Source organism: Pithys albifrons, chromosome 4 (assembly GCF_047495875.1).
Source record: "Pithys albifrons albifrons isolate INPA30051 chromosome 4, PitAlb_v1, whole genome shotgun sequence".
Lineage (NCBI taxonomy): Eukaryota > Metazoa > Chordata > Aves > Passeriformes > Thamnophilidae > Pithys > Pithys albifrons.
The window spans coordinates 9,860,107-10,004,285 of NC_092461.1; the positions used below are offsets into that span (position 1 = coordinate 9,860,107).

The 144,179-nt window shown below is 40.3% G+C and overlaps 3 protein-coding genes across 4 annotated transcripts; 2 read left to right on the forward strand and 1 right to left on the reverse strand.

Moving 5' to 3' along the window:
- Positions 1-2,450: 2,450 nt before the first annotated feature.
- Positions 2,451-59,460, reverse strand: NFX1 (nuclear transcription factor, X-box binding 1). The gene is made up of 24 exons (XM_071553415.1): positions 59,380-59,460; positions 47,710-48,759; positions 45,113-45,274; positions 41,907-41,984; positions 39,567-39,672; positions 37,837-37,908; positions 36,051-36,190; positions 34,735-34,834; positions 34,379-34,596; positions 33,957-34,054; positions 32,565-32,595; positions 31,385-31,467; positions 30,774-30,882; positions 29,612-29,731; positions 28,631-28,710; positions 28,065-28,295; positions 27,734-27,807; positions 25,199-25,300; positions 21,933-21,974; positions 21,463-21,561; positions 19,275-19,341; positions 13,977-14,122; positions 7,404-7,505; positions 2,451-6,234 (listed from the first exon to the last, which is right to left on the reverse strand). The coding sequence occupies exons 1-24, from the start codon at positions 59,402-59,404 to the stop codon at positions 6,159-6,161; spliced, it is 3,411 nt and encodes a 1,136-aa protein (XP_071409516.1). The 5' UTR covers positions 59,405-59,460; the 3' UTR covers positions 2,451-6,158.
- Positions 59,461-73,357: 13,897 nt separating this feature from the next.
- ICE1 (interactor of little elongation complex ELL subunit 1) lies at positions 73,358-108,795 on the forward strand. 2 transcript variants are annotated; one of them, XM_071553416.1, is made up of 20 exons: positions 73,358-73,450; positions 74,754-74,812; positions 76,309-76,343; positions 76,787-76,805; positions 78,118-78,229; positions 79,217-79,293; positions 83,499-83,536; positions 85,207-85,289; positions 85,561-85,600; positions 85,689-85,745; positions 87,424-87,513; positions 87,597-87,650; positions 92,000-92,352; positions 93,440-97,885; positions 100,377-100,545; positions 101,922-102,082; positions 104,633-104,823; positions 105,833-105,939; positions 106,881-106,979; positions 107,884-108,795. In XM_071553416.1, the coding sequence occupies exons 1-20, from the start codon at positions 73,367-73,369 to the stop codon at positions 108,063-108,065; spliced, it is 6,456 nt and encodes a 2,151-aa protein (XP_071409517.1). In that variant the 5' UTR covers positions 73,358-73,366; the 3' UTR covers positions 108,066-108,795. The 2 variants fall into 2 exon arrangements, with proteins under 2 accessions (XP_071409517.1, XP_071409518.1); XM_071553417.1 differs by lacking the exons at positions 78,118-78,229; positions 79,217-79,293.
- A 4,036-nt stretch (positions 108,796-112,831) lies between these two features.
- HUS1 (HUS1 checkpoint clamp component) lies at positions 112,832-121,117 on the forward strand. Its single transcript, XM_071552984.1, has 8 exons — positions 112,832-112,928; positions 113,171-113,298; positions 114,097-114,273; positions 114,891-114,998; positions 115,926-116,000; positions 117,869-117,968; positions 118,315-118,446; positions 119,253-121,117. The coding sequence occupies exons 1-8, from the start codon at positions 112,877-112,879 to the stop codon at positions 119,333-119,335; spliced, it is 855 nt and encodes a 284-aa protein (XP_071409085.1). The 5' UTR covers positions 112,832-112,876; the 3' UTR covers positions 119,336-121,117.
- The last annotated feature ends 23,062 nt before the right edge of the window (positions 121,118-144,179 follow it).

Genomic DNA, 144,179 nt, shown 5'->3' on the forward strand with positions numbered 1-144,179 from the left:
TGGCTCTGTCCATACCCTCCCATTAGGTAGCTGTGGACAGCAGTAAAATCTCTTCTTGGTATCTCTCTTTTGACACTGCATGGCTTTGTACACATTTAGGCTGAACATTAAAATAATTCCTCATGGCTGGGACTGGAAAAAAACAGAACCATGGGCTAAAAATTTAAGTGATTTTGTATGGGGCTTTCTCAGTCACTTCGTAGTAAGTGCATTACTCACTTAGTAAGTACTTACATACCAGCTGACAGGCAAGACATAGCACTCCTTAAATATCTGATTAAGTTACCAAAAAGACCTTACATAAACACCTTATACAAAAATTCATCAATGAATGATTGACATTTCAGTTGCATCAATCCAATACCTGTTTAATCATTGCCTACTTCAATAGAATATAATTAGAATTGCATAAAACTTTCACCTGCTGAACTGTCCTTCCTAAGCAATCACAGACTTAATTGGAACTTTGGCACTCAGTTATTTAATGCCAACATACTGAGTTTAAACCCCAGCCTAAATCAGTACTTACCCCAGGGGTTACTGCACTGATTTAAGACTTTAATTAACACTTCTTGAAACAGCATTTGTTAATAACAGGTTACTAGGCAAGCAGTAAATTATGAAATTTCTTACTGCTTGTTAAAAAAAAGATAAGCTGTCCAGCTGCCTTGCATGGACAGAATTTACTTTCCTGACTATTCAGTTTGATAGGCAGCTATCCAACACATCCAACAGTTTTCACTACAGCTTTTTATTTCTTAGAACTCAGACTTATAAATAATGCTCCCTTGTAAAACACCTTAGCTTACACTACATACACATTTTGAATGAGACAGTCTTTTGGTTCCCATCTCCTGTATAAAAAGTGTTCTATTAAGATATATTTTCCTTTATAGAAATAATGATTTTTAGTTTCTTACATCTTCTTACAAATGAAGCCCTCTAGTCCTCTGACTAGAAAACATTTCCTACACTTTAAGTGAATAAATGTGGATGTAGCAAGATGATCTGACACTGGAGTAAGCACACATTAGACCCATCAGAAAGCTGAATCATTTACTAGGGGACAGTTCCTGGCCATTTCACAGAAAGTAAAGTTGTGAGAGGCAAGCAAAGCACATCTCTACACAACAGACACATTTTGTCCTTCCTTTTAACTGAAAGGACCCCCAGAGAAGGCAACTGCAGGTCATACTGGAGCCTGAAACAATTTAAAGAGGATTGCCTGAAACACCAGAAAGGTGCTATGCCTTGATCTGTGCTCTGAAAAAGATTCTTTTGGTGGTAAAAAACATTTTCTATTGTGAAAGAGACCTGTATTTTCCACAGAAGTGTAAAATTGGACACCCTGATTTAAAAAAAACACAACAAACAACCAAACAAAACAACAAACCCCCCACAGTGCTGGAAACAATAACCCAAGGGATAACACCAAACGATTTCCAGGATCCTTCTGGGACCTGGCTTCTCCCAGGACAGCATCAACATGGTCTCTCCCTCTGCTCAAGGTGCTGCACTACTTCCTTCAAAAATCCTGAGATAACAAAGACTAAGAAAACCTGGCCTAAAGCTGAGGAGCACCCAAACACAGCTCTCTAAATATATCCTTTCAAATGGCTCTGATACTTCATGGTTAAGTAACAAATATATGGACACAAAAATTTGCACATCAACCACCTTTGGAATTCAGCATCTTAGTAATGCATGAGAACAGCATTTGTCAAATAGCAAGGCTTTTGCTGGGAACTCACCATCTGCAAAGGCTAAAATACTCAAAAAACATTATTTGAACAATATTACTATATCTAATCATGTTTCTAAACACAGACAAGTGAACAGAAAGGAAAATTGATTTGTCTTTTCTGCTTCCATTTGTGCATACTGGAAAGGATGACACATTTGGTCACCTTCTAGTCAATGACAGTCCTGAAGTGAAATGTAAGCATTTTTTGCAGGCAAAGATTTCCACTTAAGGTCTGTTTTCCATTGGATCCTGCAGGATGCCACCTTCATCCTCCAAAAGTACCCTGAAAAGAAAGCCCGAACTTACTTGCAGTTGGAGGTAGAAGACAAAAGGTTTCCAGCTGTCTTTCAAGAGCTCTTCAATCTCAGATCACTCACTGAATTTTCCGAAACCATCTTGCACTTCATTTGAAATATTAGGTCAGGCTTTTGTTCTTGGAAATGCATGACCTGGCATAGAACTTTCCAGAGGAGGGAAGTTCAAATTATTTTAAATTTCTAATGTTCAAACTGCTGGCTTTTTTGAGTCTTCTTGCCACTTACTCAACTGTGATGGTAAAGTCTGTACATCATACTTCCTCCCACCATTTATCATTCTGTGTTGGTAACATCTAGTGCCCAAAGGGACTTTAAAGTTACATCAGTAACTTCCCCTCCCACCTCCTTTACAGTTGAATGGTCAACAAAAAAACCAAAACAGAGGGACCACCAGTTAAAATTAAACATTTTATTGCCAAGTAGCATTTAGGCTGACATAATAAAGGGGTTTTCAGATAACCAAAATGTACATTTCTATTCAGAATCCTCTCTCCTGTACTTTTGAATTCCAAGAAGATAGCACACTCTCCATTTCCAGCAGAGCCCTCCTTACCTGCTTCATTCTCCATAGTTGCATTCATTTAAAGATCACTTCCAATCCAGGATATCACACCTTTTGTTTCAAAATTTGAGGAAAAGGACTCCACAAATTTCCATTTAAATCTTTACTGTTTCTCTATGATGTCTAAGTCTTCCAAAGCACTGAACTTTCAACTAAGATCTATTTTAGGTTTATAAAGAAAGTAATTTTATATCAGTAACCTGAAAAAATCCAGTAAAATATAAATCTTTCAACAAATAACTTAAGTATTGTAAAACAATTTTACTTTGCTCATTTACTTATGAGGCAGATACTGTACAAAACTGCCACAGAAACAGTGGTATTGAAGTCTACTTATGCATCTGATACAATTTTAGGTTAAACCCACGCACTGAATATTCAGAGCACTTCAAACATGTTAAACAATATAGATAGGCAATAGCAGAGCTCAAATGCCATAGTATCTGCCTATTTTATACACACTTTTAAAAGCACTTCATGAAGTTGCATGAATTCCAACTGACATCACAGAACTGATTTCAAGATATGCTTATTGCAAAGTACTTTTTTCAAATAAATTTACAGGAAACAACATTATTCCTAGGGCTGTGGAAAATTAGTAGCATATCAAAGCTGAAGTCATAGTTCAAGTGATGTCAATAGGATTTTTGCCACTGACTTAATTGATGCAAGGACTTCTTTTATCCACTCATTTTTCTATTGGATAAAAGGTGTAAAGGCCAGCTCAGATTTACAAAATAGCTATTTGGAAAATATTTCCACGAGGCACACGTGCAATATAAAGATGAGTTATCACATATATCAAAACTACAGCCTTTGTCACTATTCCATATGAAAGTCACCGACACGTTGCAGCAAAAGCAAACAAAAACAGAGAGGACAGCACCACTGTTAACCTTTGCTGAATTCCTTCTTAAGGCTATGTAACTGTTCTGGGGAGAAAAATATCAATACTTTCTTTTTGGTATTAGTTTCATGGGTAAACAAACAGTATCATGTTTTGCACCCAGCTATTAAAATGCATTAAAAAAAAGATTTGGTACATGTGACTTCTTCATAACTACAGGTGTGGCCTTGACTTAACATTCATGGAGTTAAGAGGTTAGTGATGGGAAGGATGACGTCTCAGTATGAAAAGATCTAGTAATAATTATCAGACTCAGCTTGAGAAGCTGAAGATTAACTCTGCTTTCTTATTACAAGCAGGGCCAGAATACTTGACTGCTGAACTGCATCTCACCATGGGTCACATTTTTATGTTAAAGCCATAACCTGATAAAAATTCCAAAAAAGCAGAGCTAAATGAAAACCTCCTAAATTTGAAATCAAAGGCATGTGATGTTTTGGCTATAAAAGTTAGTAGGCTTCAGCTTTATTCTATTTATCATCAACTACATCACTTTGGTTCTCTGTAATGTTAGGTCTGACCAACCAGGTGTGCTCCAGTGAGCACGCACCTAACTCAGTTCACTGGACATGTGTACCAGCTCCTGGCCAGAACCTCTGCAGTGTAACATTGTACATTCTCCCTAAAAGGTCTTACAAGCTTGAAATCAGTGCTATATTAACACAGCTCTGAGTTTCAAACCCAGAAATAGCCTTTGTTTGGTCACATTGAGCTGGCACTTGTCTGCAAGCATTGGAACACACACACTCCTCAAATGAAGGGATTGAAGAAATACATTCCTGGAAAGATGTAGAGTAACTTACTTCTTCAGGTGAACTTAGCAAGGCATTACATCTTGTAGAATCAAACCGTAATTTGCTTAAGAAATTAATGGCAATATAAGCTATATTGATTCATTTTTCATTTCTGTGCATAAAGTCCCATAACACCAATTTAAACCACCACCTACAAATTAAAAGTCTGAACACTCCTGATGGTACCTGTTCTACCTGAAGCACTTCAAAACATTTAAGACTGCATTTGTCAAAATGTGAAATAATAAACTCCAAGAGAAATAAACAATAATAGCATGCATTTTAATTTTCACAACATTTTGGGGAACAGATACAGTCTGTGAGTTTGCTGCTCATTCTTTCATGTTTCCTGACCTGTTCAACTGAAGAATAGCCACAGAATGCTTCATAGTTAAGGCTCAGGGTCATATGATAATCCTAAGTGGATCTAAGTACACGTAACTGACTTCTGTTTTCTTGGCAACGAATGTCACACCACAGCAAAGTGAGCCAAGTGAAAATGAAACCAACCCAACACAAGTCATCCACCAGACTGGCTTCTGCTTCATGCTAAGGCCCTTTTAGCAGCAGCCTCTGTTGCTGTAGAGGGGACTCACCTCTAGTGTTAATTATAGCAGCCACAAGGAGCAAGGAAACAGAGTGCATCAGTGTCAGAGTTCCTAAAGTTATTAATACAAAAAACCTTCTCTTCAAGAGAACAGATAAAACTCAAATTCAGAGCTGTACCACCTCTTCTGACCAGGCCTATAATCTCCTCTCCCAGAGAGCTACTCACCTATCTTAACTCAAGATCTGGAAACAATTCACCATCTATGAGATAACTCTTTCAGTGTTTAAACTGTCATCCCATTTTGTTAATGGCATTTCCCATAAAACAAAGATCTTTCATTGTCAAACAGTTTAGGCAGCTGGTCTTAAAAATTTTACAAATATTATTCCAAATCCATGACATACTTAAACCAAACTTCACACATTCATCTTAAGCTTGCACAGTACAGAAAAAAATATAAGTCTCAATAAAACCATGCATAGAACACCAAAATATATATAAAGTCTGATTTTGTTCAAGGTCTTGAATAACGAAGTATAGTAGTAATCTTGTGTTGTATGGTTGGTTTTGTTGTTGTTTGGCTTGGTTTTTTTCCTTTGTTTTTGCTTGCTTGTTCTAACACATCAAATTTGAGATAAAGTAAAGTAAGTCCTAACTCCCCACCTTCCCCAAATGCTGGTTCTTCAGACACCAGAGGAAGTCTGTGCTCTTAATAGGCATTTATGTATATAGTCAAACTTAAATTATATATTTTCTTCCATGTAAAAGAATAACTCAAATTCCCAAATTCACCACATTAACACAAAAGAAGATCAATAAAACATGAAAATACTTTCAGAATTTCCTGACCAGTGTTTTTATCACAGATTATTTCTAGTCCATTTTAATTTGTGTGAGATCTGTCAAAATAAATCTTTGCTATTTATTGTCGTTCTTAATATCCAAAAAATATATTTGATTGCCACCAGTTCTCTTGCTCTAAAGGCATCAATGAAAATATACATCATTCTGACATCACATTAGATAAAAAATTGCACCAAACCCAGGTTTAAAAAGCTATACTACTATTAGGTATTCTGCAGTCACGTAAACTGTTGAAAGGCATAACTTTTTAAACTATCACAATCTAACTTTACATGTTAAATCATGAATATGCTGAACAACTGATCATTTGACAGATAATCAAAAAGCACCTCACACAATAACTCAGTATCTTCACCTCTAAGCTTCTGTATCATAATTGACAGGGTTCTGATACATCTGAATGATTCCACATCAGTCGCTTCAGTCCTGGACATCAAAGTAGTCAATTACTGGCTCTTCTTTTAATGGTTTGGATAAACCAATGTTCCCACTACTCCTGAAATTGTAAGAGTATAGGATGTTATTCACATGCATGAAAAACAAGATACAAAGTAAACCAAAACGACAAACTCCCACACTGTCTTAGCGTGCACAAGGACACTGCACTTTGACATTATGTTTTAACAGAAGTACCCTAAGCTCCAGAAAGCCTTTGTTAACTGACTTTTGGAAAAAACATATACTTTACTACATTAATGTACATCAATATGTGTCTGAATTGATAAAATTTGTTTCTGGGTTTTACCAGAAAATATAATTTTCAATAATTTTGTATTATTTATTACAAAAATGATATTGTACTGAAGACTAAACGTTCAAAATGCCTTTTAAAAAGAAACAGCGAAAGAAATACCGTTAAACTGAGCTGATGATCAAATGTGCTTGCTTTTAAAAGCAAGAGTAACAAAAAATACATGGTAATACCAAATCCAAACACTGTAAACATTTTTTTTCACTAAGTATGAGAACTTCCAAAATATTTTGTAGAATTAAGCACTTCTAGTAATTAAAAATAAATAGCTAAAGCCCTTTATTTAGTTTTGCCACATAACTCCTTTGCATTAATTATGGCCACTGAAGACGCAATCCCACAGAAAGGGAAATGAAGATAAGTACAGATATTGAAAGCTGGCAGGTCACACTAAGCAAAGACTGTTCTATGAAGACTACTCAGCAAGAATCCTTATATATCTATATATCACACTTTCAGTAGTTTTCACTATAAAAATGATAGTTCACCTTTAATAAACTGTGTAGTCGTATCTACACAAGAAAAATACATTTATTATCTGTCCAAATAAATCACACCAGTAAGACATTACTCTTGTACAGAGAATGCTCAAAGGTAAAATAAAAAATGCCAAATCTCCAAAACAGCACTCTCTTCCCAGCTATCTAATATTTATTAAATAATGATTTTAAAACTCCATATGTGTTGTATCACTATCCCTGTATAACACAGCCAATACTGCATTTTCTTATCACTTCATTTCACACTTTCTTCTGTGGAAAGAACATCTTAATGCATGCTGTAAGCTCCAGAGCTGTGTGTGGGTTGGGAAAAAAAAAAAGAAACAGGGCATATAAAGTTGAAGCTCAGGAACATGTTCCTCAGGTAACTCAGCACAAAATTGAAAAATACTGTTATAAAAACAAATTCCTTACTTATCTGTTTGTTTGTAGTGAGGAATAGGAGGTGGAGGCCTGCTCTGCATTTCTTTGTCTAGCACAGAGGTTAAGGTATTGCTTGGACAAATGGATTTCCCTCTAAAGAAAGAAAGGTTATTTAATTCAAGAGGAAATGATATTCATTAAGAAGTTGGCAAAGAGTAATATTTGTAAGCAGAAGTTTTGCTGTCAGAGTTCATAACTATATACTTAAATTATCTATTCATATACTTAATTTTCCAACCATGGAGGCCAACAGTGCACAAAGTACATTTTCATTATCAAGAAGAAGATATCCAGTATTCGAAATGTCTCCTCACAGAATCACAGAATATGTTGAGTTGGAAGGGACCTACAAGGATCCAACTCTTAGCCCTGCATAGGACCATCCCCAAGAATCACACCATGTGTCTGAAAGCAACTTGAGCTCTCTCAGTCTTGGTGCTGTGACCACTGTCCTGGGGAGCCTGTTCAGTGCCCAACCACCCTCTGGGTGAAGAACCTTTTCCTGATATCCACCCTAAAGCTCTCCTGACACAACTTCAGGTCATTCCCTCAGGTCCTGTCACTGGTCACTGACTCCCTCCCCTCTTCCTCTCACAAGATGCAGAAGCAGCTTACTAGATTTGAGCACTGGTACCCAGACTCCTTTTCTGCATTGAAGTGTACAAAACAATCAACTATTAAAATATCAAACTCCCAACACTTAAACTCTAGGTCAACATATATCTGTTCTTTCAGAGCAAAAGATAAAAAATCAGAAGGAACAACTTAATAGGTTAAGTCAGCATCATGAGAACACAGTTCACTGAACCTTCACAACATGCTATCCAAAGCACCATCTCAGACTCTGGCAGTGAGTTGGCAGTAAATCATGTCAAGCTTGCTGATCACTGCCCTCAAAGCCCTGCTAAGCAGCACTCTCCCAGGGACAATGCAGCAACACTGCCTCTTCTGTGTCAGCTAGTCCAGGTGAACCAGATCAGGAAAACAACATTATGCATTAGAGAGAGGAAAGAAAAAAAAATCGGCTCTTTCTACCCTCCACACTAGTTACAATCTATTGTGACTGTGACTGTCACCACACAGCAAAACATCCCACTTGTGCTCGTTCCATCTGCAGTGCAAGGGTCACCCCATGGCTGTGGATACAGGGCAGTATTTCCTGCAGCACAGAAGGACAGTGTGCTTTGGCAGGTACACTTATATGCTTTACACATTTACTGGCTGTGAATCACACACAGCTTCAGTAGGCAGTCTGTGCCAAAGGCTGAACCGGCTGGAGAAAGAGAAAGGATATAAAAAAAATCTGAAAACAAACAATCCCCAACACCCAGGGAAAAAACAGTCCTAGAAAGATTGTTCAAAAAAGGTATCTAACTTTGAAAGTTACATATTGAACAGCAGAAATGCTGCAAAGCAATGGGTTGTGTATTGTTATAATTCCAGAAATGTGCAAGTGTTGAATTCCATGCTTTGCATGTCCTTGGTAATTCATACTTTGTCCCTACATCCCTCACTGCTCTGAGCAGCTGAAATCTCACAGCAGTACAGAGATGAACACTAGTTCTATTTCAGAGCTTACAAAAATGAAGTATTGGTCTTATTTCCATCATACTTTTTTTTTGATGTCTTGTTTCTATCAGTTTGCAAATACAATGGCCCATTTCTGTGATATTGTGGCAACACAGATGAAAAACTCCACCACATTTTCAAGGTAAGTCAGAAGTCCACTAGAAGATGAAGTGGTGATCCCTAAACCCATTTCAGCATTCTTTTAAGCTGAGTACTGTCAGTCTATTCAAATGAACTACAAAATATTCCAAACAAAATCACGAATTAAAACAGTGTCCCTATCTCCTGAACACTGGAAGTGTTTATTATTGGGAAAAAATGTTTCTTGCCATTGACCATAACTTTTTCAATGCTCTATTATGTGTACCTGTACATTCCAACAATTACATTACAGTCCTATCACTTGAGAACAGCCAACTTTCCTCTTGTGTAAAAGAGTGAAAAATTCCTCCTCTTCTTTATCTCCAGCCCTGCCATATCAAGCCAAATGCTCACACTTTCATTTCAGTTACATCTCAACTGTAGAGTTCTACCTGAGAAAAATAAAAGTAGATGTGAGAGTATTTTATTGTGTTCTTCCATTTTTATAAACTGTGATGTGCAAAAACCTAGAAAGCAAATTGTCTGGAGGTAAATAAGCAAAGAAAAGAAAGGCTATAAAGGTCTTCTCCAAGTAAAGTAAGGTATCTGCCCTTACTCTAAAACATCAGACTAAATCTTGCTTGTGTAGTAAAAAAAAAAAGAAAATAAATGAGGGCTTAGAACACATGTGCACTAATTTCTACAATCAGCTAAAGAAGAAATCTTATTGAAAAAAGAATGTTCCTGAATTTCAAGGAAGTAAATCAGCAGCTCTGCCCTAAAGTTAAGTGTTCCCAGGATATGGAGGGTTAATGTAGCAAACTTTTAAAAATTAGGAGGGATCAAAGCCTTGTGGACAGTCAGAGATGAGACTGGAACCAAATTTGCTTTGGTCACATCAAGGCCTTGACTTATTTTAGCTTTGATAAAATTTATCATTCCTCCAATAAAAAGCACAAGAGATACACAACAGACTGTTAAGCCATGAAACAACAGAAGCTTTAGAGACAAAATTCTATCAACTCACACTCCAGCAAAATGTACACCACTCCCTGAATACCTTGGTGACACGTGGGACAAAACCAGACTGACTCAAATTCCCCTAAAATTCTGTGAATATTTTTATTGAATGGTTGAGGAAAAAAAACCCCAGAGAGATGAAAGTCACATTTAGCTCACGTGGAAAAAACCCAAACAACTGAATTCAATTAAATAGACATCCAATGGGAAAAAACCCACTTTGTCTAATTAAGTACCAGAAATAAGAAAGAAAGCAGACTCTTCCTAAAGTGTAATCAGTTGTAACAGAACAGTGGATATGAAAACAAAAGGCTCTGCATGTATTTTGGACATTTTGATAAGAAAGTTGCCATTCTTCATTTCCTTAAACTATTCTCAAAGTAAGGAAAAAAAGACAACTGCCTACCTCAAGCAACAGAGTTGAGATGACAAATTTTTAACAGCAGTACAGGGAAAGTAATAACATAAACTATCTGCTAATTTTAAGGCAGTGCTAGTGCTGACAGGATGGCCTGCTGTATAAAACTGAATTGTGAAAATCAGGACTAACTTTATCTTCTGGAAGGTCAGTTTTCGTAAGTACAGGATGGACCAGCATTGATCTGTTTTGGTATAAATTACTACAAAATTCTTTGCCACTAATCTGTCCAGACTCACTCCATGTAGTTTTGCAAAAGTGATCCATCAGTTTTCAGACAGAGCAGATTTTTGTCAAAAACTGATACAGTTTGGGTGGAATAATGAAACAAATGGGTCTCAGACAAACTCCTGATTGTCTAGACTTCACAGATTCTGTGTCATAAGCTGTCCAGAAGCATCACATACCATTTGCAGCGCAATCAATGTCGACATTTAAAGGTAAAAAATATTTGGAGAAAGATACAGCTCTTTTCTGAAACAGGAGATTGCTGTTATAACCACTTGGGATTATTTGTACTTAAATTGCTTTAAAATTCTTAGAAGTTGCAGGTGTAGAGATGCAGCCTTGCAACAGGCCTTTGTGTTCAAAAAGGAGGGTAGGGAGAAACATCTTTTTCCTCATGGCAGAGGATAAAATTTCTAGAGAGTGAGGGGTGGAATAAAAGTCCCTAAAGAAAAAAGAGTACCTTCAGGAAGTCATCAGAGTTTCTGTCAAATTGAATGTGAATTTATTTCAGATACCAGAAAGGCTGTAGAGACAGTTAACTTATTAAGTAAAATGAATTTGTACAGAATCACAGACTATTCTGAGTTGGAAGGGATCCACAAGGATCATTGAGTCCAACTCTTCAGTCAATGGACCACATAGGGGATTGAACCCATGACCTTGGCATTACTACAACCAAGTTTTAACCAAGTGAGCTAAGTTAAGTACTGAAACATGCACAGGTAGACTTAAAGAAGCCACCAAAGAATAATTTTGTTTCCTCAGATCATATAATTTTCTTTCAACCCTGCCACAGACATGTATAGTTTTTTCCTTCTGTGATGCAACAGTCATGATCTGAGAAGGGTGTTCCTTGCCATTAAAGGGGTTTTCACTTCTTTAGGTCTTTGAAGTGCTAGTCTTGTATAGCCTTCAGCAAGGTAACCACTCCTGAACAGTCTCCAGACTGACCTCACTGAAAGCAAATAAAATCCTGTGTGAAAAAGAATAATACAGAACACGCCAATGAGACTGTGGCAGGATGTGGCTTTCTCGTGGGAACCATGTGGGACTCTGTCACCTTACTGAAAAGACCCTTGTTCATGAGGATAAACTGACCCTAATGTTCTTCCTGGAAAGAACAGGAAAGGATGGGTCTTACAGGGGTGCCTGCTCTCCAAAACACTTCCAGGATGTCTCAAGTCCATATATGCTGCTTTAACAGGCTCTGGAATCAGTTATTTGGAGAAAGAAGAAATTCATATGAGTAAAAGACCAAAAAACCACTGACAGGTACAGTGAAGCAAGTGTATCCTTGGAGAGGAAAGCTTTACCCTTTTCACCATAACAGTTCTGGACATTACCTCTGAAACTAGTTCAGCAATAATCTGGTATTGCAACAGCTCAAAAGATGGTGACTGCAAAGATGACCAGCAGGGAAGCACAGAGAAGGACACTCGTTAGGGGTCTTACACTTCAAATAACACCACAACTGTAATTCAGATCAACCTTAACAGTCAATACTGGGAATAATCTTCTCTGGTTACACATGGGCAACACCGTACATCAGTGATTCTAATGGTGATGGGGCAGGAGCTGAGGGCAAAGCAGGTTTTATGGTGTTTGCTCCTAGATATCCAGAAGAGGAAGAAACCTGGTTGGAGGAAGCTCTCCTAGCACCAAGGAGACTTTCTCACTCCTCTGCCCTACCTGAATGGTGATGTTACCATTTCAATGCCACAATGGTAGAGAGTGAAGAGGAGGAATGGTCTTTTTGCCTGAGTTAATTTGAATTATCTGTACATGAAGGAACTCAAGACAGAATCCACAGGGAATGCTAAGAACAGAATGAAACAAAACCATTTTGACTTTCCAGTGATTACTGTCTCCTGGAATTGAAGAAGCCATTGTGAAACACTCAAAAAATATCACCATGGAACTTGAGCTATCACTTGTCTGAGGCTATATTTTTTTTATGTCTAGAAGAAGTGGCAAATAAAAAGACAATGAAAAGAAGCTCTGGATGGATCCGCTGCATTAAGAAATATTGCTATGCAGCTGAAGAATATTCTTAGTAGAGCACTAAGTGTCTTTTAAGAGTGGCAGCGATGAAACAGAAGCACATGCATTCTGCACAGTATGCTATTCCCTGAACAACACAAGGGGAAGAGCAAGTGTGCAACCTCTTCTAAAACCATAGAGGGCCTCCAGCTCTCAGGTTACAGGATATTCCTTTGCTTTTAAAGGATAGTCATCTGCCCTCCTACTTTTTCTGACATTGTATCCTCTTGACTAATTTCTCAACCCATTACCCCCATCAATTTCTTTTTCTTAGATAAGCTCTTTCAAATATCATCTTTTCTCTTCCCTTACTACAAACAAAAAGTATCTTACATTGTAAGATCAAAGTGATGTTCTATCTCTCTTGTAAGCAATCAAGACTGTAACTAAGCTACCAATGAATGAACAAGGTCAGGAACAGCTCATGGCTCTCAAGTAGCACAGAAGGTGACAGGTTTCTTATGACTAAAGTCAATTATCTGCAGGTAAGAAAAACTGGTTGTCAAAGAATCACAATTTGACAGTGTTAATATGCTGTTGAGTGAGGAGCAGAATCAACAAAGCCCTGGTACTGGAAGTCTTCCCATACAATATCTCCAGAGCAATCCCCCTGCTTTTCCTGTAACTGTATTTCCTTCATTTTCTTTTCTAATATGAACTGCCTTCTGTGAATCTTCTCCAAATTATTTCCATTTTTGCTTAGAAATCTCTTCAATTTGCAGTAATTCCAGCTCCTCGTTTGTCCATAGATTAAAGAGGGAGTATACTCTGTGGCAGGTTCACACAGATGAAGAACAAATATATTACAATAACCAGATTTTTTTCAAAGGTGATGCAAATTTTAAGTATGATTTCTCAACCCATCAATGAGTTTTCATAAAGTGTTATTACATGTATTATCTTTGATACTTCCACCAAATTTTGCTGATGACAAAAAGTTACTACAAAGATGAATGGAAAATAACCTTGCAAAGTATTTCCTTGGCTTTTTTATTTCTAATTGTGGTTTCTTCCCTGAGGATGTACCTGAGTAGTGGAAATAGAAGCCCATTAAACTATCAATTAAAAAACTGCTTTAAAAGAGTTTCTACTGGAAATTACTATATTTTTCAAATTGCATTGTAAATAAACTCATTTTGGCAAGTGAGAAAAATATCCATTACTTAAACTATACCTAAAAGATTTGAAAACAGTAATGAACAACATACTTCACTGCAGTAATAACAACATTGCGCTTTGGTTCGTTGTCGTAGCTCACACTTTCAATGCCATAAACCTGAGCTAATTCGTGGATGATTCTGCGGTGGTCTCTGTTCATCGGTGGGTAACAGTGACTCTTCTTTGTATGCTTGCCCTGAATTCAAGAAAAAAGGTTAAGAATAAAAAAAAAGGTCAAGTTTTCCTTCAGGCAAGCCAAGGGAAAGAAAACAAGAAAAAAGAAGTGTTTCTACTTCCAAAATTTTGCTGCTATGACATAATTAGTACCACAAATTGCTAAGACCTCAGTATTGACAGAAAGCTTATCTGAAAATATCCATTTAATTATTAAACATTGAATTATAAGTTCTCTATTGTTTCCATCACCTCAAAGTATACACATACCCACACATGGATATCTTTTAAGTTTGAAATACAAATCCTCGTTGTAGTTATTATATTGACATTCCAAAGCAGCCATACAAAATTATTTTTATTTGAATTTTTATTTTTCAAAATGATCTGCCAATTTGCATGAGATTTAACTTTATTTTTCAGACTGGCTTTGCAGAGCACATATTGCAGATAGCTACAAAAGTGTCAAATTTATCAATCACTTCCCTCTACCAAAGGAACAATTTATCTGCAAAATCCTGTTTAATGGCACAAACAGATTCTTTATCAAATAAAAGACCAAAGTTCTACTTTTAATTTCAGTTAACGAAGACTGATAATGCTTGAGTGCCATGATCTAGTAAATGGACTGGAGCTGGACCAAGGGTTGGACTCGATGATCTCGGAGGTCTTTTCCAACCCAATCAATTCTATGATTCTATGACTCTATGATTCTATTTGACATTGATTACTAAATAAATAGTAAAAGAACAAATAAAAAAAGCAGGACCCTCTGCAGGGCCCCACAAAAAAATAGACAGTCCTGCCCTGCCCTTAATGGGATGGATCACTTTGTAACAACAAATGCACATGAGGACGAGTCACTCAGTGCTTCAGTCTGCTCCAGGGACTCAGGACTCTGCATAAGCTCCTGCATTGGTTATCACCATCAAAGTCTCCTAGGTCTTTGGCTCTACAGAGAAGGTTCAAGGGGATGAAAAACTACCAGTAGTAGAACAAGTTTGAGTCAGGGACTTCTAGAGAAATCTCAGCCCATATAAGTTCCTGAGATTGTAGGCAGTGCATGTAAGGGCGCGGAGAGACCAGGATTGATGCCCCACTTTCCATCATCTCTGAAAGACTGTAAAGAATGAGGTAGGAACCCAATGACTAAAGAAAGATAATTGTTGCAACTGTATTAAAAAAAAAAAGAAACAAAGTCCAAGAACTAAGGACTGATCAGCTAAAATTCAAATCCATTTTCAGGTACATGAAGAAGGTCCCTGGGAATAGTAATGTGGATTTATGAAAGGTCAGCCACCTAAATTAATGTAAGGACCACCACATGTGATAGAGCAAGTCATCAGGAGTACATCGCAGCTATTCTGAAAACAGAGGGCTAATATCTGTCTCCTCTTAGTTTGTAGAAGTGCTAAGTTACAAACAGTAACTGGACCAGAAACTGGTCAACCATTTCCACTAAGTCTTCAGGGTAATCACATGCTGACAGGATATAACCTTTACTTTGCAATAACAGTAATAAATCTCCCAGTTGTTACAACACCTCCAGCATACACAGAAGCATTTGAACAGAACATTAAGCTTATTGGAATTCATCAGGTAACTGTTGGGTTTCCCTATTGAAGACTTCATGAAAGAATGACCTTTTATCTGCATTTGCATGATAACAAGCTTCAAGGTTTGTGCCACTTGCCTTTGGTGTTCAGAGAGAAATCTCCTCCCTTTTGAAATATAACTTGATTTCTGAGAACATCTCATACCTTATGCAATTACCTACAGCCTGAGGGGTAGGATGGTACAGGACTGATCCTTGACATACTGAATTGTCATGTGGACCTGATGGGTTCATCCTGATCAAGATAAAAGCTAAGTGAACAGCAGGTAATTCTACCTTTAGGTCAGATTGGAAAAAGATTGTCACATGTGGTTTGTTTTCATTTTTCCTTCTCATCTGTAGATGCTCCTTAACTGACATCAATTGTCTGCTTTATAGGATCATTATTTAATAAAATTGCTTTTCACTGAGAACTAAAGCACTGGAGATGCTCTTGAGCTCTCTGGTACTCTTGTTCTGGCATATTTGATGTCACTAATAGGTTGTATATTGCAAATTCAAGACCTGTGTTGCCCTCTTTTAATATAATTATATATTGTACTTTGATATTAGTACTAGTATATATTTGGTATATGCAGTTACATGTAGAAATATATATCTGTGTACAAACTCCTGTTCATATGTACATATTCTGTGTATGATAAAGGTAGTGTATAAAGGAATATGTAAAATCAGATCACCATAGGCAACACAACACTGGGCAAATTATTCTTGGTTGATAACAAACAACTGCTCTATGCATCTACTTCCAAGTGTCCGAGGTTGGAGAAGCCTGAGTATAATTAGTATAATTTGCATCTCAATGAAAAAGAAATTGAGCAAAAGGGGGCAGGAGACCTGCATGGATGAACTAGGAACTCCTATTAATGCTCAAGCAGGAAATACACAGGAGATAGAAGCAGCGTCAGGCCACTTGGAATAAATATAAGTAAGTTCTCAGAGTAAGTAGAACAGAGACAAGGAAGGCCAAGGCCTTCCTTAAATCTGACCAAGGATATCAAGGACAGTAAAAAGGGCTTCAAACATATTGATAACAAAAGGAGAACTAAGGATAATATAGGCCTGCTCCTAAACAGAGTGTGGACCCTGATAACAGAGGAGGCAGAGAAGCAGAGTAACTGATAAGAATGTCTAACCCCGGAGAGCAAGGTAAAGGAATTTTGGAAGGAAGACTTTCCCTCAGTCAAGAAGGATTGGAGTTAGCAAACACTGAGGCAAACTTGATATCCACGAGTCCATGAGCCCTGACAGGATGCACCCACAACTGTTGAGAGAGGTGGTGGACATCGTAATGAGGCTGTTTATGACCATCTTTGAGAGGCCATGGCAGTCAGGAGATACACCTGAGGACTGAAAGAAAGCAAATATCCCCCCTTTAGTCTTTCCTAAAGGGGAAGAGGAAGGACCCCAGGGAACTACAGGCCAGTCAGATTCACCCCAGTCTCTAGAAAGGTGATGGAAACAGCTCATCCTGAAAGTCATCTCTAAGCACAACGATGACAAGAAGGTGAGCAGGATTAGTCAGCATGGATTCACCAAAAGGAAATCATGTGCTTAACCAACCTGACTGTATGATAAAACAACTACCTGGATGGATGAAGAAAGAGCATGAAATATTGTATCCCCAGACTTCAGCAAGGTTTTTGCTATCTCCTGTGACACTCTCATAGGTAAACTTAGGAAGTGCTGACTGCATGAGTGGACTGGGTGAACAGCAGACCTCAGGGGCTGAGATCAGTGGCACAGCATCTAGCTGGAGGTCTGTAGCTAGCAGTGCTCCCCAGGTGGCAGTATTGGCTCCAGTATTGTTTAACTTGTTCATCACTGATTTGGATGAAGGGGCAGAGAGACTCCTCAGCAAGTTCACTGATGCTACAAAACTGGGAGGAGTGGCTGATACCTCTGAGTGTTGTGCAGTCCCTCAGAAGGATCCTGACAGGCTGGAGGGATGGGCAAAGAGGAACCTTCTGAAACTCATCAAAGGCAAGTCCAGGGTCCTGCACCTGGGTAGGAATAACCCCATGCACCAGTACAGGCAGGGGGATGACCTGCTGCAAAGCAGCTCTGCAGAGAACTTGAGGGTGCTGGTAGGCAACAAGCTGTCCATGAGCCAGCAGTGTGCCCTTGTGACAGCCCAATTGTATGCAGGAGCTGCACTAGGAAAAGTGTGTCCAGCAGGTTGTGGCAGGTAATAATGTCCCTCTACTCAGTCCAGGTGAGGCCTCACCTGGAGTACTGTGTCCAGTTCTGGGCTCCTCAGTACAAGAGACATGGGGCTCCTGGAGTGAGTCCAGCAAAGGGCTACAAAGATGACAGCAGATTGGATTACATCATGAGGCCAGGCTGAAAAGATCTGGGCCTGTTTAACCTCGAAAAAAGATGACAGGGGGGATTTTATTTATCATTATTTATTTTGTCTATAAGTGTCTCAAGGGAGGCTGTCAAGAGGATGGAGCCAGGCTCTCCTTGGTGGTGCCAACCAATAGGCAAAGAGGCAACAGGCAGAAAATGATGCACAGGAAGTTCCATCTGAACATGAGGAAGAATTTCTTTAATGTGCAGATTACAGCATTGGAACAGGTTGCCCCGAGAGGTTGTGGAGTCTCCCTCACTGAAGATATTAAAGAACTGTCTGGATGCAATCCCATGCAATGTGCTCTAGGATGGCTCTCTTTGAGCTGGGAGGTTGGACTGAATGATCCCACTGTAGCACCTTCCAATTTTACCTATTCTGTGCTGACTAGAAACAGATGGGACTGTTTTTAGACTTTCATTCCCATGTTGAAAACGACAGGCAAGAACATTAGACAGATGTACAAGCATAAAGATTGTTTAAGAAACATCATATATAATTTTTTGAAGGAATAAAGTTAAGGAACTGTCTTCAGGGCCTAGAGGGAAAGAAATTAATGCTTTCTACAGAAGGTTAGCTCCTTCTTAGCTAAGGGCAACTGAGGATAATATAGCCTACACTGTCCTTTGAACCACATCTACTGGGTCTTTTGTGATGCAGCAGCAAGCCAGGAGTATGCTAACCTGACAGACATGAAGGTGATACCACTGATAAACATATCATTGTGCCTGTGGTATCAGTCTTTCTAGGTATACTGGAATCTGACAAACACTCTGGTTGAGTCTAAGCCTCCTTACAAGGAGGAGGACAAGCTCACACACTGCCAAATGCAAAAAATTTGTATCAAAAAAATTGTGAGCAAGTTCCACTACAGGGATCAACAGTACCTTAGGCTTTCCCTCTCAGACTCTTTAAACATCATCTTTGACAATTAATACTTTATTAATGAAGATCCAAAAATTAATGATAATCCATTGATGCATTAAAGCCTAGTACTGCTTGAATGTTTAAACAAAGTTTGTCACCAAAGGGATCCTGAACTATTAAGTCTTCTAAAATTTTGTTCTTTTTACAATTAAACGGTGCACTACACTGGGGCCCAAACAGATCCAGTGTCAACTCATAACAATTAGTATTAATAAAGTTTAGTAATATCAAACTAAACTGCTTCTTAGAGTAAGTCATACAGAATATCTGAATACTGACCTTATTCACAGCTTCCACAAGCATTCGCATTTCCTTCTCAATGTCACTGACAAATTTTAAATCCTTCCTGCAAGAACAGTGTTCTAGGTTAACAAGGCAAGAGAGTGTACAAAGATACAATCTTCATTTTTTCTAACTTTTTTTTCAACAAGAACAAAATTCAAGAACTTAATTGACTGAAGTAGAAGATTCATTTACATTAAAAAATTGTTATTGTGTCATCACTATTACAAAAATAATTATTTTCCCTTCAACCATTAGAACCCAGAATACAATTCTATTACATGGCTCTGTCTGACAATACAATTCTACACTTTCAAATTGATAATGTAGATTTCAAAATTGCCATTTCAGTGTTTTTAAATTACTTCTTATTAAGGCAATTTACTAAATTAGAATACGTGGTGAGAAATAGAAATGGGGATGGGATAAACAGAGTGGACTTTTCCAAGACAGAAGAAAAGTTCACTGACTTTGGTCCCCAACCCACTTAGCACAAACAACTAATAAGAACACAAAAAGCAGTCTAAGGCTACTTGGAAGCAATCAAAATGTTCTTGATGTAAGATATTAGAACCATTGTTTTTGTACCTAGCTGCATCATAATACTTCAAGTCTTTTATATAAGGGTGAGATTTGTGCTGTGTTCTTAAAGCTCATAAAGCCATAGCTTTACAAAGTGCAGGCTGCTGCTCTTGTACAGAGATCTATGTTAATACAAGGAGAAACTAATTTTTGTTAAAGACCAGATAAATGAAATCCAGTAATGCAATGTGCAGAGTAATTGACTTGAGGACTTTCAAAAGCTTTTGCTTTAGCTTTGTGCTTTAGCTGTAAGAATAGCCTTGGTATATTAGTTTATTGTGAATTACCAGTATAAAGTGGCTACAAAGGAAATGCGAGTAAAATCAGTGAAAGAATAAGAAGAGGAGGAGTGTGGAAGCATTAAGGCTACTTTTCAAGGTAGCTGTTTCACCATTTGGAATACAGTCCATGACCCTGGCCAGTTGTGTTCAGAAAAGATGAACATTGCACTGTGGGTGGTGGTTGGCAGAAAGGCAACATAGAATTGTACTCTCAAAAAGCACAGGAGAGTACACACACATCATGCAAGATTTTGACTTTCTTGCTGTATTGAAAATGTGCGCTGTGCTTTTCTGAAAGAGGTAAAGCAAAACACGTTAAAGAGAATAATCCTTATAAAATAGCACTTTTAAGTGCAAATGGTAATAAAACAGCAGTTCCACAATGAAATCATTCAGTTCCTATTTTGCAGTAGGCTCATTAGTTGACAGTAAAGGAAGAGGTGACTTACTCTTAAATCCTGTGTGGTTACTTATGTAAAATTCCCCATTTATATCAACACATCAGCAAATTAAAAAAAGGATTTTTAAGCAGAAAACATCATTACAAACCCAGGAAATTTATGCAGCATTAGGATACTGAAGCAAGAACAAAACAGATTAAGCTGTTCTAAAAAACTTAGACCCATTGAAAACTAATGCCCTGCCTACAAACACACCCACAAGAGTAAAAACTTCTTGGATACACATCATTTAAGCATCTCCTTAAAGAAGTGTCTGATCCCTCCATGTCACTCCAGATTGCACAGTATTTATTGGTGTGATGCTTTTGGTATTAGCTTGATTTCATATTGCCTCGTTTAAGATGTTTCAGTCTGGCATCCCTCTTTGCAGTCGCACTGGCGTAGGCTTTGCTCTGCATCAAGTATTTTATTAATTCCACCTCCTCATTTTTAAAACATATGCAATAAGGCACACAAAAAAATGGATGAGACTGGAGGAGGGAAATGATGTCAGGCTACAAGAGCATATTTCATTACTCAGCCATCACTTGTCTTTGTTTTGAAAAGTTTATAAGGAGCACTGAGATGGAGGTTGTTCTGTGTAAAAGCAGTAGAGATGTGGGAAGTACAGGTACTGCTTCATAGTAAGGATGATGAAAAATGATGTTCCCATTCTAAATCTGGTCCTGTTACAGAACAAAGCAGCCTGTCAGGCACTTTTTATGCCTCATTTTGGAGGTCTTGAGAAGTGTTCATCACCTCCTTTGCCTCAATTGCCACCTATTGCCAAGGTGGTTATTTTTACAAGAGTAAACAGAACTATTCAGCATTTCTCATCTTGCTCTCAACACCTATGGCACCTGCCATCACTATGACACATACCTTGCATCTTCTTTTAAAAGGTCACTGTACTTCGGTCCAGAAGAACGGATGTTAAAAGGATCAGAATTATCATCTATTTCAAGAGCTTCAGCAAGACGCCTAAATTTGAGGGCAGAAGGAAAAAACCCAAAACATAACAAAAAACACAAGCAAACAAAAATAAACTCAAATCCCCCCAACCTTCCACACATGTTGTCATCGAAGAGTAAAATTACAGGTTACTACTATAAATGAACAGCTTGCAAAAGATATGGTCTGTACATTTGAAACTACTCATTTAAAACTTTTCCCTAGCATATTCTAGCAAGATCTCAGACAGTTCAATATAGATCCCTAGAACACAGGAATCATCTCCACATTGGTCTGTTCTCTAATTCATGCAGGCAAGGATTTTTTCCCACATAGCATTAACGTTCTCAATCTGGACTACTTCCAAGAAAAAAATAAAAGCAAGTAAGTTAATTGCCCACCTGTTCCTCTGAAGGGCTAAGCATTCTTCATCACATTGCAACCTAAATTATGAAAGAAAATACAAATTATGAAAGAAAATACAAAAATCACTGCTGCTACTCATGCTTTTCAAACTGTAGCTTTGCTGGTGTCATAACAGTCTAAAGAAGTAAGAAGAGTGTGTGAGAATAGTTTATTGTATTAGAACACATAGTAGAGATACAAATAAACAAACAAGCAACAATCAAAGATCTTTGACCACACAACCCCTTCTCCAGGTCTTAAACAGGAATAACAATTGCCAAAGTCGTGTAGAAACTGAGAAAAAAGCTTCTGAATTAGGTGTTATTATATTGGTAAATTTCAGCATTTGAGAAAAGAATGCAGTTGATACAAGCATTACGGGGATGCTAAAAAAGGACTGGAAATCAGCAAAGGGAGATGTCACAGAGTCATTCCTATGAATCAGAAAAAATTATCAGCCAGGAAAAAGGGGAAAGTAAGATATGCATATGAACAATTATGATGAATCATAAAAATCAGTATTTCAACCAAACCCCTAACTTCTAGTGTCAGCAGTTACAAATTTCAGTTTTCTGTGTCATCTTTGCAAGGTATTTTATGATTTTATTTTGAGGGATTAAAATGTCAGAGAAGAATAAGGAGTTCTTCAGAATTTCAGTGGCAGTTACAGACTTCTTCCCCAAAGACTGCACAAGTTAATGAATTCTGTTGGTAATAGTTCCTTAAATTAAAAATCTGCAGGGGAAACTGGTTGATTCAGTTTGGAGACACACAGCTCCAGGATCCAGAACTTCTGATGCCTTTTCAAAGGGGACAGAAGAAAGTAACATACTTGCTCTCTAAGATCAACCTGGTAAAGTCATTTGAAGAATTATTTTCTCCTTCTCTAAAAGACGAATAGAGCCAGTTTACAGAAGCTACTCTAGGTCTGATCAAATTTGTCACAAGAAAAACCCCAAACCCTAAGAAAAAACCTAAAGAAATTTAAGTATCTTAAGTACCACCACCTACTTTCCCCCTGCCCCAGTATCTGGTAGATGAAAAGGAAGCAGAAAGGAGAATACTTCCTCTGACTGTCCATGAATAAAGGCTACCTGCCATAGTTTAGATACTGTATTAGGAAAGATCTGCACAAAGAAAAGTCATCCCTGGTAATTTCAACTGTTCAAGGAAAGGGCAGTGCTTGTCTACACAGAAAGATGTGTGACAGTGACTAAAACACAATTTATATCAGACATTGCAAAGGCTGGAACACCAACTGAGACATTGGTGCATTATTTGCCTCCCTGGCAAGTATACAGCTGTTAGGACAGACAGGCAGCTTCACTAGCTGAAAACGTCACCCCTCTCTTCTTCTTCCAACCTGCACCCCCATTCTCCCTGCCAAGTTCTAGCACTGCCAAATGGTAACTTTTTTAAACAGCGACTTTTTTGGGAGAAGCAAAAGTGGACTTCATATTGAGTACATTTGTATGTGGTTGGTATTGTGAGACAAACAAAGCTCAGTCTGGGTAAAGCAGAAATTATTCTACAGGAATACTAGAGACAAAAATGAATGTTTACATTTCGTATTTCTGAGTATTCAATTAATTGAAACAAACAGAGTACGCTAAAAAAAAGAAGAATCATAGAATCGATTGGGTTGGAAAAGATCTCCGACATTATCAAGTCCAACCCTTGGTCCAACTCCAGTCCCTTTACCAGATCATGGCACTCAGTGCCATGTCCAATCTCATTTTAAAAACCTCCAGGGATGGGGAATCCACTCCCTCTCTGGGGAGCCCATTCCAGTACCTGATTACTCTCTCTGGAAAGAATTTGTTTCTGATCTGCAACTTAAATTTCCCCTGGCAGAGCTTGAGCCCGTGCCCCCTTGACCTATTGCTGAGTGCCTGGGAGAAGAGACCAGCCCCCACCTGGCTAGAACTTCCCTTCAGGTAGTTCTAGACAGTGATGAGGTCACATCTGAGTCTCCACTTCTCCAGGCTAAACAATCCCAGCTCCCTCAGCCTTTCCCCATAGGACTTATGACTCAATTACTATTTCTTACTGGTATCTTTCTTATACTATGCTTATACAGTACTGCCATCATGCTCTTTAAAGTTGTATGCAGGAACTGGTACAGCTCTCCCTCTTTCACCTGGTTTTCTCCCCTCACTTTTTTCTGAAGTCTGACACTGTCTAAACTAGAACAAAGCCAGAGACCGGGACGAGCAGGTGATCCCTTGTATCACCTTGCTCATACATTCAGAGTTATAAATATTTCAATGTAGAAAATTATCCAAAAGCTTATGGTAATAATATGCCTCAATTTCATAGTCTAACAAACAGAAAAGAATGACTAGCAAAAGATCTTGAAGTATGCTGGCATTAATCTTTGATACAGGAAGTCAGGAAGGAACTGTATGGGCAATGTCACGATTTTGACTTTACACAATAAAAAGGAACATTAGATTTTAACACACATAACAGAGTGACTCTGAAATAATAAAATTCAATATAAAAAAGGAGACATGGTAACAGAAATAAACTAAAACCAGAGATTAATGACTTCAATGGCAAAGACTTCAGTAATTCAATTTTTTGATGGAAGGATGCTGAAGGAAGTTTACAATTTCATACAGAAATAATATTAAAAGTAAAAGGATAAGTTATTCCAATCCTGAGGAATATCAGGAGAAACAGAAAATCAAATTTAAGTCACAAGTGGTTTTGTGACTTAAAATCAGATTTGCAGTGCCAGCCAGGATGAGAACACCGAAGCACCAATCAAACTGAAATACAAACGTAAAAATCTAAAAAGGGTAAGAGAAAAATATTATAAATAGTAAGATGAAGACTACAAGAAAACACAGCCTATCAATTACTCAGAAAGGAATGCTGGATGCTGAAATAGAAGATAGCAGCAAAAAGTGATACTGTCTAGAAATCCAGAAAAATAAATCCAGAGGAACTTCAAGGAGTTGTCTTGGTAGAAAGAAATTCTTCAGACCACAGTTGTATTGCTCCACACATAATTACAACAACCAACCAGACAGTAATAGAGAACTCATTCTACATGAAAGCAAAGACATGAATTGCTAAGGAATTGCAAAACACTCTTTTAGCAGTATTGGTAAAGTAAGAGTCAGGCTATACAGGAAGACTGCAAGCCTTCATATTACAGCTGGCATTTTGATCACCACATTATGCACTTTGCATGTCATTTATGCTTCAGGTACACACAAGGGCTTCAAACATGTTTTTACATGTACCTCCTTACCTGGCTTGCTTCATTTCTTTTTTCGTAATAAGCCTACTGATCTCCACTGAATCCCCAAGCTGCAGATCTGTTAACTTGGTGGCTATAGATATAGCAGCTATTCTGAAAAAGAAGAACATCAGATTAAGTTTGTGGCAACACATAAACCTCTGTAAATGTGTACAAAGGTGCAGATGTAACCTCCAAGTGGAAGAAGTAAGACAGACTGGCTGTTTAGTCATCATATTACAGAATGGGACCCTAGTTCCACACCACCTAGTTTTAGGAGTCTAATCCAGCTATGTAAATTAAGCTGTTACACTCTTCTCCCTCAAGAAGTAGGAGCAAATCTAACATGCTTCCTAAGCAAGTCTAAACTAGGCAAAGTGAATATTCTTTCTCCTTACTTACTTAATTTACAAACTACAGTTGACCATAAAGCTTTAACTGCCCTTTTAACTTTTATGTGATTCTCCCTAACTGTTTGCAACTAAAATCTGTGAAGTGAATTTATAAAGTACTTAGAAATTTGCTTAGGAAATATGGATGATACAATCCATCAGGAAAGAGCAAAATGCCTACTGAGACTGTTACTGTTTTCTTTATAAAGATTCTTCCTGTCAATAACAAGTCTTCTTAGTCTCATTTTCTTGCTAAAATTTGTATAACTAAAATATACAGTAATTTTTTTGTGAAATATCCCAAAAAATTTTCAAACAAATTCCAAAACTGGAATAGTCTTTCCTCTGAACTAGCTTTTCGGTTAAATTCAGATAAAGGGATATGATTGTATGTTTTGCATCATATTAAGAGAACTAATCATCTATCAAAAAGTAGGATAATCATATTAAGTAACACTTAAATGCACTGAGAGGCACCCTCAGCTTCATATTTAAGAGGTGGTGACAAAGTCTAGGTAAATGGGACAGCAGATGATACATCATCATCTCTACTGTTCCCCTTCCTGTTCTCTTGGGCATTCTTTCACCAGCATTGACTGACAAAGCTGTTCTCTCATTCCTCTCATGTTTCTGAGAAAACTTGGATACCTCACTAATTTGCTCACCTTTATTGTAGGGGTTTTTTTGTTTATGGTTTCTGTTGGTTTGGTTTGGTGGTAGGAAAAAAGACAAACTTACCTCCACAAAATCATAACATGTTAACCTTTTAGCAGTTTGAACTGCTGGGGTTCTCAAACTTACCTGGCATTACATGCTGCTTCTGTTAACATCATGAGTCAAGAGTAACTTGTCAGCACATATGAGCACATTTACACTAACAGATATTTTTCTTTCCCTGCCTCTTGAGCTCTGATTAGAGAAATAAATACTTATGTGTTCAGCTCACACACACAAGGACTCTCACTGGCCTCCAAAAAGCATTTTCCTTGCATGAATACTTTTGCAGTGCCTGAGCAGCAGAGAAATAACAGCCTTCAAAAATCTGTACTTGTATGTTACCTTATCATTAATGATAAACATGTGTCAAATTAATCTGGTATTTCAAAGTTGAGTCAGTCTTCTGATTTGTATTCATAGTGAGGTAGATCTTAAAAATACCAAGCTCCTGTACGTGTATCTTGCATTCAAATTTAGTATTACCTACAACTGTTCTCAACTGTTTCTGATTAGCACATTTTTCTCCTTGTTTCCATTAGGTGATATTAAGCACCAATACTAAGCCATTGTCTGTCAGATTTTGAATATGACCAGTGTTCAACAGAAACAAAGCAGCATATCCTAGACTGGGCTAGGAGAAAAAAAGACCCTCAGATAGCAGTTCCAAGTACAACAATTGTTAAGCAGCTTTCTTTGAAAGACAGGAAGAATCTCTCTTTGTGCTATCCTATCAACTGGGATGCAGAGCAAAACTCTGATCACATTTCAACTCTCTAATTATTTTTTTTACTCCTTTTCAATCACAGCCTCAGAAAAAGATTTTTTGGATTATTATCATTACCATTTTACTCTATTCATTTCAAAAGTTCCAAAGCCCCAATTTTTAAAATTTTCCTTGTTCATTCACCGCCCTCTCTCATGAGAGAAATAAGTTTAGAAATAGGATCTGCATACAAAACTATGGCAATAAATGGAGTTGGGTAGGACTCAGTTTGGATTTTAAGAACCAAGATTTAGATGCCAAAGCTCTCCAGCCTAAATTGAGCTATTTTAAAATTACTTCAAACCACTCTTTAGCATCCATCATCTATACTGACAAGGATTTGGACAGCAACTCACACATGGATTGCAATCACCTACATTCAGGGACCTGAATGTGGACCTGACAAATTAGTCTGTATTTAATTGCTTCCACAAATGAAAGAGTCAAGCTTTGACACACCCTCATAGTTAGACTAATTAAACAGTAAAAAAAGAAATGTGTTCCAGTACAGCAGAGCTGATATGAAAGCTCAGGGGAACAAAAAAAAAAAAAACCAACCGATGTGTTAAACTACAAAAAAAATGTGAAAAAGTTTGTGATTTAAATACATTTAGTCAAGCCTGAAATTTAATCAAACTGCAAAGTACTAATTAAGAGAATTATTATATTACCAACCTTTGATATGTATTAGATGCTTCTGAACAAATCATACTCTCCTTTCTTCTTCCACATTCACACTGAAGATCAACCTGTACACAAGAGAGTAATTTTTTTAAAGCTTTGTCTTCCTATTGCCACGGAGGAGTGTGAGGGAGGTCCATTTATTCCTTTTCAAAGTCCCACTTGAGTAGATGGTGAACTAAAAGTGATGATTAGTTTCATTTTAAAAAAATGAATATTGTAAGTTTACAGAAGAAATGTCACGCTATCAAACATGTCACAACTGTTACTGTTGATCAAACCACACATTTCACTTGTAACTTTGCAGTTAATTTTGTGTATCTACCTTTGCACTGCAGGAGGTTGTTGGGCAGGGTGAAGAAGGATGACATGGAGCCATACAGGGATGATTACAATACAGCCTTGGAATAATACATGGCTGTTTACACTCTTCATCTATAAGACATTCTCCTTTATGACAGATTCTTTTGCACTTGTGCATTCCACATTTCAGCATCTGATTGCAGCGAAGTCCGCAGGAAATGTCAGTGAGATGACAAGGAATATTACTTCGCAGCTGAAAGAGGGGAGGAAAAAGGTGACAACTAACAGTAAAAATTATTAATGGAAATCTCAAAGTGCTTTTACTGTTCACACTTTCATTTGGCACTGCCCTTGCAAGAACCTTAATACTAAAATGTCTTAGGTGAAAGACTTGAGTTTTGCTTTATACCATAGTTCAATGTAGCAGTTGGTCTGAATGCATATGGAATAAAAGATAAACTTTTCCAATTTAATCACATTAAACTCAAACTCCAGTAACATATTCCCCTCCAAAGAAGCCACAAAACTATAAGCCTACAGTCCTAGAAAATTGTTCATTATTCAAAAATATTAATTGTCCAGACTTACTTCATGCTTGCCCATACACCACTTCTGAGTGAGATAGGTACAGGGTGGACACTTCTCCTCACTGTGACATGAATGGTACACTGCAGCCACAGAGATATAAAAAGCCATAACAGTTTTATTATCATACTTCAACTGAATGTGTGAAAGGAGACAGTAAAGACTATTAAACATGAGTTTGCATTTCAAAACTACACAATTTATGGAAGGATGATGCCTCACTGAAGAATAATGTGCTCTTTAAAAATTATGATAGCAGGTATTCAAGTGAATACTCTTCCATATTTTCTAAATTAAATAGCAGATAATTTTCTAACTTCTGAGTACGGTTATACCATCAGACAGAATTTGTCAGAAAGTGTATCTGACTCAGGCAGTCAGCAATAGGACAAAGGGGTACAGGCTCAAGCTCTGCCAGAGGAAATTTAAGTTGCAGATCAGAAAAAAATTCTTTACACAGAGAGTATTCAGGCATTGGAATAGGCTGCCCAGAGAGGGGGTGGATTCCCCATCCCTGGAGGTTTTTAAAGTGAGATTGACCGTGGCACTGAGTGCCATGATCTGGTAAATGGACTGGAGTTGGACCAAGGGTTGGACTTGATGATCTCAGAGGTCTTTTCCAACCCAATTGATTCTATGATTCTATGCTATTTCTTTTGCCATCAACCAATGTAATTCCAAGGAACACAGAAAATAACTGTTCACTGGATTATCCTACTATTTCAATAGAGCATTTGATCTTTGGAATGAGGCATTTAATGTGTCATGACTATTAATAAAACCAGAAAAGATGCCAATGTTTTCACCAGTGAAAAGTACCACTAGTAGTATTCATTGCAAGCTTTTAGCTGGCTGGCTTTCAAATGTAGACTTTTGGAAATATATTTTCAAACAGACCTATGTACAGTTTTCTACATTTTGATTAAAAGAAACCTAAGTACAAAACAAAAAAGCTCACAAGCCAAACTAGAAGGCCTGACTTACCAGGATGATCACAGTCATGCGGCCTGGTACATGTTTTCTTACACTCTGGTGGCTGAGTGCCACAGGGGACAGGGGGGTAAATCACGGATTCACCACAGTAACAAGTTAGCTCATCAAAACCTGAAAAAAAAAGTCACATACATCCTAATGGCTACATGCATTTGCATGTCTCCTCTATGGGAAATCTTTACATAACATGCAAATGTTTTACTCCAGCTGTTTTTTTTTATATTAAGCACTAATATTTGATATTAATGAATCTATTAGCTTTTGTGGCTTACACAAGAAAACTAGACTATGATGATTTTGTTAGGAATTATTCTTGTTATGTGCTCCCATCATCTGCAGCCAAGTGTCCAGCTGCTGGCACTCAGACCTCTCACACACCTAACAAAGAATGAGATTACACTGAAAGATATTGAACATTAACTATGACCGGATACAGTTGACATGAATCCACCTTGATTCCTCACAAAAAACCTAACAAAATAAATGTTTCCCTGTTGCAGTGAGTTGAACCTGGCTGGATGCCAGGCTGCCACCAAAGCTGTTCTATCCCTCCCCTCCACAAGCAGACAGAGGAGAGAAAATACAATGAAAAGTTCATGACTTGAGACAAGGACTGGGAGAGGTCACTCACTGAATACTGTCACTGGCAAAACAGACTCAATTTGGAGATATTAACTGAATTTATTACTAAGAAAATCAGAGCAGGACAATGAGAATTAAAATAAATCTTCCAAGACATTACTATTTTGATGTGTCAAGAGAAATGTTTGAACACAGAAATATTTATTTCTCTAAAGAGAGGTACAGTCAACATGCACATCATATTCACAGGCTATTAAGAGAGCCTACAAAGCTACTTCAAGCACAGTGAGCTTCACAAGCTCTAGTACCTTTTCTTTTTCAGAATATTTTCATGAAAAGTTGGTCTCCATAAAAATGGAGGTTTTTGACTATATCCACTTGTGTATAATATGAGAGACCCATGCACTACTGCAGCTGAGGCACTTCCAGCTGTGAACAGTATCCTTATACTCATCACCTGCCTCTCTCCTTTTCATCAGTGTGAAATGGATCACATTCTCTGACTCTGACCAGTTAAATTAATATATCTCTATAACAAATAAGAAATAATGTACTCTTGCACATAACTCACTTGTTTGCCAGCATGTTTGACAACTGCCCCGATGACAGGGCTCTTCACATCTGTGAAGCCCACAGTTGAGTTTACGGCCACAAACCAAAGAGCACTTATGTTCTGTGTCCTAGGAGAAGGCAAAAAAGAAAAAGCAGAATTGAACTATAAACCTCACTGGTCCTTTTTTTCTCTCTGAAGTCACAATCTACTAATATATAACACAAAAAATAGCTTAGGCCAGATCTATACAGCTTTTCCATCACTGTATGGATATACAACTTATTATTCTGTTAAGACTTTTGTTGCAGACATAGCTACATCATAGCTTATGCTTCCTCTATTAAGGAATATTCTTTCCCTCTTTCTCTCACTGCATTGATGGAATGCCCCTTTACACTGATTTAACTGCATTTAGGCTGGAATATGGCTTTGCATTCATAACAATACTCATAAAACAAAACTTGCAAAACAAATGCACACACAAACTTTTGGAGGGTACCAATATTGCAAATAGAGAATGAAGATGCACAAAAATGGAAGATACAAAAGCAAAAAAGGCTGTTAACACCACAACCAAAACCAAACACACACCACATCAAACAATTTCATAAAACCACATGTAAACTTACCACACAGCAGACTTCATTACACTTGTGTCGTCCACATGATCTTTTCTTGTTGCATCGCTTGTCACACATGAATGTAATAGCAGCTATTAAAAACAAAAAAAGCCACCCAAAAGTCCTAACTTTTATGTCTTGGCTTATGCTGAGAACAAAAGCTGCAATCACAATATTATGCTAAGGCTGCTGCAGGGCATGGTCTGGAAAAGACATGAGTCTTTTAACAGAGTAAGCCAGCAAACAAACTTTTCAATTAGTTGCTCTCCCCCATTAATTCCCCATGTGAACAATTGCCTTACTTTAAATAAATGCTTATTCAAAAGGACTTTGGGGAGCAGAATACCTGAAGCTAGTTTGTTTCATATTAATCTTCACACCATAAACTAAACAGGATATTGTGATACACTGAAGCACTACAAACATTAAAGATTGATTAAATTGGTAGGGCAGTAAAAGTCAGCTAAAAACAGCTACTGCTGATATCCTCATGAAAGTAGTGCTAACAAAGCACTACTTATTACCATACACAAGTAACAAAAGCAATCACCTCTGGATTTCACAAGAGCAAAGACATAGATAAAAATTCAAATTAGGGAATATGCATATTACTTCCTCATATCTTGTAAATAAGGACCTCGGCATGACAGGGTCCATCAAGTAAAGATTTCACTGAGGGGAATTTGGAGATGCTACATCCAGAATACCCAGAAACATCAAATGGGAACTATTTGCCAAGCTCAGGTGCAAAGATCAGCACACACTGTGAAGCAGAATCAAAGCTTGTATTTCCCCAGAAATTTGGGCAAGAGTAGAGCAAATCTTTGAATCTGAGCTGTGCAGGTTGACCAAAAGATACACAGGATGGAAGAGGGCAACCTATGGAATATGGCAGGTGGCATAAGAAACTGATCAAAACAAAACAGACAGATTGTCTGGAATCTTTGAGACCAAATGTCAATAAGTCTTTTCTTAGTAAAGGACACATTAAGATGTTTATTTTTCAAATCTCTTCCCAAAAATAGCAGTATGAGCACCACCATGACCAAGCAGCAGCAACTTGACAGAGAAGTACGGATAAAAGAAGCAGTACTGATCAGCCAACTCCGTCCATCAAATCTCAAATTACTATGAGCTGTGCATAATTTTAAAAACAATTTCATATTATATATGTATTATAACCTTGTACCTTTATTTCTGAGAAGAGCACATGGGACTTCCTAGGAAACAAACAGGGAGGTTAAAACAGATGAAACATCTAAATTACACTTTTCTAGAAAACACTTGGTCACATGACAGAGAAAGAAGCAGCACACTCAGCTTTCATGTGTATAACACATCTGTATACAAAAGTGAAATAAAAGCTGGAAAAAAATCCTCAGATCTTTTAACATAATATTTTTCCTTAAAAACTCAATACCGATTTAAAAAAATTGTCGTTTCGTATTCTCCACTTAATTCAGCAGATAATGCTGTGAAGTGAGAGAATCAGGTTTGTCCTAAGAAACCAGAAACTTGCATGATGGAAACAAACAGAGATCTCCTAGAGAATAGTTGGCAGCACATAAATTTGTGTTTTGACCAACTATCCAAAAAATGCAAGTCTGATTTGAGTTAAAAAAAAAAGAAAAAGTCAAAACTTATGCTCTAAGAAGTTATAGCTAAAGATCTCAACATAGAAATAAAATGTGATGGATGAAAACAACAATGTCGACATTTGAACCTTCAGTCATCACAATTTTATATTCAGAGCTGTCATTTCTGAGGATCACATTTTTCATGACTGATTTAAATTATCACTGTAGTTCACTCTTAACTGTTTAAGAAGCTTCTTTCTGGTGTCTGAGAAGCTGCATTAATTAAAACCTCACTCCTTTATTTCAGGACTCAACATACAATCTGAAGCCTACTACCCCAAAACTAACAAATGTGAAGGAGAAAGCTGTTCCAACCTGTAGCAAACTCAGTCATTTCTATGCACCTGTAGACTTACATATTCAGAATAATATATTTCAGATCATATATAACAGGTCAAAAAAGTCACCAAAACTTCTCTAATAGTAGCAAAAATTTCAAAGCTATCATTACAGAAAATAACATAGTTTAAAAATATACTAATTATTATATAATAATAGCTGAGAATCTGCAGAGTCACTGTATAAATGTACCAAGAATGGGAATTAGTGAAAACTTCATATTCTTTACAAAAATTTCTACAAGAAATCTTAAGCTATTGCTATGAAGTTTTCATTAGGCTGCTTCTCTCAGTTTACTTTACTCTTGGTAAAACTACCATTTCTTGTGCTACATAAATACTCCAGGACAATATAGAATTTTGCAGACTGCTTACACCAATAGAACTCTGTGCAAAATACTTCAAAACTTGCCTCCCTAGTAAACAGCCTATATTCAATTCACAGTATAATCTACTCAGCACATATCAGTCAGTATTACAACACAAGTTCTTTCAACTAAGTAGAACAGCACCCCTTATGATTCTTGGCTTTCTTTTCCTCAACTACTTCAGCTTTTTCTCCACAGCTTTAAAAACCAACAAAGATTACCTGGTTTATACACTCACCTTTTTTTTGAAGCCACACCTACAATAAATATTTGATGTGTGAGAACATGGTTTGCAGTCTCCTTCGTGGCAAAGGCTTTCACATGTATGAACAAACTCTAGCAAAATGAAAATACAAATATAAGAATAAAAAAATAAATCTGTGAACTAAAACTTCATATTTATCAGGGGCATCACTCGTCATCAAAGATACTAAGCTTATGTGCAGCTGGGTTTTATTTCCAGATTTTAAAGGATCATTAGGAATAATATGATCATAATCTGTAGGCTCTGCAGTGGTTTCTACATTCAGTTTGGTTAAAGGCCAAAAGCACTAATCAAATAATTATTCACTGAAATGAAACATTTAAGGACCACTTTTCTTTGTTTTGTTTTAAACTATGAGACACTTTGGATACTCTGACAGAGAAATTTCTGATTACCATAGCTACCACAAGAAAGAGGTTTGCCACATGTTTTTCCACATGATGGGATAGGATCTGTGCATATTTTCCGTTCAACACATCCCAGTTCCAGTAACTTGCTGAGAGGAGTCTGACCACAGGGACAGCGATACACCACTTGTGGAAGGCGTGGGCAAAGCTGGCAGGGCTGAGGATGGCAGATTTGCTTACAGTTGTGCCTCCCACAATTTAATTTCCTGGTAAAAACCCAAATCAAAGAAATAAAAAATAAAAAGAGAAAAAAATTAAAAGGGGAATTGTCTAAGTATCACGATCACTCAGTGTGAATAAGAAGATCTTTTTCTTTTCAAAAGCCTGAATTATAGTGACCTTACTTGCCACATATATTCTGACATGAGAAACTCCCAAATCCATCGGAGAATTCTTCCTTTGACCCACACAATACTTCTTTAAAGGTGCTTCCACAGTAACACACTGAAAGAAAGTGATATTTCACAGTAAACAACACAAAGAGAATATCAGTGACAAAAAATCTCCAGCAAACATAAAAAGGTAAGAAGTGAAAAATTGTTACAGTCAGTTTTTATTTCAGCAATGGAGGTTTTCTGTCCTACAGAATTTGGAATTCCACCATTATTTGTTTTGATAAAGAGATAAAAACTAAAGGGGAGGCACTATCTGCACATAAAGCTTACTTATTAAAGCAGTATATGTAACAAGTCAATTATTACCTTAAAAGCTGAGAAAACTAACTTGCAATTTTCCATATAAATTGTTCTATGAAAATGTATTTGTATATTGGCACACATATTTGCTCAATTTGGTTTCCATTCAAGTCTAAGTTTGAAGATTTTAACAGAAATCACAAGAAGCTTGTTGAAATACCTCTTCCTATTTTATTTCCTTGTATTGTTTAATTAAATCTTGTAATTATAATAAAAGATTCACTAGGAACTTAGGACAATTCAGGTAAGAAGGTAGTTGGGGGTTGGTCTCTTCTCCCAGGCACTCAGCAATAGGACAAGGGGGCACGGGCTCAAGCTCTGCCAGGGGAAATTTAACTTGGAGATCAGAAAAAAATTCTTTCCAGAGAGAGGAATCAGGCATTGGAATGGCTTGCCCAGAGAGGGCGTGAATTCCCCATCCCTGGAGGTTTTTAAACTGAGATTGGACGTGGCACTGAGTGCCATGATCTGGTAAAGGGACTGGAGTTGGACCAAGGGTTGGACTTGATGATCTGGGAGGTCTTTTCCAACCCAATTCATTCTATGATTCTATGTATCAGTTATTCCAAGCCCTTACTTAAAGCAGCATCGGCAATGAGATCTGACCATATGACTCAGTGTTTTATTCAGTTGGGTCTTGAAAACCTCCAAGGGAAGAGTTTTTCCTTACAATTAGTTGTAACTTTTTAATTTATACTCATTGTCTCTCATCCTTCACACATGTATAGCCTCTGTCTTCTTGATTACTTATTAGCTACTGAAGGGCCTTCTCAAGCAACAGTCCAGTATCACCAGACTGTCCTAATAAGGGACATGCTCCAAGAGCCTCATCATTGTGACAGGATTCCAACAACAGATTTGGGTTTTGTTAAGTAAAAATTGGCACTTGCCTTTTGGTAATGTTTTTTTAACCCTCTTGTTTTCATAGTACATGATGGATATACATAAAGCATTTCAATACTTACCCTGCTGTACTGTTAACTGGCAAGGTGAACACTTTCCTGCATGGCACACTTGGGTACAGCTGTGCTTGCCACAGTTTAAAGTGTTTCCACAAACATTAGAACAGTGAATTTTTGTTGACTGACCACAGCGAACTGAATGACTGCAGAGAAATGACACCACAGTCTGTCAGCGACCTGAACATCTACAGAGTATTTGATAAAAAGGAAAGGGCATTGCCAGTAAAATGCCAAAATCTTTGAAAGGCAGCATAATTTATTCATGAAAGCTGTTAGGAGATAATACCCCTTGTTTTCCCCTGCCTCCCCTCTCCCAGTCCACTAAAACAGGACATTTATCACAGTAGTGAGTCTGCAGATTTTTTCCTGAAGAAAATGGGTGGTATAAAAATGAAGGTGACACTAAAACCTGAACCTGGTGTATGATTCTGCATTGTGCCAGAAAAGCAGGTATTTCTAATACATTTAAACAATCCTAAATCCACTGAGCACAATGAATATAGGGATGTGGGCCTTAACAGTGGGTCAGTAGTCTAGCAAAAGAATGAAGTTTTTAATTAAATTGTCAAAAAATGGGACAAAACAATAAATTCTCCTATCTTTCAACTCTGGTTGGCCCGTACAATGACTATAAAATGTAAATTTGAAATAGTAACATCAAACCATCCTAAAGTCGGAGGTGCCACACCCCCTGATGCTAATACAGGGCATGTGGAACAATGCCATTTTGAAGCAAGTTTTAAGCATCCAATGTAGAACTAGAAAAATCAGCAATATGTTGTAGTAGCTGGGAAAAAAAATAAAGTTTGTTGCATCTATTAACCTTTTAAATGCCAGCAATCGTCAGAAAAACCAAACCAAAAAACCCAAAACGTACAAAAACCCCTGATAAAAACAAAAACTTAACCAACAAGAGAAAAAAGGAGGTGATTTTACTATGTAAAATACAATTCAGTAACCTACGACCAATCCATTTTTCTACTGAAGACAAAGTCCTTTTAACTACAATGCCACAGAAATTGCTGTACCACCTTCTAAAAAATTAAGATTACATTCAAACTCTCCAAAATAACTGTAAAAGTCTCCAAGATCTTTTTTCCAGAGCAAGAATGCTAACACTGAAATTGGGTTTTGTTTGTTTTGGTTCTGTAAACAAGCACAGGCAAACAATTTATGACACAGAATCAGTTCTAGGTTGCCAGAAAAGGGATTCTAAAGACTCAGAGCAACTAATGAGAGATCACAGATTGTACGGATTGTACATTTTGCTGTTGGCAATGACACTGTAGGCATCAAATGTGCAAGGAAAAGACAGTCTTCAAGTCTGAACCACACTACAAAATTCTCTGTACAGTTTCTGAGAAAAGTACATGTTATTTTTGACATTATTATTTCTGGAAGGAAGCAATTCAAGACAGTATTCCATTCAGATAGAAAAGATGGGAACCTTTTTCTACCAATTTCTCTGAGTCTTCTACTAAATTAAATAAATACTAGTATAGAATTTCAAGATCAAATCAACTCACAGACTGCTTGGACAATTCAGCTAACCTATATTATAAATTGACAAGTCTTTGTTATTACTTTTTCTTGAAAAATTAAGTGTTCGAATTTTTTCAAAATAGAAGATTCTCCAAATTATTTTAACGACAAGTAAAAGTTACAGCTCAGAATAAATCTATTCAGTATACATTTAACACACAATAAGAAAAAATAATTTAAAATTTTAATCAACTATTATTTTGTTTTTAAAACTAAACTTTTGTTTGTTTAGTAGAAACATTCTTACCTTGTTTGTCCACATTCACATGATTTTGTCACAAAGGCTGGGCATGAAGGGCAAGGTCCTGGATGGCACAGACTTTTAAAAAGCAAAAAAAGCAATTAACTTTAGCTTTATTACATGCCCAGAGAAACAATCCACTATGACCCAACCCTCAGTACATTGTAAGAACATTGTACAAGACTCCCACACTCCTGCAGAGTAGGAAAGCATTATTAATACACAAAAAATATTAATTATTACAGTTGCATCAGCCTCCAGTGTCTCTAATGCTAAAGGAAAACCAGTATTTCTGCTGCTGTCAAATCCACAGTAACACATTTTCCCTATTAACACATCCCATATTTTGCATTTCACCAGTAGACATACGTCAACTCAACTGTGTTCATCACTGATAACACCCAAAACAATCATCACATGTCCAAACCATTAATACGTTTCTTTCTTCATTGATCTTAGAGAAGTTTTTATCTCTAATCTTTTTATGAATTTCTTCTTTTGAGCTGGTGGCTTTATCTTTGAACTCAGCATTTCTACTGACACCAGTAAGAGGTGTTGCTCCTTGTAATAGTTTAACACAGGCTCTTCCCTGGTAACCAGATGTAACTAGGGAGGGGCTTGTCTCCCAGGTATTCCTCACCCATTTTTTCCCCTCCCACAGGATAAGAAGCAGAGGACAAGCAATTTGGCTCCCTGGGGTTTCCAGTGCAGCTGAAGGGCAGACATCTCCCTGCTACTGCTCAGTCCCTTATCAGAGCCACACAGAAGATCAGGGAAATAGCGTTAGTGAGACCCCCACATGAGAGGAAAAAACCAGGTTTCTTCTAAGAGTGGTGGTGGGATTGTGTTGTACTGGTTTACTCGGTGGGTGGGTGGGGGTGTTCTTCTGTACCCATTGTTTTTTTTTGTTCTGTCTCCTCTTGCCAACCCTGATTTCCCCTTCCCCTTTCCTCTCCCCTTTCCCTATTGTGGGTGCAAATTGTATACAAATAATTGTAGGTATTTAGAGAATACACACACATATATATTGACCTGGCTCAGCTTCTTTCAAGTTTTTTTTTCCCTTTCCTTTTCCCTGCTTCAGGGAGCAGGGAGCAAAGGAAGGGAAAGGGGGGGGCAGCTCGAGCTGGAGGCCAGGACAAAACCAAGACACTCCCTCATCCTGTAAGGTAACACATGGGAGACACACCAAGTCTGCCTCAGTTTTCTTTCTTACCATCAAATGCAATTTCCTTTGAGTGTCATCAATGCCAGTTCTTTAAAAGATTATCAGATCTCCTCTCCTACTTCAAGGAACACTAGTAGATGTTCCCTACCTGAATGTAAGACCTTTGTCGGGTACAGACAAGCCCAGGTTTGTGAAATTGTACTTGACTATCTTGTCTGCTCCCAGCTTCCTTCCCTTGCAAATACAGCAGCTCTCAAGTGGAGCAATTATTATCGGCCAGGACTGACCAGCTCAGACATCCCAGCCAAAAGAAAAACCCCACAAACATTAGAAAACCCCGTAAGCACAGACTACCCAGTTACATGGTAATTACTGAATTCCCCAAGTACAGTCATTAGACAAGTACTAATTAGTATAACAGCTACCACAGTTATATGCTATATAGTTGAATAATTTCATCAGTTTGTTAACAGTTAAGCATATCCTGTAGTCAAAAAAACCCACAAATATGGTCTTCAGAAATTTTCTCTAGATCATTTCAATATTCATATGCTAAACATTTACTTACATGTTACAAAGATGTGGACAGTCCAAACCCTGTCTCTTCTTTCCACAAAGTTCCCCACAGCTATGTGGGATTTCATTTCTATTCCATTCAGGATTGTGCACCTTCCCTAAACCACGACAAAGACAAAAAGGTATTTATTGCTTTGAATACAATACTGAAGTTTTTTTAAAATATAATACTACCAAAGAGAAAAAGCTATAACTGGCAGTAGTCTTCTTTGAAAAATGAAATGACACAGACGTTTATGTTTTCCTGTACTTTCAGTGCTGATGTATACCCAACTTCTTTAAAAGAATGTGCCATTGGAATATCAAACTCCAGGAGATCCTTCCCTTCTGCACACTCAGCCAACAGACACACAGGTAGCTGGTACTTTATATTAAATTCAACTGATAAAATACATGAAAATTCAAAGGCTCCTTTAGTTGGTCAGGCTGCATGGTAGCTGTGAAAATTAAAGGGTTACATTCACTTGCTGCCTCAATGTGGCAGGAAAAAAAATAGAAAGAAGGAAAGAAAGAAAAAAGATACCATTCCCAGAAAATAAGATCTAGCTAGCACGGTGATGGGGAACAGGAAATTAAATGACTTGGTAGATTATAGAAGTCACTTCTCTAAAAAGAAGCAGACTCTGCATTAATCTAAACATTAGAGGTTGACGAAGTTTGATGAATGCAGCAGGAAGCCTTAAACAAGAAGTATGGTAGCTTTGAGTGTTCTGTATTTCAGATAAGCACTAAAACATATTTTAATTAATCTGACATACTGCTATCAAATCTCATAGTCCTAAGTGCATGAGATGATCATTAAGGTTAAGGTTAATTGCCATGGTTAATGCTCTCCTGGCTTTCTGCAAGAGAGGAATTAAATTTACAGCAAATTTGAGCTGCGACAATTTAAAGCAACGAGAAAAAATTTTGGTGGCATAGCTACTTAATTTTACCTCTTTTAGTACACCTTCATATATTCTACAATTAATAAGTTAGGAAAATATGGATAATCGTTACAAATAGCTCTCATTCACCTGAGTTTCAACTGAACTAACTGAATGCCCAGAAAAGTCCCAAAAATCAGAAGCTTCTGTAGAAAAATAAATTAGGAATTTCCTCATGGAATGGTGGGGAAAAAACCCACAACCCACAGTTAACCACACCCAGCACATAGTTAGTATTTTGCAATAAATAGAAGACAGTTTTGCACATGTCCAAATTATGTATCATTAATATAGAACTACCTACAGAAGACTAAACACTTATATTACATCATCATGCTCTGAAAATAATAATCCTGTGGATAATTTAAAGTTCTGACTGTACATTTCCTAAAACACTGAAATGGCCTCAAGCACAATTTCTTCCCTATTCAACAGATGGATGACCTGCCTTCAACACTCTAACTTTCATTTGGTCAAAACATTCATTGTTGATCAATTCATTCTGATAGAATTATTATCCCCATACTTGTAAGATTTCACACATTGTTACATAAAACCTCTGCCTTGGCTGCACTGCACTGTCCCAAGCCAATTCACTGGCACATTTAGATAAAAACAACTACAGATAAAATTGTTTCCTATTTCAGCATGTCTAGTTTCTTTAGGGCAAATTTACTGACACCAAGTTCCTGCCTCAACTTCAGAGCATTTTGTTTTATAGAAAGTGAGGTGAAACCTTTCAGTCATTGTAACTTAAGGAAGGGAAAGCTACGTGAAATCAACACACATTTCAGGAATGTAAATCCCTAACAGAAGTTACCTACATCTATGCAATTAAGTAACATAATTCATTTATCTCTTTATGTCACATATTTATGGGTTAGTGAATGCTATACTCATGTCATTTACCTTTTCTGTTAAACACATATCTATATAGAAGTCAGAAATATTGAGTATTTTTTCCTATTTAACCTGTATGTGTTCCTGAACAACACAAATGACAAAAGTGCTAAATCAATTTAAAGGTTTAGGCAGTTGTATGCTTGAGTTGTGTATTGTTTTGGTGTATCTTGCCACAAAGAAAGACATAACAAATGCAGGTTATTTCATTCCTTCTGCAGAAGGAAACCTTCAAGATACTAGCCCTGATCTATCATCATTCCATAAAAATCACTACTTTTACATAGTAATATGAAACTATTTATCACTTCTGATTTAGTATTTTTTCTTTTTATTTTTAAGGCAGCATATGTGTGATTCTCTGTGCACTCATCTGCCAATGTCAATAGAACTTGTTTTAAAAGTAAAATTTCAGGCATGTAAGCAAACAAGCATCAATTCTGAAATCCATATTAAAAAACAAAATCAAAATTACAAAACTGTTTTTCTTTACAAAAGAAACTCACCACAGAAACAAGTGTAAGTTTTAGGAACTTGCATAGAAGCATTCTGGCAAGCTGGACATCTCCAACCACTATTGCCATCTGTAGATAAAAAAATAAAAGATAAAAACAACTTGTAAGTAAAGGAGCTAATATGCAAACCTAGAATAAGTGATTTCGCCTTCTTTCTTACCACAGCTGCAAACAAACTAAAGTTTTCCATTTACACAGAAGTGATGAGAAAGCAGGTTAATAAAAATGCAATTTATATAGTATCAACATCCACACAACAGTGGTACTTCATTTGACCAGGCTCCAGCTCTTTATAGAAGCAAAATCAAATATTAAAATTCCACTTTTTCTCTTATCATATGCCCTGTTACCAGACATACTGCTAGAATATAGAGTCGTCACCATATTTAAAGATGTAAGAAACAAAGAGTGGGAAATCGGTGAGAAATAAAAATATAATTACCAAGTCTAAAGCACCACCTGTATTTCCATTTTCATTATCCTCTCATGAGTTTAAGTGTCTTGTAGAAGACCAATTTATTGCTGCTTCATGTCCAGAATAAATCAGAGTTATATAAATCAGAATAATCTACTTTATTAATTTAAAGTTGATAATATCTAGATACTGACTAGGACATTATGCTTCAAGTTGGTATTTTATTAAATAATAGTTTTCTTGCTTCTGTGCACCAGAAGGGAGCTGGTCAGCAGTAAAGGAAGAACTTCAGTGTAAGGAAAGTGACATTAATGCAGATGTTTTCCAAATTCATCTGGCTATGAAGAATACGAATGTGAGAACACCACTGAACACAAAGAGGGGCAGAGAGAAGAGAGATGTATGTTTTTATATTTGTATGTAGATATTAAAAAACTAAATTAACTGGTTAGCACTTTCTGTTGTTTTTCAAAAGCTGTGAAGGTAAGTCTACCTTGAAAGGCTCAGGAGGCCAGTAGGCAGCTTCTCCTACCAACAACTCCCCCTGAACAGGATGCCTGGTCCTCTACAAGCAACAGTTTGAGTAAAATTGGAACCTTTTACCAAGTAAAACAGCCTTTCAAGATATATTTTGTTCTTCTTCGTATTTGATTATCCTTTGCTCCTCTAAGATGTAAGTATATTCATTTGGGTCCACCCACAGGGAACATGCAAAGTTACCTTCCTCCAAAATTAGAATGAATAAAAGTTTTCTTCCAGGATTCGGATGCAATTCCAGGAGTAGAGAATGATAGTAGGATGACTCCTGACATCCACATTTGTAAGGAGTGATCCTGTAAACACTCCTTACAAATCCTGATTACTGAAGAAAGTGAGAAGGAAGATGACCCTACAGAAAGAATAACCCACTTTCTTGAATCTTTTCATAAACAGAAGTAAGGTAGGCAGAATTCCAACCAAAGACACCAAAGAGCAGTTGTCTAAGCAAAATTAACACACCTCATTCCCTTTTATAAGAAACTGTTCCAGTATTTTCTAGGGTATGATGTGTTAATCAGCACAGGTTATAAAGGAGAGCTGTACACTCCCCGTTTCCCTCCCAAGCAGGGTTCTGTTGCACAGGGTCCCCACATTTGATGAGCACTGGTGTTCCAGGGCTCCTGCCATGATTTCATTAATGCCAAAGCTTTCCCTTGCCTTGTCCCCAAAGGACCTAAGGGACCAGTTCTACTGAGGCCACTGCCTTTAACTTCAGTTAATGATTAGCTCTAGTTCTGTCATACACAGGATACAGTAACACTTTTAGTCCACAAATGCTTAGAAGAAAAGCAAATGGCCAAAAGATACTGCTGTTTGAAAAGCTGCCAAGATTCAAGCACTTCAGGTCACTGCCTTGGCAGATAAAACCCCTTAGGAAAGCAGCTACTCTTTTGTCAAGCAAAAAGCTGTTTCAGGGAGATAAATCAGCTCCAAAGAAGGTGAGAAAAAAACAGCCAAGAGATTCTCAACAGCCACTGCCAGTTTGGCTTAGGATCTCAGTCTTACCCAAAATTCTGTTCTCTTCTCTAAAATTCTGATACCTTTGTTTCACACCCTGTGCTGATATTTTTAACTTCCTACTGTCAGCATGAAGTATGACCAGCCCTACCCAGAAGTCTGACTATGCATCTTCACAAATACAAGAACTCAGCAAACCAATCCTTTCTGCAAGAGATTTACAGTCTGTAAGAACTTCTGTTAAACACTTGAAAGTAGCTGACAGATTGTATTTTGCACGTTTGCCCAGAGAGATAAAGAAAGACACATGAAGAATGGCAAATACTAAAGAAGGAGAAAAAATTAAGCCTGCTTCACAATTAACAGAGTGTGTCTACATCACATAACTGAACTAAGCAGAGAGACTGCAATTCAACCTTACCAAAGCATTCAAAGGGCATAAGGTACTGATTTCAGAGTTTCAAGAAGTGATATGGTACAAAGGTGATCATACACTTCAGAATGGCTATAAACCCCTGTTTGAATCTGTTACGTTTTTTTCCCATTACACTTTCAAAGCAGCAGTTCTAATAAAATCCATTGTTTTATCAGTTATTTAACATCATTTCTCTTTACTCCTACCAACAGATTCCTTTAACAATGAACCTGAGTGCCCGGCCTCAGAGGCTGGTCACAGTGTTGGTTACCTTAAACAATATTTCTAAGTAGTTTTCCAATACAAGAAACACATGAACTTGGCTATTAGATATATTTGAGAGAAAAATTATTCATAAATGTATGTTTGAGAAGATAGATAGATTAGATAGATAGATAGATAGATAGATAGATAGATAGATAGATAGATAGATAGATAGATAGATAGATAGATAGATAGATAGCCACACTTCATGAACGAAGATTTGGGAAGGGCTCTCCCCACGTGCCCTTCCAGCCTGCATAGTGGATTTTTTAGGTGAGGCACAGCGTGTGCAGAACTGTCCTCACCGTTTAAGTCCCAAGTTCCATCTGCCACGGCTGAGCGAGCTTGGACAGTGACAGTGAAGTCCTCAGGACTGTCACAGCACCTGGTACTAACCAGGGCTGACCCTGCTGAGCATCCGAGATCTGACAGGATTGGATGGCAGGGAGGCTTGAACTGCCAGGGGATGGTCCCCACTGAGACTCGAACTCAGGTCCTTGGGATTCAGAGTCTGGAGTGCTCTCCACTACACCATGGGACCGCCTGTTTGAGACTATAGATTATATATAATAGCTAAGTACAGCATAAATTTGAGAAAACACCAACCTTCTGCTTGTGAAGCTGGTGATCGTGCCCACTTCTTAATGCAGTTCAGGTGGAATACATGGTAACAATTCTGACAGCTCCACACCGGGGCCACAATGCGGACCACCTCACAGCACACCATGCACTCGTACTTCTCTGTGGTCAGCTGCTCAATCAGTGACCCTGCAAATGAAATACATGGGCATAAAACATCAGTAGGCTGAAAAAGAAAATTCAAATTACATTCCAAGATTTCATTTAAATTGTATGGCCAGACTGCAAATGAAGATTTGGGAAGGGCTCTCCCCATATGCCCTTCCAGCCTGCGCAGTGGATGTTTTAGATGAGGCACAGCGTGCACAGAACTGGCCCCACCGTTTAAGTCCTAAGGTCCATCTGCCACGGCCGAGCGAGTTTGGACAGTGACAGTGAAGTCCTCAGGACTGTCACAGCACCCGGTACTAACCGGGGCTGACCCTGCTGAGCATCCGAGATCTGACGGGATGGGATGGCAGGGAGGCTTGAACTGCCAGGGGACGGTCCCACTGAGACTCGAACTCAGGTCCTTGGGATTCGGAGTCCAGAGTGTTCTCCTTTACACCATGGACCGCCCTATTTAAATTGTAACAAAACTTATTTTAGCTGTGTGGCTATAAATAAGATACTAGTTTATTCCTGTAAGATTTCAGTTTGATACTTTGTATACATTTCTTTAGTTTCAGAGCCTGAAGAAAGAGAACTGGATTCCCATAAAAGTGACAACAAAAACTTCTTGTTGATGAACCGCAATCCTTCTGATCATACAAATTAGTTAATAGTTTTAAGACTGGCAGAAGTTAGATATTTTACTCATCACTTTCTATAGGAAATTTCTCTTTGTGCAAACTTTAAATCAAAAAGATGAAAGCTCTTAGCTGCAGAAATTTCAGGCAAAATTAAATTTAATTCCTATTCCCCAGTATTCCTGGGGGATCACACAACAAACATGAACAGTGAAGTGCCTGTTTTATGGGGGAAAAGCCCTTTTTAAACTGAGTATTTCAGTAGTGGAACTACTGGGAAACAACAAAGTACAGGGTCTTTTGAGTCATATGAAGGAATGCAAAAAAGTGCTTTGAAAATACAGAAAGAATTCCACATGAATGTCATAACAGCCTGAAAACAGCTGTGTAACCATAACAAAGACACCACATACCTTCATCTCTGTCAGCTTAATTCTCCCATCAGGGGAAGGCTACCAAGAACACCTTAGAAATGCCCACAGAATTTTAAAATAACTTAATTACAAGTGTAATGTAAAAATGCACTATTTTTAGACTGTGACAGTACAAGGAAAGTTCAGATTCATAATGAAGGAAATAAAAAATTAAAACAACAGAAGAAAATTACTATCAATTCACTGTTTCCAAAAGAGCTTCCAAATAACCATGCAAAGAAAGACTGCCATTTTGGAGGGGGAAGTTCCTTAAGTTCTCTGTAAAAGATCACTACGTCTCTTCCTGCTTATTGTATACGATGTTTTCCATTTAATAATAATGCTGGTGTGAAAGACTGAGATGTCTTTAATTTTATAATTCAAGTAGAAACCAGGAGCACAGAAGTTAATGTATTTAAGTTTGAAAGGATCAAGGAAGATCTTGATCCTTGAGCTTCTCCTAAGGGAACAAAATTTCTGACTAGAGTTACCTTGTGATTCCCAATTATGCTACAACTTCCTCAGGTCTCAAATAGAATTGATGCTGAGAAGCGAAATCTTCAATAGATTTGATACCACATTCTATCCATTTCTGTCATTCTGGGCTGCAGAAGATATGGTTGACATGCTTTGTAAAAAACCAAAATAATGTAATTCTTAGTGTTTCTCCTTATTGCCTCAGAACACTTACACTTATTACCATTGAAGTGCACGCTTAAGCTTATGTAAAACAGAAAGAAAAAGCTACTTAGGTTTCTGTTGAAACAGAAACACTATTTAGTGTTTCTAATAGCACTGAAGAGATTCAGCTGATTTCCATTTAGAGTTTTCAGTCACTAGTGGTATGAGTTGGCAGAAAATTCACTCAGTCAAAACCCCTGAGTCTGCTCTACACTGTGAACAGCACATGTTCCTGTTCTCAAACTTCCAAAATTAGTATCTAGAGATTGTCTCTATTTCTAATTACCTTTTGATACGACCACTGCAGAAAAAAAGCACAAAATTCAGTTAGGAGCAGAACACAGTTTCTCTGCCTGGCATTTTTCTATTTCTACCTATAACATGAGAAAACTTACTCTGCAAAAATCAGTTTAACATTGTCCTTCTCAAGTCCCATTGCTGAGAATGCTCAGAATTTTACTCCAACAACACAAAGGTTTTAACATGGTGCCTGACCAGGTTGCCATTTATAGTTTCACAATGAAACAGAAAAAACTTTAAACAAAAATCTGTGCTTCCTTAGTAAACTCATAGAACAAGTCCTCTTTCAGAAACCATGCATCTACATTTAATTATACCTTCTGAAACCAGTACCAATCTAATGTGAAATCACAAACCTCTTCAGCTACTCAAGGCAGTAGCTGAAGAGTTTAAATTATTTAAGATTTTAATACAGGAATACAAGACCGTCTACAAAACTTACCTGTATGAGTTTCTTTGTTTTTTGGTACATCGCTTTGCTTTTTCCAGTACTGGGTCCAGCTAAAATGAAGTGCAGGTGCCTGATCCCCCTTTAGCAGGAACTTCCTTCCATTGGGTCTGACAGACTCAGACAGTGGATGCCTGACTTCACTGGTCAAGTTCTCATCATTTTTGTGAACAGGGAGTTCTTTCTTCCTTTCATTTTTATCTTTTGGAATATATGCAAGAGAAGACTTCTTACCTACTTTTGTATTTTTACTACGGTGAGAATCATGTCTTTTCTGACTCTCCTTTTCTACCGGGGGTTTATTCCACACAGGCTTCCGGGGATATCTTTTGTTTACATAATTGTAGCCTTTCTGCTCATCCCCACTACCAACAGGTGCATCACAGAATGCCTTTCCAACAGATGATTCTGAGGAGTCAGAATGTGTCAAATCCAAGGATGTAACATTTTCAAACAGCTCTGCTTTCTGTTTAGAGCTCACTCTCTTTTCACGGTCATGCACTTGCTTTCCCTTCTCCCTGAAAGCTCTCCCAGATGGATGCATCAGGTGTGTTTTCTTTGGCTTTGCTCCTCTGCTGTCTGCAGTAGGTACCTCCCTGTCACTCTCTGAGGAGAGAAAATCATTGTATCCTCTAGGAGGTACTCTTCTACCAGGTACTATTGCAATATCTGATATTCCTGGACCTGCAGCAGCATCAGCAGTGCTTTGCCTTATCTTATTTCTAGCACATGCACTGTCGTTTCTTGATCTGTGCAGTCTCTGGCTTGGCAAGTTGCGATTCTTCAAACTTTTACTGGTACTAAAATACTGATGGAAGTCTTCAGAATTCCCATACTGACTTTCTGGATTACAAAAGCTGTGATGCTTTGTGGAAGAGCTTTCGTAATCTGTACTTCTTTCAGAAGACAGACTAGGAAATGATAGATTACTTCTATTCTGATGACTGCTAGAGTCTTTCCTATCTTTATTGACCCAGTTTATATCTGTAGGTTGTCTTTCTCCAGGAAGGGAATCAGCAGCATCAGGATTGAAATTCAAGGTACCTAAAAATAAAAAAATAAAACCAAATGTATAAAATTACTAAAGACACCATTCTACATACAGGCATATTTAACAGCAGAGGAACCACCCAGGACAGCTTCGCAAAATTATTTTTCTCATATGAGGCCATCAACATGAACCACGCTTTTCCTTCAGAGGTCTTTCGTAATTTCTATCTCTAGATAAAAGAAAGAGGTGCACATAAGAAATCCTGTGCTGCTCAGTCTCCTGTAACACTGTGCCAGTAGAGCCTGCCTACAACAGAAATTATTAGATGAGTATCAGGGACAGTTTAACAGGCTGTGGCAGATTGGTTAAGTCTTACACAGGTATGTGAAAAAGAGAAGAGGTCTCTAAAGTCTTATGGAGGTCGTGCCCATTTTACAGGTTGGGGAGGTATCAAAGTATCAAAAATAGCATGGCCAGCAGGACCAGGGCACTGATCCTTCCCCTGTACTCTGCACTGGTGAGGCCACACCTTGAGTGTTGTGTTCAGTTCTGGGGCCATCAATTCAAGAAAGATATTGAGGGGCTGGACAAGGTCCAGAGAAGAGCAACAAGGCTGGTGAACGGACTGGAGAACAAGGCCTGTGGGGAGAGGCTGAGGGAGCTGGGGGTGTTTAGCCTGGAGAAGAGGAGGCTCAGAGGTGACCTTATCACTGTCTAGAACTACCTGAAGGGAAGTTCTAGCCAGGTGGGGGTTGGTCTCTTCTCCCAGGCACTCAGCAACAGGACAAGGGGGCACGGGCTCAAGCTCTGCCAGGGGAAATTTAACTTGGAGATCAGAAAAAAATTCTTTCCAGAGAGAGTAATCAGGCATTGGAATGGGCTGCCCAGAGAGGGGGTGGATTCCCCATCCCTGGAGGTTTTTAAAGTGAGATTGAATGTGGCACTGAGTGCCATGATCTGGTAAAGGGACTGGAGTTGAACCAAGGGTTGGACTTGATGATCTCGGAGGTCTTTTCCAACCCAATTAATGCCATGATTCTATGAGGTTACCCCTCGTGGCAGGGTAGGGTGCAGTTTACTTCAGGTTCACGAGAATTCAAAGAAATAATCAAGTGCTAAGGCTAAGACAGACCAAGAGACTCTCCTGAAGCCTAACGCTATCCAGGTCTCTCAAGTGCTGTCACAGGTTTAAAATCGTCTCTTGTAATTCTGCCACAGCCCCCCTGGGGGGGGGGGGAGACGGTCCCGGCACCACAACCTGCCCTGGCTGGGCAGGGGCGGGGGCGGCGCTTTGGGGTGTTGGGCACGGGAGATGAAAACAGGAAAGCCCTGCAGGAGCTGGAGGGGTATGAGGGCCCCTGCCACTCGTGTACTGTCTCTGCTCCCAGCTCTGCTCCCGACAAGGAGTTGCCTCCTCCCCGTCCTTTCCAGTCATCCCCTGCACCAGGGTCGGTCCCCATCGCTGCCAGCCAAGCCCCCCCGGAGCCCTTTTTTCTACTTCATTCCTCTTGAGTCTCAGTCTATTTTTTTTAAATTTATGTTAAATCTGGGGAAAGAGAGCTCTCTCTTCTATCTAAGGTTCTGTTTCCCTGGCAACACTGTCTTAAAACCAAGACAATTACCTACTATCTCAACTTTTCAATAAAGAGTGTGGAAATCAACATTTTGAAGAGAAGAATAAAGCAAAACATCCCAAAGCATTACTTTTTTTTTTTTTCAGTTAACTTACTGTCAAATGAAAGAAGGATTTTTAAAAAAACTAGGAATGGTCATAATTTCATAACTACTATGAGGAAGTTGGTGGCCAAAGGAAATAATATAACACAGAACTTTGTGGAAGTGAAGCTTTAACCCTAATAAAAATTAAGAATTTAAAATTACATTTAAGGCTTTTTTTAACCACATAATCTAATTCATATTTGTTTTTAAAGAGAGTCTCAGTTGAAACCACTTTGGTTTTTTGTCTTTGCATACACTATATATACACTATTATTTATATTTAATATTGTATTTATTACATTAATATATACTACCATTACAATGTAGTATATGTTATTAATATATTACTATATGCTATGCTATATAATATGTTATAAATATACTAGAAGGGCGGTCCCTGGTGTAAAGGAGAGCACTCCGGACTCTGAATCCCAAGGACCTGAGTTCGAGTCTCAGTGGGGACCATCTCCTGGCAGTAAATGCCTCCCTGCCATCCCATCCCATCAGATCTCGGATGCTCAGCAGGGTCAGCCCCGGTTAGTACCGTGTGCTGTGACAGTCCCAAGGACTTCACGATCACTGTCCAAGCTTGCTCAGCCGTGGCAGATGGACTTTGGGACTTAAAACGGTGGGGCCAGTTCTGCACACGCTGTGCCTCACCTAAAACATCCACTGCGCAGGCTGGAAGGGCACGTGGGGAGAGCCCTTCCCAAATCTTGGTTCACAAAGTCTTGGCCATACATACACATAAACATACAAATATACTACAGATAAATGGCAAATACAAATAGTTTGGGAGCTTTTTTAACCTGAATTTGAGACAACAGAATGAGAAGACCAGACAGAGATCTTTCAAAACAGCTAGGGACTGAGTTAGGAATAAATCTGAACTCCAGGGGATAGGAAGTGGAGAGGGAGGCACTGATCTCTCTCCATGATACCCAGTGCCAGGACATGCGGGGATGGCTGAAAGCTGTGTCTGTCAGGGGAGGATTGGACTTGACATGAGGAAACTTTCTCTGCAAAGAGGATGGTCAAAACCTGGTAGAGGCTTCCAATAGGGGAGGTCAACACCCCATGTCTGCCAGTGTCCAAGAGGCAATAGGACAAATACCCTTAGTAAAATGCTTCCACTTTCAGTCAGCCCTGAAGTGGTCAGGGAGTTGGACCCAATGATCATTGTAGGTCTCTTCCAGCTGAACTATTCTATCATTAGCACTGCAGACCCCAGTAGGTACAAAATACTAAGCTTATACATCTGAAAGAATCCAGACTGCAAGCAGCCTTCCTAGAAACATTCAAAACTGAAGGGAAGCTCTAGCCAGGTGGGGGTTGGTCTCTTCTCCCAGGCACTCAGTAATAGGACAAGGGGGCACGGGCTCAAGCTCTGCCAGGGGAAATTTAAGTTGCAGATCAGAAAAAAATTCTTTACACAGAGAGAAATCAGGCATTGGAATGGGCTGCCCAGAGAGGTGGTGGATTCCCCATCCCTGGAGGTTTTTAAACTGAGATTGGCTGTGGCACTGAGTGCCGTGATCTGGTAAATGGACTGGAGTTGGACCAAGGGTTGGACTTGATGATCTCAGAGGTCTTTTCCAACCCAATCCATTCTATGATTCTACATTTCTCATCTTAGCAAATATATCCTGTGCAAAGAACTGCAAATGTAAAGTTTTCTATTTTACTTTCTATGACTACACTTAGAGTTTTCCCATATTGCCAGTCTCTTTTCTCACTAATTAGGAGGACTACAAACACAAATTGTAGCCCTTTTTTATTATAATAAACAGTATTCAGTATAGATTACTTAGGTTTCATGTATCTTGATTTGCAAATAGGATACAATCCTATAATTACAGGCAAACCTTATTTCAAACATATTATTTGCTCTTCTAAGTTTTCTTTAGTATACCCTAAAATTTAAAGTCTGACAGATAGCTAATTGTTTAATAACAACATGTTTTTCAAACACCAAGGAGTTTACCTTTAAAAAGGGTATGTTGTTATTAAAGACCACTGTTTCTTTGGTTATGAGATGCAGCATGTAAAATACATGGATGAATTAAAGTCGACTTTTCAGCGTGGCCTCCATGAAGTGTAATCAGGACTTGAAATGTAACTGTGGAAGTAGCTTTTTTGAAAGCACTTTCCAAATAAGCCGTTAAGTTTGAAGAAACAAATGGGAAACCAGGATTCATGTATTTAAAAGGAGTTCCAAAATATTAACAATTCATTAGGGCTTTTTACTTCAGTAAGATTTCTATTCTTGCTGTTGGCTTCTACATTATTAAAAAAAATCCAAAGAAGCGGTAAATTCTACTAAAACTGATTTCTATCTACCAACACAACAAACAGGACAATAAATATACCAATGTAATAAGTAGCTAATACTGGCTAAAATTTCCTCTTGACACATACATCCACAAAAATTCAAAGCAAAATGAATCCTCCAAAGGTAGACTCCAGCGTGTATTTCTATAAAATAAACAAAGAAAATCACAGAACCTTTAGAAACAACCTCTATATTGCCTCACCTCTGTGCCTGGGAAGATCATGGAACAGATCCTCCGAGAGCTGTGCTAAGGCACACGGAGGACAGGGAGGTGATTTGACAGCCAGCACAGCTTCCCCAAGGACAAATCCTGCCTGATCAACCCAGTGGCCTTCTATGATGGGGTGAATACGTCAGTGCACAAGAGAAGGGCTACAAATGTCATTTATCTGGACTTCTGAAGGCCTTTGACATAGTCAAGCACAATATCCTGCTCTGAACTGAAGAGAGATGGGTGGACTGATAGGCGGGTAAGGAATGGGTTGGACAGTCACATCCAGAGGGCAGTGCTAAACAGCTCAGTCTCAGTGGATGGCAGTGACAAGTGGTGTCCCTCGGGGCCCATATTGCAACCACTATTATTTATTATGCTCATTAAACACATAGACAAAAGGAATCAAGTGCTCCCTCAGCAAATTTGCAGGTAACACCAAGCTGAGTGGTGTAGATGCCATTCAGAGGGATCTGGACAAGCTTGAGAAGTGGGCCCATGGGAATCTCACGTGGTTTAACAAGACCAGGTACAAGGTGCTGCACCTGGGTTGGGGCAACCCCCAGTGTCAATACAGGCTGGTGGGTCCTGCACTTTGGCCACAACAACCCCCTGCAGCGCTACAGGCTGGGCACAGAGTGGCTGGAGAGCAGCCAGGCAGAAAGGGACCTGGGGGGACTAATTGACAGGAAGCTCAGCAGGAGCCAACAGTGTGCCCAGGTGGCCAAGAAGGCCAATGGGATCCTGGCCTGGATCAGGAATAGTGTGGCCAGCAGGACCAGGGCACTGATCCTTCCTCTCTGTGTTAGTGAGGCCACAACTTGAGTGCTGTGTTCAGTTCTGGGCCCCTCAGTTCAGGAAAGAGATTAAGAGGCTGGACAAGGTCCAGAGAAAAGCAACAAGGCTGGTGAACGGACTGGAGAACAAGGCCTGTGGGGAGAGGCTGAGGGAGCTGGAGGTGTTTAGCCTGGAGAAGAGGAGGCTCAGAGGTGACTTCAGCACTGTCTAGAACTACCTGAAGGGAAGTTCTAGCCGGTGGGGGTTGGTCTCTTCTCCCAGGCACTCAGCAATAGGACAAGGGGGCACGGGCTCAAGCTCTGCCAGGGGAAATTTAACTTGGTGATCAGAATAAAATTCTTTACACAGAGAGTAATTAGGCATTGGGATGGCCTGCCCAGAGAGATGGTGGATTCACCATCCCTGGCGGTTTTTAAACTGAGATTGGACATGGCACTGAATGCCATGATCTGGTAAAGGGACTGGAGTTGGACCAAGGGTTGGACTTGATGATCTCGGAGGTCTTTTCCAACACAATTGATTCTATGATTCTAAGGTGCTGCACGTGGGTTGGGGCAACCCCCAGTATCAATACAGGCTGAGAGCAGCCCTGCTGAGAAGGACCTGGGGAACTGGTGAGTGAGTGGCTGCATGTGACCTTCCAATGTGCACTTGCAGCCCAGAAATCCAAATGTATCCTGGGCTGCATCCCATGCAGGGTGGCCAGCAGGGCAAGGAAGGTGATCCACTCTTCTCTGCTCCACCCTGGAGAGACCCCACCTGGAGTGCTGCATCCAGCTCTGGCATCACCAGCACAGGAAGGATGATTAGAGGGATGGAGCACGTCTCCTGTGAGGAAAGGCTGGGCAAATTGGGTTTGTTCAGCTTGGAGAAGAGAAGGCTTTGGGGTGACCTAATGGCAACCTTCCAGTGCCTGAAGGGAGTCCACAAGAAAGATGGACAGACTTTTTACAAGGGCATGTAGTGACAGGACAAGGGGGAATGGATTCAAACTGGAAAAGGAGAGATTTTGGTTAGATACAAAGAAATTCTTCACTGTGCTGGTGGTGAGGCACTGGAACAGGTTGCCCAAAGAAGCAAACCCATCCCTGGAAGTGTTTAAGACCAGGTTAGATGGGGCTCTGAGCAACCTAGAAGGGAGGTTGAAACAAGATGATCTTTACAGTCGTTTCCAACCCAAGCCATTCTATTATTCCCCGATTTTAATATCCGTAGGAACTTGAACGTGAATTAAAACCAAGCACATGAAACCTATAATTTCATGCCTGTTCTGCCATAACATTACACCTTTTCAGCATTAACTGTGGACACAGCCAGAAAGCCCTGGCAAAGTGAGGTACTCTGTGTGAACTACCCTTCAGAAGAACAATTTGATATGGGCATGTTTAAAAATATGAAGCAAATTAGTAAGTACTTAACTCATTTTAATAATTACATGCTCAGCTTCAAAAACAGAGTTTATACTGGGGAACAGAACAGCCAAACTTAACAGCTTAGGTACTTTTTCTATGAATACATCAAGGATGACATTTGAAGGTGTCACTTAAAGACATAATGCCTAAGTGACATAGGTTGGCACAGTTTCAGGAAACTACATTCAATTAGATTTTGAAGAAGATTAAACACTGTACTTTAATTAGTATCAAGTCAATAATTAAAATATAAGAGAGAAAAAAAAACAGTGACAAAGTCCAGCCAGAAAAAAAACAGGTAACAGACTCCACAGAACAGCCCCTCAGGTGTCAGAGGCAGCACTTATTTATTCTTAAATTAATTCAGCTTTATCACCTGTATGGGAAGAATTAATTTCTTTCTGAAGTTTCATATCAATACAAAACTGGAACAAAACAAACCATACTGATTAGTACCAGTTTTTGCAACTGGACAAGCACTCATTTCTTAATTGACCAGTTTTTATCAAGATAATATTTTTGGCTGAATTTATGGGTGTCTCAAGTACTGTGTGCAGTTTTGGGCTCCACAATGCAAGATGGATATAAAAATATTAGAATGTGTCCAAAGGAGGGTAACAAAGATGGTGAAAGGACTAAAGGACATGAAGAGCAGTTGAAAATACTGACTTTGTTGAGCTTGGAGGAGACTGAGGAGGAGACTGAGGGGCAACCTCATTGCTGCCCACAGTCTTCTCACGAGGGGGACTGGAGAGGGAGGTGCTCATCTCTCCTCCCTGGTGGCCAGTGATAGGACATGATGGAATGGCTGAAAGCTCCATCAAGGAAAGGTCAGATTGGATAGTAACAGGAAAAAGTTCTTGAATTCAAGGGTGGTCAAGTACCAAAAAAAGCTTTTCAGTGAAGTGGTCCTGACCCCAAGATTTTCAGTGTTCAATAAATGTTTGGATGATGCCCTTAGATATCTGGTTTAACTTTTAGGTTGTCCTGTGTGATGTCAGGAGTTGGACTCAATGACCCCTGTGAGTCCCTTCCAACTCGATATTCTACGATTATTATGTTCCGTTTTTACACTGTCTCTCAGCAGAGGACAAAACTAATTTGAGAAGTGATGTCTTCCATTTAAAAGCAGTTCAAACAACCTATTCTTTTACCTAAAGACAGATGACAGTATAGTGTGTACACAACAATGTGTCAGCACTCTGTATAACACAAAAAAAAAAGAAGAAAATAAAAGAGGAATGGTGCATTATGGAAATCTGCAGCTTTCTCCTTAGCACTGGAAGCTTTAAACCTCTTCCCCACAGAGTACCAAGCCTGTATATTCACCTACAGCATCTCAGACATTTCCAGAGACGACACAGATTTTGAAAATACTGAATTTCTTCCTTAACAGGAGTCAGACTGTTTCAGGTTTAAAGACTCAAGCAGTGCCACCCATTTCCATACAAAGCAATGTGCCTGCCCAAAACTTATTTTTATTCTAACTATATTAGCTCATTTAATAAAAGATATGCTCCCTTTCCACAACTCTTGCCAGAAATTTTTAGAGAAAGATTAACATGCAAAATCATCACTACCATAGGATCATAAAATGGTTCATGCTGAGACCTCTAGAGATCATCTAGTCCAAACAGCCTGCCCAAGAAGGGTCAGGTAGAGCAAGGTGCCCAAAACTGTATCCAGCTGGATTTTGAACATCTCCAAGGAAGGCCACAACCTCTCTGAGTGACCTGTTCCAGTACATGACCATCCTTTTCCTTGTGTTCAGCTGGAATTTCATGTTTAGTACCCGTTGCCTCTTGTCATGTAATACTGAGAAGAATCTGACTTCATATTCCTTACTCCCACCCCATGAAATATTTGTATGCAGCACTAAAATCACTCTTGAGACTTCTTCAGACTAAACAGCTCCAGCTTTCTCAGTCTCTCCTCATGTGAGGGCCCTATCCAGGACAAACTCCAGTATGTTCATGTCTTCCTTGTACACAGGGAGCCCAGAACTGGACACAGTGCTCCAGGGGGTGGCCTCACCTCATCTTTTCTCCAAAGCTGCTTTCTGGCTAGTGAGGCCCCTGTGTATATTTGGGCACAATGTTGTGTTCCTGTCTTTTTATGCTGTTGTCCAAATTCAGTGCATTCACACCTTGGACAGAACATGAAGTTTTAGCCCATTTCAAGATGGCACAGGACAAATATAAAGCAGGGCTTCGTCATAAGTAGCTTCATTGTCCTAACAAAAGTATAAATGTATTTTAAGTTTTCACTTTCCTGCTCACGCTCACAGGCTTTAGAGCAACCCCCTGATATCTTCAGTTTAATGATGCATTATACCATGTGTAACACTCATCTGTCATTGTGAGGCCAAAAACCCAAAACTACATTCAACAGCAATTACAGCAAATGATGAAAAAATCCCATTAACAGCTATTAAACACAATACACTTGTCCTTTCTAGGAGCACAGGGACAGAAAGTAGAAAGGTATAACAATGTGAACAATTATTCTACAATTGCCTTGTTCCTTGTATTGTTCCTCTTTGTCTTTGCATTTCCTGGGGCTCAACGATTGTTCACTACTGGTAAAATACACTGGAAGGGCAGCACATCTGCAGTGTCTGAGAACTGTCATTCTTCAACTCCCTGATCCACCCCGGAAGCAGAAATATATTTCAATTTCAAGCTCTCAAAATCATACACTTACTTTGTCCATGAAGTTGCAGGGCAAAAGCCAATTTACATCCCCTTGTTCTTGATAACACAGTGTTACCACAACAGTGAATCAACTCCAGGACTTATACCATGCGACAATATCTACGTTATCTTAAGTATTATAAAGCAAGTGTAGCAGTGGTGCACCATCCAGACTAATCTACTGCTTTTCAGTTAAGCAACTTTTAGCTCAGGATACCTATTTAAGATTCTTTATTCTAACATATATACACTGTACAAAAGATTTCATCATCAGAGCTGATCTGCAGCCTGACAGAATGAAAGACAAACAGACAAGCAGATGTTTGACTGTACCCACTTTACTGAAACTATGTCTCTGCTCTCTGAACCATGTCCTAGACCACTTCACTTCCCACAAGGCAGGTGAGGACCATTCTCATACCACTAAAAAATTGACCTCAAGTAACTTTTCCATCATGACAGCCAGGCTGCCAAGAACGGGGGATATTGTGTAGGGCACAGGATAAAGATAATCTGAGTTAACATCAGGGTGCTGCAAAAGTAGAGATTGGTATTTTCTTCTTCACCCAAGACACAAAAGTCCAGGATTCACTGTGACAGAAATCTAACAACTCTATAAACAGTGAAATGGGTTAGCTCATCACTTAACCTCAATGTGACATTGACTACCTGAGACTAGAGGAAAATTAAGAAACGTGAAGAAAAAACTAAATACTGTTAATTACTCTGAGCAACAGTGTTATTCCTAGAAACGTGCTCGGAACACAATTACATAAGGGTTAAGTGCTCACAATGCATGATAATCATCAAACGCGAGCCTGGAATACAGATGTTGGAAGGTTTCCCCCTTCTCAGCAGCAACAACCAGTGAAACTAAAGTTAATCTCAACCTTCATCTTACAAGTAAGAAGGGCAAAACAAATAGAAGAAAAAGCGTTTTCTCGCACTTGTGGCGCTAAATCCCAGTCCAGGTCGTGTCCCCACCCCGAGCCCTTGCCCAGATCACTCAGGGCAGGAAGCAGCTGCTCTAAGCAATGACCTCCGCATAGCCAAGCTCTGCTCACAGACCCCTGAACAGCCGCGGTGTTACAGCAGCTCGAGGGGCTGAGACACTGTCACTGTCGCTGTCTCTGTCGCTGCCGCTGTCACTGCGCTGTGCGGGCAGCGAGTGGCACAGGCGAGCAGACCCGCAGGCTTTACCGAAACCTTTGCCCCCTCTCCGCCGCCACACTTCGCCTGCCACACACCAGAGGCTCGCTCGTTCCTTCCCGGTCAAAGTTCTGCCCGGTGCGTCCCGCGGCCCAGCCATTTTGAGCGCCACGGGCGGCAACAGGTGGTGCCGCAGCCCCTCCGCGGCGCGGCCTTTCCTTCCCGCCCGGCGGCACCGCCGCGGAGCGGAGCGACGGCCGCTCCTCCCCTTCACTGGGGGAGGCCTCGGCGCCCCCTCCCCTCCCTTTCCTCCCCTCCCTCGCGTCCCGGCCGGGCCCCCCGGCCGCGCTCCCCCGTACCTGCCCCGGGCCGCGCCTCCGCCATGCCCCGCGCCCGCTCCGCTCCGCGCCCCGACGGGGCCGCCCCTGCGCGCGCGCCACGGGCGGCAGGGGCGGGGCGGGAGGGGGCGGGGCCGGCGGCGGTGGCGCGCGCGTTCCCGCGCTCCCGGCGGGCCGGAAAGAGCTGGAATTCGGGAATCATAGGATCATAGAATCGATTGGGTTGGAAAAGACCTCCCAGATCATCAAGTCCAACCCTTGATCCAACTTCAGTCCCCTTACCAGATCATGGCACTCAGTGCCATGTCCAATCTCACTTTAAAAACCTCCACGGAAGGCGAATCCATCCCCTCTCTGGGCAGCCCATTCCAATGCCTGATTACTCTCTCTGGAAAGAATTTTATTCTGATCTCCAACTTCAATTTCCCCTGGCAGAGCTTGAGCCCGTGCCCCCTTGTCCTATTGCTGAGTGCCTGGGGGAACAGACCCATCCCCACCTGGCCAGAACTTCCCTTCAGGGAATGCTGCGTGGTGGTGCTGCAGAGCGGGAAGGACACAGGGAAGCCGGCCGTAAATTGGCCGCTGGGGCGGCAGTCGGCTTGCCCACTGCGCTGCAGAGCCCGGCCAGGAGCGGGAGGGAGGGAGGGACGCTGCAGGACTGCTCGTTCCGCTGTGTCAGGGAATAGAAGAGGTGCGTTCCCTAAGCCACAGGACGGAAAGCAGGAATGTGTCATCAGGCTATCTATTGCATCCTGCATGCAATGCTCAAAGGAGGCGGCAGAGACACACGCTTGTCATCCCAAAAAGCCCACACAAGGATCCCTATACTCCAGCTGGCTCTGCAGGCAGATCTTGGGCTCCAGCTACAAATACTCCATAGAGCTGCACGATTCGTCATACTGCGGGTTTCGGCACCGGTGTTTAGCCATTGTATGATTCACACCTCCCTGCAGAGGTTTGCAGTGCCATGGTTACCGTGCAGCTACAGAGCAGTTCCGAGTCCTCACAAAGCTTTACAGATACTGCAGAGAAAGTTCATGGGTTTGTAGCATCAGCAGCTCTGAAGAATGGCACTTCAGGAGCACTGCTGTACACTGTCTGTCTGCACTTTGACCTCCACAGCCCCCTGGAGAAATTGTCCCTTCGAAGTTCCATTTGCTCCATAGTTCTACCGCTCCTAGTGGGCAAAGTTCGTGGCTTTAAAGCCCTTAAAGAACCGGTGGGCTTCTTGCAGAAACACCAGCTGTTGAAATGCACCCCAGACTCCTGGCATTGTAGACAAACTTTGCAAACCAGTATGGCAAAAGCCTTATGAAGATGTTTTGCCATGCATTTTGAGTGTGTTTGAAGTGTTTGCTGTATGTAAACACGGTGACCGTCTAAGGTTGCAAGGAAGGCATGTGGCAGTGGCATCCTTTCAGAGATGCTGTATGGTTTTCCACCTGCTGTCAAGAAACTTGCAATAGTCCTCTGGTTCTCATAGACTCCTCTGTCACTACTATAAAGATGTTACCATGATATTCACATAGAACTACTAAAAAATTTTAACACTACTTTTCCTGAGTACCACAGCACTACCACTTCAGTATCCACACTCATTTTTCTGTTACCACTAAGAAACCAGGTGTGTCTGGAAGGCACTGTAAGCATTTTCACCTGTATGTTCTGCTCCACATTGCCAGTTATTAGGTCTGTACAGGTTTTCCTTTGTTCTCAGTTTTCCCTTTTTATCTAAACAGTTCTGCTTTTTTTCTTCCTTTCCTGTCTAAAAGTTGCATTGGGCCAATTCCATCCACTCCTGACAGCCTAACTTAATTACCTAATATTTCTTTACAGGCATGTGACTTTATTTTCATCTTTACTTTGGCCAAAATTGTCTTTTTATCTTTTCCTCTTAATTTTTTCTTTTCAGTTCAGGAATAGGGGCAAAGATCTCCCCACTGTATCATACACCTTCTCTTAAAACGTGTTTTTTGTTTCTACTTTGTCATGCTTGAATACTTTTCCCATCCTTTTGCTATTTATCACTCATTTCTTTTTCAAGTAGCTGCTTTTTTTCATCTGACCAGTATGCCTGCCAGAAAGTAGCAGGGACAGACTGCTCCATATGTAACGTAGAGCTGGGAGGTGAGAGTCTGTAAATTCCATGATACCTGAGCAAGAAGAGCAAAGCAAGTTCACCAACAGTCCAGACAACAGCTCAGGTTGCTTTGTGAGCCTGTAGGGCAGCTCAAGACAGAAGTCAAGCCGGTGGGCAAGGATCAGAGAGGGTAGGCAGAAGCATATCTGCAATATAGTTCAGGCAGAAAGGACAAGAGCAGGTATTTTAAAGCAGCAGGGGCAGGCACCTATTGAGGTTTTTCAAGGCATGAGAGCTACTTATAAAAGTTGATGCTGAGTTTGTCCAGACAAACACCCAGGGTGGGGGAAAGGGACATGGGAGGGATGTACTCAGGGCTCTTACAAACATAGATCTCTTCTCTATGCAGCAGCGATGCTGATAAACAGCCTTCCCTTTGGGGGAGAGCGGGAGATGAGGTAGGGAAGCAGAAGGAAGGGAAGCCCTGGCTGTTATGGTCTGTGTCAACCTGCATGCCAAGGAAGATAATTCTCTAATAGAACCATATTCAGTCCTGAGCTGACATCATGGTATAGTCCTTTTTGAGAACCAGTCAGCCCATGGTGGGTCAGTGACTGCTCAGGGTGTGCTTTGACAGGAAGACAGCAAGGTTGTCATGATGCTGAGATTCTAGTGAGGAAGATGAAATGGACTACAACCAATAAACTACAAGCTTGGATGGTCAGCATGAGTCTCCTACATATACACAATACCCTTTTGTGCAAAGGATTTCCTGGAATTCCTGTTTTTTAAAGAAACTGTTCCTAGGTACTTTCACATGCCATTAGGGTTGCAATCTCTGCAGCCAGAAGCAGTAGCCTAATATGGTGCGGTCTACACATCCAGAAGCCAAAGGAAGAGTGCTGTGGGCATGGTCAACTGCAGCACACAGTGCTGTTCTCTCTTTGTCATCCTTTCCTTCCTTACATAAACCCCTTATAAACAAGCAATAAAAAAAAAAGAAGTCCACCAATATGTGCTTTCATTTTAAAAAACGTGTGTTGCTGGGGACAGCTTTTCAGAAGCATCTTTCCAAAAGCTAAATTTGTGCATAAAATTGAAAATAGAATCCAAACTTCTGACAGATGAAAAGTAAACCACTCCACGATACAGGCTGAAAGACTTTGAGGAACAACTTACATAAGGCATAAAATCTAATAATAAATCCCTTTCAAACACTTCAGGCTCTGGATGTCTGCCAGACAGACTGCAGCACCAGGAAAATTAAAAGAAATTTAAAGGAGTATACAGAGAAAATAACAAAATCTAAACAAATTCCTTACATCTGTGTTCACTACAGAAGATATGGATGAGATTCCCAAGCCAGCTCTTCTTTTTTGTGAGGGAACTCACTGGGGGTTACATCTTGAAAGACTGAGTATGTAATGTATAGGTTATGGAACATACAGGCAAAATTAATAGTAATAAATCACAAGGAGAAGATGGTATATAACCAGCAATTATAAAAGAATTCAGGGATGAACTACAAATGTCTTGAAAAACCTCTAGTATAAAACTGCTTTGGTAGAAGATGGGATATGTCGGCTACAGCTGACTTGTAAAAGAATGCCATAAGAAATCTAGAAAAGTACAGGCCTGATGTCCATAGCAGCCAATTTAATGAAAACTGTAAAATAGTTAGAATTAGTGAGCATATGCATAAAGATACTGTAATAGGGATGAGTCATAATGGCTTTTAGAAAAGGGCAAAGAATCATAAGCGTGCAATGGCTTCTGTACCAAGAATGACTTAGATATGTTGCCTAAAAGCAGCACTTAAAAGGAACCTCTAAGACTCAATCTGTGAGTTTTGGAAATCAGGCATCTCTAATTGGTGACAGGTGAACTGGTCATCATTTCACCAAAATGCACCCTGAGTTATCTTCACTGCAGCTTATATGTCAGCATTAAATGATTATTCAGTCTGTGTTCCTTGCATTTCTGTTACATATTCATGGCATTTCACAACATTTATTAGCATATATGCATATTCTTGTAATGGCTCTGAGGGTCTTCATTGGGGATCTTTGGTGGTTTTCGTTGTCTGAAGGCCCCCACAGTTCTAAGTGACCACTTTATGAATTCTTGGAGACAATGTACCTGGTTATACAGTAACTGGGTGTTGCCTGGCTGACTGTCTCAGCTCCCCTCTTCATTGTTTCTTTAAATCTCTTGGCTCAGCATTCTGTAGTGTCTATGTTGTAAATACAATCAGTTCTTGTTACTTCTCTAAACCCCACCAGATAAACCTGTTGGAAAAGAGTGTGTATGTGTATGGATATGATAGAGGTCTGCAAAATCAGGAACATCCCAGAGGAAACAGACTGAGCACTGATCTTTGAGATGTGACATAAAATTAAAGATCATTTAGAGTCCTGGCCAGGCAGCACTGAAAGAATAAAGTGTCAAAAAAAAATAAAGTTAAACTGCACTTAAACTGCCAAATATGGGTGCCTTGTTGATCCAAAAAAGTTTGAAGCTAAAAACCGTAGTGGGGTACTAATAACATGGTACTGTTTTGCAGAATAAAAACCCTATAATCCAGTGAGGTTATAGAGAGGTACGTTTAATCTGAGCCCAGGGCACATGGGGGACAGCTCCTCCAAAACATGCGCACCTAGTTGAGCTAACAAAGGGTTTATATGCAAGTAAGTTATACATATTTATTTTTCTTTCAGGCATAAATATTATTTTCTTAGAGAAGGCAGGGTTATTATAATGAGTCTCAAGAACTGATTTCCATTTACTCCGCCTCAAGCCACTCCTTCTTGCACCTGCGCTGTTTCTCCTGCTAATTTAGGGTAGTGGTCTTTGGGGGTCTTTAGGGATGAAGTAAGTCATCTTCCTCTTGTGAACTTTTTACCTTTTGCTCAGAACTGGTTCAAACCAGTCTTGTTGGCAACTTTTGCTGGTCTAATTGGACTTATCTTGTTCTTTTGACGTGTTTTCTGATTTATCAGGGGGTATCCTGGCTGTTTTAATTGGGCCCCTTGGTATTGCACCTTCAAGGACAGTAAGTGGGTTTTGCTACATGTTGCACAGTGAACTAAGCAAATTCCATGATAAGTATAAAAGCATAAGTAAAATAAGAAAATAAGTATTATCATTAGTCCTAGGTAAATAAGCATAAGTAAAATAGGCATAAACGAAATGAGCATAAGTAGAATAAGCATAAACAAAATAAGCATCATAAGCCCTAAGTAAAATAAACATAGGCTCCCCCTTCGCCCATCAGTACTGGTAACAGAATGGCCAGTCTGGTTTGAGAAACCTGAGTGTTAGTCAAAAGACAGTGGCCCAGCAGGGATCCCCAGAGATGACTTTTCACATGCTGAAATTCTGTACCCACTTCTGATTTCTGAGGTGCATAGCACAAGCTGATCTTGACTTTTGTCCTGATGTCTCAGGTCTTAACAGTGTTCTTCCTACTTATGGAAGACAAGTTCTGAAGTCCTCACACAGCCTTTTTACCCAGACCTAAAGAGGTGGCCTACAGCAATTGTTCCCCTCTACACATTGCTGACAGTGGACCAGTCCCACGGGGTTCCAAAGAACTTGCACTTGGGTTTGAAGCCTTCAGCAAGCAGCAGCCCTGCTGTCATAGGAGAAGAAAGAGGCAGGTCCCCCACAGGCCTAAGGAGGTGCTGAAAGCTGGTTTGTGTAAAGGAAACTTCCTAGGCTGACCATTCACAAGGCTCTCTGGGAGTCAGACTCTCAGCACCAGAGGCTTTGACTGCTGGGACTGAAGCCCCTTCACAGCAGGTGGTTGCAGTGAACCAAAGCAGGGAAGAATTTAGCTATAAACTGTATCTTGCTACAAAGTTTCTGAGCATCCATAGTCCTGCCTGGAAAATCTCGATGAGCAGTATTAGGTGCTGCTGAGATGCCCAGTATGAACACAAAGCATCTCCAATGTCCATGCAAAACCCAACATACTTGGCTTGCCATGCATGTATTTTTCAGTTAACTACACTTCTAACCAGGGCAAAAGGCACTTGCTCCATTGCATCTGTCACATGTACAGCTGACATGTAGTGGATCTAGCACTGAATAGTCCCATACCTGTGATTTCTAGTCAACTTTTCCTACTTTATGTAATTTCAGGAAAAAGAATAGAAGAGGATTCTACCAGTGTTGTGTCACACAATTTACTACACAAGATTAAACTTTTTTTTTAAAGGAAAGATCTTAAAGTTTAATCATGAAGGATTTTAAATAGGTCTTTTTAACCAGTACGCTCTCCTTCCTCTACCACTTATGATTCTTGGAGGCAAGGAAGTAAAAGAATTCACTGCATGCAGTGAAACAATATAGGAGGACCATGCCAGATCATTTAGCACCTGGATGTTATCCCAATACTGAGAAGAAGTGCTAAAAATGATATTTCAGAAATGATACAGAAAAAGTCTTCGATGTCATGGTAACAGCACGAAGAACCAAAGTCCCTCTCTGAGTTATTTTCATAATCAGAAGAAAGTATGCCTCTGAATTGATGAGTAGCCTGTGGCAACAGAGCTGCTTTCCAATATCTGACAAATCAGAGAGGAAAAGAAAAGAAGATCTAAAAAAGAGGTATTACAGTATTGAAGAAATATGCACAGAGCACTCAGAAAATACTGTAAAGAAGGAGAAAGCTTGAGAAGGGAGATAAGAATATGACATACCATTTTCTTCCTGGACTAGAAGTTGACTCACCCAGATTCCTACACAATGTCCTTTAGACTACAGGAAACAGGAGTTTTTTGCATCCTGGAGTACACTCTCCTGAAAAAAACTCTTGTATGTTTATTCTCAGGACTCTTAATACTGTGAAGTGATAACCCAGCAGAAAAGTTCAACTGGTGTGTCTAGATATGTCTTACACTAGAGGAAAAACCTGATAAAGGTGAAAATAGAGAAGAGCAAATATTAGCATATCTGTGTGAAATTCCTTTACTGTCAATTTATGTAACAGAAACTCATAATTCTGTATAGAGAGGTATAGAGAGTGAAGGAGATAGAGGAAGAGAGATGTGGGGGTGACAGTGTGTGTGTGTATCTCCTAAGGTCTGAGGTAATTGATAAATGCATCCTTAAGGACCAGAGAGCCAGCTGTAGAATGTGGTTGCCTTGTAACCAGCAGAATCTTTCCATGTATGTGAGGTGAACTACTGACCAATAGTGTACTGGCATGTTATATACAGGAGTAGATAGAAGTGAAGCTGTCACTAAAAATAAAGTCCTTTGTCTTCGGTGAGCCTTCTGTTCACACTGCAGCCTGAGTTGTCTCTGCCTCCTGACCGCTGCTAACCTAATCTACATTACCCCAAGAAAGGGTGACCCCAATAGAGAGAGAAGTAGAATAAGAAGAGGTTCGGTTATACCAGAGAGCCAAAGGCAAACAACTCCTCTATGACTAACTTCAAGTAATCATCCAGCTAGAAGACCAGTTAAATAGAATTTCTTAAGGGTCAGCCCTGAGGCTGACACTGTTAAACATCATCATCAGTGACCTGGAAAAGGGAATGGAAGGACCCCAAGCAAGTTGACATGACACAAAATTGCAGGGAGCATATGAAAGGGAGGTCTGTCATTCACACTGGCCTTGACAAGTGGGAGGAATGGGCCACTAAGGATTGCATAATCTATACAGGGACAGGCTGATCTATCTGGGTTTATGCAGCCAAGAGAAGAGAAAACTGAATCTGATTGCTATCTTCAACTATCTAAGGGGGTTTATAGAGAAAAATGAGCAAAGCTCTTCTCTGAGGTGCTGGACAAGAACAAACAGACTCAAACTGAAGCAACAGAAATTCTGACTTGGGAGGATAAAATGATTCTTCACTCTTAGAACAGTTAAGCAAGTTGGCCAGAGAGACTGTAGGATCTACAGCCTCTGAGATTTAAAAAAATCAACTGGACGGGACCTTGTGTGACCTGATCTAGTTAAATCCACTTTGAGCAGGTTGGACTACAGACCTCCAGAGGTCCCTTGCAAACCATTTTTTCACTGGTGATGTAGTACTATTTATAATAATAAAATAACAATATGCTTGCCTGCTAATGTCTAAATAAAACAGCTGTTTCAAGTCTGTTTGAAATGAGTTGCTTCCTTAACATTACTGCATGCCAGGGTGCTTTGCATATGATTAAGCAGCACATCTCCATGGAGTGATATTAAAATAATAGAATTGTAGAATCATTTAGGTTGAAAAAGACCTTTAGGATCATTATGTTCAACTACTAACCTAGCACTTCCAAGTCCACCACTAAACCATATTCCTAAGTGGCACATCTACATGCCTTTTAAATACCTCCAGGGATGGTGACTCAAGCACTTCCCTGGGCAGCCTGTTCCAGTGCTTGATAACCCTTTTTTGCTGAATCCAATCTAAACATGTTAGGTTTCTTTCCCACTTACTAGAGTTAATGAACTTTACTGCTATAAAGCTAAGAGTATCAGGGACCATGATGCTGTCACCTTGACAAGCTGTGAAGATGGTTAGTCATTTTCATTTCCTCTGCAGAGTCTCTCTAACTGCACCTATCATCAATATTGCCTTCATTTCCTGGTGGTGAAAGGATGATACTTTTGTGCTATTAATGACCACCTGAGTGGCTGTAACAGGGTGGATTCTACAGTTGCTGGAAAAGTGAGGCTGAGCACTGTAGAGAGTTCAGAAAACAGTATCTTTATTAACAGGAGTGACTGAATAGCAAGAACCCAAAGAGAAAGGAGAGAGAAGGAGGAATACTAAAGCAACAAGCCCAAACGTGTAAGCACCCCAGTCACCAAAGAGTTACATAAGGTTGTCTTAGAACACTCCCCCGAAGGCAGGGGCTACATCTTCTAAGCATTGGCAGACAGCAAGGGCTCCTGCTGTCTTTTTGGGAAAAGAATCACCAACACCAAGAGCACAAGACCTCTCACCATTTTTTTTGAGCCTGCTAGAGAAGTCTGACTGGGGAGGTGAGGCCACCACCCCCCAGGAAGAGGTCACAGACCCTGCTGCTCTCCCTCTCTCTTTCTCCTTGCTCTCCCCCCTGCCGCTCTCCTCCAAGGCTGTCAACCAATAGGAGAGACTCAAGTAACTTAGAATCATCATAGAATCATAGAATCAGTTGGGTTGGAAGAGACCTCTAAGATCATCAAGTTCAACCCTTAATCCAACCTCACTTTGATATCTAGATCATGGCACTCAGTGCCATGTCCAGTCTCACCTTAAAACCTCCAGGGTTGGAGAATCCACCCCCTCTCTGGGCAGGCCATTCCAATGCCTGACCACTCTCTCTGGAAAGAACTTCTTCCTGATATCCAATCTAAACCTCCCCTGGCACAGCTTAAGCCTGTGCCCCCTTGTCCTACTGTTGGTTGCCTGAGAAAAGAGACCAATCCCCACCTGGCTACAACCTCCTTTCAGGGAGTTGTAGAGAATGATAAGGTCTTCCCTGAGCCTTCTCTTCTCCAGGTTAAACAACCCCACCTCCCTCAGCCTTTCCTTATAGGACTTGTGTTCAAGTCCTTTCACCAGCCTTGTTGCTTTTCTCTGGAGCTGCTCCAGCCCCTCAAGATCTTTCCTGAACTGAGAGGCCCAGAACTGAACACAATACTCAAGGTGTGGCCTCACTTCAGTTTATGCAAAGTCTGTCTTCAAGGACAAAGCCTTCACTCTATCAGCTATTTTTCCCTAGAACTTGGCAGGGAAAGGATAAATCTTTTCACAGGTGACATTGGCAAAAACACAGACCAAAATGTCAACAGTTTTAATTCTGAACACAGTGTTTTTTTAAACATAACTTCTTTGGGAACATCAGAACCCGATTCTTTCTGTTCTTTGTTCATGAAAACCAGGAAGGACAGTCTATGTTATTGCTATAAGCAACAGAAATCATGTTTATGTGCTGCTAAATAAACACAATAACTCTGCTGTCATAATTTAATTCTTTTAAAATGGCCCCATTCAACAATGAGGAGATTCACAACTAAACAAATGGCCAATTTTCTTTTTTATCAACAAAAGAGACAAAAGTCTCTGTGGCTCAGACTTCACAGCACACGAATGTTAAGCTTGTGTAAGTCTACTGCTGAATTCACAGGCTTTTTAAATTCCAGATTTATAACCTTTCTCTTTTAGATCCAGAGCTGGCTGAAGAGCTCAACAAACCATTCTCCATCATCTATAATCAGCCCTGGCTAACTGGGGAGGTTGCAAATGGCCAATGTGATGCCCATCTTCAATAAATGTCAGAAGGAGGATCCAGGGAACTACAGGCCTGTCAGCCTGACCTCCGGTCCCACGAAGGTTATGGAACAGATTGTCTTGAGTGGAATCACACAACATGTACAGGACAACCAGGGGATCAGGCCCAGCCAGCATGGGTTTAGGAAAGGCAGGTCCTGCTTGACCGACCTCATCTCCTTTTATGACGAGGTGACCCTTCTACTGGATGAGGGAGAGGCTGTGGATGTGTCTACCTGGATGCCAGTAAGACCTTTGATACTGTCTGCCACAGCATTCTCCTGGAAAAGCTGGCAGGCCATGGCTTGGACAGGTTAAGAACTGGCTGGCTGGCCGGGCCCAGAGAGTGATGGGGAACGGAGCTGCATCCAGTTGGCAGCTGGTCACTAGTGGTGTCCCCAGGGATCAGTGTTGGGCCCAGTCCTGTTTAATATCCTTACTGATGATCTGGACAAGGGGATTGAATGTACTCTCAGTAAATACTCAACACTAAGTTGAGCAGGAGCATGACAGGTTGGATTGATGGGCTGAGGTCAATTTTATGAGGTTCAATAAGGCAAAGTGCCAGGTCCTGCACTTGGGTCACAACAACTCCATGCAGCTCCACACAGGCTGGAGGAGGAGTGCCTGGAAAGCTGCCCAGGAGAAAAGGATGTGGGAGTGCTGCTCAACAGCCAGTTGAACATACACCAGCAGTGTGCCCAGGTGGCCAAGAAGGCCAGTGGCATCCAAGTCAGGAATAGTGTGGCCAGTAAGACCAAGGAAGTGATTGCCTCCCTGTTCTCAGCACCTTGAGTACTGTGTCCAGTTCTGGGCCCCACAATTCAAGAAGGACATTGAGGTACTGGAGTGTGTCCAGAAAAGAGCAACAACGCTGTTGAAGGGTTTAGAGCACAAGTGTTATGAGCAGTGGCTGAGGGAGCTGGGGGTGTTTGGCCTGGAGAAAAGGAGGCTCAGCGGGGACCTTATAATTCTCTACAGCTACAAAGGAGGTTGTAGCCAGGTAGGGATGGGCCTCTTCTCTCAGGCAACTAATGACAGGACAAGAGCACAGAGGCTTGAACGGCACCAGGGGAGGTTCAGGTTGTACATAGGAAGAATTTCTTCATGGAAAGCATTGGATTGGGCTGCCCACAAAGGTGGTGTAGTCACCATTCCTGGAGGTGTTCAAGAAACAACCGGATGTGGCACTTAGTGCTACGGTCTAGTTGACAAGGTAGAAGTTGGTCAAAAATTTGACTTGATGATCTTGAAGGTCTTTTCCAAACTAATGATTCTGTGATGTCAAAACAACTAGAAAATTTGGACATCTTCAATGCTAAACCAAAATTTTGATAACATTTTCACTTAAGCATGAATAGTCAAAAGAAACACCGAACTCTTCTAAAAACATCTATTAAATTCTTTCAGATATAGTGGGATTTATTTCTGCATAGCCCTGCCCTTAAATAACTCACCTAATCAAGTGCCTTGTTACCTGGCCTGACCACAGCCCCAAATTCTCAAAGCTAAAATGAGTAGTGCTCAGCTCCATTCTCTTTCAAGGTCATTTCACATGGGAAATTTACTCACCCTGGAGGGTAAATTCATTCCAGTGATACTGGCACTTAAACTGCACTGCTGCTCTAATGGGTATTTTATTCTATTGTTGTAAAGCTCTCCAAGTAGAAAGACTGAGAAAGGCTGAAATACTCTGTTTCATCAGAGCACTTATAGAGGAGTTCCAAGTTTCAATGTCTTCACCAAAGTCCAGATAACCACACAGTTGTACATATTATTGTTCATCAGATGAAAATTTAACACGGTCTGCAGATCTAGAGATGACTATTTATTCCTCTGAGGAATACATAAAAACTACAAGGAAGACAATAGTGAACAAGCAATTGGATAACCATGAGCCAGAGAAAGTTTCAGGTAGACTAAAAATGTGAGCATCAGCAATGTTGCAAAGAGCAATCAGTAAATGAAGTCTAACACCATGTGCTGAATAGAAAAAAATCACAAACCAATTCACACTGTTTGCAACCATCTGTCCTGTGTACAAGATACCAAATGATCATTATGGAAATAACATGATGGAACCACACCTCACCATAATACAGGGTGCACAACACAGTCAGCAGCTACTGCTGGAACTTCTGTGCCTCTAAGGGATCGAAAGCATGGCCTGAAACACATGAGCAACTTGTTCCAGTGGCAGGTGTCTCTGCTTATGGCAGGTGGGTTGGAACTAGATGGGCTTTAAGTTCCCTTTCAACCCAAACCACTCTATGAATCTGTAAAGTCTTACCCTAGCTCACTCACTATAGAAAGATGCTGTGTAAGTGGTACATGCAGGCAGCCTGGTAAGTGATGCTAAATATTACCCTTAAAGCCTCTTTACAAATGCTTGAATGACATGAAAAGCATTGGAATGGCCTGCCCAGAGAGGGGCTGGATTCACCATCCCTGGAGGTTTTTAAACTGAGATTGGCCATGGCACTGAGTGCCATGATCTGGTAAATGGACTGCAGTTGGACCAAGGGTTGGACTTGATGATCTTGGAGGTCTTTTCCAACCCAATTGATTCTATGACCTCTTGCCATGAGTATCATGATCCCACGAGATGCTGAGTGAGCTGAACCGGTACGCTCCCTTTTTAAGGACGGTGTGTGTGTGTCAGGGAATAGCAAGAGCCAAGGACGTCCGTGTGTGCCGCTGCTCCGGTTCTCCAGCAGCGAGGCAGAGAGAGGGTGGCGAGATCTGTTCGCCTCAGCCTTGTCGCGGGTCACCAGGGCCGGTGTTCGACGATCCCGGCGCCAGCGGAGCCCGGCCCGGCCCCACCTGGCACTGAGCAGCTGTGCCTGTCCCGCTCCCAGTCCCATCCCGCTCCCAGTCCTATCCCGCTCCCAGTCCTATCCCGCTCCCTCTCCCAGACCCAGTCCGCTCTCCATCCCGTCCCGCTCCCAGTCCCATCCTGCTCCCAGTCCCGTCCCGCCGCCAGTCCCGGTGCCGCTCCCAGTCCCAGTCCCAGTCCCGTCTCGCTCCCAATTCCATCCCGCCCCCAGTCCTACTCCCAGTTCCAGTTCCAGCCTCAGTCCCGATTCCGGTCCCAGCCCCATCCCGCTTCCAGTCTCAGTCTCGTTCCAAGTCCCAAGTGTCGGTCTCATTCCCAGTCCCAGTCCCAGTCCCGCTCCCGCTCCCAGTTCCGAGTCCCTGTCCCGGTTCTGCTCTCGGTCCTGGACCCAGTTCCCCACCCGGTCTCAGTCCCGTTCCCGCTCCCAGTTCCAAGTCCCAGTCGTTCCAAGTTTCAAGCCCTGGTCCTGCTCCCAGTTCCATGTCCCGTTCCAACTCCCATTCCCATCCCCGTTCCTGGCCCCGCCCCACGCAGGCCCCGCCCCCGCGCCCAGCGAGAGGCGCTGCCCCATTCTGCGCATGCGCGGCGTGCAGCGGCGCCCGCAGCAGTGCCCGCGCCTAAAGGAAGATAAAACAACGCCATGGCGAAGGGCGCAGCAGCTGCGGGTGCCTTTCAGCGGCCAGATCGCTGTTCACCGGCTGCTTTCCGCGCTCGGTTTCGCGGGGACCACCTTTTGCTGCCTTTTCGGCCGCCGCGAGTCAGGCAGCGATGGGCGTCACCCCGGAGGAGGCGGGGGCGGGCCGGGTCCTCGGCGGGGCCCCGCGGGCGGGCACGATGATGCCCGGGGAGGCTCCGCCGCCACCGGGCGGGACCGCGGCCCCCGCCGGGCCCTGCGCGTCCTGCGGCCTCCTGCGGCAGGTACCGGGGGCGGGGGGACGGGGTGCGGTGTGCCCAGGGGGCGTGGGGACGCGGCCGCGGGGGGACGGGCGGTGCGGAAGTAGCGGCAGCTTTAACCGGGCGGAATGTGGGAAAGCAGCTCCCGTCCCTGCGGCGTGCCCGGCGGGATGCGCCTTAACGGGATGTGCCCGGCGGGATGCGCCTTAGCGGGATGTGCCCGGCGGGATGCGCCTTAACGGGATGTGCCCGGCGGGATGCGTCTTAGCGGGATGTTCCCGGCGGGATGCGCCTTAACGGGATGTGCCGGGCGGGATGCGCCTTAACGGGATGTTCCCGGCGGGATGCGCCTTAACGGGATGTTCCCGGCGGGATGCGCCTTAACGGGATGTGCCCGGCGGGATGCGTCTTAGCGGGATGTGCCCGGCGGGATGCGTCTTAGCGGGATGTGCCGGGCGGGATGCGCCTTAACGGGAAGTTCCCGGTAGGATATGCCTAACGGGATACGCCTAAGAGGGTGTGCCCAGTGGGATGCGCCTTAATGGATGCGTCTAACGGGGTGTGCCTGGCGGGATGCGCTTAACGGGAAGTTCCCGGTAGGATGTGCCTGGCGGGATGTGCCTAACGGGATACGCCTAAAGGGATGCGCCTTCATGGGATGTGCTTAACAGGGTGCGCCCGGCGGGATGCAGTTAACGGGATGCGCCTAACGGGATGCGCCTAACGGGATGCGCCTAACGGGATGCGCCTAACGGGATGTGCCCAGGAATTCTCAGGCGTGTCCTTTGGGCTTTGCGTCGGTGCAGGCAAAGGATTGTTACGATTCGCTTCCTTCCCTGAGGGCTCTGAAGCGAGAGCGTGTTTTTGTAGCATTGCGCTTTGGGCAATGTTTGTTTCTCCTTTAAATGAAGGGAGGGCCCTGCTGAGAGTTAATAAGACGCACTTAGAATGAGTGTGGATTGGGAATGTGGGAAATCCATAGACTCGAGTTGCTGTTAATTGCTAATGTTCTGCCAAAGCTCGATTGGATTTTGAAGGAAGAAGTGACAGGTATTTAGTACAGGATCTACTGCAAAGGCAGCGTTTGAAGAGCTTGTGTAGTGAAGCCTCATTTGGGTGTGCATGTTTTATATTCAGCCTTTATTCTGTACGTGAATTGAAGTGAATTTTGGTGACTTGGTAACTTGTTCACTAGGAGGGCTAAAATAAAGAAGACAGACTGTTGTATTCTGTGCAATATTAGCAGTCAGTGTGGGGGTTATTTACACGAGATAGAACTGGGTTTTGGAATGTGAGCTCTTTACCAACTTGAGGCTCTTCATTGCAGAATATCAATGAATATGTAGCTGCACTAATTGCACTGAAGCAAAAAATGATTGACGGAGAGTAAGTACAATTGCCTGCATGTTTGTGTGGGGGTGGTTGGGGTTTAATGCTCTTAAGTACTTAAAAGAATGTGAGGAAAATATTGATGCACCACCCTAAATGCTTCTTACAATGAAAGTAACTTCTTCACAAGCAGATCCTAAATCTAGACTGTAAGAATTCTTAAATTAAACTCTAAAACGTCTGTATGTAAGGGAAGTGAACAGGGCTATTTTGTGTAGCTATAATAGCATGTATTATTACACTACAGGCAGACACAGCTCTTTGAAGAGATTTATTTCATTTATTTATTTATATAATTTAATTTATTTGTGTTCATTTATTCTTCTGTTTTATTCTTGTGAAGAATATGAGAGCTAAAGTCAGTACAGCTCTATATGAACCTTTTAAGCGGAATTTAGTCTGATCATTAAGGTGTGAAATGTTGTTGGGATTAAATAGGAGAATATAAAAATGAAGCTGAACATTTTTCAGGGCAGTAAGGTTCTAAAATGCTTCTTTTATTTTGCTTTTTTATGTTATTGCTTCCAATTCTTCTCAGAAACCATCAACATATGATTCTATGGAATAAAATACCAAGATATATTATGTGTATCTCCATAATGTGGCCAATATATTGTCATGGTTTGTTTCTTTTGCACCCTTTCCCAGCTCCATGTCAATCTGTCTTGAGCAAACCTAAATTCCAGTCCTGCATTTTGGTTTCCAAAAAGTCTTTAAGAGACCATACACTGTGTCCTTAACTGGGACCCTTTTTTCCAAGCTCCTTTACTTGGTGTGATTCCGTTTCTCACCTCCCAACTTTGTGTCCCTCTCCCTTCTGCCAGTGCACACAATTCTTGTGGGGATTCCCTCTTTAGGCACTTGCAGCTCAGCCTTTCTTTTTTTGCCTTCCTTGATTCCTCTTACCTGTTACAAGAAAAGGTAATGCAGCTCCCTGTGCTGGGGTAATGGCCATGCTATTTCTTTTTCTTGTCCTTTCTTCCATCTATTCTTAAAAACCATGGCATTTGAGGAAAAAATAAAAGAGTAGCTTTCCTTGGTGCTGTCCCTGTTGGATCAGGGTGAGTCTAACCCTCTTATGGCTGCCAGGAGAGTAATGTAAAGATCAAAGCCTTTTAGGGTCTTCTGAACTATTTTTCTGAGATTTTATCTGTTCTTTTTTAGGAAAAGGATTTTAAGTTTGGTAGCCTGTTATATGTGTATCTTTTAATATAAATATGTATATTACACTCTTTACTGAAACAATATGTTGTTTTTTTTAAAGCTGCAATTAGTTAATGGCTACAAATTCATGTAATTGCCAGTGGGGTGTTTTTTCTATTTCAAAGCAGGTTTGAATGGCTTAATGAAAGAAAAGGGTTATATTGACTAAAATTAGAAAATGCCAACCAATCTTACACTTCCTGTATTTATCTATAAAGCAAAAGGAAAGACATAATTGTGAAAATCAGGGGACAAAAATGAGTAATGCCTTTTTTGTTCTTTATTTGCAGTCGTTTGCTGACAGAATATCAACAGAAATGCACTGATATCCTTTACTTTTATTAATGTTCTTACAGAATTAGTATAACATTTCTTATAGGAGGACTTGAGACTTTTCATTTAAGGCTTAAGTTAAGAAATGTCTCTGGTAAAGAACAAACTGGGTGGGTTTTGTGAAGAAAATAGGCCTTTGGAATTAAAACTGTCTTCTTAAGATCTGCCTGTGTCTAATACATGGTTCAGAATGGTCTGTTTGAAATCTGTTGCTGAGAATTACTCTTTTTTCATGTAACAGAAGCAGCTCTGCTTATTCACTTCAAGTGCATTGAAATGTTTGTATCAAACTCTTAGTTGTGCAAGTCTTGCAGAGCTTTTGTTTCGTGCAGGGAACTCTTTATTGGATGTTTCTTTGCAAGTGGAGATTGAGTCAAAATATATTTACGGAGATTTGATAAAGTGTTTTTAATTTCTACCTTAACAAGAGATTACAGCTTCAATTTGCTGAACGGTAAGTTCAATATATGTTGTTTAATAAAGATGCTGTTTCTCTGTCTTATGGGCGGGTTTGGGAGTCTGATGCTGTGATAGCAGCAGCCCTGGGGCTCAGCTGAGCTTTTAGTGTGGTCCTTTCACTGTGCTTCCTAGGCCATGGTTAGCAAAGGTGCCCTTGATAAGCAGAGAAATGTGTTGTCCTTCTGCAATACCTGTGTGGGATCCTTTCCTGGGCCTGTGTTACACAAGAGTCTGTGCTGGTTTAAAGGTAAAGCAGTGGGAGAAATCATAGAATCAATTGGGTTGGAAAAGACCTCCGAGATCATCAAGTCCAACCCTTGGTCCAACTCCAGTCCCTTTACCAGATCATGGCACTCAGTGCCACGTCCAGTCTCACTTTAAAAATCTCCAGGGATGGTGAATCCACCCCCTCTCTGGGCAGCCCATTCTAATGCCTGATTACTCTCTCTGGAAAGAATTTTCTTCTGATCTCCAAATTAAATTTCCCCTGGCAGAGCTTGAGCCCGTGCTCCCTTGTCCTATTGCTGAGTGCCTGGGAGAAGAGACCAACCCCCACTTGGCCAGAACTTCCCTTCAGGTAGTTCTCGACAGTGATGAGGTCACCTCTGAGCCTCCTCTTCTCCAGGCTAAACACCCCCAGCTCCCTCAGCATCTCCCCACAGGACTTGTGCTCCAGTCCCTTCACCAGCCTTGTTGCTTTTCTCTGGACCTGCTCCAGCCCCTCAATCTCTTTCCTGAACTGAGGGGCCCAGAACTGAACACAACACTCAAGGTGTGACCCCTGTAATTAGGACAGAGTCTTCAGTGACCAAGTGGAGATTTGGAGCTCATCTTTTTATGGTGGTTAAATATGAGCCTATTTGGGGCAGCACAGTTGTGGCTGTGAGCCCTTATTTACTCTACCTGATTATAGAGGAAGAGGCAGCATATAATTTTTGTGGGCTCCATCCTGCCTGCTGAAGGACACCACAGCTGGACTCTGCTTTTGTTTTACTGTGCTGTGTATGCAGAGACACTTAATACCAGCACTTTAATGTAGGCAGCACAGCTATGTGGCCTGTGCTGCATCTACCTTCAGGCTCAGTGTAGTGGTTTTAAATCAGGTCTTGAATTTTTTTTAAATGTAAGATGTTGGATAGAAAAATTAGAGTACTGAGACTCCTAAAAGCTTTTGGGTATCTTTCACAGCTTTTGTTCCATAGGAAGAAAGCAAAGTATTCAGACACTTGACTGAATCATCAGAATATTGCATTTGAAAGCGCCTGTGGTTTTGGCAACTTCTTTTTTAATTGCACATCCCGTTTCAGAGAGATCTCTGCTCTTCGTTGCCAAGTGGAGCAGATGTTACAGAAAATTCTGCCTCTGGAAAAGTGCCAGGAAGAGTTGGGTTCCTTGAAGGCAGAGCTGGAAGAGAAAAAGGTGTGCTTGTAAGGTTTAAATGACTTGCACTTTTTCAGTTGAATGAAATGTATATATTTAATGTTCTTCTTAATGAAGCTGACTTTAATGAACTTGGTTGTAATTTTCAGCTCACTGGGACAGGCAGCTCTGGGTTTAGGTGAAATTGATTAAACGACAGCAGGTTTCAGAGAGGCGAAAAGTTTAGGCTCTTGTAGTTCCTATGGTGTTTGATCAGATTATTTGGGTTTTGTTTCCTCAATTAGGAACAAAAGAGAAACACTCAGATTCCTCTGGTGTTCTGATTTTACCAGATTACTGAATGTGACTTGTACAATTGAGAAGGTGTTCAGTTGGTCTATGCAGAATAGGTTATGCTTCTCTTACCATTTTGAACATGGGCTTTTACATCATTAGCTTCTAGAGTTTATCCCTAATTTCTCTCCCATTGATTGGCTGAGATTTAGTCTACAGAAGAGCTTTTAACTGTTCAAATCTCCTAAATATATGTATTTCGTATATATTATTTCTGCAAAAAATACCCCACCCTCTTTCTTGTGTTTTTTTCATGATGGTATGAAACAGGATATTAATGTGTCTTGTCACTGTACTTAGTTTGTCTTCTATGTTAGAACTGTTTTTAAATCCTCTTCCCTAAGCCAGTGTTAATAGCTGTTGTCCTGATGGCACTTTTTCAGGAAAAGCAGGATTATAAATATGGTGTATAATAGTTGTGCTCTTGACTTCAACTTTGAGTTCCTATCCAGACAGGTGTTAGAAGCACATACTCAAAAGATAGGTAGACATACAGAGATTTATGTGGTTTTTTGCTATGGCTTTTGCCTTTAAATAAGGAGTATAAAGCTGACTTTCCAACTTGCTTGTTTTCTCATTGAATATGCTTTTTTGGCTATGCACTGTTTCCATTAGAACAGGTAAGGTGTCTGCCATCTGGGTTTTTTTCCCCTCAGTGTGGACATACTTTAACTGTGCTTTCCTTCTTCACAGAGTTCTCTCAAGATTTATCGGGAGAGTCAACTGGAATATGTTAAAATTAAAGAAGAAATAGTAAACAGTGATGCTGTGTGAGTGATGCTTCTTTCTTTGCCCCTCTTATCTCTTCCAGAACTTGGTTTTATACCATACCTAGTTATGCTTTCCATTCTGCTAAGATTTTTATGCTTATGGGTTCTTACAACAATGAGTTGATGGAGGAATGGTACTCAGTGTTCTGGAATTATCCTATCTAAGAGCAGCAGAGGGCAGCTGCACCTTTGCTAACTGCATCTTAGGAGGGAACTGACTGGCCTAATATGCTATCAGTGTAGTGTGTCAATACAGATATATTGCTTGTCTCCTGTCTGTCATTTATACCTTCAAGAAGGAGCCAGAGAGCTACAGGCCAGTCAGTGTCACCTTGTTCTATGGGAATGTGATGGAGCAGCTCATCCTAGAAGTCATTTCCAGGCAGATGAAGGACAGGAAGCTCCTTGGGAGTAGACAGCATGGCCTCACCAAGGGGAAGTGATGCTTGACTGTCTTGATAAACTGACATGCCTGGCAGATGAGGGGAGAGCAGTGGCTGGTGTCTGCCTGCCTCCAGTAGGGTCTCTGGCCCTGCCTCCCATAAGAGCCTCATGGGCTCTGGGGCTGGTACTGCAGACAGTGAGGTGGATGGAAAACTGTCTGAATGGCTGAGCCTCGAGGGTGGTGATGAACAGTGCAGAGTCTGTTTGGAGTCTGGTAGGTAGCAGTGTATCCTGGGGGAAGACAGTGAGGGCAGCTGCTGGGTATGTGTGTCCGTATGTATGGTCAGACCTTGTGAACAAAGATTTGGGAAGGGCTCTCCTCACGTAGTTGTGTCCTTCCAGCTTCCACAGTGGATTTTTTAGGTGAGGCACAGCATGCCCAGAACTGGCCCCACCATTTAAGTCCTGAGGTCCATCTGCCACAGCTGAGCGAGCTTGGACAGTGACAGTGAGTCCTCAGGACTGTCACAGCACCCGGTACTAACCTGGGCTGACCCTGCCGAGCATCCGAGATCTGATGGGATAGCAGGGAGGCATTGAACTGCCAGGGGACGGTCCCCACTGAGACTCGAACTCAGGTCCTTGGGATTCAGAGTCCAGAGTGCTCTCCTTTACACCACGGGACTGCGCTGCTGCTACTGGGTCTAGCCCTGTTTAACATCTTTGTTAGTGATCTGCATGATGGGGCAGAGCATACCCTCAGTGAGGGTGCCACAAAGTTGGGAGGAGTGGCTGATGGACCAGAGGGCTGTGCTGCCATCCAGCACGAGCTTGACAGGCTGAAGAAATGAGCTGACAGAAACCCTGGGAAGTTCATCAAGAAGTACAAAGTCCTGCATCTGATGAGGAACAACCCCATACACCAGTACATGCTGGGGGCCACTCAGCTGGAGGGTAGCTTGGGATGCTGCTAGACACCAAGTTGTACATGAGCCCATTGAAAAATAATGAAGAGAGGTCCTGTGCTAACATTGTCCAGCTCTTTAGTACTGTGGCATGCATCCTGTCAGGCCCCTCAGACTTGTGTGCGTCCACCTGGAGCAGCAAGTCTTGAGCAAGTTCAGAGTTGTCTAGGAGTTTATCATCCTACCAGTCATGGCCTTCCAGCACAGGTCTCTGGGGGTCCCTGGGGCACATCAGTGGTGACAGATGATGTGTGACAGAGGTGAAGAAGGAATTAAACATCTCTGCTTTGTCTACAGCCCTGTTTGTGATATGACTGACCTCATCAAGCAATGGACCAATGTAATTTCTGATCATCTCCTTCCTGTTACTTTGAAAAGCCCTTTTTGTTCTCCTCCAGAGTACTGGTCAGCTTGAACTGGAATCAAGCTTAGGGTGCATGAGCCTTCTCTCTGCAATGGCAAACAGCACCTCTGTAGTCTTCCCATGTCACCTGACCGTGCTTCTAATGTCCATGCATTGTAGATGTTCTACTTTTGTGCATTAGATGAGGGGATTGAGTCCATCATTAGCAAGTTTGCAGATGACACCAAGCTGGGAGGGAGTATCGACCTGGTGGAAGGTGGGAGGGCTCTGCAGAGGGACCTGGATAGATTTGAGAGATGGGCTGATTCCAATGGGATGAAGTTCAATAAGGCCAAGTGCTGGGTCCTGCACTTTGGCCACAACAACCCCCTGCAGCGCTACAGGCTGGGCACGGAGTGGCTGGAGAGCAGCCAGGCAGAAAGGGACCTGGGGGGACTAATTGACAGGAAGCTCAACATGAGCCAACAGTGTGCCCGGGTGGCCAAGAAGGCCAATGGGATCCTGTCCTGGATCAAAAATAGCGTGGCCAGCAGGACCAGGGCAGTGATCCTTCCCCTGTACTCTGTGTTGGTGAGGCCACACCTTGAGTACTGTGTTCAGTTCTGGGCCCCTCAGTTCAGAAAGGATATTGAGGTGCTGGAGCGAGTCCAGAGAAGAGCAACAAGGCTGGTGAAGGGACTGGAGCACAAGCCCTATGGGGAGAGGCTGAGGGAGCTGGGGGTGTTTAGCCTGGAGAAGAGGAGGCTCAGGGGAGACCTCATCGCTCTCTACAACTCCCTGAAAGGAGGTTGTAGCCAGGTGGGAGTTGGTCTCTTTTCTCAGGCAACAAACAGTAGGACAAGGGGGCACGGGCTTAAGCTGTGCCAGGGGAGGTTTAGATTGGATATCAGGAAGAAGTTCTTTCCAGAGAGAGTGGCCAGGCATTGGAATGGCCTGCTCAGAGAGGGAGTGGATTCTCCGACCCTGGAGGTTTTTAAGGTGAGACTGGATGTGGCACTGAGTGCCATGATCTGATAATCAAAGTAGGGTTGGACTTGATGATCTCAGAGGTCTCTTCCAACCCAACTGATTCTATGATTCTATGATTATTAAGAAAATAATCTACAGAAAAACAGAAGTCTACTTCCTGTTTTCTAAAGGACAAACCTCCCTCCCTTTTTTTTCTGCAAAGAGGTTTTATGAGGAATTGTTTAATTTTTTTTCTGAAATTCTCACCTGTGCCTTGACTGAGAAGTCCATTCTATAGGTCATTGTATAGGTCCTCTTCAGACTGAGAAGGCAGAAGATCATTGGTCTGTTACTTTATAATATAAATGCTTTGGTTACTGAACATGCAAAAGGTGGTCAGTCATGGCTGGGTTTTTGAATATATTCCAGTTAATGTCTGAAGTGATAATTAAAGCCTACACATGCAGAAAGACTTAGACTGTAAATCTCAATCCATGACAGAGATTTTAACATAGGGAATAGGTGAACTGTGTTCTGCTTCATGAATGTGATCAGTAATCATTGGTAGCTTGTGTTTGTCAGGATGGAGTCTTCTACTTATCACAATAGTTTTAAAAAAATTTTTGGGATATTGGGATTTAACAGAAGGAATTAATAGAATTATTTACTTATTTATTTTCCAGTTCTGTGTATGTTTTACATGTAAAGGTGGTTTGGGAATGCTGAAATCAAAATTCAGGGTGCATAATTTTTTTTTGTTTGGTTTGGCTTTAGTAAACACCTGGATATTCCAAACAAAAATCTGTGGGACATAAGTGATCCTGAAGGCTATTCCTGATTATCTCATTGCTTAGATACTATTCATTGTAATCAAAGCTTAATTGTTTTAAAGGAGTAAAACTAACCTGTCTAAATAAAATCATACAAATAGAAAAAAACAGAATCGTAGAATCGATTGGGTTGGAAAAGACCTCCGAGATCATCAAGCCAAACCCTTGGTCCAGCTCCAGTCCATTTACCCAGATCATGGCACTCAATGCCATGTCCAATCTCAGTTTAAAAAACCTCCAGGAATGGGAAATCCACCACCTCCCTGGGCAGGCTTTTCCAATGTCTGATTACTCTCCCTGGAAAGAATTTTTTCTGATCTTCAAGTTAAATTTCCCCTGGCAGAGCTTGAGCCCGTGCCCCCTTGTCCTATTGGTGAGTGCCTGGGAGAAGTGACCAACCCCCACCTAGCTAGAACTTCCCTACAGAAGCCAGTGTTTCTGGGATTGTGTTTCTAACTCCTAGATACAGCTAAAGGCATATTTATGTACCTGCATTAGTGGATTGATCCTCTTAAAAGCAAACTCAGATACAGCTATTTGTGTGAGAATGTCAGCAACATGCCACTAACTTATTTTTTCAACCTTAGGGACTCACTGGTCCCACAGGACCTGGGTATAGGAAATGTGTTTTTTCTGAAATGACTAGATTTATTTTTTCTGGCTTTTCATGCAACATTATTTTAAAAATTTCTATTATTGTGTTCTTTTTAACAGGAGAAAGAAACTGGAAACAAAAGTGAAGAAACTTGAAGGTAACTTTCTATATTATGTTACTGTACTGTTGCCCACCTCCATCTCTTGGTTTCTTTTCTACCCAAAGAAGTAATTGTGACTTTAACTCTGAGGCCCCAAGGAGCAAAGCAGGGCAGTACTATGTGGAATTACATCAGCCCTCCTGCAAAATGTTTTCTCCTGGGTACCTTAAGCACATGTCATGAATCAAGTTGGAAGGGAGCTTCTGGTCATGAAAACCTCGAAGGATGGACTCTGTCCAGCCTGTCCAGGCAGTTTGATTCACTACCTGACTGACATGTTTTTCTTTATAACCAGTGGGAAATGGTCATGTTGCAGTTTACACCCAGTGTCTGCCATACAGCAGTGGGCAGTCTTGTTCCCTCTTCTTGTACAGGAAAGCTGTTCTTGGATTCCTTCTAAGATTTGTTTTGTTTTCCTCTCAGACTAATTAAGTCCAGTTCAACAAGGCTGTTTTCATAGGGCAAGTGCTCCAGTGTTCTAATAATTTTGGCAGAATTCTTTAGTCATGTTTATAATCATATTAAAATACATGTGATCCTGGTACATATTTTGTGTTTTTTAAATTATCTGGCCCTTGTATTTTGGTTGGTCAGTTTGTTTGTTTGCCTCATGGCACTGGATTTTTTTATGGATATACATAAAAATTTCTGGTACTTGTACTGTCAGTTGGTAAGGCAAATATTTGCACTCACAGCATGTTTTCAGCTGTGCCTACCATAGTTTAAAGTGCAATGAACTGAGAGACTTGAAGCCCCCCAAATCCTACTCTAAAATACAGGTACAAGGTATTCATTTTGATGAGAATTTTGGAGTTCCATTATAGGACAGCCAGATTTTTATACACACCTGCCTCCAAAAGCTCAAATTCTGTCAGAACTAGAACAAAATACTGGGGGAGAGAGTTTGTGTTAGGTCCAATTTCAGTGACTATCTTGTGTGTTTTGGTTTTTCTTCTGTGTTCATTAACTATCCCAGACCTCACATATTTTGCTGTGGTTGTTTTTTGTGCGCCTGCCACCTGAGCTGCCTTTTTACCCCTTTTAATTTATTGTCTTCTGTGACCTGATCTGGTCAGCAGGCAAATTCCATCTCTCTTTTCTCTACTGTCCTGGGACCCTCATGTTCAGCCCTCATTTATCTACCCTGTCCTCTGTATTCCCACCCATCTGCACTCTTGCCAGGTGTCTGTTAGACATGAAAACATAAGGTCCTCTTCTCTGTTTATTAGCATTGTGTGCTATCTGCATCTTTCTAATTCAGCTGACTGTGGTGTTTTCATCTTTGAGCCAGAGCCCTCTTTTAAATAAGAGAATAAAACATGTAAAAAACATATTGCACCTCATTCTCAATTTTATTTCATTTTTCTCGTGGTGTAAATTGTTTTGCAGTGCAATATCATTACTGTTCATTCTTGCATGTAAGTGAGAAAACTAATAAATGTATTGCAGTAGTTCAGAACAGTAATTATGCAATAGAAGACAACATACTTGTATGCACGAGTTGTTGCCTTAATGACCCCAAATACAGCCTCAGTAGATTTGTATTTCACACTATCTATTTATTTTTCACTGGTAACTTGATTTGCAGACTAGTGACAGGCACTAATTAAGTCAGTGGCCATCATAGTGTGGTTTCTAAGTTGAATTTTGGCTCTTTTTTCCTGAAGAGGCTGCCACAAAGCACACACAGGAGTTCAGACAACTGAAAACTGAGAAGAAAAGGCTTGAAAAGGAGCTAAAGAAGGCACAGGTAAGGCTTTCCTTGTCTTAAGGTGAAGTCTTTTAAGTATTTTTTGGGGAAAGTAAGGAAGGTAATAGTCTAATAATAGAGATACTGAAACAGTAAAATTACTTTTGTTGTGGATATTGAGTAACTAAACATAACAATTCACCTGAAGAGACAGAAATTTTCCAGCTAAAGAAAGACCTTTGAAATGTTGATTTAGATTTCGTGCTCATTGGGAGTAGATGCTCATAAAAAAATCATGGCATGAAAAATTAATACCTTTTAATTTTAACAGGGGAAACTTGATGGTGTAATTAAAGAGAAGTGCAGAAAAGGTAAGTGTTTACCTTTTATTGCCTTCAGATTTGTATGGGATACTGTTCCATTTGAACATTTCCTTTCCACCTCTCCTCTTTTTAATAGTTAAGCATGCAGAGACCCAGAGTTCCAGTGAAGACCTTAAAACAGATATAGACAAAGGTAAGACTTTTTGCAACACTCTTCTCTGTGTGGAACCAATCGTTATGAATTTATTGCAACTCTTCTGGAGTTGCATTTTTGGAATTAGGATACTGACGGAAGTGCTGTAAGAGCAGATGTGGTTGATACAAGTGTGTTGCACTGATGAAGGACTAATGTAACAGAGGACTATTGTCAGTTTTGCAGTAAGGAGAATACTTGTTTCATAATAAGGACTAGTCTGCCATGGGCATATGTGAGGTCAGTTGATGTGCAAGTATAAAACAGAATGCAAACACTGAGAAAAATACAAATGATACCTTTGTCTTTGAAGCTCACTGAAATCATAAAGGATAAAGTAGGAGTATAATTGGCTACAATTTCTATATGGGGCTCAGTAAATCAAGTGGAAATCCAGGAGTTACAACTGTAGCTTATCCTATTGACTTTTATTTTCCTAATGATCTAAAACATGTGCTACAAAGTATCTGAATCTAATTGTAATAGACCAAACTCCTTCTATTCTTCCTTCAAAGAACTGAGGCCACACTTAAAGCAAATGTATTTTTTGTATGCTTGTAATCTTTCAAAATGCTGCTGTTGCTTTTGTATTCTTTAGATATTCTAAAGGCAATATTGAGGCAAAAGAACCCTGTTCTGTTTCTTGCTTTGCAATAAGTTTGTTTCAAAAATTTTCTGGACAAGGTAGACCTTGTCAGTTCCTGTGTGTCTTGGCATATTTTTTCACTTCCTTTTGGATTGTACTGAATTAGTATCCAATTTCATCTTTCCATTTTTAATTCATGGCAAAACAGGGAAACTAATATTTGAGCACTAATTTGACCTTCAAACAGCAGCAAGAGTTTCTTAGTAATGAGAAGATGTCAGTGTTGTTAATAGCTGCTAAGCAAAATTTCTCAGGTTTTCCTCTTATGTGCCGAGTTTCATTAATACGCCTCTTTATAAAAGAATAGCAGTTTGCTGTGGTCTTTCCCTTAAGGAACTGGCACAAAACTAATACTCTCAGCTCCTGATTACTGAATCTGATTATAGTTTTGGAATAAGCAGATGAGATGCTTGTGTGTTTTACTGAGATTTTGGGTTATTTTTGTTCCTCCCCCTGCCTTTCTGTCACTGAAAGTGGGTTGTTTGACATCACCTAGAATGGTGCTGTTCGGACTCTAGACAGGGTCTCCTAATGTTGTGGCCTCATAATTAGTTAATTAGATAATTCAGACACATGGTGCTATTACTCCATGATAAGACTAAAATGTGTTACTACTGAGTGGGCATAAATGTGATCTAAATCTGCCCAGAAGATTTCCTCCCCCATTTATGCTCATGTCAGTCGTTTCAGAAAGCTTTTTAATTTCACTAGAGCTACACTGAAATACGCTTTTACATTTTACTTTGGGGGCTGCTGCAAGACTTGCAGTGCTCACTAGAAAAAGCAAAAGCAGGAGCATTTTACAGCTGTTCCTTTAGTCTCCTGTGTGGATATGGCCAGTAGGGGATCCATCCCTCAATGGTATCTAGCATTTCTCTTTCTCTGAAGCTTGTACCTTGTCTTAATACTTGTTGTGGGTCTTTTTTATTTTGTTGTAGGCATGCCTGTGTTCTGATTAAAAATAAACATAAATTATTGTTCAATTTTTTCAATTTATTTTAAATAAAGAAATATTTTTATTTCTTTTAACAGGAAAAGTGAAGCTCTTGTTAGAAGAACTCTGGATGTGCATTGACAGTGCAACAGGAAAAAGAGAGAATGAGGAAAATCATCCTGTCTTGGGTAGGATGGCATGCACAGTCTCAAAATTTTCTTGAAGATCTCTCTTTTTCTGACCAAAAATAAATATTGTTACTTTTTTTCAGCTTCTATTCAGGATAAGGCATGGTCTGAAAAAAGAAGACTGACTGTTACAGAAGGTAGGTCCAAGTTGAGGAGTATTTGCATAGCACGTTTTTGAAAGAGTTACTTTCTCTGGTGACTGCCTGGTCAAGTATATGTGCAATTAGAATGTTTGAAAATAATTCAAATATTAATTTCAACAGCCAAGTAAACTTGAACTCTCTTTTAATTAAAAGCTATGGTAATCTGTTGTAATTGAGAAATCAAATTCTTTTACTATCACCTGTTTTGACTATTTTAGGTAGTCAAAACTCACCTCGTGTTTAAACTGTAATTATTTTATCATTATAAACTCTGTAGTATATGATGTGAATTATGGGTGCTCTTTTTAGTTTGAAACAAACACATTGTAACATAGGTGGTTTTGTAAAATTTAAGAAACTGTTCCCTCAATTTTCTTCACTGGAATGTTATATTCAGTATAATAATAAACAATAATCTGAATAGTTTTCCATATGCACATTCACAGCAAACTGCTTTGACTTTACATGACAAGATACCATTTTATTTCTGCACTCAGAGGTAACAAGTGCCTTGAAACTGCATTAGTATTTCTGTAATTGCCTCTCCAGAATATGCTTATTAATGTGTAATTTTTCTTTTAGTTTCGTTTATCTACTACTTTGATCTTGCTGTAACTTGTGGTGTAGAGGTACTGCCTGGGATAGGGACCCAGCTGTATTAAGAGGTTTGAAGGTGAACTGTTATTCTGTCTTCCCACCCTATTAAGTCTGAAAATTTGCTACTAGTGTAGATTTCAATCAATATGGCTTCTGATGTGTTCCAGAGGAATCCACTTGAGAGGTGCCAGAATATAAGGACCAGCCTCACTTCCATGAGTTTAATGCATCAGATCTGTGACTTCAGCTCCAAAACTGAGCTAGACAGTTGTGCCCTGATATTCTCAATTTATTATCTTGATCAAGAGTCAATCAAATGACAAGAACAAGCACAAGAAACTGAAAACTTTTAAATATATACGATTTTATGGATATCAGGTTCTAGTGTCATCCCTTTCCCACCCACCACAAGGGGAACTTTAGATTCCCGTCTTTCCTATTCATCTCTTCTCAAGGAAACTACAGTACATTCATAAAAGGAAGCAATTAACCATAACAGTCCCTTCTAGCCAATCCCTCTTTCTGCCCACTTCAGTGTGGAGAAAGTGTTGTGCTTAGAACATGCTTTTGTTGGAATGATTCCAGGTTGTAGATTTCAGGAGAGAACTTAATCATTTCAATAACTGATGTAATGAAAAAGAGTGCAATTCCCTGGATAAAGCCGAGTTTGTCTGTGGAATAGGATCTGTGAGAGGATTCGTTCAGTGCGATGGGGTTAATGTCAGTCAGGCTCTTCCTGGACCTTAAGTTTAAGCCAAAGAGTTGACATTTCCAACAAAGAAACTTGCAATATCCTGAACCTTTAAAAATTGCTGACAGCTCTTCTTGCAGTTAGAGGCCTCTCATTCCTAAAGAAATTCACTGTTCTCAGGGACTGGGTTGGAAAGGGATGAGTAGAGAAGGATGGAGAATCTCTTAGTTATTCAGAAATCTCTCATCCATTTGTCATAGGAAGCTTTTCAATGGATGGTGTGTTATTGGGCCTCCTGTACATGCATGTGATGCCCAAAGAGGCAGAATAAAACTGTTCAGAGACAGAATTTTGGTCAATAAACAGAAAAGGTATTTATTGGTGCAACGTTGGGGAACTCTGATTAGTATCGGACAATAGAGTTCCGAAGTCAACAGTGCAAAGCTACAGTATTTATACATTTTTAGTGAGAGGTTTCATCATTTTAACGTACATATTCATGTTATTGCAACACTTGATTATAATATAACAGGTGGAGTTTGGGCAGAGTTGGGGTGGAGTCGTTCTTTTTGAGGAATATTACGGTGGGAGTTCCTCTTACTTCCTCTGGTAGGGCTCCTCATCCTCAGTGAACTTTTCAACTTTGCTTGGTTTTTGCTGACTTTAGAATGGGCTTTGCCAAAAATGGTGCTTTGAATTTCTTATCTTCTTTCTTCAGGTCGGTCTGTTCTGTTACATCTCTAGGTATGCATATTTTGTCCTGTTTTGGATGAGTCTCAAGCCTTATCTTTTTTGGAGAATTCCTCATGCCTGGCTTGTCTGTCTTAACTACCTTTTGAGGATTATTTTACACAACTCTTTAGGTTCTGGGTTTTACTCCGCTTCACATGACTGATCTTGAGAGTATAAAGTTCCTGTTAACTTAGTACTATTGTGTAGTTCACTGTGAAAAGTAAACTTCCCAATTGTCTAACTCAAGTTCATCTAGAGGCAAAATACATAACTGTGTTGCTGCCCACTTCAGTGTGGGGAAGATTCTGAGCTTTGAATGAATTGGCACGAAGCAGCATGAAAGATATCTAAGAGAGAATCACCTCCTGAGTTTTTCTTCTTTGTTTCTGCTTGTGAAGGATCTCCTTTTCCCTTGGACCATCTAATGGAACTCAAATTGTAAACAGAATCTAGGTTTTTCATGAGAAAATTTAGAACATCCTGGAAGCTCTATCTGACTGTAGCTTGTAAATAATTTTATAAAACTTGTAAGATGCAAATCATAGAATCATAGAATCGACTGGGTTGGAAAAGACCTCCAAGATCAAGTCCAACCCTTGGTCCAACTCCAGTCCCTTTACCAGATCATGGCACTCAGTGCCACAGCCAATCTCAGTTTAAAAACCTCCAGGGATGGTGAAACCACCATCTCTCTGGGCAGGCCATTCCAATGCCTGATTACTCTCTCTGGACAGAATTTTTTTCTGATCTCCAACTTAAATTTCCCCTGGCAGAACTTGAGCCCGTGCCCCCTTGTCCTATTGCTGAGTGCCTGGGAGAAGAGACCAGCCCCCACCTGGCTAGAACTTCCCTTCAGGTAGTTCCAGACAGTGCTGAGGGTACCTCTGAGTCTCCTCTTCTCCAGGCTAAACACCCCCAACTCCCTCAGCCTCTCCCCATAGGACTTGTGCTCCAGTCCCTTCACCAGCCTTGTTGCTCTTCTCTGGACCCGCTCCAGCACCTCAATATTTTTCCTGAACTGAGAAGCCCAGAACTGAACAAAGGAGATAGCAGAGTTTACTTGTCTTTGGGGAATATGAGGTGCTAAGGCCCTTTAGGCTGAGCATTTTCTCCCTCCTTCTGGTGTCCATTGCAGCAATGGAGATTTTATAAGGACTTGCTGCATGAAATGACTGAGATGCGTCTTTGAAATAGAGTTATTGATCAGTTTTTCTAATATGCTTCTTTAATGGAGCCAACATATCCCTTACTGTGTTTGTATGTACAATGGCCTGCAAGCACAGCTGCTGGTTGGAAGCTGCAGGCTGCTTTAAGCTGAGAGTTACAGCCTGAGTGGGGCATGCCACTGCATGCTTGTCCTGTTTTTTGTGGTCATGAGTTATTGAGAAAGGACTGAAATAAATCATTGAGCTATATGGACCTTCAGTCCTACCAAGAATGGGCCTTCCTGGTAAGAAAAATTGGGAAGAATAGTTTTAAAGATGCAAGCCGGAAAGTCTGTGGGGAGAAGCTCTTTGCATACACGTGCGCCTTTTTCATGAAAAAAATAATTGTTGGTGAGTAATAAAATCTCATCTCTGTAAGGAAAGTATTTCTGAAAGTGACATTAAGATCTTCTGTTGGAACATCACTTGAAAATATGGTATTACTGAAGCAGAGCAAGAACCCAGAACCCAAAGAGTTAACACAAAATATAGTTCCTGAGACTGAAGCTCTGAGGGATGTTTAGCTAGAAACCAGGGCTTGGGCATTATCCAAGATGGTACTGGGCTGCAAAGAGAATTCTTACACTTACATACCAGGAGATAGGGTAGGGACATAAAAGGACATAAGAGGTTTGAGTCCAAAACTCTTGCAAAACCCATCCTGAAGTCAGCAAAAAACAGGAGAAGTTGAAAAGTTCATGACGATGAGGAGCAGAAATATGACCATCACCAGGATGAAGTAACAGGATCTCCCACCTAAATATTCCTCAAAAGGATGACCCCGCCCCTGACTCCACCTGGACCCTGCCTGTTATGAATATTATAATTAAGTGTTGCAATAATATGAATATTTAAGTAGAAATGTTGTATTCTCTCACAAAAATTGTATAAATACCCTGACTTTACACTGATAACTTCGGAACTCTGTGTTGGGCACTAATCGGGAGTTTCCCCAACGTTGCTCTAATTAATACCTTGCTGTTTATGGACTAAAACTCTGTCTCTAAACAGTTTTATTACACCTTTTTGGGCATCATTAATTTTTATTACTATTATATCTATAAAGAGAAATCAGAGGGGAAAATATTTAATTTCTTAACCGTATTATTCTGTCTTAGACTCTTCACAAATCCACCCAAAGATCAGGAAGTGTGATGACAAAGCACGACCTTGGTATTCTTCAGTGGAAAGTGCTGCAAAGCAAAATTGTGTAACAGCCTTGCAACTTCAAGCAAGTCCTGAGCCTTTTGGAGATGATTGTGTTGAGAACAGGACTACAGAAGAACATCTGCACAGCAGTGAGGATCAAACTGTAGATGTGATAATAGAGACAGGTGGGGAACACAGCACTTCAGACTTCTCTGATCAGGAGCAAAAGGGCGCAGGTGGAAATGTGATGGATATATTGAACTGGGCCAGACCTCTCCCTGCTCTGCTTTCTCCAGTACAGCTTTCACCACCGAGTACACAGGTGAGTTCAGGATGTGTCTCACTTGGCACTTAGTCTTAAAACTGTAAAACTACCATAGATTTTATAATCCTGGGCTTTTTTTTTCCTTTACTATCAGTATTACTCATGCATTGAGAAGGTCTCTGTGTGTTTAGATCAATATGGATACTTTATTTTACTTTGTAGCATAATGCCTGTGAAGGGAGCAAAAGATAATGTGTCCTGATTTAACCCCTGCCAAGGACTAAGTACCACACAGCTGCTTGCTCACTTCCCCACCAGTGGGATCCTGGAGAGAAGTGAAAGAGTAAAAGTGAGGAAATGTGTGGGTTGATATAAAGACATTTTAATAGGTAAAGGAAAAGCTGAGCACACAAGCAAAACAAACCAAGGAATTCATTCACCATTTCTCATGGGCAGGCAGGTCTCCAGCCATCCCCAGGACAACAGGGCTCTATTAGGCATACCAGTGACTTGGGAAGACAAATGTCATGACTCCAGACTTCCTTCTTCTCCTCTCCTTAAATACTCAGCATGATGCCATAGCAGTGTGGGATATCCCTTCAGTCGGTTGGGCTCAGCTTCTCATGCACCCCCAGCACCCTCACCAATGTGGCAGTGTGAGAAGCACCACTCAGCAATAACAAAAACATGTCTATATTATTAACACTGTTTTCAGCACAAATCCAAAACATAGCCCTAAAGTAGCTACTTTGAAGAAAATTACCTACCCCAGCCAAAAGCAGCACAGTCACCTCTGTCTCAACTTGCTGTCATAGTTTCTTTTCCCAGAGGTGCACACTCACAGTCCCAATTCCTTTTCAATTTAAGCATGGCTTTCATAGCAAAATTCCAGAGCTTGGAAGTCAAATGCAGTTTTCCTGTAATCCTAGAATGCAAGTAAGTAGGTAAAGAAGTCTCTTAACTTTTTATAGAGGTGCTTTCCATTTGCTATGAAGAACAATGATGGAGAAGGTTGTAATTTTGTTGATCAGCCTTAATCTCTCAAAACCCCTGCATCAGGGCTGCCAGTGTACTTATTTAGAGAAGGAGATCTTAAAACTGGTACCAGGGTTTACATTATTAACTTTACTTTTTTTCATTGAAGGATATGTTGTTTGGAGAAGTCACATGTTCCAGCGACGAAGAAGGTGATTGCAGTACTTCTACAGCAGAGGATATTTTACAAGAAGACCAAGTTCAGCCTCCAAGCTGTATTGTAGTCAGCCTCAATGAGGAGTGTAACAGACAGAGCAAATCATGTGAGCATGGTCTTGATGCAGAAGTCTCACTTAATTTGAGTTGGAGTGAAAAGAACATTCATGTCAGTCCAAAGATGGCCAGCGAAGAGGAGAGAGATGCTGAAAAAAACCAAACTGAGGCTACTACTTTATTTACAAGCATGGAAACTAACAAAGAGTGTTTGGAGGAGGATTCTGAGAATATGGAAACTGAGAACAGAGAGCTAACTGAAGCAGCAGCACACAAAGTGGAAGACTTCAAAGAACAGGAAGGAGATAGCGAGGACATGAACAGTGAAGCGGGAGTTTCTGCAGCTGATTTTGTGTTACAAAGTTTCAAGCCTCAGAATCAGATGGAAGAATGTAGTGAGCAAGCAGAGGAGAATGTAACCTTGATCAGACCTGTTGTTAATGAGGGTACACATGAAAAGCAGGTTGAATTAGCAGAAAGAGATGGATTATTGGGAGAGAGAGAAACTCCCAGGGAAGCATCTGCTGTGCTAAGTGTTACTCATTTGCCAGCTGAGCAATGCATTGTGCTTCAGAGTGAAGATTCTGAGGAGACATCTGGTGCATTGATACAGAATCAAGTGGTTGAAAATGAATCAAAAAATATAATCAAAGTAACTAACATGGCTGGAGCTATTGAGATTTCTGCACGCTCTCAGTGCTCTGAAATAAAACTTGACAGTGAAGAGATACTGGAGAAACAACATGTGCAAACAGCAAAAGATGAAGTGGACACAGAGTGTGAACCAGAGATTGTTAAAGTCTCTGGTTGTTACTCACCTGTATCTGCTATTGAAGGAATCAGAAATTTATTGTCAGTGTTTCCAAAAGATGACAAACAGCTCAGAATTGAAGACATGAATGTAACCAGAGCTCCAGCTATTGAACTAGCCACGAAATGTAACAGGGAAAGTGTTTTAGAAATAGCTGAATCATCAGAACTGCTCCATAGTGCAGAAAATGGAAAGTTAGTAGACATAAAGAAGGGGAGATGTTTAAAAAGCAAACCACATCAGGAAGAAAATTGTAGTAATTTGTCTCAAGGGAAGTCAGACTTGGAAGGTACACTTGCACTACCAAAGGCAACGTGTGTTATTGATGCAGGAAGCAGCGTAGCTGAGTGTGAATCCTCTGAGTCAGAAGTGAAAGGTGAACTACAACAACCTGAAAACTTGTATAGTGCATTAGAATGTGAGCAGTCCAAAACTCAAAACTTTAGTGTGTTTGAATCTCAAGAAACTCAATTCAAAGTTAATCCAGACGATTTAGGAGTGGACAGCAGTGAGTTGTTAGCAAGAGGGGATACTATTGAATCTGTCTTAATAGAAAACAATCTTAGTTCTCAGGCACAGTTTGCAAAACCTCTAAATCAGCTCTTGATAACTGAAAATGTTAAATGTGATGAAATAAAAGGGGACTCAAATAAACAAAGCAAGGAATTGGTGACTGAGACTTGCTCCAGTTCATTTAACTCTGAAAACAATGTGAAGCCAAATAATTTTTCAGAGATCATCTGCCAACCTATTTCAGAAATGGATTGTGAAAGTGGCTTGGCTTTTTCTGCTCAAGAGGACTTGAAGAATTGCTGTATAAGTAGTGAAGAAACAGATTCTCCTGTGCAAGAGGGAATTGGCTTGGAATCCACAAGGTGTCCTGATCTAAATTTCAGTCTTCCAGAAGTTGTCCCTTTTGTTGAAACTGCTGTCACAGAAAAAGCTGCTTTTTCCTATACATGGGAAAACAACGGAGATACAAATTATGTTACAGGTAATATATTTAACTGTTCAGAAAGCTTGGAAGAGGGTGTCAGCATCCTGTCTGCTGAAAAAGGCAATATGGACAAAGAACTGGGCAGCCCTGAGATGGAATATGTACACAAAAATGAAGTGAGAATTCCAGAGAAGGAGCAAGCAGTAGATGAACAACCTGAGACATCTGTTAAATCACCAATCAGGGATGCAAACTCTTACAAAAAGAATGGTTTTCTCCTCCAAAATTTCGATTGTCAAGAATCAGGATGCAGGACTTTTACATGGGAGGTTGGAACAGATCCTAGAAATGGGTCACTCTTAGCTGAGGGAGAAAGGAAAGAACTGAATAGTTTTGAAGAACCTGGGGAAGATGCCCCTAAAAGGTGTGAAGATGATTTTGATATGTCAGAGCAGAGCAATGACTCTGAAGAGAAAGACTGTTCTGTAGAAAAAGTCAGGTATATGAAATCTTCTAAATGTTCTCCCATGTCTGAAAAGGAACTGAGAGCTCCCAAGGGAATTGCAGTGGGTGCTGCCAAAACTGGTGCAATTGTTGATGCTGAAGTGTGTGAACTTCATTCAGTGATGCCCCCAGAAAATACTTCTACAGTTGGTCATCTAAAAGCAGGCACCATGGTGGATATGGATACACACTGTGAGCCAAACAGTTCTGGAGATACTGCCAGTGAGTGCTCAGCTGGGGCTGGGGAGGGTTGTCCTAAAGACTCAGCATCTTGGAAAAGGGAGTTCATATTAGAAACCTCTGAAAATACTGAGGGTGCTAATGAACATTCTAACATTGCTGGATCCATCGGTGACAGTGAGGAAAGTCTATCAAAAACTGGGATGTCAAATGAAAGCCCTGTGATGCCAAATGCTTCAAAAAATAGTTTGCCACTATGCAAGACACCAACCAGATTCTCAGAAAATTCCAGGCTGACTGTAAAAACCAGTAAATTAAATACAAGAATGTTAGCACTTGGAAATTACTTAGAAGGAAATGATTCTGTGAAACTTGAGTCAAATGTGGAACAAAGTCTACTACACAGCGTTGATATGGGGGTCTCAGTGTTTGAAGAATATAATAATAATCAAACTTCTTGCAGTGCAAAAGAAAACAACACTGATGTTGTTATAGATAGTAGTAGTAGGAAAAAAATTGTCCTCAAAAGTCTTCCAAATCCAGCCCTATCTGATGCTGGGTGCAGTTGTCAGACAGTTAGGCACCACTCTGAGCCACAAAAGACAGTATTTGAGAAGTTAGGTATGTTGGAGTCAGATTCTTGTGCTCTTAAAAAGAGCAATAAATTAAAGTGCAAAGAGCAAGAACCATCTGAAATCTTGACTGTTTCTACCAAGACAGCTGCCCATGTGATGCATACCAAACTATCAAAGAGACTGTTGGAAGGTAAAAGAAAAACTAAGGCTCTCAAAGGTACTCAGCCAGTTCTTGCAAATGCTGATACTTCCATGCCAACAAAATGCTCATCTGAGGTGATAAATAAAATTAGGCAAGAGATAGGTCCTCCTCTACCCCCCTTGCTATTGCCTTTGATTGCTACTCCTCCAAAAACTACCAGTACCATGTCCCCAGTAATGTCTTCTACAGATCAATCCTCTTTGCTCTCCCCTCTTGATGACTTGATATCCCCACTACGTGAAACTCCTGTTCTTCCTCTCATATCTCCTTTAACAGATACTCCAACAGCCAAATCTGCTCTCTTACTTTCTCCTCCCTCACCCTCAGAAATGGCAGTAGGTAAAAGGATTTGCTCCTCACCTTTGAAATTTTGTACTTCCATTCCAAAGCACGCACTTCCCGTTCCAGGAAGATTTCCTCTCATTGCAGGCGATAGTGCTAGTCCAGGTGCTCCTCAGGAGAACTCTGTGAAAATATTGGACACTATGTATCCAGAGCTATCTGCAAGGGCAAGGACACTAAACATTCTGAAAGGCAACATTCAGCTTAACCGATGTACTTTTTCAGACAGCCAAGCTTTGCCAGGACCTGTGTCTCAGATAGGTGGATTCAAGGCAATTGCATCTACATCAACTGCTTTTGTTAAAACTGGGAGCAATTTGAAATCTGATAGTAGCAAAGATGAAGGCAAAGATGAAGACAAAGATATGCAAAATCAGCAGTTGTTTTCAAGTTCATCAAATCATCTTGGAAAAGGGACACTAATGCAGGTATCTATGCCCAGAAGTGCCAAGAGACTGAGGTTGGACAGTGAACCACCAAAGCTGGAGCCCAATGATATTGCTGCTATCAGGAATACTAAAAATACAAACCCTGACGTGCAGGAGGCTGGTAAAAGCAGTGAAACCAGTGATTCATCACACAGCTCCAGTTTAGAGGCATCACTACCAGTAAAGAAGGTTACTGATCCTGACTGTGAGAAGGTTTCGTTGGCATTAAAGAAAATAGCTGAATCCTGTTTTGACTTGCTGCCAGTTATTAAAGGTCACGTGTATGTTGGCAATATCTCAAAGATTCCAATAATGAGAAATGAAGAGAAAGAAGTTGTCTATGAATTTGCTATAAAAAACAAGGTAAGAAGCATAATTTTAAATTTTATTGTTTAATAATCACTTCTGTGCAGACAAAGAGTGTATGTAGCATTTGAATTCTCAATTGTTTTGGCAATCTGTAGTGCCAAAGTGAAGTCTTGAAAGGTTATTAGACATCTAAATTTGTATAATATAAGAATATAGAACTGCACAAGCAATTACTGTTCAGTGGTATCCAAGATACAAAACTGCATTTATAAATACAGAATCTCATAATCTGAGTTGGAAGGGACCTACAGGGATCATAGAGTCCAGCTCTTACAGTGTCCTGGGTTTGAACCTGTATTAGCACCATGCTGCAGCCAGCTGAGCTAGTCTCAGTATGTAGTACATATGCTTTTCTGATGTATGCATAATCCACTCTATTTTTGCAGCATTTTTGTAGTGGATAGTACTAGCAGTTTAGAAGGAATTCCTCCAAAATGAATCTATGATTTTTAATAAAGATAAATTTCATTGTATATACAGTACTGACATACCATTTTGTTCTGTATTTACCCTTCTAATTCTACATGAGGTTATTCAAATGAGTTTTATTGGAAAATACTTTCCTTAGTTTGTTTCCCAGAACTTGCCTAGCATCAGTGTTGAAAAATTTCCCTTCAGTTGCCATCTTTCTCACCAATAATTTGTAGCCTACAGCACAGCAATTCACCAACTGATACACGGCAGGATTTTGTCCTGTTGCAGTTTTTGTACATAATTAAGTTTTCCTCAGAAGTTGCTACCAAGATGGCTATATTCAATTCTATACTCATCACCATTCTCATTTTTATAATTCTGTCTGGCACACTACAGGAGCCACAGAATCACAGACTATTCTGAGTTGGAAGGGACCCACAAGGATCATCAAGTCGAACTCTTAAGTCAATGGCCCATCCAGGGGATTGAACCCATGACCTTGGCATTATTACAACCAAGTTTTAACCAACTGAGCTAATCTCAGGGTCTCAGGTCATCTTTGTTAGGAGTGGCCAACTGTGATCACTTTATAGAAGCAAGGCTGTGGCAGCTTTGTGTTTCCAGTCCAGCCAGTAGCAAGGCTGAGTATGTACTCATAATAGATATACATGCACCTGATACACACCTAATCTTATTCTGACTAATCAGAGTGAAAGCGCAGGAGTGGACTGTACCTATGTGTATGTACAGACAGTGTGGATTCCTGCATAGCTAACATTAGGCACTCAATGTATGCAGCAGGTGGCTGCTGTTCTTCGCACTCGTCTCATGCTCTGACAGACATACAGACAGAAGCACACACGTATTCCTCCAGTAGCTGGTCCAGGTATGTGTCTGACTCTCAGACTCAGGTAGCTGGTTGCACTTTCTGGTTCCTCACAAAGCTAACTCTCAGACTACCTGGTGTCTGCAGGTACCCAGTCTGAGCTGTGTCTTCTCCGACTCCTGAGCCTCTCATTCTACTCCCTGCTTTTAGCTCTCGCTCTAAACATCCTGTAGGAAGTCATGCACAATCCCAGTATTCTCTTTCCTTGTACCTCATGTTGTGTCCCATGTTACTGTAGGCAGCAACATCTCATCCTCACCTCCTGCAGTATGTAAGGTGGCCTGGGGAGAGACTGTGCTGTTCACTAATCCAGGAAGTCTCACACCTGGAAAATGGGCTGTTTGTCCTCCTGTGGCAGCTCTAGAGTCCCTAAATCAGGATGTTACATTTGCTTTGATTAGGATATTGGGGAGAGGCTGAGGGAGCTGGGGGTGTTTAGCCTGGAGGAGGCTCAGAGGTGACTTCAGCACTGTCTTGAACTACCTGAAGGGAAGTTCTAGCCAGGTAGGGGTTGGTCTCTTCTCCCAGGCACTCAGCAATAGGACAAGGGGGCACGGGCTCAAGCTCTGCCAGGGGAAATTGAAGTTGGAGATCAGAAAAAAATTCTTTACACAGAGAGTAATCAGGCATTGGAATGGGCTGCCCAGAGAGGTGGTGGATTCCCCATCCCTGGAGATTTTTAAACTGAGCTTGGATGTGGCACTGAGTGCCATGATCTGGTAAATGGACGGGAGTTGGACCAAGGGTTGGACTTGATGATCTCGGAGATCTTTTCCAGCCCAATCGATTCTGTAATTCTATGATTCTATGACTGAGGTTCCTCTACCACTCATTATACCTCTTCTCATTCACACTACCTGTTATTGTTCCTTTCCTTGCTCTTTTTTTGAGAAAGATTGTTTTTAATCATGTAACTAAACAATTTCCATTTAAAGAATAGCAGCCCTATTCTGTACCTGTTTAAGGTATGTTTATCCTGAGAAGTTGTTCCCCACTGCTTTTTCTTTCACTTGTTGCCTCTGATTTACTTTATCACATTCTCATATATATGCAAACACTATTTTTGCAAATAATTAAGTATTCTTTTTATTTGTCATACTACTACAATATTCTTATCAGTACTACAATGTACTATCAATATTCTTAAGTATATAATAGTCTAACAATATTTTTTGTGTCTTACAGCATTTAGCAGAGTCCTTGCTTCATGTTATTCTCAATAAACTCAAGGCTCAGAAAAATGCCACAAATTACAACTTCAGTCAGGCTCTCTGTCGAGTCTATGTAGGAATTTGTCGACAGCTGGGAGATTTGGAACGAGCTCGCCTTTTCTGCTACAGCCTCCTTAAAGAAGGTATAGTCTGGCTTCCTGTTCTTGGATCTTAAATATGCTGTGTGGCTTTGCTGGAGTGTTCCACAGTTATTCTGTTTGAGAAAACAAACAAAAATTCTCTGAAGGTGGTTGTTTTCCTTAGAACTTTTTTCTATAATGCAGAAGTTATAGACTGTTCTAGAAGAAATTTTTCTCACAGTTCTTCACATCCATGCTGGAGTTTGGTGGTGACCTGGGCCATTGGTAGTCTACATATTTTGCCAGCGAAATATGTTACTTATAAATACTTACTCTGTGCTTTCATTTTTGCCCCACCATCTCCAAAATGATAGTGTGATACAATGGACTTCTGTCCTTTTTGCTTTTTAGTATTTTCTTATTTTAACAGAGTAAGTACTGATTCATAAAGTAAGTGTGATTTAAAAACATGTATTGGCTCAAAATAGAGTCAGGACCTGGACAATACCTTGATCAAAACTAGTGTATTTTTACAACATGTCCTCCTTAAAGTTTTTTTATTTCCATTATTCAAAGTCTTACTTGGTTGAGAAGGTTTTTTTCCATTTTGGTTCCTTTCCTCTCCTCTGCTTCCTTTTGTTCCCAGAAACAAAGGTATTACATCCATACTATCACTGTACTAAGTTAAGAATCTGTCTTCATTTTGACAAGATCTTACTAAGTTTAAAAGTACCAATAACATGCAGGGCTCAATAGTGTACTGATATCGGTGTTTCAAGTTAAAATAAAATATGAGAGCACTGAGGAGCAAAAGAACTTGTGATTGTTTCAATTAGTGATTATCTTTCATGTAACATTCCTGTCTTTTTTCTTGTTTTATCTTCAAAAGGTTTGTGATTTCATTTGTTTTTAATTTTTTTTTGAGGTGTCATATTTTTGTTTGTTTTTTTCCTGGGTTATTTTTGGAATTTCTGTTTTCTTATCTATTTTTTTCCTTTGTGGAGTCCATTACAACTCTCCTTTTACTTCTTTCATGTTAATAGATGTGATACTGCACCATGTTAGAAACTATTACTTGTCAGGTATCTTTTCTTAGTCTAAAATAATAATTAAGTCTTTTGTTTTGCAGTATATTGTTACTTTCTGTGGGTTCTTGCAAACATTAAAGATTCACCCTTTTTTCCTTTCCTTTTCTGGGTAAGACTGAAACTTCAGTACCTAATGCAGATTTTTTTTAATGATTTTCTGTTCTTTAATCTCAGGGCTGAGATGTGCTAGTATGACTCCCCTTCCTTGGGCTGCACTTGTGATGTGACTTCTATGCCTCCTTTCCTAGTTACCTGACTGAAGACTGTACTGGCTTTTAATGCCTGAATGTATATTTTTTTTGTTGTTTTTAAATGTTAACATCTTACCTTGTTATTTCTTTTTTTCCTTAGACTTTCCAGACTCGGATAAAATGATTTTATTTATCACAAATGTGTGGCCTGACATTTTTGTCTTCCAAGGTGTAATTAACAAAGCTATGCAATTAGTTGTCAGGCAGAGTGCAAGCAGTGAGATGCTGCCCTGTTTGAGTGCTTATCTCACCTGGGAACAGGTAATTTCTGCTTTCACTGTCAGTATCAGCTTTTGTCTGCACTGGTTGCTTTGCTACTGCACCAAATCAAGCAGCTTCCTTCTAATGAAGGGTATGAATGTCCCATGGAGTCTGTGCAGTTGCACAACTAATGCTGCTTCAGGCCTTTTTCCCCTGGTTGTCCAGACCCTACTAGAATACAATACTTTTCTTGTTTTTTGAGTTAAATACTAATCTCTCTACCAAACATTAAAGGAAAGATTGTTTTTAAACTTTAACTAGTGTATTGTTGGACTGGGGAATTCCATCTATCTATGGAACTGTGACCTTGATGTTCTTTGAGATTTTTTTTTTGTATTGTTGGGTCTTTTTAATACATACTGGTTTTGTCTGTCTTTCATAGTTCTCTCTGTAATAGGTAATAATTTATCACAGTTAATTTCAAGATGTGCCTTGTGTCTTTTTACTCATGATCTTTCTGCAAGGTACACTGTAAATACCCATTTATCACCAAAAAATCAGCCAGTTAATTTCATAAGTAGTTGGCATGATCAATACAAATCCAGTGATGGCAGAAGAAGGGTGACCAATGTTAAGGACTTTAGGCTTTTGAGATTTGATTTCAAGTCTTTGAACCCTTGGGCAAATAATTTAATTTCTATCAGTTTTCAACAGGCACAATTACCATACTGAAAGGTATGCTGGGAAGAGGGAAAAACTGGACACACTTGAAATCATTAGGAGCAAATTTATTTCATAGAGATGGAAAGCCAGAGGTGCTTTGATTCTGGAGAAGGAGTTTGTGTAACAAGATTGTGTACGTGTTTGAAGGTCAGGGCTCTGTATTTTTGGAAAACCCATATTAATGCTGGGCTTGCTCACTGGAAGTGCTCTAGTTTTGTAAATACCAAGTGAACAAAGTCATATTGATTCACAGTTATCCTGGTGCTGGCCAGGACAGGGTTAAGTTTTGCAGTAGCCAGGAAGGGGCATGGCTGGGACCCGGAGCTCTGTATCCTGTACCCTCCCACATCACCACTGGGGTGTGGGGATTCCCTGCCAGGGAGAAGGGCTCCCTTCTAGGTTGGCATAACATGGTGGGGGCAGCAGTTGGGTATTGTTGTTTCTGTGTGAATCATTCACCTCTTTCTTCTACCCTCTGTCCTTAGTATTGTTGTTGTTCCTGTTCATTTCTTACCTCACTGGTGCATGGTTTCCCTGGGAGCACTAAATTGGAGAATACCATTCCTAAATCATGACAACAGCTCAGCTATTCCCTACATGCAGCTCCACAACTGCCCTGAGGGCTGCAGCTCGCCTTACTGCTCTCATCATAGCCCTTATTTTATGAAAACTTTTTTTTTTTCTTTAAACATCTGAAATGAGTCCGGAATTTAATATGGTATCCCTGGAATTACAGCCCCCATAAACCTCCTGCTTTAGTGCAGGTTTATAGTGGAGTGAGTTAACAGAGCAGGGATTTGTATCTGGGGTTTTTTTATTATTAAATCACAGTTGTGATGTAGCATTAAGCTCTGGTGTTCAGTTATGCTGTACTGCAGTCCCTGTTTAGTAAAGCATTTGCATTCTTCATTCTGCTGAGTTACAGCTTTAAATTTCATGCCAATAGAGATGCACTTAAGTATGTCTTAGTAAATGTTCTTGGAAATACTAATTCTGTGCACTCACATTGCCTACTTTATTTATGGATCTCTGAAATGAGAGCTGTTGCAGCTGGGGAGAAGGACCTTAGAAAGTTCTGTATTGATGGTAGCAGATGACATCCTCCTACCTGTCAGCTTTTTTTTTTACTTAAGTGGAATTACAGGGAAAAATTTCAAGTAGATTGTGATCAACAGTCTGTTAAGAGAAGATTATTCTACATAGGAAAGTAAAACTCATGTCGAATGGGTATTTATTTCTTGATCAACATTTTAGTGAATTACACCATGGCAGAACTTGCCAATTGTATGAGCTTTGGTACAGACATCTGCCAAGCAACCCACTCTGTTGATGTGATAAGCCTAGGCTTTTTTTCTTAATACTTCAGACATTCAAAGGATGTTTGTTTTTAAATTTCCTTCTTCCCCTAGCTATTTAATTAGCAGAATTGTTTCATATGGCATGTTTTCAGTTATTACCATGTCAACTGTTGACAGTACTTGCTTGGAAATTAGCCCCTAATGAAGGATAAACAGTAACAAATATTAACATTATTTAGAAAGGGACCAGTGTTAGTCTAATCTGCTTGCATTGGAAAAATACTCTTCTGACCTTAATGCTGCATTGAGAGAAACAAAAATCGCCAAACTGTAGGAGATAAAGTGGGTGTGACATTTGTGGGTTTTGCCATTTGAGTTTTGGGTTTTTTTCCAAACTCTCCTTTCAATAAAAGCATCAGGAAAAATACCAAGTACTTGAAGGTTTTGGTTTATGTACTCTATTTGTTTGTGTTAATTCAAACCAAAAGTGTAAGATGCTGTGTACAGTCAGTATCAAATATATGTAAAGAGTTTGGTTCTGGGCTGGTAACCTTTCCTGCATTAAGATAATTACCTTCTAAACTTGCAGAGTTCTTCTTTAGATGCTGGAATTACGGTCTCAAACCTGCTTTTAGAAATGCAGTCATGTACCAAAGTAGAATTTCAACTGAGTGAGCACTATGGAGAAGACCTGAGTGAAGATGCTTGGCAGTACATATTTGCTGTTGATCTCCTCTGCTCTCACCTGAAGTGGGATTGGACACATGACAATGTTATAAGGTATTGTGGCAAACAGTTCCTTCAAGTGTGTTCCTGTGTGGTTTTTCTGGGGTTTGTTTTGGGGTTGGTGATGATTTTTTCCCCCCAAGTTCACTATGACTGAGCTTTTAATATAATAAAATATTGGATAGATATGTAGTAATTAGGGTGTTTTAACCTGGTAAGACCTAGACTACTGTGTTTGTCTGCCTTATTTTAAGATAGAATGAATGATTGATGAGGAAATGTAGGATTTGGTACTGTCCCAAGAAATGAACCCAGTTTGAACCATTCTAGGAAAGAATTGCTTTCAAAATAGCTTTGTGTGGATGACTGCAGAAGGTTTCGAGAGTAATTGCCTGTCAGTGAAGCAAAATTATTGTCTTCCTCCAAACTGAATTGTTGAATTCCCCCTCCCCCCATCAGGAAAAAATGAGGGTGGAACTTCTCATACGTAGATACCAACTCCTTCAGTGCTGGAAGTGAAATGTAACTATACTCATTAGTGTACTGTCCTGATTTCAGTCTAAATTTAATTCTAAAATCATAATATCTAGATTCAATGTCTTGAATTTTCTTTGAACTTATAATCCAGTACAGGGACTGCTGCCATACTTAACCTGCTTTGAAATACTTCATTTTTACACTCACACTGATCTGACAGCCCTGATTTTCTGTGTAGAGGTTACATAACCTAGTGGACATTTCTTTATCTATGACATAACATAATAATTGATTGTAAATTATTTGCTTTTACATTATAATCATCATGATCTTTTATAAAAGTTATTTTCCTCCTGAAAGTTATCTTTGATTGTTTGGGTTTAAAACCTTCTTTACATTACTCAGATTTGTGGATGCTTGGAATGTTATGAGTTTCCCTAGAAGGTCAGCTAAGGATGTAAGTGGAGCTGTAGAAATAAACAAAGTAAAGAAGTAAACAAAAGAACCATTTTCCTTCATTATTGTATGAATATTGTACCATCCCTTCATGCAGTATCAAATTTTCAAATTCCTTTGCCTTTCACAGCAAAGTGCTTTGGCCTTCCATGGATAAGTGGGTAAAGAAGAGAAAGGGGCATGAAACTGCTCAACCCATTCGTGATAGTGTTATAGCACTGACACTCAGGCTAATTGGTAAGCAATCCAAATTCTTGGTTGAACTTCTGCTTTGTGTAAGTATGTCTTTTGAAAATGTCAGACTGCCTGGAAAGTGAGCTGAAGTATGTTTGCATTTCATTGCATCTTTATACAAATATTTTTTGTTCATCAGCCTCTGGAATCAGGTACTTAAGTCTTGAGAGATGGGACTCGGATTCAAAATAACAAATACCAACATGTTTTATATATTTAAAATGAAATTATCTCTAGTTATAGAATATAGATATAGAACTATAGGAATCCTGAGCTGGAAGGGATCCACTAGGATCATCAAAGTCCAGCTCCTCACTCAGCACAGGGCAGCCCCAGGAATCACCATGTGCCTGAGCATTGTTGAAATGCCTCTTGAGCTCTGACAGTCTTGGTGCTGTGACCACTGCCCTGGGGAGCCTGTTCAGTGCCCAATCACCCTCTGGGGGAAAAAGCTTTTTCTAATAGCTAACCTAACCCTCCTCTGACACAGCTTCATGCCATGTGGTTTATTGCAAAGTGTGTAAAAGTGAGGTTTTATATGCAACGTAATACCATAATAGTTTTAAGTTAGATTAATTTAATTGTGATCTAGGTGGCATTCAAGGTAAATAGGTATAGTTTGAGTTTCAGTAAATATTTTCTGTATGTAAGCTATGTAATATTGTTTGTTAAACAAAAAATTGCATTCTTTCTGAGTTTTACATTCTAAAACTGCAAACCTGTGGGAGTTGGATCAATCTGATGAAAAATGCCTTGGGGGCTTTAGTTACAAAAGGAATAGGATAACTGTTGTTCCCAAGGCAACATGGTAAGAGGAATGACTATTTTTTGTAATGGAAATTTGTATTTTCTGTTGGTACTTCAATAGATAATCAGGAAGTCTAAAAGACAGAAAGTTGACTGTCTAAATAATCAGGTACACAGTAATCCTTTCTTTCTTTCAGGTCGATTGGGCCAAATAGGTTTGAAGGAAGGTTATCTTGCTGCAGTGAAGAACATTAGTTCTGTAATTGGACTGTTTGTACAGCATGCAAAAGAGGAAGGTAATGCTTATTTTGAGGAACTTTAGTGTAATATCTGCAATGTGAAGTTTTGCCAGTGCCAGAAGATAACACAAATTGAGACACACATGCCAAAACCATGTGCTTTTGCAGTTTATGTTAGGGAATAATAGGTCAAACAGTTTTCAGTTGGAGTCTCTTTCTTTTCCAAAGTTAACAGTATTACCTTCTGAATGTAACAGTTGACCTTCTGTTTGAGACAGAGAACAATTCTGAGATGGTTTTAGCCACCTTGGAATTAGACTGTTTCATGTAAGAGTCTATCAGCTGCATGAGAGAACTTAAAGGGGGATCTTAAATTGAGCAGTAATGGCTAATTTTTAACCTGAGCAGTTCATGCAAGAGGCTGTTGTATGGGAGAAACACATCCCAAATTCTTGACTGAGACAAAGCAAGGCACTTAGGACAGCAGAGATCTACATTGTTGAGTTATTCTGGATGTTGAGTACATTTTGCAGTGAAGTGTTGGTTGATGTTAGGGAGGTGTTTTAAACCACCTATACAGTTTCTCTTCCTTGCAATCTCAAGTTCTTCCCAAGTGAGTGGTATATGTTTGTATCTGTTTCAGACTCAGTGTAAAGCTGACTGTTTTCATAAGTCTGATCACTCTTAACTAGAGTAGAATCACTAAATGCTCAACTCTTTTATGCCCTTTGAATGCTGAAAACTTGCTGAATTGAGAGAACTGTAAAGTGCTAGTATAAAATGAGATGTTACAGGATTGGTGTGTGGGTTGTCATCTTGCTGCATTCTGGTTTTAGGTATCACAATTGTTGATGTGTTTTATTTCCAGTTCTTGAACTAATAGTTTCTTTAGATTCAGGATCCCCAAAACCATTCTTGCATATCAAGTTTCTCTAAGCTGCTTTGTGGTAACTCTTTGCAGGTGTTCCCTGGGGTGTGCAGCTGGCAGCCATATATTCACTGTGTGACTTGGGTTCAAGCAATCCAGACGGTATTGTTGAGGCCATCAGTGCTTGGAGAGCAACAGTTCTCAACAGCATCCCTTCTGCTGTCATAAGTGGCATAGCTGAAGTCACTTCTCTGTGTGAAATGGAGCTAAACTAAAGTCTAGGGGAGTGGACTGACCTAAAGGAAGAAGTGCCTTACCAACTAAGCAGTAGTTGGTTCCAGTTGAAAACAATACAAAGTGGTGTGTCTTCTTGTATTTCATGTTTTAAACAGGATGTCTGACCATGCAAAGCAAGCTCAAGTATTTGATTTGGCTTTTACGTTTGAGGGAAAAGTTTTTAAAAAATAATTCAAAATACTTTTCCTGTGATCTGAATACTTGCTTTTGAGTGATCTGAAAAGCAATGCATCTTCAGTTCCCGAAATATTTCTGGTTTGATGTCAGTAAAAAGCAGGAATAGTTTTCATTCTTTTACTTCCATGACTTTGGAGTGTGGGCTTCTTGACACAACAGAAGATTCAGCCTGACTTGGAAACCTGGCTCTATTAATTCGTACTCTATTTATAAACTAACCATTCAGATAGCAGAACTTTGTCCAGATTCTGCTTTATTTTGCTTGGGTAATCTCATAAACTTAACTTAAAATACTTGTGCAAACCAAGTAAGAATGGACTTTTCATGTAGCGATCATATATAGAGTAACAGAGATATTAAATCTCTTAATTTGTATATATGGTATATTCTAATGTGTCTCACATTTGATATTGTTCCACTTGGGGAATTTTGTGTATGTAAATAGAGAGCTGGTTCAAAAAAGTTCATGTTTCTAATGGTAGCTTCACTAGACTCTGTTTTTGTACCTTTCGTAATAAAAAGAGACAAACACCATTGTGGTTTTGTTGATCCTTTTAAAAAACACAGAATTAACTGTTGTTTCCAGCTTATATAGATACTACTTGGGGGGGGCAGGAGGCAATTATCTGATGAGGTTTCACTGAATGGATTGCCCAGAACTCTGCAGTTCTGGCCACTGGAAAGAGGGTTTATTGCATCTCTCCAGAATTTTCTGGTATGTTTTGAGGGCTTGAGAAGTAGCTTAAAGAAACCATTGAAAACTTCTATTTTCACTCTGTGATTGTAACCAAGTGATGGGGTGAGATTTGCTAATGCAGGTTCTCATTGTAGTGGATTTGTGCCCAGTCCAGAAGTTCAGTTTCAGAAATTCACACACAAATGCACATACACCCCATTATCTGCCACCTGTCAGTACCATTTAAACTATTTTCACACAACATAGAAAAGCAATAGGATATTTTTTGTGCAAGGATCTATTTCATTCTGCTTCAAGAACAGTAATTTTACTAGACCTGCTGTAGCCCCAGCCTGTGCACTCTTGTAAATATGTTTTTTGCCATGACAATTAAAGGACACAGATTTTGTATTGACTTGGCAGTGCATGATTTCAGGACTGTCCTGCCCTGTGCTGGTTGCAAATTGTAAATTTGTCAAGTGATTATCACCTCATCTGTTTTAGCTTTAGTTCTGGAAATATCCACTATGGTCAAAGCCTGACATAGCTAAGGAGTCAGTGCATAACAAACAGCCCTTTGTGCTGGAAGAGGTCAAACTGCAACTTCCAAACTTCAGCTGGAAAGGAATGAGAAGGGAGGTTGAGGTGAGAAAACTTAGAAATACAGCCCTTTTCAGGTGGCCTAGAAATACGTGAGAGAGTTTTCTCAGCTTTTAAGGAAAAAAAGCTTGTAGAAAATGAAAGTGCATTAAATTGAGAGTGTCGAGGATAATTCTTAATCCAGGTCACAGACAGATCAGAAGAGAAGAACTTTCTAAGGATGTTTTCCTTAAAAGAGCTTTCAATTCCCAAGACCAGCACAGCTATAAAAGGACCTCCAGCCAAAATAAAAGTGTAAGAAGAAAATGCACAAACAGTGGAACCAGGGACATGTATCCTGGGGAGAATACAGGGATGCTGCCTGGATGCACAGGGATAGGATCAGGAAAGCTAAGGGACAGGCAGAGCTGGATTTGGCTGGTCAAATCCTGGAGTAAGTTCTTCCTGGGAGACATGTTGAAACACAGAATACAGGGCGGTGATTAGAGACAGCCAACAAGGCTTCACCAAGGACAAACCATGCATCCATGGAGAAGAACTACAGCTGTCATCTACCTTGGCTTCTGTGAGGCCTTTGATATGGCCCCCACAACATCTTGTTGCTTAATTGGAGAGAAATGGGTTTAACAGATGGACTGGTAGATTAATAAGGAACGGGCTAGTTGATCACATTCAAAGAGTTAGTCAAAGGCTCAATGTCTAAGAGGCAACCAGTAATAAGAAGTATCTCACAGGGACTGTACTAATAGTACTTAATGTCACTGCCTGTGTTATTGATGAAGGTATTAAGTGCAGATTACACCAAGATGAGTTGTGCAACTGACTCTCAGGAGGGAAGGGATGCCATCCACTGGGACCTTCATAGGCTGCAGGAGTGAGCCTTATGAAGTTCAGTAAGGAAAAGTACAAGGTCCTGCAAGGGTGCTGGCAGTCTCCAGTATCAATACAGACTGGAGGATGAATGGATTCAGTGCAGCCCTGTGGATGACTCAGGGCTACTGGTGGGTCACAAATTAGATAGGAGTGGGCTATGTGTGCTTGCAGCCCAGAAAGCCATTCACATCCTGTGCTACATCAAAAGCGTGGTCAGCAGGTCAAGGGAGGTGATTCTTGCACTTTGATCTGGTGATACCCCACCTGGAATGCTGCATCCAGCCTTGGGGTTGTCAGCACAAGGAAGACATGGACCTGTTAGAGCAGGTCTGGAGGAGGGCCATGAACATGATCAGAGGGCTGGAGCACCTCTCCTGAGAGGAAGGGTTAAGAGAGTTGGGGTTCAAAATGGAGAAGAGAAGGCTCTGGGGAGACCTTATAGCAGCCTTTCATCATAAAAGAAAGAGGGAGAGACTGCTTATACCTGTAGTGACACATCAAGGGGTAATGGTTTTAAACTGAAAGAGAGTAGATTTAGATTGGATACAAGGAAGACAGCATTAATGGTAAGGGTGGTAAGACACTGGAATGGGTTGCCCAGAGAAGCTGTGGATGCCCCATGACTGGAAGTTTTCAAGGTCAGGTGGGATGAGCAACCTTGTCTGATGAAAGGTGTCCCTGCATGGCAGGGGAGCTTGAGTTAGAATCATAGAATCATAGAATCAGTTGGGTTGGAAGAGACCTCTGAGATCATCAAGTCCAACCCTTAATCCAACCTCACTTTGATTGCTAGATCATGGCCCTCAGTGCCATGTCGTCTCATCTTAAAAACCTCCAGGGCCGGAGAATCCACCACCTCCCTGGGCAGGCCATTCCAATGCCTGACCACTCTCTCAGTAAAGAACTTCTTCCTGATATCCAACCTAAACTTCCCCTGGCAGAGCGTGAGCCCATGCCCTCTTGTTCTACTGATGGTTGCCTGAGAGAGGAGACCAATCCCCACCTGCCTACAACATCTTTTCAGGGAGTTGTAGAGTGTGAGAAGGTCTCCCCTGAGCCTCCTCTTCTCCAGGCTAAATAACCCCAGCTCCTTCAGCCTTTCCTCATAGGACTTGTGCTCCAGTCCCTTCACCAGCCTCGTTACTCTTCTCTGGAACTGCTCCAGCCCCTCAATATCTTTCCTGAACTGAGGGGCCCAGAACTGAACACAATACTCAAGGTGTGGCCTCACCAACGCAGAGTACAGGGGAAGGATCACTGCCCTAGTCCTGCTGACCACGATATTCTTGATCCAGGCCAGGATGCCACTGACCTTCTTGGCCACCTGGGCACACTGTTGGCTCATGTTGAGCTTCCTGTCAATTAGTTCCCCCAGGTCTCTTTCCACCTGGCTGCTCTCCAGCCACTGTGTGCCCAGCCTGTAGTGCTGCATGAGGCTATTAGATGAGCTTAGAAAGGCCCTTTAAACTCAATTCTTCCTTTGATTCTATGATTCTCTTCTATGGTTTGAACTTGGGTAAGAGTTTAGGGTTAGAAGCATCAGGTTTGGCTGAGGAATAGGGGACAGGATTAGTATTAGTGTTAAGGTTAGGGGAAAACTTACAGAATCACTGCAAGTGCACCCCATGCACTGAGCTGTGACCCCGGGCAAACGTCTGCCAGGGAATGCCTTTCCCTCAGGTCCCGCTCGGTGGCCTGGCTAACAATGGGGAAGCGGGAAGGCCGCCAGGAATCTGTTGGCAGGAATCCTCTCTGTTATTACACTGCTCGCTGCTTTCCTCCCTCGCCGCCGCTCCGTGTGCGCCCCGCGGGCTGCTGTGCCTGCAAATCCTCCGTGAGAAGAGCAACCAGGCTGGTGAAGGGACTGGGGCACAAGTCCTGTGGGGAGAGGCTGAGGGAGCTGGGGTTGTTTAGCCTGAAGAAGAGGAGGCTCAGAGGTGACCTCAGCACTGTCTAGAACTACCTGAAGGGAAGTTCTGGCCAGGTGGGGGTTGGTCTCTTCTCCCAAGCACTCAGCAGTAGGACAAGGGGGTACGGGCTCAAGCTCTGCCAGGGAAATTTAAACTGGAGATCAGAAAAAAATTCTTTCCAGAAAGAGTAATCAGGCGTTGGAATGGCTTGTCCAGAGAGGGGGTGAATTCCCCATCCCTGGAGGTTTTTAAACTGAGATTGGACGTAGCACTGAGTATGATCTGCTAAAGGGACTGGAGTTGGACCAAGGGTTGGACTTGATGATCTCGGAGGTCTTTTCCAACCCAATCGATTCTGTTGTTCTGTGATTCTATGATCGGGGCTGGGGCCGATACCTACGAACTCAGTCACGCGGCGGGGAAGGGCGGCAGGTTTGGCTCCGGGGTGCGGTTTCAGCGCGGCGGGAGGAGCTGGGCCCGCCCCGGGCCCGCCCCGGCTCTGCTCCGGCTCTGCCCCCAGCGGCGGCGGCAGCAGCGGGGTGGCCGCTCCGCCATGCGATTCCGGGCCAAGATCGTGGACGTCGCCTGCCTTAACCACTTCAGCCGTGAGTAGGCGAGGGGAGGCGGAGGGGCGGCAGAGCCCTGGGCAGGCTTGCCGGGCGCAGGGAAGGGAGGGAAAGGGAAGGGGAAGCCGGCGCAGGCCGCGGCCCGGCGGTCCTTCCCGGCCCGGCTTCCCTTCGGCCCGCGGCTCCCGAGGTTCCGCGGCATCCACAGCTGCGATTTTGCAGCCTGAAGGCTTCTCCCCTGCCTCACAGTCACCTCTGTAACCTCCCCCTCCCTCCGGCAGGCGTAGTTAACACAATCGCCAAGTTAGCCAAGACCTGCGCGCTGCGCCTGACTGTCAACAAGCTGTATTTCATCCTCTGCGACAAAGTGGCGAATGGAGGCGTCAGCATGTGGTGTGAGCTGTGCCAGGTGAGCCCGGGGAAGGGGTGCTGGTGAAAAGCAGGGCGTGCCGCTGGGTTTGTGTTTGAGGCGTGTGTTGTGGCCCTCACCTGAGATGTGCCAGGTCTCTCAAGTCCTCTCCGGTCACTCAGGTGTTTATCCCCTTTACCTTCACTGCCACTGCAGGGTAAAAGCTTCAGTGTGTGCTGGCCCACGTGGGCCTGCCCCACTCTGAAAACAGGAAGGTAACTCACTGCTTTATAGTTTTATTAGGGGAGGAAATTAATAGGTTTAGCCTGGAGCAATGAGCCTTCATCCTTAGGCAGCCTGTTGTGATTTCTGCAGGTGATGTCAGGCAGGGGAAAGTTTCCTGTTGTCATAGAATGGATTGGGTTGGAAAAGACCTCCAAGATCATCCAGTCCAACCCTTGGTCCAACTCCAGTCCCTTTACCAGATCATGGCACTCAATGCCACGTCCAATCTCAGTTTAAAAACCTTCAGGAATGGGGAATTCACCAGCTCTCTGGGCAAGCCACTCCAATGCCTGATTACTCTTTCTGGAAAGAATTTTTTTCTGATCTCCAACTTCAATTTCCCCTGGCAGAGCTTGAGCCCGTGCCCCCTTGTCCTATTGCTGAGTGCCTGGGGGAAGAGACCAACCCCCACCTGGCCAGAACTTCCCTTCAGGTAGTTCTAGACAGTGCTGAGGTCACCTCTGAGCCTCCTCTTCTCCAGGCTAAACATGCAGTTCTAAGTTTAAGATCCGAGAGTTAAAACTTGCCCCTCTCATTTGCTTTATTTAATTTTCTAACTTTCAAAAATTGTAGGGGAATTTCTTCGATGAATATCAGATGGAAGGAGTAGCTGCAGAGCACAATGAAATCTATTTGGAGTTGGTGCCTGAGAATCTGTCGAGAGCATTAAAAACTGCTCAGAGTGCCAAGGCAGTCAAGATCAAGTTGACGAATAAACACTGTCCCTGTCTCAGAGTTGCTGTGGAGCTTGTAAGTGCAACCATGGTTTTATGTTCATCATTAAGGAAAAGTTCGTAAAAATTAAGATGGTAGTAATTTAGTGTAATTCTAGAAAACTAAAGAAAAATTGTGCTGTTTTCCATTTCATTAACCTTCCTTGCCATCATGGTTTGTAGCACACAGAGCCAGCTTTGTATTTTCCAAAAGGCAAGGAGAAGGAGTTATACAACTTTTTCTAATGTCTACTTTTTTGGTTCCTTAATTCCCTTTATCTTCTGTGGATTGTTGCCTTTTTATTGAAGCCATTGGTGAAGAAAATTTCAGTGTAGTGTTTAGCTCTGTGTTTGGCATTTGATTTTCCTGACATTGCATTTCAAACTGCTGTCTTCTGATTTTTTGTTGTTGTTGTTATGATTCACCTCTTCAGCTCTAAGGATAGTTTATATATCTACTAATGACTGATACCTCAGAAACTTTTCCTCATTCAAAAGGGCAAGTCCACTTAGGAACATACTGACAGGAACCTTGGGAAAGCTGGAACTGAGTATTTGGGACATGTAGATATTACCCATAGCGGGTCTGAAAACTTTAAATTTGGAATTCAAGTCCTGTTTTTAACTGCAAGAGCTTCCTCTCTTTCCCCCAAGCCATCCTTATCAAGCAGCAGTAGGATTGTGACACATGATATTCCTGTGGGGGTTATTCCCAGAAGACTGTGGAGTGACTTCAGAGAGCCCATTGTGCCAGACTTTGATGTAAGCCTCTGTTTTTACATTCCCTATGGGAAGGGGAGGTTGCAACTGGAATGCTGTGGCTACAGAGTGTACTGGTGGGGTTTGGAAAGGAGTTGAAAAGAAAGAGGGAAGGCTGGAGGCTGTAGATTTGTAGAGGGATGGAATGTGGCTTCTGTCTTGACAAGAGAGTCCAGAAGCTGTGAAAACAGGGTGAGTTTCTGTGATATTCAGGGTGGAGGAAGGGAGGAGCAAAGGACTTGCATGTCTTTAGACTGGAGCACCTCTAAACCACACAGGTTTAGGCTGTTTCAGCTGTTTAGGTGCCAGATGGCCCAAATAATCTGTTCTTTCTGAAATTCATGGCAGAGTTAGAGATACATGTGTATCCTCCTTTTAGATTTTTAGATATCATCTCCATATCTTTTTTGACTTTCAGCAGAGTTGCAAGGCAAGGTCTTTGTGCAAATGTGCTCCTCTTTGAGCTTGTGGATGTCTGTTACCTCTACCTAAGAGTGTTTAAAGTTTGAAGACACACAGCTCAGCAGAAACCTGGAAAATTTTGTTCTGTTATTTCAGGTTTACACTGCTGCAGTTGCAGAAATGGTTGCAGCATCATGGGAATCTTGTTCTTTCCTTTTTGGCTATAGTTATTAACATTACACAGGTGTAGGTTCATGTGAGAATCTGACCTGCAAAAACCTGTGTGTGTTTTGAACATGGACTTGGAATTATGTCTGGAGCAATTGCTGGAGTGCAATTGCCTGTTGGTATAATGGGAAAGAATTCCTCTGTCCTGAGGCATTTGCTGATTTCAGATAAGTATTGTGCACTCTGCAAGCCATGGATAGCTCAGTCCAAACTAAGGTAGAATTGAAAGGAGAAATAAATGTGTCACATCCCAATCACACATGAAATATTTGTGCAAATGGAGCTCTTATGTCTTCCTAGGTCAGTATTTACCTACCAGTGCTGAAAACAATGAAGAGTGTTGTGGAAAGAATGAAGAAGCTCAGCAATTTCATTGTAAGTTAAGGCACTTCAAGCATGTGTGCTACAGATCTTACTTCATCAGGGAAACGATGTTTCACTGTTTCCTAAACTGGTGCCACCACGTTATATCTTATTTTGGGTTGAGACAGACGTTGAAATTGAGGCACCTGAAGACTCTGTAAAAAGGTTCAAGAGAATGATGGGTTTTATTCCAGGATTTACATTGGAGAGCTTGTCCTAAGCTTCCCAGAAAGTCCTGCTCTTTGTACTGAATCCTTGAAAGAGCATGGCATTGTGTTGCTACAGGCCACTCTTTATAGCTGGTAAGAATTTACAGTCCTTCAGGAAGGTAACTGGAGACTTTCCAGGTGATTCCATTAAAGAAATATCTGTTATGTGAGTCTTGTGTTAGATGTCTGTGTAAATGAACTTTATGTAAACTTGAGATAGGATTTAAAGGATATTCTGCTAATAGCTCCTGGATGTCAGACTGTGCTTTAGACTCTGACATGGTGGGTTTCCAGTCTGCCCTGGATTTCTGGAGTGCTGCTGTGCCTCCCATTGAAAGAAACCCTTTGCAGTTAGACAGGAAAGGGCTTTGTGGTTTTTATTTAGTTGTTTGCAGTCACATTCACCAGAATTGACTGACATGAAAGTAAGTATAGAGCTTTGAAGTAGTGTGGATTTGGTGCTATTCATACCAGTTTTGATAAACAGGACATTTTCTGTTAACTCAGAATCCTGAAATTGAGACAGTTTCAGTTTTCCAAGACTTGGAAGAGTTGAGAGATTACCGTGGGTTTCTGGCAGTTTTGCAAGTGGCAATCATCCTGCAAATACACTTGAAACTCTTTCCCTTTGCCAGTCTTTGGAGGGGCTTAATTTTTGATCTTTTTCTCCCATGTCCTCAGTGGAAATGCTTACACAAAATTAAGCACAGTGCTTTGTTTCTGGAGCTGAGGATCTTTTCTCACACTGGGCTTGAATTTTGGTGTTCAGCAGCACTCAGAAGAGGTAGTGTATCAACACTGGGCATACCCACTTTACTAAGTGCCTTGCTTTCATGTTATTAAAGAACAAAACCATCAAGTATCACAATTTATTGTTTTTGCTAGATGCATCCTGGTAATAAAACTGCTCAAGATCAGTGCTGCAAAATGGGCTTAGAAGCAATTTCAGATAGTACTTGGCCATTGTTTGGGAGCTTGGCATCCATTCTATAGGAGATTCTGGTTGTGACGAGTCTTTTTTACAATCACTGAGAGTTCTTCTAATCACAGAAATGAAGTGCTTAGGAATCCTCTGATCTGCTTGGAATTTGTGTAATGTCATATATAGTCTCCTTTTGGTTGGGCACTTGGTCAGGCTGGAATTTGAAAGCTTCCAGTACTCTTTCAGGATTTCTAGCAGTTCAGAGTCCTTCTTGGAGTTACTGATCTGATGCAGTGGTTGTCTGTTTAAGTTCTGTAAAGCAGCACTGTAACTGCATGTCGGCTTTTGGTGCATCCCATTTTATGTGTGTGTCATACAGACTCTGTTGGTGCCTGCTTGTGTGTTGAGAAGCTGAATGGAAATGCATTTCTTCAGTTTCAGTCTCTCATTTCTAAAGCCTTTTCCTCAGCACATGAATTTCCCAAAGCCAAAAATTGTTCTAAAAGTACTGGAGAGCAATTATCTTTCTTTTCTTAATCCTGAGAGTTTGGTCTGAGATAATTCATAGAGGAATGATGAGAAATGCATTTTGTAGCTGAACATTTGAATGTTCAAACCATGTTTGGAAAGTACAGTTGGTCTGCACTCAAGTGCTTCTGGAAGCTTGTGTTTGAACAAAACTGAACTGTATTCTGTAATTCTGCAATGTGAAGGTGGGTTGCCTAAAATTGAGATTGATTGTATTACAGGTGATTGAAGCAAACTTGAGTGGAGAAATGAACTTGAAAATAGAAACTGATTTAGTATCTGTAACAACACATTTTACAGACCTGGGAAATCCTCCCTGGGGTAAGTTTCTCTCTTTGCTACCTCTTGTGTTTGTCTAATCTCATTACTTAAGTGTGTTGCTAATAACAGTACTTACTTTTTAATCTTTAGAAAGTAGCACCAGGTACTTTAAAGTCTTCAAATTAAATTTAAAATAAAAAGTAGCCAATAGCTGTTTCATGTTTTGGGGGGTGGGGAAGCTCTTCCAATATTCTTGACAGCTTTGTAGGGAAACTGGACTTGATTTTCCTTGTACTACTGTTTCTGCAAAACAAGCCATTTTAGTTGCAGCGCTTCAGTTGTGTCCCTATAGGTGTAGAAACTCCTCGTAATCTTTTGACTGTGTAATGTGTTGTTATGCATTTAGCATCAGAGGATGGATGTCAAAGCTCTGCTCAAGGCAGAGACCTGGAGAGTATGGCTGAGGCGCGCATAGACATCAAGAGGCTGCAGCAGCTGCTTGCTGGACAGCAGGTCAATCCTACAAAAGCCTTGTGCAGTAAGTTCAACACCTCTGTTTGTGGTCTCCAGGGAGGGGTGTTTGCCATACTTGTAGTCTCAGCAGAGCAGCAAATCTTCTGTTTTGTCTGTTTGAAACTCGACTATTTTTATTGTACTGAAGAAGTTTTAATACCTATATTTTTAGACAGTAAGCTTCAGGCCTTAGGCACTTGGGGAAGAAGAAAGTAAAATAAGTCAAGCCCTTCTATCAAATTGAATAATCAGACTGACTAATCATGGCTGTCTTCTTGTTGTCTTTGTTTTGAAGTTGTTATTAGTTTTTATTATTATTTTGGGATATTATTTTTTGAAAGTCTCAAAGTCTTCAGTTTCTTGCAGAGAAACTGGAATTTACTGTCATGGTTTTTGTTGTGTTTTTTCCCCTTTGGATGCCTTCTTACATTGATTCTAATCCCAAAATGCTTTTTATACAACTGGTCATTCTCACCATAGAAACAATACGTCCTTTCTAGCAGAAGCCTGTGCAGGGGTTTATATCCTATTTTAATAACTCTTTGTGCTTTTCCTGAGAACATCTGTGTATTATGGTTTAGTGCAGATGCTAAGAATTTCACAAGGAATTTCACAGCATTATAAACCTGTACATTACATTTTTGTTTTTTGGCATCAGCTTTCATAGACTGTTAATGCTTCCTAGACCCTCAAGGACCTGAGTATGTGTTGTCATCCTTCTGTGAGAAGTGGCAGAAGCATTGTATTCTTATGGTGGCATTCTGTAGAAATTGTAAATATTTTTCCTGCCCTAAGCTGGGTTTGTGTTTTAATTTTTTTTCTCTTTTACAGATATTGTAAGTAAAAGAATGGTCCACTTCATCTTGCTCCATGAGGATGTTTCACTTCAGTATTTTATTCCAGCACTTGCCTGAATCTTTTGGAATCTTGGTCATCTTCCAACCTGAGGCCTTTTGCATGAAGTCTCAAATCTTTCCTGAGTTGCTGGAGCAGTCTCATGGGATACACTCTTGGAAGCAGCCATCAGATGGGCGTTATTTCAATATTTATGAAATTATTTAAAATACCTCCTCATCTACAAAGCCATTTTTATGAAGAGTCACATGCTACAAAAGATGCAATACTGGGGAACTGGCATATCTCAGTCTTAGGGGAAGCAAACCTGAAATTTGAATGTGCTTTTGGGATGCTTTGAGCAATAGGGAAGACAATGAAGTGTTTTGGTCTCATCAGAAAACATAAAGGAAGAATTTAATCCCTGGAGCTGCTGCTGTGTATATTCAGTATTGGACAATGCAGCTGGAATATACCTGAGCAAGCCATCATACTTCCATGGAGCAGCAGAGCCCTCTGGAGGGTTGTAGTTGGGTATTTGCCTGAACAGGGTATACACAGCCCTCCTGAGGTGGTACTAAATTGAATCCTGTTCCAGGAGTGATGTATGTGGACTTGATGCTGTTGAATGTGCAGCAGAAATGTAACTGCTGGCAAGTGATAGGATGTAACAGATGCTGAGAGCACCAACAATTCCGCAGCACTTCTTGGTATCTGGTTGTATCTTTTTGAGTTGCTCCAACATAACTCAGTACCTCTGTTTGTGCTTGCTCTGTGTTCAGCTCTTGGCCTGAGAGGATGAGTTAAACAGTCGGGATTACTTTGTTCATGTGGGCAGTGAAAATCTCTATGTACATTGTAAATACCATATGAGGAGATGGGTGAACACAGCAACTGGTGTGAAATAAAGGTGTCTGTGTATCACACTTTTTCCCCTTTCCAGATGGAAAACAACCTGTGTACAACCTGTGTTGTCATGGTGTCAGACATGGTGAGATTGCATCTAGGTTCTCATGCCAAGCAGCCAAGAGCATGACTAAGTCTCACTCATGGGAGTACTGCCCCTGCTTCTAGTTCCTGGTTTTCTTCTGAGCTCTTTTCCTCCTTCTTCCATGTGTGATTTATTTGTTATCCTGACATGTTCCACATAGTTTTTGGTTGTTTTATAAATAGGGAGTGAGTCTTTGCCACCAAATGGGGTTGAGAGTTTCTGCTAGGAAGTAACTTGTCATTGTCAGAAAGTGCTGGGTTTTTGGTTGTTTTTCTTATTTTTTTCAAGGGGCATGGAGGTTGAGAGATCAATGAATCTCTTGTTCTTGCAGATGTAAATGGTCAAGAGAAGGCTGAAGGAGAGGCAGTGGCCTGGAGACCTTGTGCTTCTTTGCCTTCTTTCACTATTACTGTCAGACTAACCAGGAAACATCTTCCAAATCCGGTTAGTTTTAATGGGCAGCTTCAATTACACTGAAAATCTCTGTAACATGAAAGTAGGTGTACCCCCACTTACAGTAACTGCATGGTAAGAGGTAGGTGGTAAATATTCCTGGGTTTTCTCCTGGGGAGAGGGAAAAAACTATCGGAATACAATAGAGAACATGCACTATGAAAGTAAGATTTAAAATGCTCGGATTTTCTGTTTGAAAAATGTGTGTATTATATAACCTGATGGAAAATACTTTTTCTGGTATGATATATAAACTAGTAATAATGACCTCTCAGCTGTGCAGGCTCTGTGATTGCTAGTTTTAAGAGAGATCAGAAGTTACGAGAAGTTACAATTGCAAGAAGATGTTTGGGGTTTTTTTGTTTGCTTGTTTGTTTTGTTTTGGGGATTTTTTTAATAAATAAATTTTTAAAAGTGAGACTATTGCTGGTACATGTCAAGGGTATGCAGTGCCATGTCCATGTCATATTCTGGAGGGGAGGAGGCTGGACAGACCAAAAGAGGTGTAGTTCCTCCGGCCCCAGTCCTTCTTATCTTTCTCCTCTAAATACAGCACATGGATACAGCTCAGCCCTGCCATTCAGTTGACCACCCTGATAAGATGAAAAAGTACTACTTACTCAGGTTTAAACCTGCTGTCACTGTGAATCCAGTTGTCAGAGCCCTGAGGGCAGTGTTGGGCCCTACTGGCCCTAAGCAGCCTTGCCAGGGATACTGGCCCCAGTCCATGGGCCCACAGCTGGTGTTTCAGCTGACTGTGTCACATTGTACTGTCTTAAATCATACCTGAGCCCAGCACTGTTTCTGAAGGGACATTTGGATTTCCTGGATTGGTTTCCAATGGGAGCTGTTGCTCTCACCCGCTGGTTCTGCCTGCCTGGTTTAGGTACTCTGGGCCTGTGCCCCTGTTGCAGGGATGCTGCCTGCCTGCATTGTGGTCATCCTCTGTTTCTGGCTTCCTCAATCATGGGACAGCCTCACTTCCTCCTCCATAACATCAGTAAGGAGAACTCTGTCTTTATCAGCCCTAGCTGGTTCTACATGGTAAACCAGTTGTTTTATTCCAGAAAATTATTGTTGTGGCTTAAGCCACCAAGAAAAAAAGGTTAGGAGCTGCTGATGGGACTGCAAAATAACTGTAAGAACATCCAGCTTCTCTTCAACACTTGGAACACATGTTTCTGTTATGGGACGTTACCTGATGACCACCTTCAGCAGCTCTGGACCAGGACTCCTCCACAGCTATTGGAGCCCAGACTCAGGTATCTGGATATCAGGGACGTTTTTGCTGTGGGCTGAATGTTGTGGTTGCTGCTTTCCCACTTGCAGGTTGAACCAGAAGTGAAGCTGAGCTTGTGTCTCAGAGGCAGTTCCAGCCACACACAGGAGACCGACATGGCTGCTTACAGACTGCCACAGACACACCACGCCTTCAGCTGCATCTGCATGCAGGACCCATGTAAACCAAGCTTGGGCAGCCACATCCCCTTCCTCTCCATTGTCTGGCAAAAGCAGAAGGGCAGGAGTGCAGGCACAAACAGAGTGTTCTCTGGGTTTACAAGACATACACATTCAGAGATCCCTCGAGCACTGGCACAGTTTCCCTGCATGGATCCTGACTCACTTACACACTGTATGGGTCCCTTATTCACTGTCTTGTCTAGCAACACTCACACTCTTGTCCCACACTCAATATAATGACAGACCCTTCAGCTACCCAATACCCCACCATGCCCAAGCCCTCATGCTCTGTCTCATCCAGCTTTGAGTTTGGTAGCAAATGCACAGCCCAAGCACACCCAGTTTAGGGAACGCAGAGACTTGACCTGCACCAGGTACACTGGCTGCAGTCCTGCTCCAACCACAAGCACTAAGCCCCACACCTGCCCCAGTCATGCCAGTCCCATCCAGTATTTGGTCTTTGGGACACACACCATTCTCCTCTCAGTGGCTGGGACCCTAACATTTGCTCAACTACCTGTCACCACAGCCCCTGGGCACTTACACCTTCGGTTTGGTTCTAGTAACTGGCACCACTCTCACCCATGCTGATCCCCTCTGTGGTTGGCACCTGGTCTTTGCACCACACAGACCCGGGAAGAAGAGTGAGGGAGGCTATGCAGAGATAGGGAAGAAAAGACTTGATGAGAAAATAGAACAGACTTGTGGTGATGAGTGTATTGGCTGTGTTTCTAGGCCTTTCTGCCTACCCTTGCCCTGCACATTGCCTCGTCAGTTGCCTGTTTCCACACCCTTCCTTTAATATGCTGGCCTCTGAGGTTTGCATCTTACAGTTTGCAAAATTCCATTTATCCTGTGTTGTGGGTTGACCTTGATAAGCAGCTACTCACTCTCTCACACCTGGTGGGATGGGGGAGAGAATCAGAAGGCTAAAAGTGAAAAAAATCCCAGGCTGAGGTAATGACAGTTTAATAGGTAAAGCAAAAGCTGTATGTGCAAGCAAAGCAAAGTACAGATTTCCTTTGCTACTCCCATGAGCAGGCAGGTGTTAACCATTCCCAGCTAAGCAGGGCTCCATCATGTGTAATGCTTACTTGGGAACATAGACTGCATAACTCCAAATGCCCTCCCCTTCCTTCTTTTCCCTGAGGTGAACACGATGCTGTATGACATAGGATGTTGCTTTGGTTACTTGGGGTCAGCTGTCTCAGCTGTGTCCTCTACAAGCTTCTTGTGTGCCCCAACCTCTTTGCTGGTGGGGCAGTGTGAGAGTAATGCCTTGACACTACGGAAATGCTGCTCAGCAGTAAAAAAACATCCCTGTGTTATCAACACTGTTTTGGTCACACATCCAGAACAAAGCATCATATGAGCTACTATGAAGAAGGCTAATTCTATCCCAGCCAAACCCAATGTAGTCTGCCATTTCTTTGTAGCCCAGCAATTAGTGTGAATGACCAGATGTTTTTGGCTCTATTTTTTTCCTGGTTACAGTCTTTGTTAATGGTAATTAATCAGGGTTTGTATTTGTGTATTTGTCTCCCTCCTTTTTTTTGTCATTCACTATAGGATGTGATCAGTCAAATAGCCTTGGAATAAACATTGTGACACTCCCAGTACACTGCCTCTCATAATATTTCCATGAGTTTTGTGTCCCTTGATGTTCTTTTCTATGGTTTTCTATGGTTTTCTACTCTTATCCTTTTTTCTCTGTATGGTATGGTAACTTATAACCTTCTCTTGTTTTCCTTGCTTTCTGGTTACACACTACAGCATTGATCCTTATTTTTATGCTGCTTTTGAAAAAAACTTCATGTATAATCTGATTTTTTTTGTGCCACAGCAATTCAAAAAGAGTGAAATTATGATTAGAAAAAGAAAACAACAGAGGGTGCTAAGGAGCTATGGAAAAATGTTTCACTCTGCATTCCTAGGAAAAGCAAAGCTGGGAACAAGCAATGGACCTCAGTTAACACTCGTGAGTGAGATTTTTTTATAGTCTTTATTAAGTGACAGTTCTCAAATGGACACAGGGCAGTGACTAAATGTAAGACTGAAATTGTTTCAGGCTCATTAGCTATGAAAAAAATATTGTTTCTAGAACAAACATCGTAAATGTCCAATTCAAATCATTTAGACACAGATTGAGGTATGCTGAACTCAGCTGAGATGAGGTGGCTAAATAGCTTACTGGACATCTCTGTGTTTCAGTGCTTCATATGTAAAACAAGAATCTTTCTACTATACAGCTGGGTGCAATATGTGGCAAATAAATGCATGAAAAATTTCCGGTGCCTTTGTCTTCTCTGATAGAAGCTTAAGTTTAAATTCTAGCCTTAGTAGCTATTAATGTAGGGATATCTTTATGTCAGGGAAACAAACTGTGTAAGCATGTTGGCTGGTACCATACATGTTTGTCTCTCCCTGCCTTAGAATGGGAGGGTGTATGTGTTCAACTCCCAGTTATTTAATAATTAATCTGTCACTTTGTGATGCACTATCAATGATAATCTGAAGCACAATTTATTGCAGTTCACTAAAGGAATGTTGCACTTCCCCACTTTTCATACCAGGCTGTTGGCTAATTAGTTGATTTTCCTTATACTTAACAGATTTAAAGACTATGTTTTATAATCTTGTATGATTTACTGTCCTGCCATTTTAACTATAGAAGATGCCAAACTGGAGCTGTTTGCCTTCTGCAATGGCTGGCTGGATAGATGAGGGGAGAGCAGTGGGTGTTGCTGCCTGGGCTTCAGCAAGGCTTTTAAATAAGTTTCTGTCATTTTCACCCCAGTGCGTGTTCAGGAAAAATAGATATTTTGAAGCATTTCTCCAACCTCCTTCTTTTCCTGTTCTAACGAGAGAGTATTCTTTCAGATAAAGTTTGGTTTTGAAAGGAAAATGTCTTCAGCATGAGAGGGATAAGTTCTCTTACAAAAATAACTGGAAACCTTCACTAATGTTGTAGTACACTGTACTCTAAGCAGCATTTCCTTAACAGCATTCACAAACTGGCTTAAAACATGTATATCCTTTATCCTTAATTCACACTATGAAAGAATTAGTGCAAGTGTGAGGATACTGTCATGCATAATGATAACTGTGATTCTCCTCCCTCTTCCAGCAGAAAGTCTGTGATAACTTCATGATGAACAAGTGATTGGCAAACTGATCAGATAATATTTGGGCTTCAGAGGCAAGATGAAACTCTGCATTAGACTGCAAGAGACAAGAAGCCAGGGATCATTTGTGGCACTACTCTGAAAATACAGGTGATGATGAAAGAGTGAGCTATATCACCCTAATAAAAATCACCAGAAAGCTGGTCTTCAAGTGTTAATTTTGATCCATCATTATTCAGATAAAGATGACTATTTCTATCTCAGGGTATGTTTTAGTGAAATGTTCACTTTGCCATCAAGGGCAGACCTGGAGTTTGCTTAAAATTCACTGAGTAAAAACCAGATGAGGTGATGACATGCAAATGAACAGTTTGGTCAGAGCTGCCCCTTTTAATATGATCTAGGTATTGTTTTGTCTTCTATAACTACTTAACTAACTCTGTGATGAAGGTATTGGTTCAACTGAATGGGCTATCATAAGTACACCAACCTTTTAGTCTGCCATTTAAATTCCTGAACTTATCATGGATGGTGTTGAAATCATATCCCAAATTGACTGAATGACTGTAAATGACATTCTGTAGTAAAGTGTTATGGAATAGAGCCCAGTGTTATGGATTGCATAGTGAACAACACTTTAATGTTAAGGAGAGCTGAATGTCCAGGAGTTAATTTTTGAAGTTTATTATTTACCTTCTACTTCCCCTGTTCCACTGATTTTGTACTTCTTGTCAAGAGAAACAATATGAACCTGTTTAATGACATTAAATGTATTTTTAGAAAAGCATCAGTCTAAATGGCTTGGCAGAAACCAACAAATACAGTTAACACTGGTGCCAAGAGGGCAGCACTTCATTTTAATTTGTGTTCTTAAATACAGTTTAACAGATCAACACTGAAAACATATACAGATTTTGTTTTCATTGGTGATCAACCAGTGCTTGTTTTTGTTACAGACCTTTTTTATTATTCTGCCTAAATCTGGATTTTCAGCCTTTTCTGGACTAAGCAATTAGTTCAAAAATTCTTGCGTATGTAAAATTGAAGTATTGATTTTTTAAGTTTTAAAGTACTGAAACTAAGAAATGTACTGAACTATATGCTGCTGCAGTAGAAAGTTGTTAAATGCAATCAGTTAGCCTTAGAAACTGGATTATGAAAGATAATCCCCTAGACAGAGATTTTATTAGTAGGAATTATTTTTGTGATAGTAGTTCCAGTTTCTTCCGTTAAGATTTACAGGATTACCCTACAGGTTTGTTGCTTTGGCATCTGTGTGAAAACACTTAGAAACAGTCAATGACTTATTGAAAAACATAATGAAACAAAAATCATGAAAATGAGCTGCTAAGTAGAAGGCTAAGCACAGGATAAGAAAGCCAATGGGATCCTGGCCTGTATCAAGAATAGCGTGGCCAGCAGGACCAGGGCAGTGACCCTTCCCCGGGACTCCACGTTGGTGAGGCCAACCATGAGTGTTGTGTTCAGTTCTGGGGCCATCAATTCAGGAAAGATATTGAGAGGCTGGAGCGGGTCCAGAGAAGAGCAACAAGGCTGGTGAAGGGACTGGAGCACAAGTCCTATGAGGAGAGGCTGAGGGAGCTGGGGTTGTTTAGCCTGGAGAAGAGGAGGCTCAGAGGTGACCTCATCACTGTCTAGAACTACCTGAAGGGAAGTTCTAGCCAGGTGGGGGTTGGTCTCTTCTCCCAGGCACTCAGCAATAGGACAAGGGGGCCTGAGTTCAAGCTCTGCCAGGGGAAATTTAAGTTGAGTATCAGAAAAAAATTCTTTCCAGAGAGAGGAATCAGGCATTGGAATGACCTGCCCAGAGAGGGGGTGGATCCCGATCCCTGGAGGTTTTTAAACTGAGCTTGGACATGGCACTGAGTGCCATGATCTGGTAAATGGACTGGAGTTGGACCAAGGGTTGGACTTGATGATCTCAGAGGTCTTTTCCAACCCAATCGATTCTATGATTCTATGACAACTTAATCATTTCTCATCTTTCCTTTGGGATAAATTACTTGATAGAATCATAGAATGGCCTGGGTTGGAAGGAACCTTAAAGATAATCTAGTTCCAACCCCTCTGCCATGGACAGTGACACCTTTCCCTAGACCAGGTTGTTGAAGCCTAAGTTTCCATCTCTCAGATCAGCGCTCAATGACATCACTGGGAAGAAGCTTGCTGAGTAACAGGTCAGAGGTCTTTTGAGGTATGTGGCAATTACTGTATTTCTGCAGGTAAGGAACCAAACAGGGAAGGTTTTCTCACCTTCTGAGAGGAATGAAGAATAGGTAAACTGCAGCAGAACTGTCCTGCTTATCTCTTTTCTACACATTGAGAAACTGAAGTGAGGCATGTCCAAACATACTCAATTAGAGCAACAAGAGTTTCTCCTTTTCTCCATGACTTGTCAACTGTCAAATCCTAACACCTACACTCCTTCTTGTCTTGACAGAAGACTAGATGCCAGGTTACATTTCCCTGACATGTTTTCTTGTCAAATCATGAATGTTTTTCAAAATTAAGGAGACAAAGCTGAGGCTTGAGCCTGTAACCATATTAACATAGCCAAACACCTCTTCCATTATTCCTCCCACCCTGACATGAGAGGTGCATTCTGGTCCTCATCATGCAGCTGTCTCACTTAATAGAACATTTGCAGTGATCTTCCACCATGATTAACAATTATTACTCCTGCAACCAGTAGTTCACAACTGCAAGTTTGTAAAATGTAGACAAGCATTGCTCTCTGCAGTACTTTGGAGAAGTAGGAAAACAGGCTCAGCCTCATTACTGAATAAAGGCAGCACTCAGAAATTCCAGGGAAAAAGCAGAATCAGGTTGCCTTAGTGGGTATTATGGGATGTAGTATTCACAGCAACTTTTTCTTTTCCAAATTGAAAAAAATTCTGAAAAAGTAAAAAGGGGGTCCTTTAATTTCATGCTGTCATGTGAAATGGTTGATTATATCTTAGTCTTCACTGGTTGGCCTTCATTGCTCTTCTTTCTTTTCCCAATTGCCTTTTTAACTTGTGATGATGGTTTCACAATTTATTTAAAAAAGCAAACAACAACCCACATTTCATATCCACAGATATAAATGCTCTTAAGTTCTCATTAAGCCCTGTGAATCTACTTGAAATGTGCAAACAGGAAGCAAATCAGATCTCAAGAGAGCCTAGGAACTCAAATGGTGCAATTTGGATGTGGAGGTTTCATGTCACTGCCACATCCTTCAGAAAACAAAACATCAGCCTAGGCCTCAGAGCCTTTTAAAATATCTGTGCCAAGATCCAGAGTGAGTTTAAAGGGTGGTTCAATTTCCAATGATTTTCTTTAAGGCTCCTTGTTGGGAATTCAACAGATATGAGGTGTATTTTCTCACAGGCAGTTAAAAGCAATGAAGATTTTGGGAGGTAAATGTCTTCTGCAGTTAAGATCACAAGGTGCTGTGCTGTCTTGAGTACTTCAGTGGAGGTTCAACAGGCAACTGTGGGAAAATATGGGGTCAAAAATGTAACCTTGCATTGTGTTTCAGCAGTGGCAGCAGTTGGTGAAAGCAGCTGGATGTCCCTAACACTGTAACTTCATGTTGCCTCTCTTTAATTTTTGCCCAGTAGTCGTCATCACTGGTTGTTCCATTTGCCCCCTCTTTAAAGCTGGTTTTAACCTTTGTTGCCTCCCATTAAGTCAAAGCAGGTTTGTTATACCTCTTATCCCAATTTGGTACAATGTGCCCTGCTCAGACTGCTGAAAGCAACACCTGTGGCCCTTCACTATGTGAAAGAGGTAATATGAAGAGATTTATTTGTAGGCTGTACAAATTTACAGGTTTTTCAGGCACTGTGAGAGTGTTACAGTTGTCTTGTCAGAGCTGAAACAGGTTCTGGAGGCTCATCAAGTGACATTCATGCCAGGCTGCAATGTGTTCAAGCTACACAAATCTCTTGGAAAGAGTCAGTCTTGTCCCTTTGGACCAAAGAAAGCCAGAAGGCTTTAAACCCCACATACAATAAACAAACTATCAAGATTAACTAAAGAAACAGAAGGGAAGAGAGATTTAGCTCATGTTCAGGTACATCTGGTTCCATTAAAGCCTATGGGAAATATCCAAATACACACAAAACGTGAAAATATGACCTTATTATATGGCACAATGATTAAGAAGCTTTAGAATGGATGGCAGGAAGTCTTTTTTAAGATTCAATATCTGGGTAACTGTACTGGAACATTTGTACTACAGAAGTTAAATTGATTATAATTTTTGTTTACCTTTTGAAGGAGATCCTGTTTCTAGAGGGAAATCCAATATATATTAATCAGTTTATTTTCATTACAGAAATGCAAGCTATACATAAATGTTAAATTAGTGGTGAGGGTGGAGGAGAGGGCTAGTGGGGGCTGGCTGGGATTTTTATCAAGACAGTTACTATAGAGAGGCAGGGATGTCCAACCCAATAGAAACAGCTGAGACTGAATCCAAGTTCTTATAAATTTGTTCTCCTTTCCTTGAAATGCACATTGTGTTCTGCAGCTGAACAACCTCTTCAAAAATGATGTTACTGCTCCAATGTGCTGCCTGTTTGCACATTTTAACAAATCCATTTTACCAGCATCAATGAAATGCTACTGTTCATTTGATTAATACTGAATATTGGGAGAGGTCTTAAAACTCAATCTGTACAGGAAAGTGTGAAATGTTGCCCATAAGTGAGAAAGCATTCTACACTGTTCCCCTTTATAGTCTTCAATGAAAGAAAGATCAACTTAGGATTGTTACATACCCCTGAGAAATGGAACAAATTATGATTAGACAAATTATGATTCCTTTTCCTAAAGTGGAATTGCAAACTGTTAATAAAAATATCTCTATACTTTTCACTAGGATAAAGGTATTTTTCTGTCTTCACTGGCTTCTCATACTCTGAGCTGCTGTAAGTCTCACATGTTTAATGAAAATTCACTGTATCTTCATTTTCACGAGGCAGCACAGAGATTTTGCTCTGATGGAGCTGATAGAGATGATCAAATGTTTTTTCAAAGAGCAGTTCCCCAAAAAGTCCAATCTGTCAAAATTTAAACTTTTCTTTTTATACCTAGTTTTTAATAGGAGTTTATTATATATATTTTAAGGGACTATCCTGACCTTGTCCAGTGGGCAAGTAACCATTTCTGGTTACCATTCCTAGCCAAAGCAAATGCGCTTTGTATCTGCTCCATATGGTTACCAGTGGTTCAGCTTCTTTTCAAAGATCTTAGATCTTGGAAAGGTCCAGAAAGTCCCTTTCAGCTCTTTCCATTATTTAATCCTTTCATTCAAAAGACATTAAGTTTGTAAGAGCTGCTGAAGTATTTCAGGAAAATAGCTATTTCTATTGTGTTTTATTATGCCTGATGCATTCACGAAGCCACCCAAGAATGATTGCACTAGCAGGAAAAACAGTAATACAGAGTTATAATCTCTGTTTAGATGGCAATTATATGATTTCTAAACAATTCCAGAAATTCCTTTTAATGTAATTTCTGCAGCACAAACTGGGAACAAACTTAGAGAACTGGATGGCCATTGTGCATCTGGTTTCTGTTACTGAGAAGCTGACAGATACCATTTACTCAGACCATCTGCAGAGAAAAATGTTGGGGCTTTTTGTTTTTGTTTTTCTTCTAAGATGAACCATTTTTGCTTTCAGCATCTCAGGCTTGAAGTAACACAGAGCACATGGTACTTCCAGATAAGGAGAATCGTATTGTTAAAATTGTTCTCTAGCATTTAATCATGTACTTGACATACGAGGGATATACTCCTGATAAACAGAAGGTCTCATTTTAAATATTTGTTGTGCATTAAGGAGCTGATACAAAGCCTGCTGTAATTGGTGTGTGTCTCCCTAGCTTTACAAGAATGCATCAGATCCTCAGTCTTTTCTGACATTTGCCAACAGACTCAGATTCTGTGAAAATATTAATAATTTGTCTGCCTTTTCACTTGCAACATCCTAACTGTATTAAAATGTTCCTTTAACGGATGCTTAGTTAAGGAAGACTACAGAATGCTAAAACTATCCTAAATAAAAAAGAAAAAAAGGAGCACCTTACATTGCTTATTACTATGAAGATCTTCACCAACTGTTTTTTGCCTGAAGTCCAAATTTTGTTGATGAAGGTACCTCAAGGCTTTATTGACCCACAGCAGTGACCCAGAGGACAAAGCTGTTGCTGCTGGCCAGCTCTTGACAGCAGAAGGATTGACATCCAGATGCCAATGCTGACTGCATCTCTCACAACTGGGTGTGCACTGGAGCTGATATTTGGGGCTGGAGTGCACAAAGAGATTAAGTTATTATTGGTTCTTCCTGCAAGGGACTGTCAAATAATTCAACAGCCCCTGAAGATGGAGAACAGAATTTCCATGAATGCATGAATTCTGTTAGATTTGAGGGCAAATTCAGAGAAGGCCACATTCACTCTGTGGGCTAAGGATATGATGTAGGAAGAATTTTTGACTTTTTTAATTTTCACATTTTGTAGATTTTAGGAACACAAGTAGATGTAGTAAAGTAAATTTTAGTAGGTTTATATTTTAGCAGCCGAAGTTTAAGGTCTTTCTTTCTCTACCCCTGCTCCAGAATGGGCAGCTAAGATTCTCTAACTGTTTAGTCTGTTGTTTAAGGTACAAGATTGATGGGTATCAGAAGAAGACATAAGCACAGAGCAGAGTGACCCAGAACACTGGAAAGCGTCCAAGAGCCCTTTGAACGCTGAAGAAGAGGAGGCAGATGAAGAAGGGGGTCTCATCACCCCCAGCCCCACTTCTTGGGGGGGGGTTGGGACTAGGGTGGGACAGAGTTGGAACTGGAAATGTGTAAAGTGATGATTGGATGGATTATACTATAAAAGCTATGGAAATCAAAGCTTGTACACGTGTGCATCTATTTATTCCTGGTGAGCTGAAATGCTCATTCAAGTAACTACCCTTTATCTTATCTACTTCTAAAAATTTGGCTTGGAGTCTTTTTTATAGACTTTTAAGGCATCAGATAAACTAAAAAAAAATTATTCTACTCATACAGAAGTCCCATCCCTCTTTCAGAGAGTATTCAGGCTCTGAAATAAAGTAAGTACCAGTTTTGCTGGTTATTTGCACAGATTTTTTTCCTTTAATTAAGGTGTCTTTCAGGAATCCCTAACTTCTTTTTTAGCCGTCTAGTAATATCACCCCTTACAGACATAGTGAACGTTAGGGCAAAAGACGTGAACTATGTGATACCCTTCCAGACTTGGAGTCACACTGCAATTACCAAACTCTTTGCCATTTGTATGGCAGCACTTGTTTGGGGGGTCCTTGAAGCCACTGAACATCAACACTCACCTACAGTGTGCTGTCACCTAGATGACAACAGTGAAATTCTTTTTTACAACCTGCTCCTTAGTATTTAATTTTGTCCTTGTCATAGGAGGTTGACATTTCTGGTTCTGGAAGAAGAAAGTTTGTTTTTTCCTACAATTAATGAGAGAAGGCAACCAGTATTTCTTCCTGCAGAACAAGTATTGGTAGAGGCAAACTTTCCCACCTGTCTCAGTCTTACAGTTTAACCTCCATCCAGATGGACTAATTAGTAGATGGCAAGTGCCTCAGCCCTTTCCATACAGACAATCCACAGGATGTTTATTACTGTCAGGGATGGGAAGTATTGCTGCATTGTATTCCTAAAGTGAGTAGTAACATCTTCAAGCCCCCCTTCAAAATAGATTAGCTATTGACAGGTGAAAAAGTGCTAAGAACTAAAAATATGAGTGTAGGCAGAGGAATGCTGTCCAGAGACACAGAAATGTTTTTGTGGTTCTCAGTGTCAGTTCAGTGAAGTGGAGGCAACTAGAACAGGTTTAAGACACATCAGGAAAAAGGATCTTAATTTTTTTGGCAGCAACAGCTGTTTCTATTCTGTCTCATCGGACAAATAGCAACTGTCTTATATGACAGTAGCTAAACCACTCAAAAGGCAGTACTATTGCAACACATTGTCCCATGAAGAACAGTGTGTTCTGTTGCAGACAGAAGGCTCATTTTTTTTTTGCAAATGGTTTTCATCAAGTTTCTGACTTTAAATATTTGATTTGACTGTTAGAATAATATGAGCAAAGAACAGCACTATCTCCCAGACGGACATCTCTTTGCTAATTTGGTTTAGTACAGGAAATTCTCTGCTTCCTACTAAGAAGAACAAGCTCCTTTATTGCTGTCTTATTTGGATTATAAGTCTCCTTTTCCCAATCTGCCTTTTCAGAATTGTATTATGCTCTGCTGTCACACCAGCTTGAGCTCTAATTATCTCATAGCTCAAGCAATATTAAACCTTCTCAGGGACTGGTTGGATGAATGCCAAGAAAAATTTAAGCTGCCACAGGAGCTGATTCTGATGCTTTCAATATGTGACCTTTGGCTGATCGTGAATTGTACCCACAACCCAGTCTGGTTGTGATTATGTCCTCTGCCAAATCCAAAGTAAAACTTGGATTTTGATCTTAAGAGGTAATGAGGGAACTCATTACCTAGATTGGGCTTGACCTTTTGGCCTCTGTATTTTCTGACACCCCATCAGAGTCTTTGCACCCAGCCTACAGCATTTTACCCCATGCCTGCAGTTGTGAGAGGCTTTATATTTAGGCACATGTGCACACAAATCAGCATCATAAAGCACAGTCTTTGTACTGCAGAGCATTAGTCAGCAATGCACTGCGCCATTGTAACAAAACAGGACTGCATGATAGAACATTTGTTTCACTGAACAGGCAAATGAAAGTTAAACCTATGCATCTTATTTTATTTTGATGTTATAAGAAAATACTTTCATAGTGTTTCTAAAATAAATTCCCATAAATATGGTGATACTTAGGAAAGAGCATTACTGAATTTCTGGCTAACAGAGGCTGAGAAGTAATTTTTGTTCTAAAACAAAGCCCTTTTCAGAAGTATTACAAACACAGTTATGACACCTGACCTTCCAAAATGCCAAGGGAGTGCTGTGGTGCTGTGGACATCTGTAATTACACAGAAAAATTGGCCTGCTTGTTTGCATCAGGAAGGTGCCCTTGATATGAATCTCCTGTAGCCTGGTTTTACAGCACTTCTTATTGTGGAGTGGCCTTTGAGCACATCAGCTGGATTCCTTCTGCATGAAACTAAGGATGAAGGTGTGTGTGTGCTTCAGCCACTGTGCTGAGATGTTTCCTAAATGCCACCTGCACCATGCTTTGGTATGATCCTGGTTACAATGTTTAAACCCACCTCTCAAACTGTCTTGCTACAGACAGTGCCCATTTATTTATTCAGAAGAAAAGACAAGGTGAGAACATTGTAATTGTCCAGTCCTTACTATGTCTTGATCTTACATGTTACTGTTGGTCTCAATGAATTTCGCTAATTCTTACAAAGTTCTTTCCAGTTTGATTCCATCCTTTGGCCCAGTCTGAGAAATATTTGGGACTCTACTCTTCTATGAATCCTCAGACCTGTATCTTGGTTTTCCCAGTGTTTGGGAATGCTAGTTTTAATTACTATAAAACATATAATTACATATGTAACAGAAAATGTAGCAAAATATAAAGTCATATAATTACATATAAAACTATAAAACATAAGTTATTATAAACATATAAATGATATAAAACATATTACATATTTTGATTGTATCAAGGCCACTTGTGAGGCAAATCATCTACTTAATATATAAAAAAGAAAGGTTAGTTTCATTGAATTTGGAACTTCAGTTTTACTTTCTAAAGAACTTTGTGGAATTCCTAAATGCTTTCAGTCTCTAGACTAATTATGACTGTCAACTATATTTACAAATTTTGAAAGTTTAGCACTTTCTTCATTAAAACAGTATTTTTACAAAAAAAAATTCCACTACAATTTTTCTGACTCATTGGTATTTTCCAGCAAAGAAATAAGTTGCTCCTGCTTTATTTCCCAGTTGTTTCTGAACAAGAAATGTAACACATTTGAGGAGTGCTATGAATTTTTTTTTGTTTTCATTTACCCATAACTTGGCCAAAGGAAATGTAAGGCAATTCCATAAAATAGTTCTGGCAGATGATGGCATCTTCTTTGTCCAGGATAAAGCATGATGTTACTAATGACAGGGGTAGTTCCAGAGCATTGCCATTGCTTAAGGTGGTATCAGTTTTTGTTTTTAAAGTAAATCATGCCTGTATGTACCTTTTTTTTTTTTTAACTAATCTTGGAAACTTGGTAAAAATCAACCACAGGAGCAATTGCTTTGCCTTGTACCTCACTTTGACATGAGGTATTTGTCAAATTGTTGCAATAACTGTTGCAGAACAAGGCACCACCATTAAAAAAAACTTTCAACCAAAAGGATATCTGAAATTTATTTCTCTGAAGGCAAATTAGTGTTACAAATCTCTGAAATAAAGGAGAATAAAACTCCTTTACAAACAGGCAATCTAAAGATAAACTTGTCTTGTGATCCACAAAGGTTAAATTTTAAAAGATGCCTCGAAATTGTCCTTTACCTGACTGAGGAAACCATGGAAACACGGAATGCCTCTTTGAATACCCCTTTCTCACCCACACGAGAACATTATAGCTACTGAACTCCTGACTTTACCAGTGAAATAAATGGGATTATTAGTGTTCTGAGAGAGGACTTTTCAACAAAGTAATGGCAAGGAAAAGCAATGCACCCTTCCCCAGCACTTTAAATCCATCAATATAGAAAACCATGTGTTTGTATTGTCTGATGCTATTCATTGAAAAAGCTTATACTCTTTCTTTTTACATTTATTTAACCTTTTCTCTCTTTCTTTTTTTTTTAATTTCCTATTTTTATTTTCATCCTTCTGTTTCTTTGCACATGTGAAGAAACATGCACAGAATTAAGCTACAAAACAGCATTATGAAAATTACAAAATGCAGCCCATCTAAATAAGGCAATGTCAGCCTTAGATGTTCTATAATAAATCTGCACCTTATTTACTGCACATCATTTTTCCTTCAGAGTAGGGTTTGAATTATTTTGTCATCTCACTTTTTTGTTTATTCAAAGCAGCTATCAGTACAGTTTTAAAAGCATTATTACTATTATCATTATCATCATTATTATTATATTTTTTTACATAAAAGCAAATTGAGATATTAATGTGATAACTTTTATTTTAGGCTCTCAGTTAGGAAGACCAAATCCATGATTTTTCACAGGAATGTGTAATAGTCATACATAAATTCAAAGCACAGCTTTCAGGGGATTCAATATAATTTCAGAATTTTTCTGCATCTGAAGTTCAGAAATATTTTCTGTTAGATACTCAGACAGTAAGGGCCACAATTAGTGACCACATGACATAAGTTTGATTTACATTTCTTGGATTTCTTGCTCTTCCTTTGTTAGAATACAATTTTTCAAAGAATCTGTAAAATTATATACTGTTTTTCTTTCCACGCATTTCTCTTCATCACTATTTTAAGAACTTTGAGATTTCTTGTCAAGTCTTCTTCATTGTATAACTTCGATTTGTGTCCATCATTGTTCCAGCCCTCAACAGTTTCAAACCAATCCCTGCTTATACTAATTTTGGCTTATTATCAACAGATGGGAAAATTCTTGGCAATATGACAAACTGGTACTATGTAACTTCTTTTTGTTTTTCCTGTGAGGACTATGAAAAGCACATACAAGATAATTTTTGTTTTCTTGCCTCAAACAGCACCACTCACAGCTCTTGATCTAGTTTTTAACAGGAAAAGAATATGTTTTTCCCTAATCCTAAAAAATGCAGAAAATTGTCAGGAGAGTTTAGTTTGAGAAGATACAAAATATTTTTTAAAATATAAAAAATACAAATTACCATGTTGAAAATGTAAAAGATCAGTAAATATTAAATGCTACCTGTAAACTGCATTTTGAAGCATCAGCTGCCTTGACACTTTGTGTTAAACAAAAACATTCAGCAAAGTGAATGTTCTATTTACAAGGAAGATGGTGAGAGCTGTATCCTCACTTACACAGGATGAAAGAACTCTTTATTGTAAGAGATAATTATGTAATTGTATTAACAAGTGCTTGTTTTGGTTAAAAAAAGAAATTGAACTCTTTTCAAGATAAACTGTGTAAGTCTGAGTAGCTTGAGCAGCTGTACAACAGAGAGAAAGCTGGAAGAAGTTGCCAAGGGCTGAAATAAAGAATAAATGTTCTGAGAAGGTATCTTTCAGTTATGTTGTCAGACTAATTGTTTTTCCAGTTTTGTTCTGTTTTCATGGATGTAATCCATATGCTAAATAAACAGTTTTTTCATCAGTGGTAGGCTGGGTTATAAATATGTGTGGTATATGTAAAGACCTTCTCTTGCACAGGGGTGTTCCTGTATCTCATTTGGGCCACTGTAATTTCACCCTTTGCCTTACATTAACTCTCTTGTGCCTCCACCAGTTTTCCAGGATTACCTAAAGGCATCTCCACCCACAGCTGCCTCTTCCAGGTCAGTCTTGGAGCTGCAACAGGTTCTATAGACATGTGACTACTTACCTTCTGGAAATGATATTTTAAAGGGCTGTGAGTTATCCATGTGAAAATAATTAAGTATGTGACAAATGTTAATGTCAGCTGAAACAATAAATTATCCTCATAGGCCTTTTCAATCAGCAGCAATATCTAGTACGTGAGAGAGGAAGGAAATTTCACTTGGCAATTAGGCAATTTACTCTTTAGGACTGTCTAAGTGTAAAAAGAACTTAAACTGCAGACTAAGTTAAGGAAATAGTCACATTCTAACAAAATATTGCACAGTTTTTGTGCAGATTAGTAAAACAGATTATTAATTTGAAGGAAGGGATGTAGCATTTTGTAATTATTTTTAGGAATAGATGTAAATAAAATACAGATCTGCCAGTGATTGTCTTGTGACAGTAATCTCTCTGTATGTGATTTGCAATATTTACAGATGATATGGCTGTGCCACAGACAAGCAAAGATTTTTAAAAAATTAAATAACAAAATGACTGTAGCATTCATACTAAGTTTAAAACTCAGTTACTGCAAATACAAGCTTTTTAAATCATGATCCAGGATGCAAACAATCATAGAGCAAATCAGAGAAGCCTTTAACTTTCTTGGTTACTTGGCCTATCCCAATTTCTTCTTTTCATGCATATGGATGTGTTACATACAGGTTCAAGTGCCCCTTTCCCGAAAATAAAATGAGAGAGGAGCTCCCCATTGGGTAACTCAGCATATCATTCTGTGCTATTCTTGAAGTAAAGAGTAATCTAGTAATAAAATTTGAACAAGCAAAAAGAAAGGATTGTTTAATAATGTTTCAGACTGGATTCTTCTTGAAGTTATGAGTTTAATTGTCTATTGCTCAAGCTGACATAGGAAGCTCCCTGTACCACAACACAAGAATTAAAATATTAGTTGTATCAGACAGGTATTTTCCCTTTTAAAAATGTTTTCTTAACTGAATTAACAGATATGGCCTTTGCAGAGACATTTTCACGCCTAGAGTAGCTGCAACTGTTCTTTTTGATTGTTTTCCTGCAACACATGAGAAGAGTAGTGACTGCAAGACCAAATCTGCCACCCCTTGTTTCTTAATTGAATATTCTAGACTGTTCTTGCTCTTTGGTCCTTTCAGCAGCATTGCAGGACTGAGACTAATAGCAATGGCTCAGTTTCTCAGAAAGCAACAAACTTCCTACACTGCTGTGTGGTATCCACATCTGGTGAAAGAACCCTAAGGGCATGAGGTCTTGCAACTGCATGACCCTTCATGCCATGATGTCCTAATTATTTAAACTATTACCTGCCTGTTATAATCCTGAAGGTTAATGCCTATATTCATGCCCAGATAACTAACTCCACCTTTTTAGAGCTGCAAGGAAAACTGTCATTTAAACTGTGATGCCATAAGGCCAAAAAGTCAGATTTACTCCATGTGCACGGGGGCATGAGCTTATATAGCTGAGGCATTCTGATGTCTGATGCTTTGCCAGGAATGCCTGGAGGGCTTACCTGGAAAGTACTGGTATCAAAGCACATATTTACAGAAAAGGCTGAGAAATGTGTTAGATTACAATGCACCAAAACTTTGTTTTCTTATGAAGTATTTGCCCATGAAAGCTCTGAATAACTGACAGCTCCAACTACTTCAAGCACAGTTTGAGAGTATGGCTGGACTAAATCTGTTATTTTCTCTAGACATCTGACAAATATTTACAAGAAACAGTGGTAAAAGTAAGCACTTTTTTCCTCTTCAGTCCTTGTCTGGTAACCATATCCATAGAGGCTAGAGAAAAAACATTTTCTACCTATAAGACTCCCATTTGTTTATTTTGTGATGTAACAGTTGTGATATTGGAATACATGCTTGGTAGCTATAGGGGTGAAAAAGCATTGAAATAGGTTACCTAGAGCAGATATTAAAATTCATCAATTAAAGATTTTAAGAACAGCAAAAATGACACTGGTATTGAGATGTGTTATGAAGTTAGGAGATAGATTAGACAAACTTGTGAAGTCCCTTCTGGCCATATTTCCTATGATTTGTCAAGTTGATGTGTGGATTCCATGGGAAATTGTCCTGGTTTTAGCTAGGGTAGAGTTAATTTCTTCCCAGTAACTTTTACAGTGCTGTATTTTGGATTTGGAATGAGAACAATAACACACTGATGTTTTGGGTTTTGCTAAGTCATGTTTATCCTAAGTCAAGGATTTTTTTCTTTTTCCTTTGTCGCCTGCCCTTCCACTGGGAAGAAGCATAGCTGGGACAGGTGACCCAAACTGGCCAAAGGGATGTTCCACACCACAGAACATCATGCCCCGTATATTACCTGAAAGTGGAGCTGAGCTGGGTTTGGAAAGGGAGGTCTGGTGTCAGTCAGTGGGAGGTGAGCAATTGCATTGTGCATCACTTTTTGGTTTCCTTTGTATTATCATTGTTATTATTTGGCATTAATACTGTATTTTACTTTATTTTGAATTATTGAACTGTTCTTAACATACAAGTTTTACTTCAATTCCACCGGGGTGCAGGGTGAGAGGGGAGGTGTTGAGTGAGCGGCTGGGAGGTTCTTCATCTTCAGCTGTAATTAAACCACACGAAAACAAAGGAACATTAAGGTACTATAAAGTCAGACCAAAAAAGAGGAAGGGCTATGTTATGCTGAAGTCACTGATGTTCTTGAGTTTGCCACACAGTATGCAAGATATATACTTTGTTATAATTAAGCCTTTATTACATTGTTTCATTTGTTCTCCATGTATTACTGTTTTTCACAAGTGCCCCTGATGGGAAGAATCTGTGGAACTGAGAAGAGCAGGTGAAAACTATTTTAGGAATAAGGATTCCCAAGTAATGTTTCCAAACTTAGACTTCTTTATACCTCAAATAGCATCTGCATGTGGCCTTGAGCATCTGTCTAATGGCAGGTACCGACACAGAGCCACAGTCACCATCGATGAGCAAGTCATGGTGTCTCACAGCTCCTGTCAGGGAACTAAAAGCTGGTTTTTCCCTCAAGCCTCAAATGTGGGATGAAATAGCAAAAAGAATGAGTTCCTTTTTGAGAGACTTTCTGATCTCCTCCCCACTCCCATGAACATGGAAAAGATGAGAAATGGTTGAGTTTGGTGAGAAAAACCCACAAAGCAACTTATACTTCAGAGCCTAACACTGAACTAGGCAGGAAAATTTTGGGGCCGGTATCTTCTCTCACAAACAATAATCCTGCTGGCTAGTGGGAATTCAGGTGGAATGTCTCCTATCTATTATCTCTATAATGTTGTAGCAGGTAGACAAACCCACCAATTGTTTGGCAATGACAATTCTAATTGGCAAGAGTTTCTGTCTGTGCCTCGCACATATTACCTGAAATGGCACAACTAAAATAGCCTTATTTTGCAACTTGCACCCTGCCCAGAATATGACCCAACAATCCAATGGGAAAGGCTGTGTGAAAAAGCATTTTCAAGTTTCCTGGTGGGCAGCAGAGAGATACTAAAGCTGGTAAAATTCCATGAAAGGAAATTTGGTAACACTGCTTTAACAGATTAATTATTTTCATTATTTTTTATAATCCAAGGTGAAGCTGATGGTTTTCCAAGACAAGCAATGATGCAAAATCATATCAGAGAGAGCAAGGAAAAGCCACGTGGTCAGAAAATAATGAAATTCTGTTTTATTTTCCACTCTTCAGAGAACATCAGAGGATCCACACTTCTTCCCCAGCTTCCAAACCATTTGATCCTGGGCTTGCTTTCCTACCCAGGATGAAGGTTAAACAGGGGTGCTTACAAACAGCCTCACCTTGCAGAGTGGAGTTGGCTGAAGCTGGCAAGTATGGGGCATTGTCAGGTGTCTGTGGGTCTCCAGGCTATATTACAGCAGTTTAGCTTCTTACAAATGTTTATATTTAAAAATAAAGTACTATAGTTAGTAGCGGATGTTTCCTCGGATCATTTTCCCAAAAGCAGCTGGCACATAAGGCTTTAGCTGATCAGATTAGTTCTGCCACAAAAGTTGGATTTCACTCTGTACCAGAATTTCCCAGGCAGATGGAAAGCATCCAGTCAACTCAACATGAATATTCCTAGAATGAATGTTCTGGGAATAGCTGACTCTTTCTGTAGCTCTGATTCTCAGGAAATGTAAGTTCTCATTAATTAGTGAAGTAAAGTAACTGTGAATCTCACACTCCCAAAACTAAATGCAATATTCACTTGATCATTATTACTTTCCTACAGGAGGGTAATTTAGATCTTTCAAACCTTTCTTGAAGTCTTGGTTTATCTATAACTAGTGCAGGAAATTAGCAAACTCATACTGAAGGAAATCCCTGCAACCAGAGTCATGTTACTGGAGTACTTTCTGTACATATATGAATGTGTGTATAACATACATAACATGCATGTCTTTATAGAATATTTGACAGTATTTATATTTATGGATCATTACAAGAATGTTGACATGAGCAAATACACAGTATGTTTTAAACTATTGCAGCAGTTTCTCCGATTTCTTGATATTCCATCTCTTGGTCACCCTCTTTCAGAAAAGAAAAGACAGTTGTTACGCTGGAGATTTTCTGGGTGTATTTTGGGTATGGTTTTTTGGTCTTCAACTCAAAGTTAAATAAAAACAATATTCCATACAGCAGCAATTCTATTTTTTTCTCTGATTTTTCTCCTTACAAAGAGAGTTAAACTTCATACACAAATTTAACTAAACAGGATGCTTAGACCTGATTATGGTTAAAAACAAAGTTGGTAACATTTCAAAGATATCTATCTTCTAGAGCTACATAACTCTACATATGAAGTACGACTACATGTTACATATTCTTATTTTTAGGAACAAATCTTTATATAATGCAGTACTTTGCACAGTTTCTGCTCTCCAAGCCTGCCAAGTCTACTGCTCTTACAATCAATAATATGTGTTGAAAGTAAATAAGTAATTAAAACAAAATACAGAATTCTATTTGATTTTTTTTTAAGGATAACTAATTCTGAATTGGAAATTCTCCATGAACATCTGTGTCTGTAAGTAAAGCTTAGGTTTTGTGCAGCTTATGATTATTACTTAACTGCACCACGTGTTTTGACTAATGTGATTGTTTAATATTTCTATTATCTTTTGCTTCTGTTCCCTTTTAGTTGACAATAAAACAGGGTCTTCCTCCAAGATAGTAACTCCTCTGTTACACCGCTAAATGAAATGATGCCACAGGAATGCCAAAAAGAAAGTGAAAATTATGACATCAGAGGTGGCTCATTATACATCAACTTAGATTTATTCTAAAAACAAGTGTGAAATATCTATGTCCTAGAAAGTGCCATATGCGTTAAATGATGCTACAGTTCTCCTCTTTGCCAATCAGGTGGAAAAAGTGTGAGTTAAAGGTGTGTATTCAGAGCTCCCAGGGCAGCAAGTGGAACACAAATATATTTGTAGTTCTGCTCAAAACAGCAGTGTTAATAGTGTCTTTTTTCTCTCCTCTCTTCCCCTGCGTATGCCTTGAAAAGTCAGTGGACCTTTGACCTTGACCTGAACAGGTTTCCATACTTTCTACTATTTTTGGAAGATAAATTTATACATTAATTTGAGTTTTCTAAGAAATTATGTTACCAACTTAATTGTTAAGGTCTAAACAATGAACTTCACTGCCCATTATGTAGCTAGAGTCATGTTTTTCTTCTAAGGTGTATTACTACCTGGAAAAAAGTACCAGTGAAAAAATTAAATTTCCAGATTGAAATATTATTTATGGTTTGTATGAAAAATTCTCGTAGGTCTGCTACTTTTATTCATTCTCATGCCCACTCTTATATGCCCTGATAACACTGGGGTTTGAAATTTGAAAAAATAATCTTTTCTTTTTTTCCTTTAAAATAATCCAGACATGTTTTGTAGCCATTTAATTCTAATATTGAAATACATAGCTATCTTTTAGGATATTTACCATGTTGATGTTACAAGTTAGTTTAACACAATAACCTAAGCCTTTCTTTATTCTTCAGAAAAAAAAAAGCTGCATATTTCCATTTATTCTTGGGGTATATCTTGGTGCAAAACTTGGTTACAAAACAATTTCCCTAGCAAAGAGACAGTGCTTTACTTGTCTCATCCATTGAATGAGAAGTCCTACCAAATCTAGCTTGTCATTTCAGGAAAACTTTTCCTTTCTGTGTTATATGAATGACATAATTTCTACTAATACAAGAAATATAAAAAATGGCCCCTGAGAGCCAAAATATCAAAAAATAATTTAAAAGAGATGATAGGGACAAAACCCCCAAACCCTGAACACAGTTTTTGTTGTTGTAGAGATTCTGCACATTGGTTGTCATTATTTTGCAAAGTGATGGTGGA

What these genes read in the sequence shown, in the direction of transcription:
- NFX1 (XM_071553415.1), bottom strand. Translation starts at nt 59,404, where the DNA reads ATGGCGGAGGCGCGGCCCGGGGCAG. An exon ending in TGCTCTTCTCAGAAATAAAG is followed by an intron (nt 31,468 to 32,564) that starts GTACAAGGTTAT and finishes TGTTTTTAATAG; the next exon opens with CTGCTATTACATTCATGTGT. An exon ending in GCATCTAATACATATCAAAG is followed by an intron (nt 25,301 to 27,733) that starts GTTGGTAATATA and finishes CTTCTTTTTCAG; the next exon opens with AATAGCTGCTATATCTATAG.
- HUS1 (XM_071552984.1), top strand. Translation starts at nt 112,877, where the DNA reads ATGCGATTCCGGGCCAAGATCGTGGACGTCGCCTGCCTTAACCACTTC. An exon ending in TCAGAGTTGCTGTGGAGCTT is followed by an intron (nt 114,274 to 114,890) that starts GTAAGTGCAACC and finishes CTTTCCCCCAAG; the next exon opens with CCATCCTTATCAAGCAGCAG. An exon ending in AGAAGCTCAGCAATTTCATT is followed by an intron (nt 116,001 to 117,868) that starts GTAAGTTAAGGC and finishes ATTGTATTACAG; the next exon opens with GTGATTGAAGCAAACTTGAG.
- ICE1 (XM_071553416.1), top strand. Translation starts at nt 73,367, where the DNA reads ATGATGCCCGGGGAGGCTCCGCCGCCACCGGGCGGGACCGCGGCCCCC. An exon ending in AAAAGTGAAGAAACTTGAAG is followed by an intron (nt 83,537 to 85,206) that starts GTAACTTTCTAT and finishes TTTTTCCTGAAG; the next exon opens with AGGCTGCCACAAAGCACACA. An exon ending in AGGAGCTAAAGAAGGCACAG is followed by an intron (nt 85,290 to 85,560) that starts GTAAGGCTTTCC and finishes TAATTTTAACAG; the next exon opens with GGGAAACTTGATGGTGTAAT.